The 144,179-nt window shown below is 47.7% G+C and overlaps 1 protein-coding gene across 1 annotated transcript; it reads left to right on the forward strand.

Moving 5' to 3' along the window:
• The first annotated feature begins 16,466 nt into the window (after positions 1-16,466).
• Positions 16,467-92,190, forward strand: ARF1 (ADP ribosylation factor 1). Its single transcript, XM_030197307.1, has 5 exons — positions 16,467-16,617; positions 43,470-43,655; positions 77,241-77,351; positions 89,832-89,956; positions 90,568-92,190. The coding sequence occupies exons 2-5, from the start codon at positions 43,508-43,510 to the stop codon at positions 90,727-90,729; spliced, it is 546 nt and encodes a 181-aa protein (XP_030053167.1). The 5' UTR covers positions 16,467-16,617; positions 43,470-43,507; the 3' UTR covers positions 90,730-92,190.
• Positions 92,191-144,179: the final 51,989 nt, after the last annotated feature.

A 144,179-nucleotide genomic window follows, 5' to 3' on the forward strand; every position in this document is an offset into this window, starting at 1 on the left:
GTGTCTAGTTTCCCTGCTTGCTTTTGCTAAGGGCCAGGTTAGTGTTAGTGCAGTGTGCACTGGTGACTGTGTGTTTAGCTTTCCTGCTTTTCCCTCTTGGTTTTGGAAGCATTGCTATGTGTAGGGCTTTGGAAGCTCTGTTGCTGATAGAAGTACTTCAGGGTTTGGTGTTGTTAGGAACACTGCAGAGTTTGCTGTTAGAAGTACTTCTGGTGTTTGTGCTATTGGGAGCATTGCAGTCTTTGCTGTTGGTGTTTGGTGCTTTAGAAGCACTTTTGGCTTATGTGTTAGCTTCACTGCTTTTTCCTTGTGGCTCCCCTGTCTTCCCTTTTAGTGCTAGGAGCTCTTCTGGTTGCTTGCCAGAGTAGTGCTTAGGAAGCACCTTGTTAGTTGTATCTAGCTTGCTAGAGCAGTGCTTAGGTAGCTTGTTAGTTTTGTGTTTAGCTTATTAGTGTAGAGCTCTGCTTGTAGCTTGGTGCTTAGTAGCATCTGTGTTAGCTTTGTGTTTAGTTCCCTGCTCTGTTAGTTTAGGGCTTAGGAAGTCCCTTTCTTGAGCAGGGCTTAGGAGCTCCTGTTTAGTATAGGGCTTAGGAAGTCCTTTTGTCAGTTTACTGTTAGGAACACTCCTGCTGGTTTAGGGCTTGGGAGCAAGTAGATCAGTTTAGGGTTAGGAGCACTTCTGTTTCCAGTCCTGGTCCCTATGTCATCCGGTATCCAGTAAGTCCTGTCGGCTACTCGAACCCAGGAGCTCAACTCCTGGGGGGCTTAGTAGCTAAGCGCAGGTGAAGCTGTGCGGACCAGTCCAGTGTGCTCCAGTCCAGTGTGTTCCGGTCCGGTGTGTGTTCCAGTCTGGTGTGCTCCAGTCCAGTGTGTTCTGGTCCGGTGTGTGTTCCAGTCCTGTGTCCTCCAGTCCGGGGGATTCCAGTCCATGTGTTCCGGTTCGCTGGGCAGTGCCTGCAGTCCCTGCCGGTGTGCTTACCCAGTGTTGGTTGGTGGGTTTTGCCTGCTGCTGTCGCTCCTCGGCAGCAGCCCAAGGGCTCACATTTGCTCCAGAGCCCAGCCCCGCGGGCTCTGAACCTGAGAACCTGACAGAGATATATATATAGATATATAGATATAGATAGATATAGATATATATGTTCTTATTCGACATGCACTTAAATGGAATGCACGTCGAATAAGAACATATATATCTATATCTATCTATATCTATCTATATATAGATATAGATAGATAGATATAGATATATAGATATACACACACGTATATACAGTGCAATCCGCTTAAGTGCAAGGGTCTGGGACCAAAGAAATGCATGCAGTTAACTGGAGCATGCACTTAACCGTTGTGACCCAAAGAAGCTTGACATCTGATAAACATATGTAGAGTACCGTTTATTATACGTATAGTTACAGTCTCCGTTAACTGACGTTAGGCTTACTTGAAGTAATCAGTTATAGTGCTCTGTACACTATTGTGTCTGTGAGTTCCATAGACTACATCTCCCAGACAGTGAAAACTGTCATAGCACTGGCATCCAGTGGCTTCCAGATAGGCACGCACGGTGTTGAGACTCTCCAGCGCTCTTGCAAAAGTGGCAGGAGGCTGTTGAATTTCATCAGCATGTGCCTCGCTGCTCATTTCATCATCTTTCATCATCATCAGCCATTGCCTGCGTGTAGGCGCATATCATGACATCAGTGCTGTCGTCAGCTGTTTGTAGATCGTAATCAACAGCTATGTAGTGATGAAACTCCTCTTCAGTAACACAGGCTGGGATGTCAATAGCCTGTTCATCTGACGCGTTTGCAACAGCTGCATCAGTTTCGTCCCACTCCACATTCTTAAAAAAGCTTGCCCACTTGTAGCAGTTCACAATGGTTGCCTGTGTAACATGATTCCAGGCTTCTTTGTCTACTAGATTGTAAGCTCTTTGAGCAGGGACTGTCTTTCTTCTATGTTTGTGCAGCGCTGCGTACGCTTTGTAGCGCTATAGAAATGCTAAATAGTAGTAGTATTAGTAGTACTTTCTGCATATGTAGGGAATCCAACAGTGATAGATTACGAGCCAGTTCAACAGCACATCTCTAGCTTAGCCACTTCCACGTCTATAGAGGACAAATCATCAGTAGGTCTGTCCAGCACCATCTCGGACCACCAAAAGCAAGCTCTAGCTACCAGGGAACCACAAATGGCAGCTTGCACCACTAAGGCAGAGACATCAAAACTACTTTTGAGTAAAGCCTCTAGCCGACGATCCTGCAAGTCCTTAAGTGCCGCACCTCCATCCACTGGCACTGTATTGTGCTTCGTGACCACCGAGACCACCGCATCTACCACCGGGGGCTTTAAAAGGGCCTTGTCAGCTTCTGGAACCGGATAAAGACGGATCATCAACTTTGCAGGTCTGAAGGCTGAGTCTGGGGCATCCAAACTGAGCCTGAATGACGTCCCTAAGGTAAAATTATGTATAATCATACCTGATAATTTTCTTTCCATTAATCATAGCTGATCAATCCATAGACTGGTGGGTTGTGTCCATCTACCAGCAGGTGGAGATAGAGAGCAAACTTTTGCCTCCCTATATGTGGTCATGTGCTGCCGGAAACTCCTCAGTATGTCGATATCAAAGCTCCATCCGCAGGACTCAGCACTTAGAGAATTACACCCACGAAGGGACACTCTGCCCAGCTCACCACCGCCGAAACGGGGGAGGGGAATTAACCCAGCTCATCCCCACACAAGTGGGGGAGGGGAATCCGTCCAGCTCATCCCCGCGGAGCGGGGGAGGGACACCACACCCGCCGATGCGGGGGGATCTGGCTTATCCTGCAACCGCAACCGCGGGAGGAGCTGACTGACCCTAACACCGCCGAAGCGGGAGGGGTACAAAGCTGCCCTACAGCCGCACGAAGCGGGAGGGAGTGCCGGCAGAATTTATGTCTCAATCCAGCCCCGTAAAACGGGGGGGAGAGGAATGCAGCAGCTCACTGTAACACAAACTCGTCTCAACTCTTGAAGAATCCAAGTGAAAAAACTTGAACACGAAGTCTTTCTGAAGTAACTGAAGACTAAACTTGAACCTGAAATGCAACCAGAATAAAAACAGTACAGATATCTGGAAGGGGCTATGGATTGATCAGCTATGATTAATGGAAAGAAAATTATCAGGTATGATTATACATAATTTTACCTTCCATATCATCAAGCTGATCAATCCATAGACTGGTGGGATGTACCGAAGCAGTACTCACCCAGGGCGGGACATTGAAATCCCTGACCTCAACACTGAAGCTCCAAACCGGGCCTCCGCCCGTGCAGCCACCGCCAAACGGTAAGCTTGGAGAATGTATGAGCCGAAGCCCAAGTTGCCGCCTTGCATATCTCTTCCAAGGAGACGGATCCGGCCTCTGCCATCGAGGCCGCCTGAGCTCTCGTGGAGTGAGCCTTCAGCTGGATAGGCGGCACCTTCCTTGCGGCCACATAAGCCGCTGCAATGGCTTCCTTGACCCATCTTGCCACTGTAGGCTTAGCAGCCTGCAGACCCTTACAAGGACCTGCAAACAGGACAAACAGATGATCCGATTTCCGGAAATCATTGGTCACTTCCAAGTATCTGATGATGACTCGCCTCACATCCAGATATTTAAGAGCAGAGTACTCCTCTGGGTAGGCCTCCCTACGAAAGGAAGGGAGACAGAGCTGCTGAATCACATGGAAGCGAGAAACAATCTTGGGCAGAAAGGAAGGCACTGTGCAAATAGTCACTCCTGCCTCAGTGAACTGCAGAAAAGGCTCTCGACATGAGAGCGCCTGGAGCTCGGAAACTCTTCTGGCTGAAGTGATAGCCACCAAAAAGACTGCTTTCCACGTCAGGTCTTTCAGAGATGCCCTTGACAAGGGTTCAAAAGGCGGCTTCTGCAATGCTCTTAGCACCAGGTTGAGATTCCACGCAGGCACCACTGAGTGCAGAGGAGGGCGCAGGTGATTAACTCCCTTGAGAAAGCGCACCACATCTGGCTGCGAAGCCAGGGAAGCACCCTTCAGGCGGCCCCTGAAGCAAGCCAGAGCCGCTACCTGGACTTTAAGGGAACTGAGCGACAGGCCTTTCTCCAGACCTTCTTGCAGGAACGCCAACACTGAAGAAATTGGAGCAGTGAAGGGAGAAAGTGAGCCTGCTTCACACCACGCTGCAAAGATACGCCAAACCCTGGCGTAAGCAGTAGAAGTAGAGCGCTTCCTCGCTCTTAGCATAGTGGCGATGACCTTGTCTGAGAAGCCCTTCTTCCTCAGACGCTGCCGCTCAATAGCCAGGCCTTAAGCCCAAAGGGGGAGGGATCCTCCATCACCACGGGACCCTGATGTAACAGGCCCTACTCCACTGACAGCCGCAGAGGATCGTTCGACTGAGAGCCTGATCAAGTCCGCATACCAGGGACGTCTGGGCCAATCCGGACCCACCAGGATTACCCTGCCGGGGCTTTGCCACCCGGTCTAGCACCCTGCCCAACCTGGGCCAGGGCGGGAACACATAGAGGAGCTCTTGTGTCGGCCACTGCTGGAGAAGAGCATCTACTCCCAGGGATCGAGGGTCCCGTCCTCTGCTGAAAAAGCGCGGCACTTGGCAATTGGCCGATGACGCCATCAGATCTAGGCTCGGCTGGCCCCAGCGCTTCGTGATGTCCAAGAACGCCTGAGCAGATAGTTGCCACTCTCCGGGCTCCAAGGTATGGCGACTGAGAAAGACCGCTTTGACATACATGGCTCCGGCAATGTGGGCCGCTGAAAGCTGCTCCAGGTTCGCTTCCGCCCACTGTCAAAGATTCATAGCCTCCTTGGCTAGAGGGGCGCTCTTGGTACCTCCCTGGCGGTTGACATAGGCCACAGCCGTGGCATTGTCTGACAGGACCCGTACAGGCTTCAACACCAGTACCGGGATGAACTCCAAAAGCGCCAACCGAATGGCTCTGAGTTCCAGGAGGTTGATAGACCACTTTGCCTCTGCAGGAGACCAGAGCCCCTGCGCTGTCCTTCCCAAGCAGTGGGCTCCCCAGCCCGACAAAGAGGCGTCCGTCGTGACGACAATCCACTCTGGGGTCACCAGAGGCATTCCCGCAGACAACTTGTCTGTCTGCATCCACCAGCTCAGCGCCTTGCGCACTGCTGGGTCCAAGGGAAGGCGCACGGCATAATCCTCCGACATCGGAGTCCAGCGCCGCAGCAAAGATTGCTGAAGTGGTCTCATATGAGCCCTGGCCCAGGGCACTACTTCCATCGTGGCCGACATGGAGCCCAACAGCTGCACATAGTCCCAAGCCCGAGGAGGAGAGGCTACTAGGAATTGGTCCACTTGAGCCTGAAGTTTGACAATCCGATTGTCTGGCAGGAACACTCTGCCCACTTGGGTGTCGAATCGAACTCCCAGGTACTCCAGGGACTGAGTCGGGCGCAGCTGGCTCTTCTCCCAGTTGAAGATCCATCCCAGGGAGCTCAAAAGAGCAACTACCCGGTCCACAGCTTTGCCGCACTCTGCATAAGAGGGGGCTCGGATCAACCAGTCGTCCAGATAAGGATGGACTTGTACCCCTTCCTTTCGTAGGAAGGCCGCAATGACCACCATTACTTTGGAAAAGGTCCGCGGAGCAGTAGCCAACCCGAATGGGAGGGCTCTGAACTGGAAGTGTCGTCCCAGGACTGCAAAACGCAGAAAGCGTTGATGAGGAGGCCAGATGGGAATATGCAGATACGCTTCCTTGATGTCCAAGGAGGCCAAGAACTCTCCTGCCTTCACTGCCGCTATAACAGAGCGGAGAGTCTCCATGCGAAAGTGCCCCACTTTCAAGGCCCGATTGACCCCTTTGAGGTCGAGGATAGGCCGGACAGAACCTCCTTTCTTTGGTACCACAAAGTAAATGGAGTAACGTCCCTTGCCAAGCTGACTTTCTGGCACCGGAACGACCGCGCCCAGGCGGATCAGATTGTCCAAGGTCTGCTGCACTGCCACAGCTTGACCGGAGACTTGCAGGGAGAGAGTACGAACCCGTCTCTTAAGGGTTGGCAGAACTCTAGCTTGTAGCCGTCTCTGATGACTTCCAGCACCCACGCGTCTGAAGTTATTGTGGTCCACTCGCCCCGAAACGAGGACAGCCGTCCTCCAATCTGCACTGGGGCGTGGACCAAGGCCCCGTCATTGGGTACGAGACCCTGGGGGAGGACCGGAGGGAGCCCCTCCGGGACGGCGGTCTCTGCGAAAGGAATGCTGCTTGGGGGAGAAATTCCTCTTGAAGGAAGAGGGGGCAGAGGAACCCGACTTGCCCGGGCGGTACCGACGGGCTTCCTGCAACCGTCCTCTGGAGGTACCGGGACGAGTACTAGCCCGAGCCCTGACCTCTGGTAATTTCTTGCCCTTGGACGTGCCGAGATCGGTCACGATTTTGTCCAGCTCGACCCCAAAGAGCCGCTTGCCTTTAAAAGGCAATCTAGCCAGGCGGGATTTAGAGGCGTGGTCAGCAGACCAATGTTTCAGCCAAAGCCACCGCCACGCAGAGACTGTCTGAGCCATGCCTTTAGCTGAGGCTCTCAAGACATCATACAGCAAGTCTGCCAAATAGGCTAAGCCCGATTCCAGGGCCGGCCAATCAGCCCTCAAGGAATGATCCGAGGGGGAAGCCCGCTGCACCATAGTCAGGCACGCCCTGGCCACATAGGAGCCGCAAACAGAGGCCTGCAAACTTAAGGCAGCTGCCTCAAAGGACGACCTTAAGGCCGCCTCCAATCTTCTGTCTTGGGCGTCCTTTAGGGCCGTGCCACCTTCCACCAGCAAAGCCGTTTTCTTAGTCACCGCAGTGATTAAAGAATCCACGGTAGGCCACAGATAGGCCTCACGTTCACTCACAGCCAAAGGATAGAGGCGGGACATAGCCCTAGCCACTTTAAGGCTCGCTTCCGGGACATCCCATTGAGCCGAAATTAAGGTGTGCATGGCATCATGCACGTGGAAGGTTCTAGGCGGGCGCTTCGTCCCCAGCATAATGGCAGAGCCAACAGGGGCTGAGGGAGAGACGTCCTCCGGAGAGGAAATCTTCAAAGTGTCCATGGCCTGTAACAACAGGTTGGGCAAATCCTCTGGGCTAAAAAGCCGCGCTGCAGAGGGGTCATCCGCTCCATCCGAGCGGGGATCTATCTCCTCCAAGGAATCCGCAAGGACCGTTGGGAGACCTCAGACACGCTGCCCTCATCTACATCGGAGGAGACAAAGTCCTCCAAGGCCTGGGAATCAACCCGAGGGCGTTACCTCTGGGAACCTCAACCTCTTTACCAGACGAGGGAGCAGGGGCAGCGTTTTGCATGAGGAAAGCCTGATGCAGCAGCAAAACAAACTCGGGGGAGAAACCCCCCAGACTGTGCACTTCCGCAGCCTGGGCAACAGCCCTAGACGCACCCTCAACCGGCGCTCACACGAGCGGGGGAGAGACATGCTGCGCATCCAAAATGGCGTCCGGCGCGACACTCCGCGAAGGAGCCGCGCGGGAAAAAAACGGCGCTTAACTTTAGCCGCTTTTGTGCCGTCGCCCAAATTAAGGGCGTTCATGGCATTAATGTCTCCAACCTCAAGGGCGGCCCACGAAGAAGCCGTCCGAGCCGCGTGGCCGGCCAAGATGGCGGAGGCGAGGAGCGGGGGATGGGCGTTTATGGCAGGAAAAACCGCCACGCCGGAGGAAGGACCGGGACATTCATCGGTCACTAAGCTGTCACCCATCAAGGGCGAATCAGGCTGTAAAACCCCCGCATCCCCTTTAGAAGCGATCCGGGGAGCGACCCTTTGCGCCCTCGCCCTCCGACGCCATATGCCACGAGGAGAAGAATCGGGGAACCCCCTGCCCGCTATAAAAAGGTAAAATTACCTGCTTGCCGCTCCGAGCTGTAACGAACTGGTGTCCCAGTGAGTAGCTGCAATGAACGTTTAAATAAACGTCGAAATAAACGCCTTTAAGGACGTTTAAAATTTTTTTTTTTTTTTTTTTAACGGAGCCAGCGGGAGGGGGGAGAAAAGGAGGGACCTGGCACCACCAGGTTTGCACTTGCTCAAAAGAGCCCTCAACCCCAGGCCTCAACAAAACCTAAGGATTAGGCTTGGAGGCCTAGCCAGAGCTGCTGCTGTGTGTGACCACCACCTGCTGAGATAGAGAACATACTGAGGAGTTTCCGGCAGCACATGACCACATATAGGGAGGCAAAAGTTTGCTCTCTATCTCCACCTGCTGGTAGATGGACACAACCCACCAGTCTATGGATTGATCAGCTTGATGATATGGAATATCCTGATGCATGGGAAAGTTCTTTCCTGGCTTGTGGACTCCCTTTAACAGGAGGGCCACCTTGCAAGGCTGCAAAGTGGAGAACACCAGGGAAACTAACTCCTGAAGATCATCCTTGAGAAAAATTCTAAGAATAGAAGGGTCCTCACCAGGGACTAGAGAGCCAATCTAAAAAGTCTTCCAGGGAATCCCCCTGGGGCAAATCCTGGTCTGTCAAACAGAGCATGCTGTGCTCTGGGTCAGATTCCCAATCTTCATCCTGATCCCAGGATCTTCTAGGCCATTTTGCTGCCACAATCTGACCCAGTCCCAGGACCCCTGAAGAACAGGAAGGAGGAGCCGACTGCTGTAACAGAAAAGCTTTATACATCTGCATCACAAACTCAGGGGGAAAATCTTCCCCAGAGCTGGTAGGCAGAAGAGAAATGCCGGCAGACTGAGAATGAACAAGAGGAGGAGACCGGGAAACCTGCTGTTTAGCTGAAGGAGCCAAAATGGTGGCAGTTCCCACCAAAACTTCGGAGAGACCAGCCGAATCAGCGCCCCCCCCCCCCCCCCCCCCGAAAGAGACAAAACCGCCACCGAAGGACCCGGGTCCGATATGTTCTCTAGGGCAGTGCAGAACTTCCAATGGCCACTTCTGCCAACGCCATGGCGCTGACAAACTGCGCAGCGCTTGAGCTTCTCAGCCATGCCAGCCGAACAGCTTCGGCACACTCTGACTCCTGCTGCTCAGGGAAGAGAAGTGCTGTACTGCCCGCTCACTGAACAGTTCTGCCCCACCGAGATTTTTTTTTTCTTTTTTAAACACAACTAAATGTGGCTGCTTCTCCCAAGCTCAAAATCTCTTACCCCAAAGAGACTGAGCCGCTGAAAGACCCACACAGTGAGCCTACCAAGAGCAGGGAGGACTGGGGGCAGGGACCCGGTCGCCCGGGTGTAACACCCCCGAGGTAACCGCCCCCATGGACCCCTACCTCAACTAGGTTCCCAACAATAGGTGCACAGAAAGAAAGGAACTTTAAAACGTGTTCCTTTTTTTTTTATATAAACACAAAGAGAAAAAGGAGAAAAAAGAGAAATAAGAGAGAATGACAGGGTTCACCACCTTCCACCTGCTGGAGACTGAGAATACTGGATTCTTCTATCTAGCAAGTGCTCTTGTTGGCTATCTCTGATGAGTCAGAAGTCTCAGTCTCCACCTGCTGGAAGGCGTGCACAACCCATCAGTCAATCACTGGGTCGGTCCAGAGGAATGCTAAGGAAGTGGTTTTTATGTCAAAATAAAAATAAATATTTTGTTTCATGCAGATCTCTTATATTTAAACATAACTAAATGGGCTGTAAGCCCCTAATGCAGTCCATTGGTTTTCTTATATTTTGTTTTTGTGATGACTTATACTGTACCAAAACTGAAAACTCTTCTCTCTATCTGGTTGATAATAAATCAGTGCTACAATTTTGGAGTGGGCTTAAGCTCAAAGTGAGGGGGCCAATGCCGCCTCGCGTTATGTCCCTGGGGGAACAGATGCTCTCTCTCTTACCCAGTGCTTTTTTTGTAGGAAAAAAGGTACTGGTACTCATTATGGGTGGGGTCACCATCTATGGTGCCGCACCTATGGTAGCCACACCCACATTAGCCTCGGACTTGACTGGAGGAGGTATAGAGTAGATCCAGCTTTTGTCTATTTTCTCCATCCATTTGCAGTTTTTCCTCCTCTTTCCCTTTCCCTCATCTCTGTCAGTATGAATCTCCTTCCTCTTTCTTCCCTCCCCTCCATCCATAGTAACATAGTAAATGACGACAGATAAAGACCTGAACAGTCCATTCAGCCTGCCCAACAAGATAAACTCATTTTACATGGTATTTTATTTTTTTTATTTTAGTTATATTTGTACCCCGCGCTTTCCCACTCATGGCAGGCTCAATGCGGCTTACATGGGCAATGGAGGGTTAAGTGACTTGCCCAGAGTCACAAGGAGCTGCCTGTGCCTGAAATGGGAATCGAACTCAGTTCCTCAGGACCAAAGTCCACCACCCTAACCACTAGGCCACTCCTCCACTCGTAATACTTTATATGTATACCCGAGTTTGATTTGTCCCTGCCTTTCTCAGGGCACAGACCGTAAAAGTCTGCCCAGCACTGTTCCTGTACTAAAAGTTCTGAAGCTAAGTATATAAGTACTGCCATACTGGGAAAGACCAAAGGTCCATCAAGCCCAGCATCCTGTTTCCAACAGTGGCCAATCCAGGTCACAAATACCTGGCAAGATCCCAAAAAAGTACAAAACATTTTATACTGCTTATCCCAGAAATAGTGGATTTTCCCAAACTCCATTTAATAATGGTCTATGGACTTTTCCTTTAGGAAGCCGTCCAAACCTTTTTTAAACTCCGCTGAGCTAACCACCTTTACCACATTCTCTGGCAACGAATTCCAGAGTTTAATTACACCATTGAGTGAAGAAAATTTTTTTCTGGGGGCTTAACGTCAAAGCCCCTTAAAATTTACTCTCTAGCCCCTCCATAACATCTCTTTTCTCTCTCTTCCCTCTTATGTATCCATGTCCAGCATTTTTCCTCTCCCCCTCCTTCCATGTCCAGCATTTCTCCTCTCTCCTCCCCTCCATCCATGTTCATCTCACTTCCTCTCTCTTCCTTCCACTCCATCAATGTCCAGCATTTCAACTCTTTCCCCTCTCCTCCATCCGTGTCCAGAATTTCTCCTCTCTCCCCTAAATCCATGTGAATCTCCTCCTCTGTCTTCCCTCTCCTCCATTCATGTCCACCATTTCTCCTCTCTCCCTTACCCTCCATCCGTGTGCATCTCCTTCCTCTGTATTTCCTTCCCGCCAACATTTCTCCTCTCTTCCTTGCCCTCCACTCTATCTATGTCCAGCATTTCTCCTCTCTACCCTCCCCTCCATCCAGGTGCATCTCCTTCCTGTCTTCCCTCTCCTCCATCAATGTCCAGCATTTCTCCTGCCCTCCCCTCCATCCATCCATGTCCAGCAACTCTCCTCTCTTCCCTGCCCTCCCCTCCCATCCATGTCCAGCGATTCTCCTTTGCCCCTATCCTCCCCTCCCATTCCATCCATGTCCAGCAACTCTCCTCTCTCCCCTGCCCTCCCCTAACCATCCATGTCCAGCGATTTCTCCTCTTACCCCTGCCCTCTCCTCTCCTCCCCTCCCTTCCATGTCTAGCGATTCTCATTTGCCCCCTATCCTCCCCTCCCCTCCCCTCCCCTCCCATCCATGTCCAGTGACTCACCCCAGCCTCCACTTGCCCCCCTTTTCAGCTCCCGAGTTCCAGTTCCATACCTAGCTCCACCTGCCCGCCCTCAGCTCCCCGACTTTCAGTTCCTGCCGCCCTGTGTTTAAATCTTTTATTTTACCTCATTGCAGCAGCGGCAGTGAAAGCAGCAGGCTCACTTCCAGTTTTCTCTTCCCTCTCAGTGTCCTGCCCTCATGGAAACAAGAAATTACATCAGAGGAAAGCGGGACACTGAGAGGGAAGGGAAGACTGGAAGTGAGCCTGCTGCTTTCACTGCCACCGCTGCGACTTGAGGTAAAAGATTTAAATGCAGGGCGGCAGGAACGGAAAGGAGGGCTGTCGGGGTGCAGTTGAGCTGGCCCTGGGAAAAAAGGTGCCGGTACACCATACCAGGGCATACCGGCACAAAAAAAGCACTGCTCTTACCCATCCCTGCTGTTACTGGTGTAAATAAAATATTTTCTGGAATGGCCTTGGGACTGAGGTATGCCAGGGGGCAGCGCTATGAGGTAGAGTGGACAGAGCCAATGAACAATGGGGCGGGGCTGGGGGGGCGTGTACTAAAAATCTCCCTCTCAAAAATCGGGACTCCAGCCTTGGCAGCTCTGGGAGTGTGTGAGCTGGAGTCGGGGTCCGGGGACCCATTGCTTGTGCCTTGGTATGTCTTTAATGGACTGGCTTGCCCAGGGACGGACTGATCATTGGGACAACAGGGCACTGCCCGAGGGCCCACCGCAGTAGGGGAGGCCCGCTCACCCCTAGCTTCCATCTAATTTAATCAGTTTTGATAGGTGGTTAGGGGTAGGGTTACCATATGTCCGGATTTACCCGGACATGTCCTCTTTTTGAGAGCATGTCTGGGCAACCGGGCGGGTTTTGCCAATCTGCCCGTTTGTCTGGATTTCTGGACAAACGGGCAGGCTGGTGGGCGGATGGCCTGCCTGCCAGCTTGCCCGTTTGTCCAGAAATCCGGACAAACGGGCAGATTGCTAGCCTCCCCTTCCCTTACTTACTAGTGCCCTGGTGGTCTAGTGACCTCTTCCGCCTTCGGGACAGGAAAGAGCCCCCTCTTTCCTGCCCCGGAGCGCTGCCCTGCATGCATCCTTCCTGTTGGTGATCCTCGGCGCCGATTCAAAATGGCCACCGAGAGTTGAAGTGGCCTCGCAAGACTTCAACTCTCGACGGCCATTTTGAATCGGCGCCAAGGATCACCAACAGGAAGGATGCATGCAGGGCAGCACTCTGGGCAGGAAAGAGGGGGCTCTTTCCTGCCCCGAAGAGGTCACTAGACCACCAGGGCAGTAGTAAGGTAAGGGAAGGGGGTGACGGGGGGCCGGTCATTTTTTAACACCCCCAAATCCAGTACTAGGTATACCAAGAATATAAAACACTCAGGACCTATAGAGCAATTGTACCATACCATAAGCAGTAATTTGTATGAGTCACACAAGGAAAAGAAAAGCATCTTAAACACTACAGTGAACACTAGAACATCAATTCACCTATTGTAAAACGAAAACAGACAGATTAGTACAGATCGTCGATCTTGCATAGTCAATGCCAACCGAAAGCCATGTCTTTTTCACAAACACAAATACACCCTAATCCACTATAGGATAAGTAATCATAAACTTTCTATTTAGACAAAAATTAAACTGAACCCCCGATGCTAGACTCTGCATACAATGCAACACCACAGAAACAGAAAATGTCCCCTAGTACTGTGCAAAATATAAAGACAACAGATGTAAATTTGAAAAAACTAACAAATACCAATCACCACTTTACAAATTAACAAATAGAAATAAAACAAATACAGAAAATAAAATAATACCATTTTATAGGACTAATACATTTAGCTTCCAGAGGCCAAAATCTCCTTCCTCAGGTCAATACAGTATAGTGCTGTTACAGTATCCTATCCTGACCTAAGGAAGGGGGTTTTGTTCTCTGAAAGTTAAGTCAAAATGTATTAAAATTAGTCCAATAACATAGTAACATAGTCCAATAAAAAGATTACCTTATTTACATGTTCTAAAAAGATTACCTTATTTACATGTTCTATTTATAAACATTTATTAACACAGCTACAATACTATATCCTAAAGCAAAAAAATAAAAATATATATTTTATTTACAGTTTGTTGTCTCTGGTTTCTGCTTTCCTCATCTTCTTTTCACTGTCTTCCTTCCATCCAGCATCTGTCTTCGCTCTCTCTCTGCCATCCAGTGTCTGCCCTCTCTAATGTCCCTTCCATCCACTGTCTGCCCTCTCTCTCCCTTCCATCCACATCTGCCCTCTATTTCTGCCCCTTTCGTCCACCATCTGCCCCAGTCTGCCAGCTCTCTCTTCCTTCCATCCACATCTGCCCTCTATCTCTGCCCCTTCCATCCACCATTGCCCCAGTCTGCCCTCTTTCTCTCTCCCCCTTCCACCCACCATCTGCCTAGACAAAAATTAAACTGAACCCCCGATGCTAGACTCTGCATACAATGCAACACCACAGAAACAGAAAATGTCCCCTAGTACTGTGCAAAATATAAAGACAACAGATGTAAATTTGAAAAAACTAACAAATACCAATCACCACTTTACAAATTAACAAATAGAAATAAAACAAATACAGAAAATAAAATAATACCATTTTATAGGACTAATACATTTAGCTTCCAGAGGCCAAAATCTCCTTCCTCAGGTCAATACAGTATAGTGCTGTTACAGTATCCTATCCTGACCTAAGGAAGGGGGTTTTGTTCTCTGAAAGTTAAGTCAAAATGTATTAAAATTAGTCCAATAACATAGTAACATAGTCCAATAAAAAGATTACCTTATTTACATGTTCTAAAAAGATTACCTTATTTACATGTTCTATTTATAAACATTTATTAACACAGTTACAATACTATATCCTAAAGCAAAAAAATAAAAATATATATTTTATTTACAGTTTGTTGTCTCTGGTTTCTGCTTTCCTCATCTTCTTTTCACTGTCTTCCTTCCATCCAGCATCTGTCTTCGCTCTCTCTCTGCCATCCAGTGTCTGCCTTCTCTAATGTCCCTTCCATCCACTGTCTGCCCTCTCTCTCCCTTCCATCCACATCTGCCCTCTATTTCTGCCCTTTCCATCCACCATCTGCCCCAGTCTGCCAGCTCTCTCTTCCTTCCATCCACATCTGCCCTCTATCTCTGCCCCTTCCATCCACCATTGCCCCAGTCTGCCCTCTTTCTCTCTCCCCCTTCCACCCACCATCTGCCCTTTCTCTCTGCCCCTTCAATCCGTCTGCTCTCCCTCTCCCATCCATCCAAAGTCTGCCCTCCCTCACGCTCCCCCCTTCCATCCAGGGTCTGTCCCCTCTCTCTCTGCCCCATCTTTTCAGCCCCCAGTTCCAGTACTAGCCCCTTTATCCCAACTACCCTCCTTTTCAGCCCCCAGTTCCAGCCCCCTTCGTCCACCACATGCCTTGCATCCCCCCTTTTCAGCCCCAGACCCATTCTCCCACCTGCCCCAGGCACGGACCCATTTTCCCTCCTGCCCCCTTGTCAGACCCCAGTTCCAGCTTCAGACCCCTTCTCCCCTCCCCAATCCCCTTCTCCCCTCTGAGCACCCCTCTGAGCTCCCCCACCCCTCCCCAATCCCCTTCTCCCCTCTGGGCCCCCCCCCCCCCCGACGAGAGCGGGCCTTCCCTCGCTGTGTCCCGCCCTCGAGGAAATAGGAAGTTACCTCAGAAGAGGGCGAGACACAGCGAGGGAAGGCCCGACGCCAGCGAGGCAGTTTTCCCTTTCACAGCACACGCAGGGCAGACGCGAGGCGCTGCCTGCATCGCTGCATGGATTTTTTTAAAATGTTTAAACGGTTTTATTGAAACTTCAGCATATCACAACTGTTCAATACGTTCACTGAGTTATTCTTCAAACATATCATGCTGTATATGAACAACTCAATACAAGTTAGCATCCTTGGAATTTTACAGCTTTTCTCCCCTAACCCCACAATAGCCCCCCCTCCCCAGACTTATCCGTCTACAGGCTAACAACATACTTCAAGTCATCATCCAATTATGTTGACAATTCTCCCCAATCTTCTCAGTTTAGCTTTATACAGAATTTAATACCTCTCCACTACCAAATCCTGATGCATGGATTTTAAAAAAAAAAAAAGGCAGGGTAGTGGCAGAAGATGAGAGCTGTCGGCTCTCAACGGAGCACCCCCCCATCCGCTGGCACCCGGGGCGGACTGCCCCCACTGCCCCGCCCTTGCTACTCCACTGGGCGATGGGGTATGTGACAGGGGGTGGGGAAAATGTGACAGGGGCGGAGTGATAGTGTGACAGGGGGCGGAGTGAGGGTGTGAAAGGGGCGGGGCGGGGCGGGTGTGTGGTGGGGACGGGGCATGTGTTCTCCTTTTTGGGGGACAAAATATGGTAACCCTAGTTAGGGGCCTATGACCTTTACAGCTTGAGGGCCCAAATCACTGTCAGCAGACACCTGGATTTGCCCAAAGGTCACAAGGTGCAACAGAGATTGGAACCAAGCCTTCCTGGTTCTCAGCCAGCTGCTGTTACTATTAGGCTACTTCTCTTCTCTTGAAAAAGAAAACAAATAATGTAATAACTAAATAACGCAATTGTGATTCGCTATATTAAAACCCCCACTCTGTAGTATTGTGCACTATAGGGTCTGTTCTATCAATAAAGTTTGCGTTGCAGCAAAAGAAAAAAAAACACGCAACGGCCAGCGCATGACCCGCCAGCGTACTCAGGAGCTGATTGGTTTGTCACGCACTTCTCCTTCACTTTTTTTTTTTTTTGTGAAAAATAGTATAGTATGAGGGTTTGGCTGTGGGCCGTGACGCAATCGCCGATTTCCCAGGTGTCACCGCGGTTGGTACTGACGTGGCCGACCGCCGGGTGCCGCCATCTTGTGGAAGCCCAAACCAACGCCTCGGAGGAGAAGCTGTGGGTAACAAGCCGGAGTGTGATAGAGGCAGCGAGTGAAGAAGAAATTACGGCAGGGCAGAAAGCAGGTAGGAATGAGGGGGATCCCAAGGTAGAGGCGTGGAGAAGAAACGCGAGACGTTTCTTGCGGGACATGACGGCCGCTTGGTAACGGGCCTGGGCCTACAGTTCATATTGTGAGGGGGGTGTCCGGCCGCTTCTGGGTGTTTTTCTTTTCCGCGTCTATGGTTGTTAATGGGATGGGGACGTTTTCTTTACGGTACATAGAGAGGCTGTCGCTTAGGCAGCTAAGCGCGGTCTACTAGGCGCTTAAAGAAAACCCGTGTCCACCCTCTGAGATGTACTCCATAACCTCCCCAGCAGGAAGTGGCGGCGCCATTTGCTTCGTAGGACTTAAAGTTTCTTCCGCTACTCTACACCCGCGGGTCTCTGTCGCTGACTTTTTTTTCCGGTAGGCCTTCGCATAGATTTTGCGTGTTGGCGCAGCCTACAAATCCGCGTAGTATTGACACTCATCTTCAGGAGTTTTGAGAATGTTTTACACTTTTCCAGCCTCAAATGAAGTAACCGTGAACCATAGCCAAGGGCTTTAGAGACAGCTGGTATTGGGGTGGCCCCCCCGAGATTTTGAGAAAAGAGGGTAATAAGTTGGCTCGGTGTACATCGCTGTATTTGTAGCCTTTCATTTTAATGTTCAAAAGTATGTACGAAAGATGTGACACGTTGAAGGGAATTAATTTGGGGTGAAGTGCCAGGTCGTGGGGGATTTAAGGTGTAGCTTTGTGCTGATGTGAAATCACAGGTTGTGGTTTTTAAAATTGGTAGAATTGACTAGGGTACTGACATTTCAGTTAAAGTGTGTTTTGGAGGGGTTTTACTAAGTAGGTAATTGTACGTAGTGAGAAGAAGAAAGTAAAGCACTGATGGACTTTTTCAGATTTTGAAAAGATATTGTGCCTTCACTTTCTCAAAATAAAAATTAACCAGCAGTTTGTCATCCTGTGAACATTTTTGAGTGACCTATGCTTTATGAAGGTCTTGTTAGAAAGATACAGCTCCTTTAAATAAGCAGGCTTTTAGGAGTAAGATAATCTGAGTTTGTATGAAAAGTGATCATTATCTGTGGCCAGCACTTGTACTATATACCCTTTGGTAGGTGCACAGGGGAAACAAGGCAGACTGGATGGCTTAACTGATCTTTTTCAGCTACAGGGTAATAATATTAGTCCACTTGACTACACAAGAAAAAAAAAACAAATATCAGAATTCTGTATTAGACTGAAAAAATACATTTGACAGGCTTTCATGAGGTAAGACTCCTTCCCTCGGATCTGCTTATAATGACCAAAATATACGATCATAAAAACATATTCAAATTACAGTTATTACGTTGCTATACTTTGCACTAGTGAAATGTCTATTCTCTACTTTACCACTAGTTAATGAGCATACAAAATCCTTAATAGTTAATACCTAACAGGGCAAATCCCTAGCTGGGTAGAACTTCCGTTGGGGCCTGGGTTCTTTCTGCTGCTGTCTAAACAGGATATTTTCTTTTCTGCTCCATGTGCTTCCATGAATCGGAGTCATTCAATGCAAAAACTCATGTGCAAGTCACATGAGACAGTGTCTCAACACTAGTGTTGGTTTATTTACAACTAGTAAAAAAGGCACGTTTCAGACGCAAATGAAACAGGCACTAGCAAGGTTTTCCTCAGAGTGTGTAGTTAGAGAGAGTGAATGTGCGAGTGTGTGAGAATGAGTGTGTTTGCCAGGGGCCCTCCCCTCTGAGTTTCAGGGTCTTCCCCTTCTATGATGCCAAAAACCAGTACAGTATGGTGCGAGCCTTGGGGTTGAATGGGCTGGAGGCGTTGTCCCGGTGGGGCGTTGGCGGCGGGAGGGAGGAGGTTTATGCAAATTTTTTTTTTTTAGTTGGTTGGCCAAGCATGGGGTTATCGGCAGGTAATAGGAGCCTAGCATGAGGCCAGGCTCCGCTGGGTACGGGCGGTTCGTGACACTCAGGCAGCGCGTGTTAGTTTGTGGAGGGTGGCCCGGTTCTACGGAGACGCTTGTGTGTATGTGCGCGGGGTCGCCTTCTGCCGCCATCCCCACACATTTGAGAAATCTCCGCTGCCGTTCCTGAAGGGCTGTTTTTGAAGTGGAATTGTGTGTATAGATAGGCCCCCTCCCAACGAAGTTTTAAAGTCATCTTCACTCCTTCACTTACCTGTTCAGGTCGGGAGGGCGGCTAATTCTGGAGGCATGGGAGTGCAGCTGTTGAGTGGGGGGGGGGGGGGTAGCGTTGTTGGTGAGCTGGGAGGGTGTGTCAGTGTTCTGCTCTCGACGTCATCACGTTGTGACGCGAGGGCGGGGCAGAGAGACATGGTGAGTCGGTTGGCTTCACCATAACGAACCCTTCACTGAAGCCACTGAGTCAGCTTCAGAACGTTGAGGGTGCGTTTTATTATAGTAGATTACTTGATATACCACCAATGTATAACATAGTAGCTTCTATGCAGTGTACCATCTAATTAAAAGAATAGGAAGAGAGAAATGAAGAGGGGAATTATGAAGTTTTATAAAGTTTACTGAAAGCTGAATGGTTCAGAGGAGACGCAGCCTACATGGTGAAGGAGGGAGGGGAAGGAAGCTGTGTGGTTGGTGGCATGGAAGAATGACTGGAGAAGAAAATGGCAGGGTGAGGAGGGTTGAGACCCTCTAGAAATGAAGGGGCATTATGAAAGGGGGTCATTATGAGTTGTAGCCAGAGTGCTTTTACATATCATTTCATGAAGGGAGTAACACAGTAAATGATGATGATAGATAAGGAAGAAGTGAGAGATGACTCAATGATTTCAGTGGATTGATTTATGCAAACACAATCTATATCAAACAAGCACCAAGCAAGGACATGACATGAGACCATCTGTCTGTGGGTAATGTCGCCTGCTTAAGGGGTCACAAGCACTGTCCCCATGGCCCGCATGGATGTGCTAGCATCTACGAGCGGCCCTCGGACTGGTGAGTGAAGACTTCTATTTCAGGTGAAAAATCAGTTCCGTTCATTGTAGTTTTAATTCTTTTCTTTATCTCACTTTTGTTTTTCGTATTATGGTAGATAAAGACCTGCATGGTTCATCCAGTCTGCCAAAAAAGGCAGCCACAACTACAGCCACCACACCATGCAGGTTACATTCCTTCATAATTGAACACGGGCATCACAACCAAGGCAGTCAGCAATTATTATGCTTATTATATGCCATAGTTCCACACCATGCCAATAGTCCAACTGTTGGCCTCAGCATAGTCACACTCATTGTCAGTGGTTTTAATCATGTTGCTAATAACATTTTATTCTCTGATTCCATATTTAATGTCTTCCTTTCTTCCATAGAGATAAGCACCTTCACTCATAACAAATGCGTGAGGGTGAGCTGACAGGGAGAATCCTGGGAACAGAGGGGAGCGTGAGTGTGCTGTGTATAGGGTGAAGGGGAAAGGAGACATACGAGCTGAGAACAGGCTGGAGATGATTGAAAGAGACTGAGGCTGTTGGCTGTGTGCTTTTGCCAACTCAGCAGTGGTGCATTATTAAAGGCTGGATTTGGTGAGGTTTCTTCTCCTTAGGCACTGACTGGGAACAGAGGTATAGTAAATCATGGCCTAAAGGAGTTGAAGGAAGTCTGTTGCGATATTTACTGCATGGGGCTAGGGTGAAAGGTCTCTAAGGGAAAATGGGAAGGCCTGCACCGAGGTAGCTGTTGCCCAAACATCTGCCTTTTTAGGGTCTGCATAGCCTTCTAGAAAGACTTGGTTATGTAAACACCTGAATTTTTATAAGGACTTGGTTACTGTACTTGAATCTGCTAGATAGACTTAGCTACTGTATATTGCTTCATTTCAAGATTGGGCATAGGTTTTCATCGCAAATAAGCAGGTATCAGGGTTGAAAACATACGTCCTTTTTCGTGCTTTTCAGTTGGTTAGAAAAATACTTATGCTGTAATTGGCAGGTCAGCTGTCCAGAGTGGGCTGATCAATATCAAATTTGTGGAGACAGCCGGAGAATTTACTCTTGTTGAAAATTACTGAACTAATTCTCTGGACTAAATAGTGTGAATCCTTTTTTCAGTTCTAGTTTACACCCCGCTGTTTCCCCCTTTCCTTCCTCTTAGGGGAGCAGCAATGTGTGTTGCCTATCTTGTTCCTCTCAACTACATGACCTGAACTGTATTCTCCCCAGTCTGCACTGGTCAGGCACCACTCTGTCACCTAGGCATACTGATTATATGTTGTATAACACTATAGGATGTATGCTGTGCTTATATATAACTGGTTTTTCTCATCGCTTATTGGGATTGTAGGTGTATTGCTAACCCCTTTATTAGATGTTCTTAGGAATTAGACCATGGTGATAATTCTTTATTTATTCTGCTCAATATAAGTATTGCCATACTGGGACAGACCAAAGGTCAATCAAGCCCACCATCCTGTTTCCAACAATGGCCAATCCAGGTTACAAGTACCTGGCAAGATCCAAAACAGTACACTACATTTTATGCTGCTTATTCTATTCCCCAAGTCCATTTTAATAATGGCTTATGGACTTCTCTTTTAGGAAGCTATCCAAACCTTTTTTAAATCCCACTAAGCTAACTGCTTTTACTACATTCTCTGGCAAAGAATTCCAGAGTTTAATTACACGTTGAGTGAAGAAATATTTTCTCCGATTTGTTTTAAATTTACTACTTTGTAGCTTCATTGTGTGCCCCCTAGTTCTAGTATTTTTTAGAAAGAGTAAACAAGCCACCCATTTATGATCAATGGCCTGCGACCATTTTTCCTTGCAGGGGCCATACTACAGTGGTTTCAGTAATTTTTAGATGACCAGAGACAGGATGTACGGTAATGGAAAAGTAGCCTAGCGGATAGTGCAGCAGCCTGAAAACTGGGTAAATCCGCCCCTTTCTTTCTGAGCACTCTACCAAAACCCTCATTCACACCCTTGTCACCTCTCGTTTGGACTACTGCAATCTGCTTCTTGCTGGCCTCCCACTTAGTCACCTCTCCCCTCTCCAGTCGGTTCAAAACTCTGCTGCCCGTCTCGTCTTCCGCCAGGGTTGCTTTACTCATACTACCCCTCTCCTCAAGTCGCTTGACTGGCTCCCTATCCGTTTCAAACTTCTACTAACCTATAAATGTATTCACTCTGCTGCTCCCCAGTGTCTCTCCACACTTATCCTTCCCTACACCCCTTCCCGTGCACTCCGTTCCCTGGATAAATCCTTCTTATCTGTTCCCTTCTCCGCTACTGCCAACTCCAGACTTCGCTCCTTCTGTCTTGCTGCACCCTATGCCTGGAATAGACTTCCTGAGCCCCTATGTCTTGCCCTATCCTTGACCATCTTTAAATGTAGATTGAAAGCCCACCTCTTTAACATTGCTTTTGACTCATAACCACTTGTATCCACTTGCCTCCACCTACCCTCCTCTCCTCTTTCCTCTACACACTAATTGATTTATTTGCTTTATTTTTTTTGTCTACTAGATTGTAAGCTCTTTGAGCAGGGACTGACTGTCTTCTATGTTTGTGCAGCGCTGCGTACGCTTTATAGCGCTATAGAAATGCTAAATAATAGTAGTAGTATTCCCACTGCAGCTCCTTGTGACTTTAGACAAGTCACTTAACTCTCCGTTACCCCAGGTATAAAATAAGTGTATGTGTATAATACATAAGCTGCTTTGATTGTAACCATAGAAAGGCGGTATATCTTATCCTATCCCTTTAGGTCAGGAACAAGTTGTCTGGAAACTGGGGTGCCGCAAGGTTCATTGTTATCTATATCTGGTACTGTTATGGACTCATTTGGTGTTCATTATCATATATGTGCAGATGGTATTCAGTTAATCTTTCCTTTGATGACTTTGACTCTGTTGGTTTGCAAGAGATTTTTGAATGGCATGACTCACCAACAGATTGTTGGTGAGTCATGATTCAGATTTGAGCAGTCCATCACAAATTTCACTATCTAGTAACTTCTGTGGATTTCTGAGCAAGTGTGAAGTTTGGGGATGACATTGGATTCAGAATTAAAGTTTAAATCACAAAATCTGATTAGGAATTCAAATTAGAATGTTGAGTAAGTTGAAACCTCTTGTTACCCACTGAAATCTTTAGGTCAGTGTTGTGGACTACAGTACTTAGTAGTATTGTTTATTGTAGTTCTGTCTGCCTGGGTCTTCCTGCATTCAGTCTGCAGATTGTTCAAGAATGTGCTGCCTTGCTTTGTCAGGGGTCTCGAGATACGAGGTAAAGGGAATTTCCTTGTCATCAACAGCAGATGAATCCATTAACTGATGGGTTGTATCCGCCTACCAGCAGTTAGAGATAGAGAACACTGAAAGCACATGGTGTTCCTGGACGCCCAGCCCCCTCTGCCTTCAGTATATCTCTATCTCCCAGCAGGTGTGGACGTCACTTTCTCAGCTCCTGGATTTCTGCCTGGGGTGGCTCCTGTACCCAGTGGGGGGGGGGGGGGGGGGGGGGGGGGGGGGGGGGTGTTGTGGCTGGTGGTGCCCACTTTAAAGGCATACTTGGTTTTCCCTGTCCCTGCCGTACCCCATTCCCCCTCCTCCCGGAGTTCCTCTGTGGCTGGCTGCCTGCCTCTAACATTCCTCACAGTAAAAAAAAAAAAAAAAAAACAGGCTTTCTCCAGAGCTCCTGGTTCGGTGCAGCTTGACCGAAGCTCGTTGGACTCAGTCTCCTCAGGTGAGAGTGGTGCCCAGCTCCTCCGGGGAGGTTCCCGCTGACAACGCTCTGTGCGGGGTAAGTTCTGATGCGAAGGTGCCATTTTGTTTTCTGTTTGGCTGTTGAAGGGGTTAAGCGCTGCTCCCACTGTGGGAAATGCAGATCAGCAGCGGGGTTTGCAGCATTCTGCCTTGATGCTAATGCTGGCACGAGCATGGCAGGCAGTGATTCTTCCCGCCCGATGGAGTTGGCAGTGGGCGCCATCTTGGAGGTGCCACATGACTCGACCCTTGCAGTTGCAGAGGGGTCTGAGTGCAGGGGGAACGCCTCGTTTTGAGGTTTCTAGAGGAGCTATTGCCTCCGCTTCCCCAAATGTGGGGGCGGAAGCACAGGGTGAGTTTTTCTCCCCTGAATTTATGCTGCTGATGCATAAGGCTTTTGTTAAAAAGAGCCACTGCCTGAGGCTCCTGCAATTCCTTTCCGACTGGGTTGCCTCCAGTTCTTGATAGCCCAACGTCTGCTGGAGACTTTATTTCTTCCCCCAAGCTTTTGGCTTACGCTAAGCGTAGACGAGTGAATACCCCGAGGGGGACTCTTCACCCTGTTCTCCCCCGTGGTCTAGTTTCGGGGAGTCTTAGGGGTCTGGCAGGCCCTCACGGATTGATGATCCAGACAAGTATGGCTGCTTGCCACAGGAGTTGGATGACCCTAAAGCGGTTCAGATTTTCCACCGTGACGAGCTGCCAGCTCTCATTTCTGATGCATTACAGGCCCTTTGTATTGAAGATCCTGACGAGGGCGCTGCCTCTTCTATTTATCCTCGGATGGCTAGTACTAAGAAGCCTTCTCGGGCTTTTCCCGTGCATGCTTCCATCCAAGAGCTTATTTCAGCTCAATGGTCTGACCCTGATGGTCCCTTGAAGGTGGCCAGGGCTATGTGTCACCTTTACCCTCTGAGTGAAAGTCAGTTGGCCCTCTTTGGGATGCCTAAAGTGGATGCGTTAGTCTTGGCTGTGACTAAAAAGACTACTCTCCCGGTGGAGGGAGGGGTCGCTTTGAAAGATACACAGGACCGGCGGTTGGAATCCGTGCTGAAGGGGTCCTTTGAAATCTCGGGCCTGTTCTTATTTGCGACTATTTGCAGTTCCTATGCAGCCCGGGCCTGCCTTTCCTAGTTGCAGCAAGCGGTTGAGCAGCCCACCGATGGAGTATGCCCTGTCTTTTTTGACTGATGCCCTTTATGATCTGGTCAAAGCTTCAGCTCAGCAGATTTCGGTGGCAGTTGCTGCCCGCTGCCTTCTTTGGCTCCGGCATTGGGCGGCTGACATGGCCTCTAAATAAAGGCTGGTGAGGTTACCCTTTCGGGGCCTTCTTTTATTTGGGGAGGATTAGGAGAAGATTAAGGATCTAGTGGACTCTTAAGTCCCAACGGTTGCCTGAGGATAGGCCGAGGCCTTCTTCCAAAAGTCCTTCTTTTCCCTCCTCTTCCAGGCCACGTTTTTGCGAAGCTCGCAGGTATCGCCCAGGGCACTCTGCGGGGTTTGGTCAACGTACCCTTTTCTAGCAGAGGAACTCCTTTCGTTCGGACAACGTGCTGCGGTGTCCAGGCAACGTCCAGGAGTTCATGGGCGACGTCCACAATGATGGGGCGCCGGTTCCCGCAGTAGGGGGTCGTCTCTCCCTCTTTCTCGCGGAGTGGACTGAGATTACTTCGGATGAGTGGGTTCTGAACCTGATCAGAGAAGGTTACCCTCTAGAATTTGTTGCCCTGGTGGGAGACGCGTTTTTTGGAGTCCCGATGCGGAACTGCCATCTAGCGGGTGGCGGTAAACGAGACCGTGCAGGTGTTGCTGAAGCTCGGACCGGTGATTCCGGTTCCTCCCGCCAAATGCGGCTGCGGTCGCTACTCCATCTATTTTGTGGTGCCTCAAAAAGGCTGGTCGTTCAGACCTATCCTCGACTTATGCAGAGTCAACGAGGCCTTAGGAGTGCGACACTTCCATATGGAAACCCTGCACTCCGTCAGTGCAGCGGTACAGCCAGGAGAGTTTCTAACGTCTCTGGACCTCAAGGAAGTGTATTTGCATACTCCCATCTGGCTGCCGCATCAGCGGTTTCTCCTGTTTGCGGTATTGAGCCAACATTTCCAGTTTCGTGCCTTGCCTTTCGGCCTAGCAACTGCCCCTTGGACTTTTTCCAAGGTGATGGTAGTGGTGGCTGCCTTTCTCAGGCGAGAGGGTATCAGAGTTCACCCTTATCTCGACGACTGGCTCATCAGAGCGGATTCAGCAGATGGAAGCCGACTTGCCACAGCCAGAGTTGTTACAGTTTTTCAGACTCTGGGCTGGGTAGTCAATATGCCCAAAGTCACCTGACCCCCCTCTCAGTCTCTCGAGTATTTGGGGGTCCGGTTAGACATGGCTTTGGGGTTCGTTTTTCTTCCCGACACAGGCGTCTCAAGCTTCATAATCGGGTCCACCTGCTCCTACGGATGCCTCGCCCTCGAGCTTGGGACTTTGTTCAGCTCCTGGGATCGATGACGGCCACCATAGAGGTGGTTCCCTGGGCGAGAGCTCACAAGAGGCCGCTGCAGCTTGGTCTGCTTCAGCAATGGTCTCCGATTTCCCAGGAATACCAACGCAGACTAAGGTGGCTTCCTGCTGCCCAGCGCAGTATGGATTGGTGGCTTTCCGACAGCATGCTGCGGCAGGGGATGCCACTGGCTCTTCCTTTTTGGAGTCTGGTGATAACGGATGCCAGCCTTTTGGGCTGGGGAGCTCATTGCCGGGGATGCTTTGCTCAGGGTCTGTGGTCCACCGCGGAAGCGGGATGGTCCATCAATCGCTTGGAACTGAACGCGATATTCCAGGCTCTTCTGGCCTTCCACAGGACGCTGAAGGGTCTTCCTGTCCGAGTTCTGTCAGACAACACAACAGCAGTGGCCCACATCAATCGTCAGGGCGGCATTCTGTGCATTGCCCTGGCTGCGGAGGCGACTGAGCCGAGCGCCACCTAGAGCTGCTGTCCACGGCTCATGTAGCCAGTCAGAGCAACGTACTAGCCGATTTCCTCAGCAGACATCAAATCAACCCGGCAGAATGGGAACTGGCAGAAGTTTTTCTTCAGATTTGTTCCAAATGGGGGACTTCAGGCTTGGACCTCATGGCATCAAGCGTAACCACCAAAGTCCCTCGCTTTTTCAGCAGAAGGAGAGATCCTCGCTCGGTGGGGTTGGATGCCCTGGCTCAACCTTCGCGCCTCCTGTACGTGTTCCCTCCTTGGCTCTTGATAGGGCAAGTACTACTTCGGATTCGCCTGCACGAGGATTGGTGATTCTCATCGCCCCGGATTGGCCAAGGCGTCCGTGGTATGCGGATCTCCGGCAGATGCTGGTGGATGCCCCTCTTCCTTTGCCTCAGGTTCCGAACTTGTTAGTTCAGGGTCCGGTGGCTGTGGAAGATCATTTCCGCTTTGGTCTTGCGGCCTGGCTCTTGAGAGGGCGCAATTGAGGGACAAGGGCTATTCTAATAAAGTCATTGCAAAGCTCTTGCAGGCTCGCATGCGGTCTACCTCTGTGACTTATGCTCGGATCTGGCGCACTTTTGAGGCGTGCTGTACTCCAAAGGCTATCTCGCCAACTCTGGCGACAGTCTCGCTTTTGCTGGACTTGTTGCAGGACGGGGTTCAAAAGGGCTTGGCCTACAATTCCCTTCGAGGTCAAGTGGCAGCGTTGGCCTACTTCCGGGGGAAGTCTCCAGCTTGTCCCTTGCTGCTCTTCCGGATATTGTCTGATTTCTCAGAGGGGTGCTTCATCTCCGTCCTCCTTTGTGGTTGCTCTGTCCGGCTTGGAACCTGGGGCTCGTGTTGAAGGCGCTCCAGCGATCTCCGTTTGAGCCTCTTAAATGGGCTTCTGAGAAGGATGTGTCTCTCGACAGTTTTTTTTTAGTGGCAATGACGTCGGCAAGAAGAGTGTCTGAGTTTCAGGCTCATTCCTGTCGGGATCCTTTTCTACAGTTCTCGGAGTCCGAGGTGACTTCGTACGGTTCCTTTCTTTCTGCCTAAGGTGGTTTCAGCTTTTCACCTGAACCAGCCCATTTTTCTTCCTTTTGTAAAGAGGAGTTTCCGGACTCCTTTGGGCAATTGTACATTTTAGATGTCCACAGGGCTCTGTGGCAGTATCTGCAGATGTCAAATGAGTTTAGGAATTCTGATCATTTATTTGTTCTGTTGGCAGGTCCCCGAAGGGGGTTTCCGGCGTCTAAGGCCACTATAGCCCGCTGGCTTAAGGAACTCATTTTTTTCTGCTTACCTGCTTTCAGGGCGGTCGCCGGCTGAAGCATTTAAAGTGCACTCTACGAGGGCGATGTCCTCTTTGTGGGCTGAAATGGGTGTCTCTTCTCTTCAAGAGATCTGTTGTGCGGCTACCTGGCCTCGGCTCTCTTTTGTGTGGCATTACAGGCTGAATGTGGCAGCATGGCAGGATGCGCATTTTGGAGCGCAAGTACTTGCTCGCGGAGTTGCCTGTTCCCACCCTACTTAGGGAGTGCTTTGGTACATCCAGTCAGTTAATGGATTCATCTGCTGTTGATGACAAGGGAAAATTAGGTTCTTACCTTGATAGTTTTCTTTCATTTAGTCACAGCAGATGAATCCATGATCCCTCCCTGACTTTAGTTTTTGTACAGATGTTGCATACAGACATTGTGCCTCATCAGGAGTACTTGAAGACAAGCTATCAGAGTTACTACATGCTGTTTTTATTGCAGGAGTTGATAACGTCCCTCCTTTGTTTGGTTAAATCTCCGGTTCAGGGGCGTTTGTTCTCTGTGAGGAAAGTTTATTTTGCTTTTCTTATTCACTCTGATTTGGAAATTTCATATACTGAAAGCAGAGGGGGCTGGGCGTCCAGGAACACCATGTACTTTCAGTGTTCCCTATCTCCACCTGCTGGTATGCGGATACAACCCATCAGTTAATGGATTCATCTGCTGTGACTAAAGGAAAGAAAATTATCAAGGTAAGAACCTAATTTTCCCATACTCATGAGGTTATGCCGTTTTCGTGTTGCCTTGAGAATTAAATTTATGATTTTAGTATTACGTGGCAAATTCGTTATTTTGATTTTTTTTTTTTTTTATTGTACTCTGCTTTGAAGAAAGGTATTAAGTTTTAAACTTATTTTGTGACTTACATCAAATTAACATTTCCATTATGTTGCTTCCCACTATTCTAGAATGTGTGGGTAGTCGTGTCCATTGACCAGCAGGTGGAGATGGAGAATGCAGACCTGAGCTCCATTATATAGACCCCCGCCACTACCCCAGTTCTTCAATATTTTTTGTCTCCAGCAGGTGGATGACTCCTCTGTCTTTGATTCTGAGGCCTAAGATCCTGGATCAGCTGGTCTCCATGACTGTGACTACAGAGGTGGTGCTGTGGGCGAGGGTGCATATGCGACTGCTTTAGAAGTCCCTGCTCAACCTGTGGTCTCCAGTTTCCCAGGACTACAGCTTCCAGCTTCCTTGGACAGTAGCTGCCAGACTGAGTATGCACTGGTGGTTGCTTCTCCAGTCCCTAAGTCGGGGGGGGGGGGGGGGGGCTCATTACAGTGGCCACCTGGCGCAAGGCTTTTAGTATTCAGTGGAGTTCCAAGGCGGTTCACCGGGCACTGGTAGCCTTTGCTCTGCTGTTGGGGAAGTCTCCGGTTCGGATTTTCTCCGACAGTGTGATGGCGGTGGCCTACATCAACAAGCGGGGGGGAACTCGCAGTAGTCAGCTGGCAGTGGAAGCCGACTTGCTAATGGCCTGAGTAGAGAAGCATCTGCTCTGTCTCTAGGTGGCTCACATTTGACTTTCTCAGTCAGCCCACTGTGTGGATCCCTGCAAGTGGAAATTGTCTGCCGAGGTGTTTCAGCTCATGGTGAGTCACTGGGGCATTCCATCCATGGATCTCATGGCAACCAAAGCAAATGCTATGGTCCCATGATTTTTCAGCTGTTGCAGGGAGCAGGACACTCTAGGCCTAGATGCACTTCTGCAGGCTTGGCTGAGCATGGGGTTGCTGTGCGTCTTTTTCCCCAGTGGTTGATGATCAGCTGGGCGTTTAAGAGAGCAGTGCTCCATCAGGGCTGGGTGTTTCTGGTGGCCCCAGACTGGCCACGGTGCCTGTGGTATGCAGATCTGGTGTAGTTGTTGGATGGGGAGCCGTTGCTATTCCCTCAGGCTCTGGGTCTTTGACAAGGTCCAGAGTTCATGGATGCTCCCTCCCCTTGTTGGTCTATGGCCTGACCCTTGAGCAGGCTTGGCTGAGGAAGAATGGCTATTCAGAAGTGTTCATTGCATTCTTGCTTCAAGCTCAGAAGTGTTGTTCTTCCTTGGCATATGTCCACATGTGATGCATCGTCGAGGGCTGGTGTGCTGAAGAGGGTGTGGATCCTTTTTCTTCCATTGGTAATATCCTGGCATTTTTACAGTTTGTGCGCAAGTCTAGCGTTAAGCTACTACTACTACTTATCATTTCTATAGCGCTACAAGGCATACGCAGCGCTGTACACCATACACAAAAAAGACAGTCCCTGCTCAAAGAGCTTACAATCTAGATTGCTCTTTGAAGGTTCAGGTGTTGGCCTTGGCATGTTTCCAAGGCTGCTTGCAGAACTTGTCTTTGGCAGCGCACCCCCGATGTGGTGCGGTGTCTTTTTTTGGGCGCCCTTTCCAGAATGGGATCTCAATCTAGTCCGGGCACTGCATCAGTCTCCTTTAGAGCCTCTTCAGAGGTCAACCTTGAGTGTTTTTGGTTGCTATTACTTCTGCCTTTCGCATTTCAGAGCTTCGGATGCTTTCTTGTCGGGATCTTTTTCTTCGGTTTTTGGAGGCAGGAGTTTCACTTCAGACTCTGCCGCCTTTTCTGCCTAAAGAGATGTCAGCTTTCCATGTTAGTCGGTGGACCTCCCTGTTTGACGAGAAGATGTGGGGGCGCAGTTCGACTCTCCAGCTTCTGGATGTTAACGAATGACTTTCGTCGTTCGGAAAGGCTTTTTGTCCTCTTTGGCAAGCAGAAAATGGGTCTCATGGTGTCCAAGGCGTCTGTTGCTCATTGGTTGAAGAAGGCCATAGCCTCGGCCTATGTTCTGGAAGGAAAGTCTCCCTCTCAGGTCTTGAAAGCGCACTCTACCAGACATATGCCGACTTTGGTGGAAGCCTCATTGTGGATATATCTATGGCTGCGATGTGGGTGTTGTTGCATACCTTTAGTAACCACTGTCAAGTTGATGTTGCCGCATGTTCGGCGGCTGTGTTTGTGGCGTTGGTTCTGCTTGCAGCAAGGCCAGGTTCCCACCCTTGTAGAGAGAGCTTTTGAACTTCCCACGTATCCTGGAATAGTGGGAAGAAGCAGAAATAAGGTCTTACCTGATCATTTTCTTCCCATTAGTTCTTCACGCTATTCCAGGAGCCCACCCGGAGTTCAATGCTCTAGTTGGCACTTGTGTGCGCTTCTTCTATTTTGTGTCCTTCCAGGGACCAGTCTTTCGGTTTGTTTAGTGAGATTTGGTGCTTATGTTGCTGAACATGCTCCTGGTTTGTGTTTTTCTTTCTCCTGCTTGATTTATACTGAAGAACTGGACTAGTGGAAGGGGTGTATATTGGGGAGGTTTAATTGAGAACAGGCATGATATCAAAAAGTTGAAGCCAGTTAGGTTATTCTCTGTTTCCTCTCCCCCGCTCAGCTGTCTTTCCAAATACACTCAAAACAAGTGAGCTGCTGCATCCACATCCTTTATCGTTGGTACTATTTTTATTTAATGTCACTTATATTTTCAGTGGAGGAGTGGCCTAGTGGTTAGGGTGGTGGACTTCGGTCCTGAGGAACTGAGTTCGATTACCACTTCAGGCATAGGCAGCTCCTTGTGACTCTGGGCAAGTCACTTAACCCTCCATTGCCCCATGTAAGCCGCATTGAGCCTGCCATGAGTGGGAAAGCGCGGGGTACAAATGTAACAAAAAAAAAACATGCCGGTTTGTGCAGTGTGTCATTTGGAGAGGCTGGTTATAGGGACACTAGCATGTGTTATATTAGTGCAGAGATTATTTTTGTGGTAAAGGGCCACTAAAATGGACAACATATTATGAGAATCAGGTGCTGACCATTCAGAGTTTCTATTTGTTTATGACATCTATATCCCACATTAAACATGAATTAGGTTGAAGCCTGGGAGCATTTAAAATCTTTTTTTTTTTTTTTTTTTTTAATGTGCCTAAATCAAAAGAGAAAGATGGTTTGTGTGAACTAGCTCCTTTTGGTTTGTGAAATGCAGTGGCACATTGTTTATTACTACTATTTAAGAGATATTAAATAATGAGGGCAGAGCTACCTTCATGCAGTCCAGTCAGTCTAAATGTGCCAACATTTTTCAGTTCCATGATATATAATTTCTTCGTCTATTTGCTTGTAAAAATCACTTTTTGTGTGTGTGTGTGTGTGGGGGGGGGGGGGGGGGGGGGGGGGGGTTGTAATCTTTGTCTCCTGACTGTCTATTTCTATATAGATGGGTCCAGGGAATGATGATGGCTAAGGGAAGACAGCAGTAGAACAGTTGAAGCTGAATAACATTTGTTTTCCAAATGGTGATATGGCTTGATGGAATGTCCTTGTTGTAAGACCAGAGTAAATCATTTCTTAGTTTCTTGTTTAAAATTAACCAAATAGGAACAAATTTGGTGGAGGGGAATTGAGTCAGCTTGAGTTCAGCAAACAAAATTTAGTGTTAAAACTATTAGCTAGTTGATACAGCAGAAGTTAACCAAGTCGACTTCAGGCTTCCTAGTATGTCTTGATAGCAGCATTTTCTCAGTTAATACCCAAATGCTAACACAGTTATAATGTTAATAAGTTTGGGATGTTTCTGAATTCTATTATTCTGTCTCACTGTATTTCCAGTTTTGGTGCAGTATATCATTTTGGCACAATATCAGGCTTATTTTCGAAAGAGAAGGACGCCCATCTTTCGACACAAATCGGAAGATGGGCGTCCTTTTCACAGGGTCGCCCAAATCGGCATAATCGAAAGCCGATTTTGGGCGTCCCCCCACTGCTTTCCGTTGTGGGGATGACCAAAGTTCACGGGGGCGTGTTGGAGGCATAGCAAAGGCGGGACTCGGGTGTCCCTGACGAGCATTTGGACGACTTTACCTGGTCCTGTTTTTCTTACGACCAAGCCACAAAAAGGTGCCCAAACTGACCAGGTGACCACCGGAGAGAATCGGGGATGACCTCCCCTTACTCCCCCAGTGGTCACTAACCCTCTCCCACCCTCAAAAAACATCTTTAAAAATCTTTTGTGCCAGCCTCAAATGTCGTGCTCAAGTCCATCACAGCAGTATGCAGGTCCCTGAAGCAGTTTTAGTGGGTGCAATGCACTTCAGGCAGGCGGACCCAGGCCCATCCCCCCCTACCTGTTACACTTGTGGTGGTAAATGTGAGCCCTCCAAAACCCACCAGAAACCCACTGTACCCATATCTAGGTGCCCCCCTTTCACCCATAAGGGCTATGATAGTGGTGTACAGTGGTGGGTAGTGGGTTTTGGGGGGGCTCAGCACACAAGGTAAGGGAGCTATGTTCCTGGGAGCAATTTGTGAAGTCCACTGCAGTGCCCCCTGAGTTGCCCGGTTGGTGTCCTGGCATGTGAGGGGGACTAGTGCACTACGAATGCTTACTCCTCCCATGACCAGAGGGCTTGCCTTTGGTCATTTCTGAGATGGGCGTCCTTAGTTTCCATTATCTCCGAAAATCAGAAATGACCAAATCTAGGGACGACTATCTCTAAGAAGGACCTAAATGTCAAGATTTGGGCGTCCCCAACCGTATTATCGAAACGAAAGATGGATGTCCATCTTGTTTCGATAATACGGGTTTCCCCGCCCCTCAACCTGGACGTTTTGTGAGGACGTCCTCAGCAAAACTGGGCGTCCCCTTCGATTATGTCCCTCCACATCATCAAAAGGACAAAATATAAGAAAACCAGTGGACTACATTAGGGGTTTATAGCCCATTTAATTATGTTTAAACAAATGAGAGATCTGCATGAAAAAAATATATTTATTTTTATTATTTTGTTATGAAAACCACTTGTCCTTCAAGCATGCTCAAAACAGAGCAATCCATTTGTATAAAGGAGACGAAGTAAAGATGTGATTCCATGTGCCTCAATGAAAGAAGAGTTTAATGTTACTTCATCTTTATAAAACCAGGCTTCTCAAGGCAGATTACAACAGCAGTTAAGATGAACCCATCAGTACACAAGATATCCTCACTGAAATTTGGCCATGTATTACTGTATTGTATACAACAGTGTGGAAAAATGAGCACAAAATACAGCTTCCTTGTCATCAAGCAGATGAATCCATTACGAATGGGTTGTGTCCATCAACCAGCAGGGGGAGATAGCACTGAAAAACCATAGTGCCTCATGGCCAGCTAGCGCCATCTGCCTCTTCAGTATTTTCTATCTCCCCAGCAGGGTAGACGCAGCTCCACTTTGAAGGCACATAGGTTCGCCCTTCCCTGCCTTACCCGACCCCCGATGTGGATGTAGACACATAGGTTTGCCCTGTCCCTGTCTTTTCCCACACTCTCCTTTGTGGATGCAGGCACATTGGTTAGGCCTTTCCCTGCCTTTCCCACTCTACTGAACCTCCGGAGTTCGAAATTTGCCTTTATTGCTGTTGCCTCTAACTTTCCTCACAGCATTAAAAAAAAAAAAAAAAGTTGTGTCGCGCTTTGGCGCTGTGATTCCAGAAAAGAGGTTTTCTTCTGATTGTGCAGTGTGACTGGAGCTCTGTGGACTCGGTCTGGTGAGGTAAGAGCGTTTTGAAGCTGCTCCAGGGAGGGCTCGTGATCAGGATTTTCCGCCGTTTTCGGCGATGGCTGCAGAGGTTGTTAAGCGCTGTTCCTGTTGTGGCAAGCGCAGATCTGCAGCAGGGCCCTGTAAATCGTGCTCTTCAGACGTCAGGGCCGGCCCGAGCATGGCGAGCGATGTTTCTTCCCGCTCAGGCGGTGCCATTTTGGACACGCCACATGGCGCGGCCCCCGCAGAAGCGGAGGTGTTTGAATCTGGAGGAGAGCCTCGTGTGGAGGCTAACAGGGGAGCTTCTATCCCCGGACTGGAACCGGGAGGCCAGGGTGAGCCCTTCTCCCCTGAGTTTGTGTTGCTGCTGCATCAAGCATTCATGTTAAAAAGAGCTCTCCCGCAGGGGTCTCATTCTGCCCTACTATCTGTTCCCCCTCCAGTGGAGCCAAGCCTCGGATTGCTGTCAGGCGCGTTTTCCCCTGACAGCTGGCCGCAAGACAAGCGCAGAAGGGTTAATTCCCCTTCAAAGAGTGGCGCACCCCCCTTCTCTTCCCCCCCCCCCAACCCCCCCACAGGGAAGAGCTGCCTGGCCCCCGGTGGATCCTGGCCTTTTGGAGTTGGCTTTGCCTGTTTCTTATCCTCCTGATAAATGCAGAAGGGCTAATTCCCTTTCTGAGTGTGCCCCCCCCCCCCCAACCGTGGTCGGGATGTGAGGATTCTGAAGGGTCTGGCAGGCCCTCGTGGTCTGAAGAGCCAGAGGAAGGTGCAGGATTGCCACCGGATCCAGATGGTCCTTCTGCGGTGAGGATTTTCCACCGCGACGAGCTGCCAGCGCTTATTTCTGATGCCTTGCAGGTTCTCTCTATTGAATATCCTGGAAGTGACGAAGCCTCCTCTAGTAATCTGAGCATGGCAAGTACTAAGAAGCCTGCTTGAGCCTTTCCTTTGCAAGACTCCATCCAAGAGCTTGTTTCGGCTCAATGGGCTGACCCCAAGGGGCCTTTGAAAGTCGCCAGGGCAATGGGGCAATTATACCCTCTAAGTGAGGAGCATTTGACGCGCCTAGCTGTGCTTAAAGTGGATGCCCTAGTCACGGCTGTGACAAAGAGGACTACCCTCCCAGTTGAAGGAGGAGTCGCCCTGAAGGACATGCAGGACCGACGCCTGGAATCAGCTTTGAAACGGTCCTTTGAAATTTCAGGCCTATCCTTTCGGGCATCTGCATGCAGCTGCTATGCTGCCCGAGCCTGCCTCGCTTGGTTGCAACAGGCAGTGGAACAGCCCGGGGATGGAGAGGAGCCCCTTACTGAGGTGGCACCGCGGATGGAGTTGGCCTTGTCTTTCTTGGCTGACGCCCTTTATGATCTGGTCAGAGCTTCGGCTAAACAGGTGGCGGCTCGCCGCCTTTTATGGCTACGACATTGGGCGGCTGACATGGCATCTAAGCAAAGGTTGGTGAAGTTGCCCTTCAAAGGCCTTCTCCTATTTGATAAGGAGTTGGAGAAAATTGTTAAAGGCCTGGGGGATGCTAAACCCCAGCGCTTGCCCGAGGATAGGCCGAGGCCTCCCTCCAAGGGTCAGGCGGTTCCCTCCTCTTACAGACCTCGCTTCCGTGAAGCTAGAAGGTACCGGCCGGAGCGTTCTGCTGGGTTCACTTCTCGTGCCCACTTTCAGCAGAGGAACTCCTTTCGTTCAGACAGGCGTTCCGCAGCGACCGGCTCAAGGCCTGGAGTTCAAGGGCGACCCTCTCAATGATGGTGCGCCAGCCCTCTCCTCGATTCCTGCAATAGGGGGACGGCTTTCCCTCTTTCTCGAGGAGTGGGTCAAGATTTCCTCAAATCAGTGGGTTTTGGACCTGATCAGAGATGGCTACAGAATAGAATTCAATGCCCCGGTGAGCGACGTGTTTGTGGAGTCCTGATACGGTTCTGCCGTCAAACGGAGGTAGAGGAGTCTTTGCAAGGCTTGATTCACCTAGGGGCGGTGTCCCCGGTGCCTCCCGCCGAGCATGGCTCCAGCCGTTTCCGTTTACATTGTGGTGCCGCGAAAAGGAGGGTCTTTTCGGCCCATCCTCAACTTAAAAGAAGTCAACAAGTCTCTAAGCGTGCGGCATTTTCACATGGAAATCCTGCACTCCGTCATTGCGGCGGTACAGCCAGGAGAGTTTCTCACGTTTCTGGACCTGAAAGAAGCTTACTTGCACATTCCTATTTGGCCCCTGCACCAAAGGTTTCTTCGGTTTGCGGTGATGGGAAAACATTTCCAGTTTCGGGTCTTGCCTTTTGGCCTCGCCACAGCTCCCCAAACCTTTTCCAAGGTAATGGTGGTAGTAGCTGCTTTTCTCAGGTGAGAGGGTATTCGGGTTCACCCGTACCTAGACGACTGGCTCATGAGAGCGGACTCGACAGAGGAGAGTCATCAGGTAACAGCCAGAGTGGTCTCAGTACTTCAATCTCTGGGCTGGGTCGTCAATATGGCCAAAAGTCACCTGACCCCATCTCAATCTCTAGAATATTTGGGGGTCCGGTTCGACAACAGCCTCGGGGTTTGTTTTCTTCCCGAGCAAAAGGCGGTGCAAGCTTCAGAACCAGGTACGTCTGCTCCTGAGGATGCCTCGCCCCTGCGCTTGGGACATTGTCCAGCTGTTAGGTCGATGACGGCCACCTTGGAAGTGGTACCCCTGGGCGAGAGCGCACCTAAGACCTCTGCAGTGCTCCCTGCTTCAACGATGGTCTCCAATGTCTTAGGATTATCAGTGCAGACTCATGTGGCTCCCTGCGGCCCGGCTCAGTATGGAGTGGTGGCTCTCAGACAGCATGCTGCAGCAAGGAATGCTGCTAGCGCTCCCTGATTGGTGCCTGGTGGTGACAGATGCCAGCCTGAAGGGCTGGGGTGCACATTGCCAGGGAAGGCATGGCCAGGGTCTCTGGACGCCCGAGGAGTCGGAGTGGTCCTTCAATCGCTTGGAGTTGAAAGCGATTTTCCAGGCTCTTCTGGCTTTTTACTCGACCCTGGAAGGCTTGGCTGTCGGAGTTCTGTCTGAGAACACGACAGCAGTGGCTTACATAAAATTGACAAGGCGGCACTCAGTGCAGAGCACTGGCCGCGCATATTTGCCACTGGGCCGAGCTACGTCTGCAGTTTCTGTCAGCAGCTCACATTGCAGGTCAGAGCAACGTGCAAGCCGATTAAGCAGGCATCAAATCGACCCAGCGGAGTGGGAACTGGCAGACGAAGTGTTTCTTCAGATCTGTGCCAAGTTGAAAGCGATTTTCCAGGCTCTTCTGGCTTTTTACTCGACCCTGGAAGGCTTGGCTGTCAGAGTTCTGTCTGAGAACACGACAGCAGTGGCCTACATAAATTGACAAGGCGGCACTCAGTAGCAGAGCACTGGCCGCGCATATTGCCACTGGTCCGAGCTACGTCTGCAGTTTCTGTCAGCAGCTCACATTGCAGGTCAGAGCAACGTGCAAGCCGATTAAGCAGGCATCAAATCGACCCAGCGGAGTGGGAACTGGCAGACGAAGTGTTTCTTCAGATCTGTGCCAAGTGGGGGACGCCCGTAGCGGATCTTATGGCGTCAAGCGCAAATGCCAAAGTCCCGTGCTTTTACAGCAGACGGAGAGATCCTCACTCGGCGGGGTTGGATGCCTTGGCTCAACCCTGGCCTCAGGGCCTCCTGTATGTGTTCCCTCCGTGACCCTTGATAGGGCAAGTACTCCTGCGGATTCGGCTACATCTAGGAGAGGTGGTTCTCATTGCCCCCGGAGGCCGTGGTATGCGGACCTCTGGCGGATGCTGGTAGAGGCTCCCCTTCCTTTGCCTCTGGTACTGAATCTGTTGTCACAGGGACCGGTGACCATGGAGGACGCCTGCCGCTTTGGTCTTACGGCATGGCTATTGAGAGGGCGCAATTGAGAGACAATGGTTATTCCAGTAAAGTCATTTCCACTCTCTTACAGGTCCGCAAGTGTTCCTCTTCAATGGCTTATGCCAGGATATTGCTTCAATTTGAGGCTTGGTGTGCTGCTAAAGCGATTACACCTATGCGGGCTTCTGTCTCGCCGATACTTGACTTCTTGCAGGATGGTTTACAAAAAGGCCTTGCCTATAATTCCCTGTGACTTCAAGTGGCAGCCTTAGCATGTTTTCGAGGGAAGGTTGCTGGCCTCTCCCTGGCTGCTTATCTGGATGTGGCACGGCTTCGGCTCCATCCTCCCGTGCGGGCTCCGTGTCCGGCCTGGAACCTGGTGTTAGTTTTAAAGGCCCTTCAGTGTTCGCCCTTCAAGCCACTAAGGCGAGCTTCAGAGAAGGATGTGACCCTAAAGACAGTCTTTTGGTGGCCATTACTTTAGCGAGACTGGTGTCTGAGCACCAGGCGCTGTCCTATCGAGACCCTTTTCTGCAATTTTCAGAGTCCGGAGTTGTGGTACGTATGGTGCTTTTCTTCTTGCCTAAGGTGGTTTCAGCATTTCACCTAAACCAGCCTATATTATGCCTTCCTTTTCCAGAGAGAAGTTTCCGGAATCCTTTGGGGAATTGCACCTCCTAGATGTACAAAGGGCTCTGTTGCAGTATCTGCGCATGTCAAATGCTTTTAGGACCTCTGATCATCTTTTTGTCCTGTTATCAGGTCTGCGCAGAGGGTCTCCAGCGTCTAAAGCCACTATAGCCCATTGGCTCAAGGAAGCTATTTTTTTAGCCTAGTTGCTGTCCGGCCGGCCTCCGCTTGAAGCCTTCAAGGCACATGCCACAAGAGCGATTTCCTCTTCTTGGGCTGAAACTGGAGCACACTCTCCAAGAGATATGCAGTGCAGCAACATGGGCTTCTAAGCTCTCTTTTGCCCGACATTACAGGCTAGATGTGGCTGCCAGGAGAGACGCGCATTTTGGAGCCAAGTGCTGGTGCGTGGTGTGGCTTGTTCCCACCCTATCTAGGGATTGCTTTGATACGTCCCATTCGTAATGGATTCATCTGCTTGATGACGAGGAAGGGAAAATTAGGTTCTTACCTTGGTAATTTTCTTTCCTTTAGTCATAGCAGATGAATCCATGAGCCCTCCCTCAGTGATTCATTGTGTGATGTTGTTTTATGTTCAGTTTTTCCTGCAGACATGTTCCCTCATTGGGAGAAGTTGGAAAACAGTCTTCAGGATTTCTGTTCTGTTATAGGAGGTTGAGTTCGTCCCTCCTTTGTGTTATTGCTCCTATTCTGGGGCGTTCATCCGCTGTGAAGAAAGTTCATGTTATGGTACTTTGCGGTGTAACACTGCTTTGGAAGTTTCAAATACTGAAGAGGCAGATGGAGCTAGCTGGTCATGAGGCACTATGGATTTTTGCTCTCTGTCTCCCCCTTCTGGTTGATGGACACAACCCATTCGTAATGGATTCATCTGCTATGACTAAAGGAAAGAAAATTACCAAGTTAAGAATCTAATTTTCCCTGTTATTAGTGCTGTTTCTACCAATTTTTTTAGCTGTTTTTGTGATACTCTGTTTTTATTTCATGATATTTATATCTGCATATGGGAAGCGTTCAATTTTAAAAAGCTGTTGAAGTTAAAAAAAAAAATCATTGTCCTCTACATTTTAAAGCACCGCCTATCCAACTGGAACAGTTTTTGACTTTTTACAGTTGGACCACACAGAGGCAGTCTATTATTTCTAATTTTTTGCTGCTATTTTGGGTGAACCACTCTGTTGGCAGTCTCCGCCTATTGCCAGCAATCTCTGCTTACTGGCGTCAACCCTATAATGGGCTAGAAAGCCTCGTACCCTCTGTTCTCAGTCTAACCTCCTTAGTTTATAAAGTGGACCTCAGTTTTGTATCTCCACCTGCTGGATGATGGGACATGACTACCCACATGTCCTGGAAGTGTGAAGAACTAATGGAAATTCAGATAAGACCTAACTTCTCCTTACCCCCCCCCCCCCCCCCCCCCCCACCCACACACACCTCTTTCTACAAAGCTGCGCTAGCCCATTCACTTTGGGCTTTGGCTTCATTACCACACTGGCAGCCACTAGCGTGACTTTGTAAAAGAAGAGGTTAATTATATATATAGATTTTTTTTTTTGTTCTTAAATATTAAAAAAGGAAAGTTGAGTTTTCTTTTACTAAAATCTCAAGACAATTGTAGAGTGAAAGGAAATCTAGGTATTAAATATGTTATCAACCTACTGTGGATCTAAGGTTCAGTCCAAACATTTAAGCTTAGATGCACAATTCTGTAAAAATGTAAAATGACTTGATTACAGCCATAACATGTAAAATTAACACACTGCACTTGAAATCTGTCTTGATCATCCCCTTATTTTTAAATCCTTTTTCCTGTTTTCCCTTATGACTGATTTTTTTTTTATTCATATATGAATAGCGATTGATTCATAAGGACTAACATAATTGATTCCACAAGAAGAGGATGAAGGGGGGCAGACTCGGTATTTTTTCACGGAGAGGGTGGTGGATATGTGAAATGCCCTCCCGCGGGAGGTGGTGGAGATGAAAACGGTAATGGGATTCAAACGTGCATGGGATCAACACAAATGAATCCTGTTTAGAAGGAATGGTTCCGTGAAATCTTAGCGCAGATTGGGTGGCGACGCCGGTAATTGGAAACAAAATGGGAGCTGGGCAGACTTCTACAGTCTACGCCCTGATCGTGACTGAATAGATAAGGATGGGCTGGAGTGTAAATTTTAAGGGGCTTCAATGTTAGCTTCAGAACAGTACAAGAACAGTACTGGGTAGACTTCTACAGTCTGTGCCCTGAGAAAGGCAAGGACAAATCAAACTCGGGTATACATAAAAAGTATCACATACCATGTAAAATGAGTTTATCTTGTTAGGCAGACTGGATGGACCGTACAAGTCTTTATCTGCCGTCATTTACTATGTTACTATCTTGTTGGGCAGACTGGATGGACCGTACAAGTCTTTATCTGCCGTCATTTACTATGTTACTATCTTGTTGGGCAGACTGGATGGACCATGCAGGTCTTTTTCTGCCATCATCTACTATGTTACTATGTTATAGTTTCCTCTTGCTTTGAGTTCCCATTGTAGTCAAAATCAGCATCTATTGGGTCTGTATGGTATGAACCTTTTTCAGCTACCCCAACCATTTCAGGAGTGATCCTCGGCCAAGAGACAGAAACCAAGGCTCCCTCTGCACCTTAGTACGGTATATTGGCACCCTGAGTCTGACTACTTGTTACCTCCATCATGTGGTGGCTGGTATGCTGTCTTCATAGAATTCAGAGAGCATCCAAGGAGCAAAAGCCTAGTTTGTGAAGCAAGTATAGCATGCAGTGTTGCCATGGAGCTTATTAGGCTGTTTCTTTGAAGACATCTTAATGTTGGTATGGTTTTGTGTAGTGTGCTTAAAGTAAAGCCCCTTTGATTAGGGAATTCTCCTAGAAATACACAACACATACAGACATAATGTCCTAATCAGTACTTCCTCCTTAGCATCTAAGCTACATCATCCTGACTAGTGGGTTCTTGTCCCTACCTAGCAGTAGATGGAGGTAGAAAACAAATTTTTCCCAGTGACATCACTGGTATAAGGATCTGTAGCTCTGGAAAAACTCCAGTGTTTTCTCTACCTCCACAGATGGTAAGTTGTTCAGGATGGTGCTCGGTCCCTTGCCTTGCTGTCAGCTGTGCAAGCAAGGCCACATCATTTGGTTGAGTGTAACGGTCATACTCCCAGGTTCACAGACCAAACTTGGTTAAGTTCAGAGCATGTCTTCACAGCCCCAAGTGGAGAAGTAGCCTAATAGTGCAGTGGGCTAAGAACCCGGGAAACTGGGTTAAATTCCCACTGCAGCCCTTTGTGACTCTGAGCAAGTCACTTAACCCTTTAACCCTCAATTGTCCCAGGTACAAAAACTTCCCACTAGGGATAGTGAAAGTGCCTGCATATAATAATGTAAACTGCTTTGATAGTACCACAGAAAGGTGGTATGTCACACCCCATTACTTATCCTTACCCGAGTCATTGTCCATAAACGATAGCTTAGTGAGGCTTCTGGCTTGGACCAAGAGGTTCCTTGTTGTAGGATGTGTGGGTTCTTATTCTCCTCTGCTTTCCTGTATCCTTGCTCTCTGAGCCTTCAGAGAGGGTGGATCCCATTCTGGAGGTGCTTTTCGGAACCCTCCCTCCCCAGTGCACTCTTCCTGACAGAGTAGAAGGCCCCAGATGCAGTCCTCCCTAGGGGGTCCAGAGCTTGGCTGTATCCTTTTACTCTGGAGGAGGTGAGTAAGTACTGGGAGTACCCCTAAGAGGGATGCCATGGTCATGGTGATTACCAAGAAGACTGCTGTACTGATGTGAGGAGGCTTGGTTCTCAAACATGAATGAGAAAAAGATGGAGCAGCAGCTGATAACTGGGGTTTTCCTCGGGCACAGCTGGAGTGCAGGCCACTATTTGTTGCAAATAGGAAGCAAGAGTCATGTTGTGCTGGTTGCAGCAACTGCCAGAATCCCAAGAGTCTAGGTGTCAAGGGCGGCCTTTCTGCTGATCTCATGCTTTTGTTCCGTGACTTTCTGCAGTAGTGGGCTAGAGATGACTCTGGTTGGGAGCGCTTCTGTTCGGACAAATGTCAATCTCTGGGACCTATCACATTCTGTTCTTAAGCAAAAAATGATTTTTTTTTTTTTTGTGGCCAGACTTGCGTAGAAAAGCATTCCTGGAGCTGAATTTTCAAGTCTGGGCTCTGAGGGGGTGGGTCCCTCATTTTTCCTGAAATTTCTCTGGTCACACATGATGGAAATTGTTATAACTCAGGACCCTATTTGTTTAGAAACTTTTTCTTTTTTTTTTTTTCTTACTGAGAGATTCTCTATTGATGGTTCTTGTCTCCAGAATGAGTGGGTGGGGGGAAAAAATCATGTGTTGGACCACCATGCCTTAGAAGTTTTTTTATTGTTTGTTCTCTCGTGCTGTAAACTAGTCGCAAGACTGTTAGATATGTAGTATTTCTTCCTGTTTTATTTTTCCTACGTTTGTGAGAATATCTGTATGTAAATTCAAACTCTATAAATTAAAAAAAAAAAAAAAAAAGCTTGGGTCTATTGTTTTTATAAATGTTTAAAGGAAATTTGTTCATATCAGATTTGAATGATAGAATTAACATAAAATCTGTCTTTATAGTTTTTTGTTCTTCTAGTGAGCAGTTCATAATTATCTGCAGTGGTTTTGCAGAATTCTAGTCAAATCAATAGTGTCTTGCCATGTACTTAATAGAAAATTAATTTAGAGGATGAAGATTTATTTTGTTTTCTCTTATTTTTCTCTCTCTCTTTTTTTAAAATATAGATTTCATTGATCAGTTTTGAATACGTCACATTTTCAGCATGGGGGGAATGTTTTCCAACCTCTTCAAAGGCCTTTTTGGCAAAAAGGAAATGCGTATCCTTATGGTTGGCCTTGATGCTGCAGGAAAGACTACTATTTTGTACAAACTTAAACTGGGTGAAATAGTAACTACTATTCCAACTATAGGTAAGGCAGTGAAATTGAGCTGACTAAATGTTAAACACTGTCATTTTAGTTATCCACCTACTGACCCTCCCTCCCCACTCTCCCCCCCCCCCCCCCCCCCCCCCCCAGATATTCAGCTGGCAGCAGTCAGCATTTATTTATTTCTTTTTTAAACACTGATTGTCGCCAGCTAAATTAATTCAGTGTCCGGGCAACAGCACTGAATGTCGGGGCCGCATAAGTTATGTGGCCCGGCTGAATATTGGGCCGCTCCGGCCCTCGTTTTTATTTACTTATTTTGTAAAGAAATAAAGTACCCGATCCCCTTCCCTTCCCAATGGTCCCCTCTTTCTTTCCTTCCTTCCACTCCCTCCCCCAATCAGTGAAGGTAAGTGTCGTTCTCTCCTCATCCCCCCCCCCCTCCCAGCAACAGGTCACAGCAGCCATTTTTCCAAGGTTCCACAAGGGGCAGGGAAGCTCACCTTCACAGTTGGGTGGAGGGTCTTGGGGGGGGGGGGGGGGAGGAACAAAAGATAGAACAGGAGGGGGCTCGGGGCTTTTTTTTGTTTTTTAAACAACAAAAAAATAATTATGCAGGCATGGTCCTGATATTCAGTGCCGGCACCCACATAGCTAAGCAGCCTTATTTAGGATGGTGCTGTCCTAAATGAATTTGATTAGCTATGCGGATGCTGACACCTACATAAACTGGGTCTCCTCCCTAGTGCCGTCCCCAGCACCGCCTGTGACCTGCCTACTTTTTATTTGGGGTGTTCAGGGGCACTGTCTGGTTAAATGGGCACTGAATATCCCCGGTTAAGCACTGGGGTGTTATTTGGGCGGGAGAGTCTCTTCCTGCTTAAATCGCTTTGAATATCTGCCTCTGGGTTCTTTGCAGTTTTGTAATGTCTTTTACTGGACTAGTAGAATTACCATTCAGAGTCTAATCTTAATTGCGTCTCCAAATTTCTGCCCTTACTGCTGTACCACATTGTTATATGCAAAGTTATGTAAATGTGCCCCACTTACCACAGATTATACAGTGAACTGTGTATTGACTTAAACTGTGACTAAGTTCCACAGCAAAAGTTAAAATATCTCAGCTATGTAGTGGGTTTCTTCAATATGACAAATGGCATTTACCAGGGTCTATATCTTTGTTATATCCTTATTTTATTTAAAATAGAAGCAATTTCTTTTTTATAATTGGTTTTATAAATTAATAATTAAAATGAACAGAAATCTGAGTGTGTGAGCTAGTAACTACTGTTTCTTTTTCATCCCACAGGTCAGTCTAGAAGCTTGTGGGTTGTGTCCATTGACCAGCAGATGGAGACAGAGAACCAAAATAGTTCCTCATGATTCACCCCTTTTAAGGGTACCCTGCAGCCTTGGAACCTGTCTCTAGTAGATGGTGGATGGACTTTGGGGCTCCTGGACTGCTCTGGTTGACTTCTGCCTCGGTTTCCAAACTCTGTCAGTTGAGCTTGGGAGTTTTCCTCCTTGGAGATCTATTCTCCATTTGCTCTATTACCTGCTTGTTCTGTTCTATACACTGGAGCTTGGGTGACACCTGGTGGTGCCAGGTCCCTCCCCACCCCTTTCTTCTCTCAGCAGCTTCCCTAGGGGTTGTTTACCTCTAGTTTTGTTACACATGCCCTGGGTGTTTACCCTTGTGTTGGCTGTGTAGAAGTGAGAGGCTTCAGCAGGTTCTGACTTTTTCATCATTCTGGTAAGCTGTGTTCAGGAAGGCACATTAGGACTTTTTCTTTTCCTTTCATTCATTTGTCACCTCACTTCTGTGGAACTCTGGAGTCTGGGGGGACTTAAAGTGGTTAATTTCCTCAGGCAGGCGTGAAATCTCACTGACAGCAGCCATTGTTTTATTTCCTTTGGCATTAGTGTCTTTTCTGTATGAGGATGGCTGATGCAATTTGCATTAAAAAAAAAATGTAAAGGCAGAGGTGCTGATTCAAACTGTTCCTTTTAAACATGGATTTATTTAGCTTCTGAGGCACAGAGAAGCGAACAAGGTGTTGCTGATTCAACACAGCTTTTAAATCATGGCTCAAGCTTCTGAGGAAAACAGACTGCAAGTTGCTGGTTTTCAATCCCTGCTTTTCTGCATGGCTCTGTTTATCTGAGGCTCACAATAGGCAAGAAGGAGCCAAATCAAACACTTCCTTTTGGCAGAGCTCTGTACAGCAGGCACTGAGGTGCCAGTTCAGCGCTGCTTCTGAAATCATAGTTATGATCAACTTACATATAAAGCAACTATAAAAGTGCACATTCAGCTCTTTTAGTGGCATTAGAGCTCTGCTCAGCTTTTGAGATATTTCTGGGTTGGCTACCTTTGTAATGCAGCTAAGAAGACTGTTCAGTGGTTCTTTTCCCGCTCTTATTTGACTGCACTTTCTTTTCAATCTCTGTTTGTGGAGCTAATTCTGCCTAATATCTTATCCTTCCTGCAGTTTCAGCAAAGGTCCATCAAGCCCAGCATCCTGTTTCTAACAGTGGCCAATCCAGGTCATGAATACCTGGCAAGATCCCAAAAAGTACAAAACATTTTATGCTGCTTATCCCAGAAATAAGCAGTGGATTTTCCCCATGTCCATTTTAATAATGGTCTAGTCCTAGTATTTTTGGAAAGAGTAAACAGACGCTTCATGTCTACTCGTTCCACTCCATTCATTATTTTATAGACCTCTATATCTCCCCTCAGCCGTCTTTTCTCCAAGCTGGAGTCCTAGCTGCTTTAGCCTTTCCTTATAGGGAAGTCTTCCGATCCCCTTTATCATTTTTGTCGCCCTTCTCTGCACCTTTACTAATTCCACTATATCTTTTTTGAGATGCGACCAGAATTGAACACAATATTTGAGGTGCGGTCACACCATGGAGCGATACAAAAGCATTATAATGTCCTCACTTTTGTTTTCCATTCCTTTCCTAATAATACCTAACAGTCTATTTGCTTTCTTAGCTGCTGCAGCACACTGAGCAGAAGGATTGAACACATCGACACCTAGAAACATGACTGCAGATAAAGGCCATATGACCCATCCAGTCTGCCCATCCTCTGTAACCCCTAATTCTTCCTGTTCCTAAGTGATCCCACATGCTTATCCCATGCCTTTTTAAATTCTGGAACAGTCCTCGACTCCACCACTTCCACCGGGAAACCATTCCATGCCTCCACCACCCTTTCTGTGAAATACTTCCTTGGGTTACGCCTAAGCCTATTCTTTCTTAACTTCATCATATGCCCCCTCATTCCAGAGCTCTCCTTCATTTGAAAAAGGTTCTCTTCCTGTACATAAATGCCCTTGAGATATTTAAACGTTTCTATCTTGTCTTCTCTCTCCTTCCTCTCTTCCAGCATATACATGTTGAGGTACCTAAGCCTGTCACTGTTATTTTTGCATTCAAGACCGCTTACTAATTTTGTAGCCGCCCTCTGGACCGACTCCATCCTGTTTATATCTTTCCGTAGGTGCGGTCTCCAGAATTGCATGCAGTACTCCAAATGATGCCTCACCAGAAACTTATACAACGGCACTATCACTTCCTTTTTCCGGCTAGTCATGCCTCTCTTTATGCACCCAAGTATCCTGGTTTTGGCCGTCGATTTTTCTACCTGTTTGAAAGCTTTAAGGTCATCGGACACAATCACCCCCAAGTCCCGCTCTTCGCACACTGAAGCACTACACCCCCTATACTGTACCGTTCCCTCCGATTTTTGCGACCCAGGTGCATGACCCTGCATTTTTTGGAATTAAACCTTAGTTGCCAAATATCGGTCCATTCCTCTACCTGGCTCCCTTTCTTGGTCTGTGACTCCTAACTTGGAACCTTGCATATCGTAGCAATAATTCGGGTTCCTCTTTCCCACCTGCATCATTTTGCACTTGCTCACATTAAATGTCATCTGCCATTTAGACGCCCAGTCACCCAGTCTCGTAAGGTCCTCTGGTAATTTTTCACAATCCTCTCTCAGTTTAACGACTTTGAATAACTTTGTGTCATCAGCAAATTGAATTACCTCACTAGTTACTCCCATCTTTAGGTCATTTATAAATATGTTAAAAAGCAGCGGTCCCAGCACAGACCCCTGGGGAACCCCATTAACTACTTTTCTCCGTTGATAATACTATTTAACCCTACTCTCTGTTTTCTATCTTTTAACCAGTTTTTAATCCACAATATGACAGTACCTCCTATCCCATGACTCTCCAATTTCCTCTGGAGTCTTTCATGAGGTACTTTATCAAACACCTTCTGAAAATCCAGATACACAATATCAACCGGTTCACCTTTATCAAAATGTCTGTTCACTCCTTCAAACAAATGTAGTAGATTGGTGAGACAAGATTTCCCTTCCCTAAATCCTTGTTGGCTTTGTCTCATTAATCCATGCTTAGGTATATGCTCTGTAATTTTGTTCTTTATAATAGTCTCTACCATTTTGCCTGGCACCGACGTCACTCACCGGTCTATAATTTCCCAGATCTCCTCTGGAACTTTTTTTAAAAATCAGTATTACATTGGCCACCCTCCAGTCTTCTGGTACCATGCTTGATTTTAAAGGTAAATTACATATTACCTACGGCTCGTCAGCTTTGAATATCATTTCTGGCACTCTCCAGATATCTCTCCCAAATCTTCCTCGGTGAAGACTGAAGCAAAGAATTCATTTAATCTCTCCGCTATAGCTTTGTCTTCCCTGATTGCCCCTTTTACGCCTCGGTCATCTAGTGGTCCAACTGATTCTTTTGCCGGCTTCCTGCTTTTAATATACCTTAAAAAAAAATTTTACTATGTGCTTTTGCCGCCAACGCAATCTTTTTTTTTTTTTTTTTTTTTTTAAAGTCCTTCTTTGCCTTTCCTTATCAGCGCTTTGCATTTGACTTGACATTCCTTTTTATGTTTCTTATTATTTTCTGTTGGCTCCTTCTTCCATTTTCTGAAGGATTTTCTTTTATCTCTAATAGCTTCCTTCACCTCACTTTTTAACCATGCCGGCTGTCATTTATTTTTTATTTGTTACATTGGGACCCCACATTTTCCCACCTATTTGCAGGCTCAATGTGGCTTACATAGAATTGTAAAGACGTTCGCCAATCGGTTGATAACAAATACAGGGTTGTATTGTGGTCAAATAAGGTAGGTGTGTGTCAGGCACCATGAAGGTCGTAGGGAATGAAGATTCTATATTGTCCATTACGATCATTGGTTGTGCTGTGTTGCTGGATGTGGGGATTTATGTTGGATTGGTGGGGTAAGCCTTTTTGAAGAGGTTGATTTTTAGTGATTTTCTGAAGTGTAGGTGGTCATGGATTGTTTTTACAGCTATCAGGAGTCCATTCCATAATTGTGCGCTTACGTAGGAGAAGCTGGCTGCGTAAGTTGTTTTATATTTAAGTCCTTTGCAATTTGGATAACGTAAGTTTAGGTATGATCGTGATGATTCGATTCTGTTTCTGGTTGGTAGATCTATGAGGTCTGTTGTGTATCCTGGGACTACGCCGTAGATAATTTTGTGGACAGAGGTGCATATTTTGAAGATATGTTCTTTGATTGGGAGCCAGTGCAGCTTTTCTCGAAGGGGTTTAGCACTTTCGAAGCGTGATTTACCAAATACCAGCCTGGCAGCTGTGTTTTGGGTGGTCTGGAGTTTTTTTGCGAGTTCTTTGCATCCCGCATAGATTGCGTTGCAGTAATCTGCATGGCTTAGGGCCATTGATTGTATTAGGTTTCAAATGATTTCCCTTGGGAAGAAAGGTTTTAGTCATTTGTTTCCACACTGAGTAGAACATTTTCTTCATTACGGAGTTTACTTGGCTCTCAAGGGTAAGGTTGCGGTCAATTGTGACACTGAGTATTTTTAGGCTGTCTGAGGTAGGGAGGGTGTGTTCTAGGGTGTTTATGGTTGTGGGTTTGTACTTGTTATGTTGAGATGAGAGGATGAGGCAGTGTGTTTTTTCAGTGTTCAGTTTCAGTTGGAATGAATTTGCCCAGGAGTTCATGATGTTCAGGCCGTCATTGATTTCATTGGTTATTTCTGTCCAGTCACGACTGAAGGGAATGTAGATTGTGACATCGTCTGCATAGATGAACAGGTTGCGGCCTCGGTTGGATAGGGACTTCGCCAGTGGGATCATCATCATGTTGAAGAGTATTGGTGATAGTGGTGATCCTTGAGGTACTCCACAAGTAGCTTTCCACGGTGATGATATGTTTGAGTTTGATGTTACTCGGTAAGTTCTGGTGGTTAGAAAACCCTTTATCCAGTTAAGTACATTTCCATCAATCCCGAAATGGCCAAGGAGTCTTAGTAGTATATTGTGGTTTACCATGTTGAATGCACTCCACATGTCAAATTGGAGGAGAAGTATGCTTTTACCAGTAGCTATTTCCTGCTTGAATTTGGCCAGGAGTGTGACTAGGACAGTTTCGGTACTATGGTGGGGGCGGAACCCTTACTGTGAGCCGTGTAGTATTGAGAACTTGTCCATATATTCCGTAAGCTGTTTGGTCACTAAGCTCTCCATCAGTTTAACTACTAATGGTATAGATGCAACTGGGCGGTAATTGGTTAGGTTGTTTGTGTTTTTCTTGGCGTCTTTTGGTATTGGGGTGAGTAGGATGTTGCCATATTCCTCAGGGAAGAGACCATGTTGTAGCATGAAGTTTAGGTGGAATGTGAGGTCTGTTATGAAGTGGTCAGGGGTGGATTTGAGTAGATGACTGGGACATATGTCCAGTTTGCAGTGGCTGTTGGCAAACCTATGAGTCGTTTTTGTGACTGATTCAGTGGTGAGGAAAGTAAATGTTGTCCAGAGACGGTCAGCTGGGCATCCACCAGGGATTTGGACCAGGTCATTGAAGAAGTTTTTGATGTCTGTGTTCTGCTGAGGAGGTTTGTGTTTTGAGTTTTTTTTAATTTGTCATTGAACCATGGTATCGAATTTAGTCATCTTTGGTCTTCCATCCTCCTTTTTTAATATGTGAAATATATTTGGCCTGGGCTTCCAAATGTAACAGAGCCGACCATGACCAACAATGGCCTGCGTTTCGAGAGGCTGCGTCGGGGTCAACTGGTCAAAAAATTTTTTCAATTCTGTTCACAAACCGACACAACTCTGGAGACAGAATTGAAATGTTTTTGACTGGTTGACCCTGACGCAACATCTTGAAACGCTGTCCATCATTGGTAGTGGTTGGCTCTGTTACAACTAGAAAGAAGAGACCTGCAGCTGTTGTTGTTTTTTTTTTTTAAAGCTGGCATCTAATAACTGTCATAGAATGTTTTTGATATCAAAATAATTAAGGCTTTTGCCGATGATGAAGTTCAGCATATAACATATAGCTGGGAGCTTCTCAAGGCATTTTCCTCCTTATAATTTGATTTTTCTTACTTACTTTCTTACATTATTGATTATATGAGAATCCAACTTTCCTATATTTTTTTGTTTGCCACTCGTATGCTACAGTGGTTTGCTTCTCATCAGGTTTTGGATATCTTTCCTTTGTGACATTTTCTTTACCTTAAAAAAAATGGTTTTCTGTTCCTAGTGGCTTCTTGCACTTAACTTCTTATGTCTGCCTTTCCTAGGGCTGTTTGAGTAGCCCATCTAGTTGGGGATTTTTATTCCTACTACATTCATTGTAGTTTGTCTATCACTCTTATTTTGAACTCTACTACCTATGGTCATATGTGGATACTAGTTTCTGCTCCAAGCAACTGGCCCTCTATTTTTCCCTTGTTTCATGTTTTGCTCTTTTTATAATAAGTGCATCACAGGGATGGGCCATTCTGTGTTCTTTGACCTTTCAATGTTTATATAACATTTTTTCACGGAGAGAGTGGTGGATGCTTGGAATGCCCTCCAGCGGGAGGTGGTGGAGATGAAAACGGTAACGGAATTCAAACATGCGTGGGATAAACATAAAGGAATCCTGCTGAGATTGGGAGGCGGGGCTAGTGCTGGGCAGACTTATACGGTCTGTGCCCTGACAATTGCAGATACAACTCAAGGTAAGGTATACAGAAATAGTACCACGCGTGAAATTATCTTGTTGGGCAGACTGGATGGACCATGTAGGTCTTTTTCTGCCGTCATCTACTATGTTACTATGAGGCATATTTTCAAAGCACTTAGCCTTCCAAAGTTCCATAGAAACCTATGGAACTTTGGAAGGCTAAGTGCTTTGAAAATATGCCTATGTTATTGTGAAATATTGAAGGTTCTAAGCCTGCAGGATTCCATCCACTAGTTGATGAACATAACTCATGAGCTTCTGGACTGATCTGTTGGAACTAAAGGAAAGAAAATTATCAGGTAAGAAAGATAATTTTTCCTTTCAGGAAACTGAGACAAAGTTACATTTCAGCAGATAATTGAGCCTGCAAATAGGTGGGAAAATGTGGGATACAAGTGCAATAAATAATAATAAGTAATTAAACATTGATTGGAGTACCGGTTGCCAGGTGTGTAAGCATAATGAGACACTTAAACCATACATCTTAAAATCAGTGATGGCAAAGAACACTTTGTGATGTGTTAAATGTTAAACTTTAAATCTTTAATTTTGAATCATTCACCTATATAACTAAGATGTTAGAAAGTGGTTATGGGAGTAGCAACTGGCCTAATGCAGGTGTCTGAGGTATGATAGGTTCATAATGAACATACTCATTGCAGTCAAGATTGCATAGGAAGGAGGTAGCATGAACTTTACATTTGTCACTTCATCCATAGCCAAGCCTATGATTCTGCATCTTTTTATTTATATCCAGTTTTCACATACAAATATGTAAGTCAAATCTGGGCCATGGTAGTAATTTTCTGTGCAACTCCCCTTCTGCAAGTGAGAGTTCTCTATAAAAAAAATAACTTAAATTTTTTGGGAAACTAGTAAGTTAACCTAAATGTACACTTTTCTGATTGCATTGCATTACAATAATTACTCCCCAAACAAGTTCCCATAGCAATTTAACAAAAGAGCATGACCAAAAAGAAATTTATAAACATGATCAGACTGATTAGAAAGTCAAAAAACAAACTTGAAACAACCCTAAATCTTAAACATGACAACAAAATTAAATTAATATCTGTAACAAGAATCTCTAAATAATTTGTGTCGGTCACTAATGTTACAAGCTGTTCTACTAGTAATCCAAAATAAGACACGATGAGGCCAATATTCAAAGATCTGCAAGGGTAACTTTGACTTAACTGGGCAAATCTTTAAATCCCCCCCCCCCCCCCCCCCCCCCCCCCAAGCACCCTCAGCATTAAAATTTTGTCTGGCTAGGTCATTGGCATAGCGGAAATTTGTTACAGCCAAAGAGCATAGCTCAATCTAAACTTAATCTGAGCAGCCATGGTCATACTGGAGGGTTGTCCTAAGGTAACCCCAGTACCTGGTTAATTTTGCTGCCTATATATATTCTTAGTTTCCTGTCATTTTAAAACGTCTGTACTGCTTTTCTCAGCAGTGATCTTTGTGCTCCCCTTCTAAAGAATTCTTTGGCATATTAATACTTGTATGTCACACACTTAAAACCTTTTAATGTACACACTTCCTTTGAAATACAGAGCACTAAGATTTACTCTACCGGAGTTGGCGAACGCCTACACGGTACCATGTAAGCCACATTGAGACTGCAAATAGGTGGGAAAATGTGGGATACAAATGAAACAAAATATACAGTAGTAATGTATCTACAGTTAATATTAGCGAGCACAACACAGATCCACTATATAACGTGGTAACATACATTGCACATCAGGTACAATGCATTTACTCATCACTTCATTTCTTTATACCTATCACAATAATAGTGTCATGCAGGCATGTGACAAGCTTCTCAGATATCAGGATGATGCTCGGTCTGGATAAGCGCTGAGGCAACTGAACAAAACTAAAATATCTGTCTGAGAATTGTAATGGAAGCTTGAAAAGAAGGTATTTCTTCTGGTAGACCAACGGGTTGTTCCTTGTCATCAAGCAGATGAAGCCATTACGTATGGGTTGTACCCATCAACCAGCAGGGGGAGATAGAGAGCACTCAAATTTTCACAGTGCCTCATGGCCAGCTAGCTCCACTGCCTCTTCAGTATTCTCTATCTCCCCAAGCAGGGTGGCTGCAGCTTCTTCGAGCTCCATCAGAAATCTGCCTGGGGGTGGCTCCTGGCTTGCCAGTTGTTAGCCGGGGTGTTAGAGGCTATAGCAGCTTCACTTTTAAGGCACATAGGTCAGCCCTTTCCCTGCCTTACCCATGCCCCCGTGGATGTGGACATATTAGCTTGCTTTTCCCTGTCCTTTCCCACTCAGTGGGTGCAGGCACATTGGTTCGCCTTTCCCTGCCTTTCCCACTTATCTGAGCCTCCGGAGTGTTTTTATTTACTTCTTTTGCCTCTGTTTTCCTCATAGCGTTAAAAAATAAATAAATAATTAGTCACGTCGCGCTTTAGCGCAGCGATCTTGGAAAAGAGGTTTTTTTCTTGAGATTCTTCTGCCAGACCGGAGCTGTGATACTCGGTCTAGTGAGGTAAGAGTGTTTTCTGACTCCTCCGGGGTGGGCCCACGATCGGGACGTTTTTGCGCGAACCACCATTTTTTAATTTTACCACCGTTTTCGGCGATGGCTGCGGAGACTGTAAAGCGCTGTTCTAAATGTGGCAAGCGCAAATCAGCAGCAGGGCTCTGTAATTCGTGCTGTACAGACGGTAGAGCCGGCCCGAGCATGGCGAGCAGCGATCTTTCTCGCTCTGAGCTGGCAGCGGACGCCATTTTGGATTTTCCACATGGCGCGACCTCCGTTGTGACGGAGAGCCCTGAATCCGGGGGGGGGGGGGGGTCCTCTGAGTGAGGCTAATAATAGAGCTGATAGCCCTGGGCAGGATCCGGGCGGTCGGAGCGGTTTTCTCCCCTGATTTTGTTTTAATGCTGCATAGGGCGTACATGCTTAAAAGAGCTCTTCCACAGGGATCTTCGGACCCTCTGCCTGCCCCCCCCCCCCCCCCCCCCCGGTGGATCCTGGCCTTTTGGAGTTGGCTTTGCCTGTTTCTTATCCTCCTGATAAACGCAGAAGGGCTAATTCCCTTTCTGAGTGTGGCGCCCCCCGTGGTCGGGCTATGAGGATTCTGAGGGGTCTGGCAGAACTTCTTGGGCTGAGGAGCCAGATTTGGGTGCAGAATTGCCACAGGAGCTTGATGATCCGTCTGCGGTGAGGATTTTCCACCGCGAGGAGCTGCCAGCGCTTATTTCAGATGCCTTACAAGCCCTCTTGATTGAAGATCATGGGAGTGGCACAGCCTCCTCTGTTAATCCAAGGATGGCTAGTACCAGAAAGCCTGCTCGAGCCTTTCCTTTGCATGACTTCATCCAAGAGCTTATTTCGGCTCAATAGGCTGACCCCGAGGGACCTTTGAAGGTTGCCAGGGCTATGGAACAATTATACCCTCTGAGTGAGGAACATTTGGCTCGCTTTGCAATGCCTAATTTGGATGCCCTGTTCACGGCTGTGACAAAGAGAACTACCCTCCCTGTTGAAGGAGGTGTTGCACTGAAGGATATTCAAGACCGCAGGCTTGATTCAGCTCTGAAGCGGTCCTTTGATTTGGCAGGTCTCACTGTTCGGGCGTCTGCATGCAGTTGTTATGCTGCTAGAGCCTGCCTGGCTTGGTTACAGCAGGCAGTGGAACAGCCTGGTGATGGAGCGGAGACCTTATCTGAAGTGGCTCCGCAGATGGAGTCGGCCTTGTCCTTTTTGGCTGACGCCCTTTATGATATGGTCAGAGCTTCGGCTAAACAAATGGCTGTAGCAGTGGCGGCTTGCCGCACTCTTTGGCTACGACATTGGGCGGCGGACATAGCCTCTAAGCAAAGGTTGGTGAAGTTGCCCTTTCAAGGCCTTCTCCTGTTTGGTGAGGAGCTGGAAAACATTGTTAAAGGCCTGGGGGATTCCAAACCTCAGCGCTTGCCCGAAGATAGGCCGAAGCCTTCCTCTAAGGGTCAGGCGGTCCGCTTCTCTTACAGACCTCGCTTCTGTGAAGCTAGAAGGTACCGCCCTGGGCGTGCTGCTGGGTTCACTTCGCATGCCCGCTTTCAGCAGAGGAACTCCTTTCGCTCGGACAAACGTTCCACAGCTGCCGGTTCTAGACCTGGAGTTCAGGGGCGACCCTCTCAATGATGGTGCGCCGGCCCCCTCCTCATTTCCTGTCATCAGAGGAAGACTTTCCCTCTTTTTCGAGGAGTGGGTCTTGGACCTGATCAGAGACGGTTACCGAATAGAATTTGATGCCCCGGTGAGAGACGTGTTTGTGGAGTCCCGATGCGGTTCTGCCGCCAAACGGGCAGCGGTAGAGAAGACTTTGCACAGTCTGTGCCAGATAGGGGCTGTGACCCTGGTGCCTCCTGCCGAACAAGGTCTAGGCCGCTACTCCATTTACTTTGTGGTGCCACGAAAAGGCGGGTCTTTTCGCCCGATCTTGGACTTAAAAGAGCTAAACAAGTCCTTAAGAGTGCGGCATTTTCACATGGAAACCCTGCGCTCCGTCATTGCGGCGGTACAGCCAGGAGAGTTTCTCACGTTTCTGGACCTGAAAGAAGCTTACTTGCACATACTAATTTGGCCCCCGCACCAGAAGTTTCTGCGGTTTGCGGTGTTAGGAAAACATTTCCAGTTTCGGGCCTTGCCTTTTGGCCTCTCCATAGCTCCCCGAACCTTCTCCAAGGTAATGGTGGTAGTAGCTGCCTTTCCCAGGCTAGAGGGTATCCAGGTTCACCCGTACCTAGACGACTGGCTCATCAGAGCAGACTCAGAAAAAGAGAGTCATCTAGCTAAAGCCAGAGTGGTTTCAGTCCTTCAATCTCTGGGCTGGGTCGTCAATATGGCCAAACGTTACCTGACCCCCTTGCAATCTCTAGAATATTTGGGGTCCAGGTTCAACACAGCCTCGGGCTATGTGTTTCTTCCCAAGCAAAGGCGGTGCAAGCTTCAGAATCAGGTCCGTCTGCTCCTGAGGATGCTCCGCCTGCGAGCTTGGGACATTGTCCAGCTGTTGGGATCAATGACAGCCACCTTGGAAGTGGTGCCATGGGCGAGAGCGCACCTGAGACCTCTACGGTATTCTCTACTTCAACGATGGTCTCCAGTATCTCAGGATTATCAGTGCAGACTTTCTTGGCTCCCTGCAGCCTGCCTCAGTATGGAGTGGTGGCTCTCGGACAGCATGTTGCGGCGGGGAATGCCGCTGGCGCTCCCCAGTTGGTGCCTAGTGGTGACAGATGCCACCCTGAAGGGCTGGGGCGCACATTGCCAGGGGAAGCATGCCCAGGGTCTGTGGACGCCCGACGAGTCGGAGTGGTCTATCAACCGTCTGGAGTTGAAAGCGGTGTTTCTGGCTCTTCTGGCCTTTCAAGTGACCCTGGAAGGATTGGCTGTCCGAGTGATGTCGGACAACATGACAGCAGTGGCCTACATAAATAGACAAGGCGGCACTCAGTGCAGAGCACTGGCCGCGCAGGCCGAACAGATTTGCCACTGGGCCGAGCTGCATCTTCAGTTTCTGTCGGCAGCTCACATTGCAGGTCAGAGCAACGTGCAAGCTGATTATCTAAGCAGGCATCAGATCGATCCAGCGGAGTGGGAACTAGCAGACGATGTATTCCTGCAGATATGTGCCAAATGGGGCAAGCCAGTGATGGATCTTTTGGCGACCATTTCCAGTGCCAAAGTCCCGTGCTTCTTCAGCAGACGGAGGGATCCTCGCTCTGCCGGGTTGGATGCCTTGGCTCAACCCTGGCCCCTGGGCTTGCTGTATGTCTTCCCTCCGTGGCCCACGATAGGACGAGTGCTCCTGCGGATTCGGCTGCATCCAGGAGAAATGGTGCTCATCACCCCGGATTGGCCCAGGAGGCCTTGGTATGCGGACCTCCGACAGATGCTGTTGGAGGCTCCCTTTCCGTTACCTCTGGTTCCGCACCTGTTGTCACAGGGTCCGGTGGCCATGGAGGACGCCTGCCGCTTTGGTCTTATGGCATGGCGATTGAGAGGGCGCAATTGAGAGAGAAAGGCTACTCAAGGTAATTTCCACTCTCCTGCAGGCCCGTAAGCACTCCACTTCCGTGGCTTATGCCAGGATTTGGCGCCAGTTTGAAGTCTGGTGTGTTTCAAGAGCGCTTTCTCCGTTGCGGGCTCCTGTGTCGCCGATTCTGGACTTTTTGCAGGATGGTGTACACAAAGGCTTGGCCTATAATTCCCTGCGGGTGCAAGTGGCAGCATTGGCCTCCCTGCGTGGCAAGGTTGAAGGCGTGTCCTTAGCTGCTCATCCAGATGTGGCACGGTTTCTTAGAGGGGTGCTTCGGCTCCGTCCTCCCGTGCGGGCACCTTGTCCAGCTTGGAACCTGGGGTTAGTATTGAAGGCCCTTCAGGGGGCTCCCTTTGAACCGCTTCGGCATGCTTCAGAGAAAGATTTTGACACTGAAGGCCGTCGTTTTGGTGGCCATTACCTTGGCAAGACGGGTGTCAGAGCTTCAGGCGCTGTCCTGTAGAGACCCTTTTCTGCAATTCTCAGAGTCAGGGGTCACAGTTCGGACCGTGCCTTCCTTCATGCCTAAGGTGGTTTCAGCTCCAGGCGCTGTCCTGTAGAGACCCTTTTCTGCAATTCTCAGAGTCAGGGGTCACGGTTCGGACCGTGCCTTCCTTCATGCCTAAGGTGGTTTCAGCGTTTCACCTAAACCAGCCTGTTTTTCTTTCCTCCTTTGTTGAGGAGGAGTTTCCAGATTCATTTGGGCAGTTACACCTTTTGGATGTGCGCAGGACTCTGTTGCAGTATCTGCGAATTACAAATTCTTTCAGGACCTCTGATCATCTTTTTGTGCTGTTTGCAGGTCCTTGCAGAGGGTCTTCAGCGTCTAAAGCCACTATTGCTCGTTGGCTCAAAGAAGCTAACTTTTCAGCATATCTGCTGTCTGGCCGGGCTCCGCCTGAAGCCTTTAAGGCACATTCCACAAGAGCGATTTCTTCTTCCTGGGCGGAAACTGGAGCACTATCTCTTCATGAGATTTGCAGTGCTGCAGCATGGGCTTCTAAGCTCTTTCGCCCAACATTACAGGCTGGATGTGGCTGCCAGGAGGGATGTGTGTTTTGGAGCACAGGTGCTAGCGCGTGGTGTGGCTTGTTCCCACCCTATTTAGGGATTGCTTTGATACATCCCATACGTAATGGCTTCTTCCATATCATCAAGCTGATCAATCCATAGACTGGTGGGTTGTGTCCATCTACCAGCAGGTGGAGATAGAGAGCAAACTTTTGCCTCCCTATATGTGGTCATGTGCTGCCGGAAACTCCTCAGTATGTTCTCTATCTCAGCAGGTGGTGGTCACACACAGCAGCAGCTCTGGCTAGGCCTCCAAGCCTAATTTTTAGGTTCTGTTGAGTGCCTGGGGTTGAGGGCTCTTTTGAGCAAGTGCAAACCTGGTGGTGCCAGGTCCCTCCTTTTCTCCCCCCTCCCGCTGGCTCCGTTAAAAAAAAAAAAAAAAAAATTTTGAACGTCCTTAAAGGCGTTTATTTCGACGTTTATTTAAGCGTCTATTGCAGCTACTCACTGGGACACCAGGTCGTTACAACTCAGAGCGGACGGCAGGTAATTTTTACCTTTTTATAGCGGGCAGGGGGTTCCCCGATTCTTCTCCTCGTGGCATATGGCGTCGGAGGGCGAGGGCGCAAAGGGTCGCTCCCCGGGTCGCTTGAGCGCTTCTAGAGGGGATGCGGGGGTCTTAAAGCCTGATTTGCCCTTGTTGGGTGACAGTTTTGTGACCGATGAATGTCCCGGTCCTTCCTCCGGCGTGGCGGTTTTTCCCGCCATAAACGCCCATCCTCCGCTCCTCGCCTCCGCCATCTTGGCCGGCCACGCGGCTCGGACGGCTTCTTCTTGGGCCGCCCTTGAGGTTGGAGACATTAATGCCATGAACGCCCTTAATTTGGGCGACGGCACAGAAGCGGCTAAAGTTAAGAGCCGTTCTTCCCGCGCGGCTCCTTCGCGGAGTTTCGCGCCGGACGCCATTTTGGATGCGCAGCATGTCTCTCCCCCGCTATTGCGAGCGCCGGTTGAGGGTGCGTCTAGGGCTGTTGCCCAGGCTGCGGAAGTGCACAGTCTGGGGGGTTTCTCCCCCGAGTTTGTTTTGCTGCTGCATCAGGCCTTCCTCATGCACAACGCTGCCCCTGCTCCCTCGTCTGGTAAAGAGGTTGAGGTTCCCAGAGGTAAACGCCCTCGGGTTGATTCCCAGGCCTTGGAGGAATTTGTCTCCTCCGATGTAGATGAGGGCAGCGTGTCTGAGGTCTCCCAACGGTCCTTTGCGGATTCCTTGGAGGAGACGGATCCCCGCTCGGATGGAGCGGATGACCCCTCTGCAGCGCAGCTTTTTAGCCCAGAGGATTTGCCCAACCTGTTGTTACAGGCCATGGACACTTTGAAGATTTCCTCTCCGGAGGACGTCTCTCCCTCAGCCCCTGTTGGCTTTGCCATTATGCTGGGGACGAAGCGCCCGCCTAGAACCTTCCACGTGCATGATGCCATGCACACCTTAATTTTGGCTCAATGGGATGTCCCAGAAGCGAGCCTTAAAGTGGCTAGGGCTATGTCCCGCCTCTATCCTTTGGCTGTGAGTGAACGTGAGGCCTATCTGTGGCCTACCGTGGATTCTTTAATCACTGCGGTGACTAAGAAAACGGCGTTGCCGGTGGAAGGTGGCACGGCCCTAAAGGACGCCCAAGACAGAAGATTGGAGGCGGCCTTAAGGTCGTCCTTTGAGGCGGCTGCTTTAAGTTTGCAGGCCTCAGTTTGCGGCTCCTATGTGGCCAGGGCGTGCCTGACTATGGTGCAGCGGGCTTCCCCCTCGGATCATTCCTTGAGGGCTGGTTGGCCGGCCCTGGAATCGGGCTTAGCCTATTTGGCAGACTTGCTGTATGATGTCTTGAGGGCCTCAGCGAAAGGCATGGCTCAGACAATCTCTGCGCGGTGGTGGCTTTGGCTGAAACATTGGTCTGCTGACCACGCCTCTAAATCCCGCCTGGCTAGGTTGCCTTTTAAAGGCAAGCTGCTCTTTGGGGTCGAGCTGGACAAAATCGTGACCGATCTCGGCACGTCTAAGGGCAAGAAATTACCAGAGGTCAGGGCTCGGGCTAGTACTCGTCCCGGTACCTCCAGAGGACGGTTGCAGGAAGCCCGTCGGTACCGCCCGGGCAAGTCGGGTTCCTCTGCCCCCTCTTCCTTCAAGAGGAATTTCTCCCCCAAGCAGCATTCCTTTCGCAGAGACCGCCGTCCCGGAGGTGCTCCCTCCGGTCCTCCCCCAGGGTCTCGTACCCAATGACGGGGTCTTGGTCCACGCCCCAGTGCAGATTGGAGGACGGCTGTCCTCGTTTCTGGGCGAGTAGACCACAATAACTTCAGACGCGTGGGTGCTGGAAGTCATCAGAGACGGCTACAAACTAGAGTTCTGCCGACCCTTAAAAGACGGGTTTGTACTCTCTCCCTGCAAGTCTCCGGTCAAAGCTGTGGCAGTGCAGCAGACCTTGGACAATCGGATCCGCCTGGGCGCGGTCGTTCCGGTGCCAGAAAGTCAGCTTGGCAAGGGACGTTACTCCATTTACTTTGTGGTACCAAAGAAAGGAGGTTCTGTCCGGCCTATCCTCGACCTCAAAGGGGTCAATCGGGCCTTGAAAGTGCGGCACTTTCGCATGGAGACTCTCCGCTCTGTTATAGCGGCAGTGAAGGCAGGAGAGTTCCTGGCATCCTTGGACATCAAGGAAGCGTACCTGCATATTCCCATCTGGCCTCCTCATCAACGCTTTCTGCGTTTTGCAGTCCTGGGACGACACTTCCAGTTCAGAGCCCTCCCTTTCGGGTTGGCTACTGCTCCGCGGACCTTTTCCAAAGTAATGGTGGTCATCGCGGCCTTCCTACGAAAGGAAGGGGTACAAGTCCATCCTTATCTGGACGACTGGTTGATCCGAGCCCCCTCTTATGCAGAGTGCGGCAAAGCTGTGGACCGGGTAGCTGCTCTTTTGAGCTCCCTGGGATGGATCATCAACTGGGAGAAGAGCCAGCTGCGCCCGACTCAGTCCCTGGAGTACCTGGGAGTTCGATTCGACACCCAAGTGGGCAGAGTGTTCCTGCCAGACAATCGGATTGTCAAACTTCAGGCTCAGGTGGACCAGTTCCTAGTAGCCTCTCCCCTTCGGGCTTGGGACTATGTGCAGCTGTTGGGCTCTATGACGGCCACGATGGAAGTTGTGCCCTGGGCCAGGGCTCATATGAGACCACTTCAACACTCTTTGCTGCAGCGCTGGACTCCGATGTCGGAGGATTATGCTGTGCGCCTTCCCTTGGACCCAGCAGTGCGCAAGGCGCTGAGCTGGTGGATGCAGACAGACAAGTTGTCTGCGGGAATGCCTCTGGTGACCCCAGAGTGGATTGTCGTCACGACGGACGCCTCGTTGTCGGGCTGGGGAGCCCACTGCTTGGGAAGGACAGCGCAGGGGCTCTGGTCTCCTGCAGAGGCAAAGTGGTCTATCAACCTCCTGGAACTCAGAGCCATTCGGTTGGCGCTTTTGGAGTTCATCCCGGTACTGGTGTTGAAGCCTGTACGGGTCCTGTCGGACAATGCCACGGCTGTGGCCTATGTCAACCGCCAGGGAGGTACCAAGAGCGCCCCTCTAGCCAAGGAGGCTATGAATCTTTGCCAGTGGGCGGAAGCGAACCTGGAGCAGCTTTCAGCGGCCCACATTGCCGGAGTCATGAATGTCAAGGCGGACTTTCTCAGTCGCCATACCTTGGAGCCCGGAGAGTGGCAGCTATCTGCTCAGGCGTTCTTGGACATCACGAAGCGCTGGGGCCAGCCGAGCCTAGATCTGATGGCGTCATCGGCCAATTGCCAAGTGCCGCGCTTTTTCAGCAGAGGACGGGACCCTCGATCCCTGGGAGTAGATGCTCTTCTCCAACAGTGGCCGACACAAGAGCTTTTCTATGTGTTCCCGCCCTGGCCCATGTTGGGCAGGGTGCTAGACCGGGTGGCAAAGCATCCCGGCAGAGTAATCCTGGTGGGTCCGGATTGGCCCAGGCGTCCCTGGTATGCGGACTTGATCAGGCTCTCAGTCGACGATCCTCTGCGGCTGCCAGTGGAGCAGGGCCTGTTACATCAGGGTCCCATGGTGATGGGGGATCCCTCCCCCTTTGGTCTTACGGCCTGGCTATTGAGCGGCAGCGTCTGAGGAAGAAGGGCTTCTCAGACAAGGTCATCGCCACTATGCTGAGAGCGAGGAAGCGCTCTACTTCTACTGCTTACGCCAGGGTTTGGCGTATCTTTGCAGCGTGGTGTGAAGCAGGCTCACTTTCTCCCTTCACTGCTCCAATTTCTTCAGTGTTGGCGTTCCTGCAAGAAGGTCTGGAGAAAGGCCTGTCGCTCAGTTCCCTTAAAGTCCAGGTAGCGGCTCTGGCTTGCTTCAGGGGCCGCCTGAAGGGTGCTTCCCTGGCTTCGCAGCCAGATGTGGTGCGCTTTCTCAAGGGAGTTAATCACCTGCGCCCTCCTCTGCACTCAGTGGTGCCTGCGTGGAATCTCAACCTGGTACTAAGAGCATTGCAGAAGCCGCCTTTTGAACCCTTGTCGAGGGCATCTCTGAAAGACCTGACGTTGAAAGCAGTCTTTTTGGTGGCTATCACTTCAGCCAGAAGAGTTTCCGAGCTCCAGGCGCTCTCATGTCGAGAGCCTTTTCTGCAGTTCACTGAGGCAGGAGTGACTATTCGCACAGTGCCTTCCTTCCTGCCCAAGATTGTTTCTCGCTTCCATGTGAATCAGCAGCTCTGTCTCCCTTCCTTTCGTAGGGAGGACTACCCAGAGGAGTACTCTGCTCTTAAATATCTGGATGTGAGACGAGTCATCATCAGATACTTGGAAGTGACCAATGATTTCCGGAAATCGGATCATCTGTTTGTCCTGTTTGCAGGTCCTCGTAAGGGTCTGCAGGCTGCTAAGCCTACAGTGGCAAGATGGGTCAAGGAAGCCATTGCAGCGGCTTATGTGGCCGCGGGGAAGGTGCCGCCTATCCAGCTGAAGGCTCACTCCACGAGAGCTCAGGCGGCCTCGATGGCAGAGGCCGGATCCGTCTCCTTGGAAGAGATATGCAAGGCGGCAACTTGGGCTTCGGCTCATACATTCTCCAAGCATTACCGTTTGACTGTGGCTGCACGGGCGGAGGCCCGGTTTGGAGCTTCAGTGTTGAGGTCAGGGATTTCAATGTCCCGCCCTGGGTGAGTACTGCTTCGGTACATCCCACCAGTCTATGGATTGATCAGCTTGATGATATGGAAGGTAAAATTATGTATAATCATACCTGATAATTTTCTTTCCATTAATCATAGCTGATCAATCCATAGCCCCTCCCAGATATCTGTACTGTTTTTATTCTGGTTGCATTTCAGGTTCAAGTTTAGTCTTCAGTTACTTCAGAAAGACTTCGTGTTCAAGTTTTTTTCACTTGGATTCTTCAAGAGTTAAGACGAGTTTGTGTTAGTGAGCTGCTGCATTCCTCTCCCCTCCGTTTTACGGGGCTGGATTGAGACTTAAAATTCTGCCGGCACTCCCTCCCGCTTCGTGCGGCTGTAGGGCAGCTTTGTACCCCTCCCGCTTCGGCGGTGTTAGGGTCAGTCAGCTCCTCCCGCGGTTGCGGTTGCAGGATAAGCCAGATCCCCCCCGCATCGGCGGGTGTGGTGTCCCTCCCCCGCTCCGCGGGGATGAGCTGGACGGATTCCCCTCCCCCACTTGTGTGGGGATGAGCTGGGTTAATTCCCCTCCCCCGTTTCGGCGGTGGTGAGCTGGGCAGAGTGTCCCTTCGTGGGTGTAATTCTCTAAGTGCTGAGTCCTGCGGATGGAGCTTTGATATCGACATACTGAGGAGTTTCCGGCAGCACATGACCACATATAGGGAGGCAAAAGTTTGCTCTCTATCTCCACCTGCTGGTAGATGGACACAACCCACCAGTCTATGGATTGATCAGCTATGATTAATGGAAAGAAAATTATCAGGTATGATTATACATAATTTTACCATCTGCTTGATGACAAGGAAGGGAAAATTAGGTTCTTACAATGATAATTTTCTTTCCTTTAGTCATAGCAGATGAAGCCATGAGCCCTCCCTGTATGATATTCTGTATTGCAGTGATTCTGATTTTAGGTGCTGTTCTTGTTTCCTGAAGTTATATTCCTTCCTTGGGGAGTCGGAAAACAGTCTTCAGGATTCTTGTTACAGTGATAGGAGGATGAGTTCATTCCCTCCAGTTCGTGTTTTGGGAGGATGCAAGTATTCCCTCCGTTTATACAAAGTGGAGGACTAGTTTATTCCCTCCAGGAGGATGAGTTCATTCCCTCCTTTTTTGAGTTTATGCCCTTGTTAAGGGGCCATCGTTCGCTGTGAGGAAAGTTCATGTTATTCCCATTGTGGTTTGCCATACTGCTTTGGAAGCTTCAAATACTGAAGAGGCAGTGGAGCTAGCTGGCCTTGAGGCACTGTGAAAAGTTGAGTGCTCTCTATCTCCCCCTGCTGGTTGATGGACACAACCCATACGTAATGGCTTCATCTGCTATGACTAAAGGAAAGAAAATTATCATGGTAAAAACCTAATTTTCCCTTTTTCCAACTACCAGCAGATGGATATAGAGAAATAACTCTTCAGTGACATCACTGTTAAGAAGGGCTGATGCATCCTGTAACCCTTCAGTATTTTTCTACCTCAGGCGATGGTGTATGTTGGTGTGCTTCAACAGGTTTCCTTCAATATAGGCCTGACTCGGAGCAGTCCACAGCCTGCATCTTCTGAATCCCTTGGTCAGTGTTGCTCCTGGGATTGGGATTCTGGCCATGGTCCTTAACCGGTTGAGCTAGAGGAGTTTGTTCCTCCGAAGTCCCCAGCTTCAGCTTGCAGATTCACTCAGTGAAGTCTGTTGTTACCAGTCTCCACGGGGCCCTTACCAACACCAGGGGGGAGAGTTGGGTGGGGTGCATGGACCTCATGCAGGTAGGGGGGGAAGAGAAATAAATTGGCTATTCAGCTTAATCCCTCCTGCTTGTGTTGGGGGGGGGGGGGGGGATAAACTTACGTAAGTATTGCCATACTGGGACAGAACAAAGGTACAAGCCCAGCATCCTATTTCCAACAGTAGCCAATCCAGGTCACATGTATCTTACAAGATCCCAAAGAAGTACGATACATTTTATGCTGCTTATCCTAAAAATAAGCAGCGGATTTTCCCCGAGTCCATTTTAATAATGGTCTATCGACTTTTCCTTTAGGAAGCCATCCAAACCTTTTTTAAACTCTGCTATGCTAACTGCTTTTACTACATTCTCTGGCAATGAATTTGAGTTTAATTACATGTTGCGTGAAGGAATGTTTTCTCTGATTTTAAATTTACTACTTTGTAGCTTCATTGCGTGCCCCCTAGTCCTAGTATTTTTGGAAAGTGTAAACAAGTGATTCATTATGTAGCTATAATTTGGGTTCCTCTTTCCCACATGCATCATTTTGCACTTGCTCACATTAAACATCATCAACCATTTAGATGCCCAATCTCCCAGTCTCATAAGGCCATCTTGTATAACTTTGTGTCAGCAAATGTAATTACCTCACTAGTAAGCTCCGTCTCTAAATCATTTATAAAAGTTAAAAAGCAGCAGTCCCAGCACAGATCCCTGGGGAACCCTACTATCTATCCTTCTCCATTGAGAATACTTACTATTTAACCCTACTCTCTATTTCTATCTTTTAACCAGTTTTTAATCCACAATAGGACACTACCTCCTATCCCATGATTCTCCAATTTCCTCTGGAGTCTTTCATGAGGTACTTTGTCAAATGCCTTCTGAAAATCCAGATACACAATATCAACCGGCTCACCTTTATCCACATGTTTGTTCACCCCTTCAAAGAAATGTAGTAGATTGGTGAGGCAAGATTTCCCTTCACTAAATCCATGTTGACTTTGTCTCATCAATCCATGCTTTTGAATATGCTCTGTAATTTTGTTCTTTATAATAGGCTCTACCATTTTGCCCGGCACCAACATAACAATCGCCGGTCTATAATTTCCCGTATCTCCCCTGGAATCTTTTTTTTTTTTTAAATCAGTGTTACATTGTCCACTCTCCAATCTTTCATTACCATGCTTGATTTTAAAGATAAATTACATATTACTAATAGTTCTGCAAGTTTATTTTTCAATTCTATCAGAACTCTGGAATTGAATACCATCCAGTCAAGGAGATTTGCTACTCTTCAGTTTGTCAGATTGTGCCATTACATCCTCCAGGTTTATAGAGATTTCATTCCGGTTCTCTGACTCATAAGTACATAAGCATCGCCATGCTGGGACAGACCGAGGGTCCATCGAACCCAGCACCCTGTCACAGACAGCAGCCAAAAGAACAAGCAGTTTGTCCCACCCATCCTAGAAATACTGCATTATTCCTTCGTCCATTCAATAACATTCTATGGCTTTTTTTCTCCAGGAAGCCGTCCAACCCTTTTTGAAGTCGGCTAAGTTAACCGCCTTAACCACCTTTTAAGGCAGCGAGTTCCAGAGTCTAACTACGCGTTAAGTGAAGAAAAATTTCCTCTGATTCGTTTTAAATTTACCACACTGCAGCTTCATCAAATGCCCCCTTGTCCTAGTATTTTTGGAAAGCATAAACAGACGCTCCACATCGACCTGTTCCATTGACTCCCAATGACTCGTCAGCTTTGAATACCATTTCTGTCACCAGTATCTCTTCCAAATCTTCCTCGGTGTAGACGAAGCAAAGAATTAATCTCTCTACTGTGGCTTTGTCTTCCCTAATTGTCCCTCTTACCCCTTGGTCATCTAGCAGTCCAACTGATTCTTGTGCCAGCTTCTTGCTTATAATATACCTAAAAAAAATTTTACTATGTGTTTTTTGCCTCCAACACAATCTTTTTTTCAAAGCTCCTTTTTGCCTTCCTTATCAGCGCTGTGCATTTGACTTATTCCATTTCTTATTATTTTCAGTCAGTTCCTTCCATTTTCTGAAGGATTTTCTTTTAGCTCTAATAGCTTCCTTCACCTCACTTTTAACCATGCTGGCTCTTGTTTGATCTTCCTTCCTCTTCGTCATCTACTATGTTACTATGTTAATACAAGAAATATATTTGGACTGGGCTTCCAGGATGGTGTATTTGAACAGCATCCTCGCCTGATGTAAATTTTTGACCTTTGCAGCTGCTGCTCTTAGTGGGTTTTTTTTTTTTTTTTTTTTTTTTTTGGGGGGGGGGGGGGGGGGGTTTACACCGTTATTCTCGTTTTATCATAGTCTCCTTTTTGAAAGATAAATGTTAACATATTGGATTTCCTGTGTGTATTTCTAAACTGATATCAAATCTGATCATATTATGATCACTGTTAGCAAGCTGCCCCAGCACCATTACCTCCTACGCCAGATCATGCACTCCATTAAGGACTAGGTCTAGAATTTTGCCTTCTCTTGTTGGCTCCTGTACCAGCTGCTTTATAAAACAGTTTTTAATTTCATCAAGGAATTTTACCTCCCTAGCATGCCCTGATATTACATTTACCCAGTCAATATTGGGGTAATTGAAATCAGTCTCACTAATATGTAGTAAAGGAATTAGTAGAATGTATATCAATTAATCTCACAACCAAATTCTACTCAGAAAAAAACCCTGTATTGAAGGTAAGTCCATTTATTCATGAAAATATGTGGAGAAAAAAAAAGACTTCAGCAACCATGGAGATATCTCTTTAAAGGCAAACCTTTCAAATATTTAGAGAACTCCTCTTCAATCACTAGTCTTCACAAAAAAAGCTCCACTCTTCTTATTCATGAAATACTTGTACATACACCTTTCACAATACACTAAGGTAGAGGCTTATTTCAACATCATATATCCGGTGAAATAAACATTCATTTATAACTTAACTTGGATAGTAATGATGCCACACTGGTCCGCATTAGATTCCACAGTTTCCGATGTCCATACAACACCTTCAATACAGGGTTTTTTTCTGAGTAGAATTTGGTTGTGAGATTAATTGGTAATTGAAATCACCCATTATTGTGTTGCCCAGTTTTAGCCTCCCTAATTTCTGCTAACATTTCTACATCCATCTGTTCATCCTGGCCAGGTGGATGGTAGTACACTCCTATCACTATCTTTTTTTTCCCCTTTACTCAAGGAATTTCAATCCATAAGGATTCCAAAATGTGTTTTATTTCCTGCAGAATTTTCAGTCTATTTGATTCAAGGCCCTCTTAAACATACAACGCTATCCCTCCACCAATTTGATCCACCTTATCACTACGATATAATTTGTACCCTGATATGACTGTGTGCCACTGGCTATCCTTCTTCCACCAGATCTCAGAGATGCCTATTATATCTAATTTTTCATTTAGTGCAATATATTCTACCATCTTATTTCTTAGGCTTCTGGCATTTACATATAGGCATTTCAAACTGTTTGTTCCTATTTACATCTTGCTCAGTAGTTGTCAGTGTTAATTTGCAATCTTTTGTCTGATTTGTTATTTAAGGACACATGATCTACTATGGTCTCTTTAGCAACCTCGTTATCGGGATACCCTATGTTCCCTGTTTTGGTGATATCTTTGAAAGATACCTTGTTCCGAACCATGTGTTTTTAGACAACTGTTGTCCTCTTCCCCCCCCCCCCCCCCCCCCTTCCCCCCCCCCCCTTCCCCCCCCCCCCCCAGTTTCTAGTTTAAAAGCTGCTCTTTTTTGAAATGCTGGTGCCAGCAGCCTAGTCCCACCTTGGTTAAGGTGGAGCTCATCCTTCCGGAATAGGCTCCCCCGTCCCCAGAATGTTGCCCAGGTTGTTACAAATCTAAAACCCTCCTCCCTGCACCATCGCTTCATCCACGCATTGAGACTCTGGAGCTCTGCCCATCTTATGGACCCTCCACGTGGAACGGGTATAACTTCAGAAAATGCTACCCTAGATGTTCTGGATTTGATCTTTCTACCCAAGAGCCTAAATTTGGCTTCCAGAACCTCTCCCACATTTTTCTATATCATTGGTACCCACATGTACCAAGACAGCCGGCTCCTCCCCAGCACTATCTAAAATCCTATCTAGGTGACGCGAGAGATCCGCCACCTTCGCATCAGGTAAGCAAGTGACCAGGCGATCTTCACGTCCACCAGCCACCCGGCTATCTACAATGTTTAATCAAATCACCAACTACAACAGCCATCCTAACCGTTCCCTACTGGGCAGTAGTGCCTGAAGACACATCCTCGGTTCAAGAGGATATTGCATCCCGTGGTGTGCTGGTCCTGTCTGCAGGATTACTTCAGTTGCACCAGGGTGATGCTCTCCTTTTAGAAGACCTCCCTTCTCCAAGGCAGCACAGGAGCTGCCAAATTAGAGGTGGGACTTCTCTACAATGTTCCTGTAGGCCTTCTCTTTGTACCTCTCTCCTGTACCTCTCTCTCTTCCTCAGCTCCTCCAAGTTTGCTACTGTAGTCTCGAGAACAGACTAGGAGCTCTTTGCAATGGAGTAGAGGCGGAAAGCAGCCCAGCAGGGTGTAACACTTTTTGGGACACCCTTCAGTGGATTAGGGTTTAATGGAAGGATATTTCTGCAAGAGCCGGTGGCTGAGCACTGCTGCTGGTTCCTAGCACCCAATCTCTGATTGGGCAGATGCAATTTCAGCCCCTTTGCTATCCAGTGAACTCCGGGGGGGGGGGGGGGATTTTGGGCCTGACCACACTGGTTGCCCTGTCTTTAGAAATGGTTGCCATTTTGCTTGTCTCCTGCCTATCCAATTCCAGTGTCGGTTGGGGGGGGGGGGGGGTAGTGACGACTGACACTGGGGACCCAATGGCTTCCTGCCATTGCTGATTTTTGTGACAGGCCTTGGCAGGGGGGCTCCCATCAGGTTACGGTCTGTGCAGGGTCCCCAGGTTAAGACCACAAGTGGCTGAAGCAGCACAGCAGAGATTTGGAGCCTGGTCAGGCCCTAATCCTACCAGTAATCCCCACTGAAGGACACACAAGGCCTGGATGAAGAAGGGTTTGATTGCTCCCTGAGGGATGTTGCCTTCCCTTATCTAGGGGCACAAAGAGCTTAGTTAGCCTATCTGACCACGCCCCCGCAGATCTTCGCTACATCCCAGGTGGAGCCCTTGGATGGGAACTCTCTACATCCCACTTCAAAGGGTCCTCTCACAAGTGGTCCTGACAGATAGTAAGCACTGGAGGGTATCATCTGGTGCATGAAGATCTTAGGCAAGCTTTTACCTGTTCCACTCCCAGTAGTGGATGTGCTGGTCACAGGTAAGTGACCAAGAGGACAGTAATTCCATTTGAGGGGAGCTTGATGTGATGTGGGCAAGGCAGTCCTCAGAGTTTAGGGGAGAGCATAGCTTTCCCAGGCATTACCTGTGAGAAGGTACTGCTTGTTCAGTCTTCTCTCACAGGCACCTCCTAGAGCAGCTATGCTCTGCCTTATGCTCAGAGAACCTCCCTGCCAGCAGCAGAGTGCCTGGCCACTGGCTTAGATCCCGGTGAGGGGGGGGGGGGGGACTTTTAGACACTTCCCATTTGGGTGGCCAGAAGTCCTATACCAATGTATATAGGCACCCAAAGGGCAGTGGCTATACCTTTGCGCTTCACATTACAGGAAACTGGTGCAGCTTCTCAAGCAGACCTTTGCCTCCATTGTAATCATGGTTCAGGTCTCCGTTTGTGGGGGCTACATGACTCTTGCATTGAATAAAGAAGTTGCTGGATTTTTTGGAGGTGATGTGTGTAAATTGGAGTGTAAGTGCTGTTGGTCCTCGTCTGCATCTGGTCTTGATCTATAGCATCGGTGGTAGAGGACTAAAGATGTCTCTAGCTGTGACTGATGCAACCCCCAAAGCACGTTAAGCAAGCAACGGACCACTTACTGTTTGGTGAAGTTAGTGAGGAGCAGGCCTCAACATCTTCCAGAGGACCATCTTTCTGTTGCATCTCATTCCTCTGGGAGTAGGGTTCATTCAAAGGTCTATCTTGGTAGGCAGATCTTGGGCATTGAAGGCTTGGAAGAGGTTGCCCTTTCAGGGATGGGTGGCCTGGAGGGGTGAGGGATACTTGAAGCCTCATCTTCCTCAGTGGGTGCAGGTGGGTGGCAGGCTATGCCTGTTCTACCACAAGTGAGTTCTCTCACCTCTGACAAAGTGGATCCTAGAGGTGGTGCATCAGGAGTAGGCCCTGGAACTTGCCAACCCATTTCCAATGCCTTATGACAGCCCCCTGCGGTTCCTCCCTTAAAAGAGACAGTAGAGGTCACCTGTAGTGTCTTCTGTAGCTTGGAGGGGGGGCATGAAGTCAATTACCTGCCAGGAACAGGGGTTAGGGATGCTATTCAACTAGTTTTGTGTCCCTAAAAAAGAGCAGCTCATATCCAACTATTTTTGGATCTGAAAGGAGTCAATGCCTCCAAATTCTCCCACTTTCTGTATGGAGAACTTGTGTTTGCTGATATCCTTGGTCAAACTGGGTGAGTTTTACTCCTCCAAGTCCAACAAGGTAGCTGCACAAGAATCTCACAAGTGCTTCTTGTGATCTTGCATTCAGGGCTGACACTTCCAGTTCAAGGCCTTGCCCTTTGTCCTGGCTATAGTAGAGGCAAGAACCGTCCACTTAGTGCTGCTGCAGGTTCTTCCCTTGTTGCAGCGGAAGGCAGTCCAGGTGATGTAAGCCACTGTCATGATGTTTGACATTAAAAAGCAGGGGGAATTCTGTGCAGTGGTGGCACTGGAAGCCAATAGGCTTTGCAGTTGGACAGAGATCCATCTCTTCACGCCTCTGTCAGTACACATTGCAGGGATGGAGAATGATCAGGTGGTTTTTCTCAGTTGGAGCACTTGATTGGGAGGTCTTTTATGAGTATTGGCAGGTTCTCCTTTCCTGTGGGACAGAGGAATCCTGCAGTAGGGTCTCAATCCCTTCTGGCTTATAGTATGTGGCGCCGTCTGAAAAACAGAAGCTACTCGGCCTCTGTCATTTGCTGACAGCTTGGAGCCAGCTTGCATACTGCATGTTGGTGCAAGTACGCTGAGTGCAAGGCTTCCTTGTGTTAAGTGGAAATACTTGTTGTTCTGGAGTATTTTATGGAAGGAGCTGGAAAAGGGCTTGGTCCTAAGCTCTTTCAAGGTCCAACTAGCGGCTCTTTTATGCTTCTGAGGTAGACTCCATGGAGTTTTCCTAGTGGCGCAGATGGATATCTTTTTTTTTTTTTTTTTTTTTTTTTTACATGGTGTGAAGCACATTAGGCCAGCCCTCCTACAGTGGGATCTTATCCTGGTCCTCATTACTTTGGCCACCTCACCTTTCGAGCTGTTGAAAGCTTCACTGAAGGATCTGACCTTAGTCTTTTTGCCAGGCAAGGTGCTTGAGCTGCAGGCTCTGGGTAGCTGGGATCCCTACTTATCATTTTCGGACAAATGCCATTTCTTTGCACAGTTCAAATGTGTTTTGTGTTTTCATGTGAATCAGTTGGTCTCTTACAACCTTTACAGACCAAAGGGACTTGGGATTCTTTGTGGAGGCTCCATAGACTGGATGTCTTCAGGATTTTGCTGCATTTGGAGTGTACCAACACCTTAAGTGTCTGATTTGGCTTTTTTTTTTTTTTTGCTACATTTGTACCCCACGCTTTTCCCACTAATGGCAGGCTCAATGCGGCTTAAATGGGGCAATGGAGGGTTAAGTGACTTGCCCAGAGTCACAAGGAGCTGCCTGTGCCTGAATTGGGAATCAAACTCAGTTCCCCAGGACCAAAGTCCACCACCCTAACCACTAGGCCGCCACTCCACACAAGGGCCTGGCATCCTCTAAATGCTCTATAATGTGGGTGTTTGAGGCTGCAATTGAGGCAGCTTACATTATTTGTTAGAAAGTTAACCCAGCTTGTCTTCAGGCGCATTCCACTAGGACTCAGGCAACTTGTGCGGAAGTTCATGCAGTTATTTCGAAGGACATTTGTAAAACAGTGATGTAGTCCTTACTGCATTCCTTCTTGTAAAGCACTACAAGATTTTGGCAGAGCAGTAATTCCAAGGGCCTAGTGTCTCCCCCACCCCACTCATTTAATTGAGTCCTGCTAGACCTGGTAGACTATAGCACCAGGGATCAGTTTGAAATTTGCCTGCCATTTTCTGGTTTGTTTTTTTACTATATAGTTTGCTTTATGGATTGTTTGAATTATGCTGCAGTGCTTCTCTGTGGGATACAAAGCAAGTCTAGTAAGTTCTCTGTTCTATTCTTAGAAGAATTATACTTAAGGATTCCAGGCTGCACCAGCCCTTGTACCAATGTCAGTGGAAAGGTTGTTGCTCTACCTGCATCTGCTGGTAGGTGGGCACAACCCGTTGTTCTGGAGCTGGTTTAGCAGGACCCAAAGAAAGGAAACTAATATGTATGAATTACTTGTACCGTGTTAATGTCTAGGAGTAGAGGAAGGAGCCACAATCCAGCACAAATCACCAAGAGAAAGGATCTGCAGAAAGTAATATAGAAGATAATTGATATTGAAAAATGCATTGACATCACAGAATAAGATACAAGCTGGCAATTTCCATATTTTGGTATAGCTTGGAATTGTATATTTAGAAAATCTTGAAAAACAAAGTACAAACAAAAAAAAAAAAACCTCTGCCACAAGGTCCATTTTTAAGAATCAGAATGTACATAGACTGTACATCCTCAAGCCAGATGAGGAATGGACCCAAAAAATTATAAATACAGAGCTATCATAAGCCTCCAAGCCTATTTAATAGCTTCAACGGGTCCAAATATGCAAAAAGTATTGAAGTAGGAAAGTAAACATCCAGAATTCATCTCCTCCATTAAACTTGCATAAGCATTCTGAAAAGTACAAAAGAGTGAGTGAGTGAGAATCCAACAGTACAGTGATTAGTGCATTGGACTTTGATCCTGGTAAACTGGGTTTGAGTCCCACTGCAGCTCCTTGAAACTCTGGACAAGTCACTTAACCCTCCATTAACCCAGGTACAAATAAGATACCTGTGTATACTATGTAAACGGCTTTGAATGTTGTTGCAAAAAGCACAGAAAGGTGGATTATCATTTACCGTTCCCTTCCCACTTTCCCTTACATGAAGGGAAGGAAGCAGTCAAAATTGGTGGGGGGGGGGACAAGTAGGAAATGCACAAATACAGTAGGAAGTGCAAGTGTTACTCCAAGAGCCATAAGTCAGATCAAACCAGACACATGAATGGTTATGGAGAGGTGAGCTGAAATCAGAGGATGAGATGATAGTTGCAACCCAGGACAGTGCATTATAGATGAGATGGCTCACAGCAAGCATAGACAAAAAAAAATGGGTAAACTGACGTGTAGCTCCTGTAAGGAAGACTGCAGGAAAGCATTGACAAATGATAAGGTTATTATGATCACGTGAGGTAAGCCAGTTCCAACTGACAAAAATCTTGTTGCAAGAAAACTGAAGGGGGGGGTGGGGGGAAACACACAAACAGCATCAATGATGAGGGTAGCGGTTTCAAGTGATTATATTCTGCATTGATTAGAGAAAAAAAGATGTAGCAGGCAATACAGTGAGACAAAAACAATGGTAGAAAGACAATGTCCCTATGCATTGTATCTTATGAGCTCCAGAAGTAAACTCCTTTAGACACAGTGCAAGTACAGCAAGTGTTTAGCAGTAAACAAGAGATTGAGGTTATATATACCCCATACCCTTGTTTGGAGTCAAGCTTAGTGTCATGCAGAACAATTCATTTGGAGATGCTGCCCTCACATGAATGGCACACTAAAGGTCAGCCTTACTTAGCTCTCTTCTCCCATCTTCCCTTATATCTGCCGTGTTCAGTGTATCATTTTCCATTGCAACAGTTTACTGCCTTCAAACATGCAGCAATTACGCCACTCCTCAGATCTTTTACAGGGGCGTACTTGCACTGCTATCATCCTGTCTGTCTTGTTTCCACTTTTCTTTCATCGTAAGCTGTTCTTGATCCGTCACGATCTGACTTCCACCCACTGCATTCTACAGAAACAGCCCCTCCAGTAGCTACATCTAAGGGCATTTTAATCATTATTTTGGCCTTTTCATCTTCTCTCCCATCATACTTCTACTGCATGCAGTCATGGATCTTCCTCTACTACTTTCACTATCGATTGGTGTACTTGGCTCTGTATTGAGACCCTTCTCTCACTATACTTAATGGCTCTGGTCTCCTCCCATGGCTTGCAATACCATTTTTTATGCTGATGGCTTCCAGATCTACCTTTCTACATCATATTTTAACATCTCAGCCTGCTTGTCTGACATTGTTACTTGATGCATGTGGTGGTGTATCTAGAGTTTCAGAAAGCTTTTGACAAAGTCCCTCATGATACTCCTAAGAAAATTAAAAAAAACTATGGGATAGAAGGTAATGTGCTGTTGTGTATTGGGAGCTGGTTAAAAGATAGAAAACTGTAGGATTAAATGGCCAGCTCTCTAAATCAAGGTGAATAGTGGAATACCACAATGAATTGTACTTAGACCGATGTGTTTTTTTTTTTTTTCCATATTTATAAATGATGTGGAGATGGGAACGATGAGTAGGGTGATCAGATTTGCAGATGACAAAACTATTCAAAGTGTTGAATAACACGCTGATTGTGAGAAATTACAGGAGGAACTTAAGAGGGTGGAAGACTGGGCATCCAAATGGCAGATGAAATTTAATATGGACAAGTGCAAAGTGTTGTTGCACATTGGAAGAGTAACCCAAATTATAGCTACATGATAGATTCCACATTAGATGTCATCACTGAGGAAAAGGATTTCGGTGTCATCGCGGGCCATACATTTAAATCTTCTGCTCAGTGTCCATGGCCAAAAAAGCAAATAATGTTAGGAATTATTAGACAAGGAATAGAGAATGAAAAGTATTTATAATGCTTCTATCAGTCAATGGTGTGACCTCACCTTGAGTATTGTGTGCAATTCTGGTCAATGCATCTCAAAAAAAGATGCAGTGGAACTGGAAGGAGTACAGAAAAGGATAACCAAAGTGATTTAAAAAGGATTGAATGACTCGTGAGGAAAGGCGTTAGGGCTCTTCAGCTTGGAGAATAAGAGAAAGGGGGAGATGTTGTGGAGGTCTAAAATCCTGAGTGGAGTATGTAACTGCAAATCAATGTTTACTCTTTCCATCACAGCTATTCATATTGGGAAGAAGATGATAATTATTGTGAGTGGTAAATGTTCTTCAGGTGGGGGGTGGGGGGTTGCAGCATTGCCAAGATATATATGGGGCCTGTGTGCTGCATTTGTTTTAAACACAGATTGCTCTTATATCCCGGATTGGACAATTTTAACCAAAATGTATTTAAACTCCTGAATTTGAATCTAGTCCTAAACGGAGATATAAAGGCATTGACTAATTTATATGTTTTTTAAAAAAACTATATAAAATGATGAATAGTTCTGGTTCATATTTTTTTCCTGTCACTGTTTCAGGTTTTAATGTAGAAACAGTAGAGTACAAGAACATCAGTTTCACAGTGTGGGATGTAGGCGGTCAGGATAAGATCAGACCGCTCTGGCGCCATTATTTCCAGAACACACAAGGTATGCCTGGTGGTTTTAAGCTCAAATGTAGTCGTGTGTACTGTGTTCTCTACTATTACTACTTATTTCTGTAGCACTACTATGCTGTACACTAAATACGCACGAGACAGTCCCTGCTTGACAGAGCTGCAATCTAATCAAATAGGACAAATAAGGGATTAGGGAAGTATGGTGGTAGTGACTTAAAATGGACATGGGGACTGAAAACATGAGTAGAAGTTAGGCTTTTTGTTGTATAAACCACCGTTTTCAGTGTGTGGAGGGTTGGGTTTGAGATGTATTGAGTTTTAGTATGCTGTGATTATAATTCAGTAGTTGGTTCTTTTTCAATTCAAAACAGAGAACAAGCTAAATTATTTATCCCTTTCTTGGTCATGTTAAATTTAATTAAAAAATAAGACTAAATACTAGTGTTTTCAGTACAAGGTTTTTGAGCACTAAACCTGTTGTGAATTTATATAGAAGGAGAATCCTTTTTGCTTGTGGTTAACATCCCAAACTTCCTTAGCTTCAGCAGCAGATGAATTCAGGAACTGGTGGGTTGTATCCATCTACCAGCAGGTGGAGGTAGAGAACACTAAAAGAAGGCAGTGACCCAGAGAACCCAGGTCCTTCCCTCTTTAGTTTAACTCTATCTCCAGCAGGTGTTAGACGGATTTTCTGTGGAAGGATTAGGCTCCTGGTTTGTCCAGTTGAGCTTGGGGTGTGTAGCTGCTGCAGCCCACTTTAAAGGCATACCCTCTGGTAGTCCCTGCCTTACCCTCTCACGTTCCCTGGCTGCTGCATGTTTCTCTGTTTGAGCTGTGGGCTGGAAGTTCCTCACAGCAAAAAAAAAAAATGCACAGCACGATTCCATACCCGAGCTCCCTGGACCAGGTAGTGGGCCTTAATTGGCGAGTTCGCGCTTCCTGAGAGGTCGGCGGTCAGCTGAGAGCAGGGGCGGTGAGTCCCGATTTTATTCTTCTCAGCGCTAATGCTACTCATGCTGTGATGACAGCAGAAGCAGTTAAGCGCTGCTCACTCTGTGGCAAGCGCCGGAATTCAGCAGGGCTTTGTTCTGTGGCTTGGGGTCTGTGAATGCAACGGCGGAGGCTGAATTTTCCCGCTCTCCCACGTTGACGGGCACCATCTTGGAATCACCGGATTCCACTGCTAGCGCAGTCCAGACGACGGAGTTTCCAGAGAAAACAGTGATTCCGGTGTCCAAGGGGGTATGTTTACCGAGGGACCCTCGGGGGGGCGATTTCTGCCACTTCATCTAGTGTGGGGGAGCAAGGGGCTTATGTTTTCACCTGACTTTATCTCTTTGATGCACCAAGCCTTTTTAACGAGACAAGTGTCCCCTTTGGTTAGTTTGCCAACTGTGCATGTTGCCGGGTCTGCAGCTCTAAGCTGTCATCCTGAGGAGGAGGCCCTTTCTTCCATGGGGGGTGAGTCCCCGCTTCAAAAGAGGAGGCGGTTGCCCTCCATGTCAGCGTCAGAATCCATTCGGGTCTAGTCTCCTTCCCGCTCCCTGGCTGGGGGTGCGGAGAGCTCCTCCAGACACAGGGTTGGAGGATCTCGAGGAAGTAGAGCTGGGGCAAGATGATCAGGACAATAAATCTGTGGTTTGAATTTTTCGCAGAGAGGAGCTTCCTTCTCTTATCACAGAGGCCTTACAGGCTCTGAATATAGAAGACCTGGAGAAGGGGGGTGGCCACTTCTGTGAATGTTAAGATGGCCAGTACTAAGAGGCCTTCCAGGGCTTTTCCTGTCCATGAGGCTATTCAGGTCCTCATTACAGCGCAGTGGACAGAGCCCGATGCGCAGGCCATGGCTCGCCTTTATCCAGTGGGGGAGCCTCATGCAACGTTGTTTGCCTTTCCTTGGGTAGATGCGTTAGTGACGGCTGTCACTAAGAAGACTACGCTTCCTGTGGAAGGAGGGGTGGCCCTGAAGGACATACATGACCGTCGTTTAGAGGCTACCCTGAAGCACTTTTTCGAGGTCTCAGCACTCTCCTTGCAGGCCTCTATCTGTAACTCGTATGCAGCCAGGGCAACTTTGGCATGGTTGCATCGGGCAGTGTAGGCTCCTTTGGATGCCGCAGACGCTTTGGCAGAGGTGACGCCTCGCATGGAGTCTAGTTTGGCTTTCTTGGTTGATGCTCTCTACGATTTGGTGAGGACCTCCGCCAAGCAGATGTCTCTGGCGGTCTTTGCTAGATGCTTGCTGTTGCGCCATTGGGCTGCAGATATGGCTTCTAAGCAGTGGTTGACGAGGCTACCATTTAAGAGGAAGTTGTTGTTTGGTGAAGACTTGGAGCAGCTGGTTAAAGATTTCAGAGAGTCCAAGTCTCAGAGACTTCCCGAATATCGGGTGGGTACTTCTTTCAGGAATGCCTCAACAGCGGCGAAGCTTCAGTTTCAGGACTCGCGTAGGTACCGGCCTGGCCATACCTCGAGTTCTTTTCAGCGCTCCAGATTTCAGCAGCGTTCTTCCTTTCGTGCTGACAAAAGGTCTTCCGTTGCTCTCCAGACGCAAGGAGGCCCGGGTCGCACTTCATAATGATGGTGTGCAGGTTCGGGGCCAGCAATAGGAGGCCGTTTGGCTCTTTTCTTCGAGGAGTGGACCAAAATCACCATGGATCAGTGGGTCCTCGACGTGGTCAGAGTAGAGTACAAGTTGGAATTTGCAGCTTCAGTTGACAACGCATTTGTGGAATCCCATTGTGGCACGGCGGCCAGGCAAGCTGCGGTGTGAGAAACGTTGTCAACTCTAAAGCACTTGGAGGCCGTAGTGCCTGTCCCAGAGGCTGAGCGGGGCAGCGGCCACTACTGTTTATTTTTTGGTTTCCTTAGAAACGAGGTTCGTTCAGACTGGTTCTGGACTTGCGCAAGGTCAACAAGAGCTTGTCAGTGAGGCACTTCTGTATGGAGACTCTGAGGTCGATCATCTTGGCGGTGCAACCGGGGGAGTTTCTGACTTCTCTGGATCTCAAAGAAGCGTATTTGCATATTCCAATTTGGCAGCCTCATCAACGGTTTCTCCGCTTTGCAGTTCTGGGACAACATTGGCAGTTTCAGGCGCTCCCGTTTGGTCTGGTCACGGTGGTGGCATTTCTCCGCAAACGGGATCAGAGTTCATCCTTATTTGGACGATTGGCTAATCAGGGCAGAGTCTGAGTCCAGCAGCCGACGGGACATAGAACGGGTAATTTCTCTTCTGCAGTCTCTCGGTTGTGTCGTCAACTTCGCCAAGAGTCGACTTGACCCCTCGCAGTCTCTCAACTATTTAGGAGTGTCTTTCGACATGGGGAGGGGCTGCATTTTTCTGCCCGAAGACAGACGCAGCAAATTGCAACTTCACATTCGACATTTACTTGGGCTACCGTGCCCTCGGGTATGGGATTATGCTCGGGTTGATGGTAGCCACCTTAGAAGTAGTTCCTTGGGCGAGGTTTCACATGAGGCCCTTGCAACATTCTCTGCTCAGCCGGTGGTCACCGATATCTCAGGCTTATCAGAGGCGTCTTAACTGGACGAGGCAGGCCAGAAGCAGCATGATGTGGTGGTTATCTCAAGTCAATCTTCGGAGGGGACACCTGTTGGCTACCCCGCAATGGATTCTGGTGACCACCGATGCCAGTCTTTCAGGCTGGGGAGCGCATTGCCTTCAACATTCGGCTCAAGGCCTTTGGACGACTCTGGAGGCCTCTTAGTCCATCAACCGCTTGGAACTGAGAGCGGTTCGCCGAGCCTTTCTGGCGTTTCAGTCATTCCTGGAGGGTCGCGCAGTTCGGGTACTGTCCGACAACACGACGGCAGTGGCTTCTCAACCGGCAGGGCGGCACTCGTTCCCGGCTGTTGGATGCGGAAATGGCGGACATTCTGGCCTGGGCGGAGCGACATCTCCTGTGCGTATCAGCAGCGCATATAGCAGGAGTCAGCAACGTACAAACCGATTTTCTCAGTCAACACTCTTTTGATCCGGCAGATTGGGAATTGGCAACGAAGGTGTTTCAGCAGATTTGTCTTTGCTGGGGCACTCCTTGGATCGACCTCATGGCGTCCAGCAAGAATGCCAAAGTGACTCAATTCTTCTGCAGACGACAAGAGCCCAGATCTCTAGGATTGGATACCCTAGCGCAGCAGTGGCCGATGTGTCCCCTTCTCTACGTGTTTCCTCCTTGGCCCTTGATAGGGCGAGTGCTTCATCGGGTTCAGAGGCATCCAGGGAAAGTAATTTTGATTGCGCCAGATTGGCCACGACGTCCGTGGTATGCGGATCTGATTCAGTTGTTGCTGGAGGCTCCCTTTCGACTTCCGCTCCTGCCAAATCTACTGCATCAAGGTCCGGTGTTTATGGAAGATCCTTGCCACTTTGGTCTTACGGCCTGGCTCTTGAAAGGGCATGATTGAGAAGGAAAGGTTATTCTGAGGAGGTTATTGCTACGTTGCTGCAGGCGCGGAAACGGTCAATGACTTTGGCGTATGCAAGAGTTTGGAGGACTTTTGAAGCGTGGTGTGCAGAGCATGCTTGGTCTGCGGTTAAGGTGTCCGTGGCTCAGATGTTGACATTCTTAAAGGACGGTTTGAAGAAAGGCCTTTCTTTCAATTCCCTGCGGGTGCAAGTCGCAACTCTAGCATGTTTTAGGGGACGTGTAGCTGGGACGCCCTTGTCAGCTCATCCGGACGTTGCCCGGTTTTTGCGAGGAGCTTTGCAACTTCGTTCTCCCTTATGCAATCCGTGTCCTTCCTGGAGTTTGCATCTCGTGTTGAAAGCCTTACAGGGGGCACCGTTTGAGCCAATTCAGCTTGCTTCTCCGAAGGATATTACTCTGAAGGCTGTGTTTTTGGTCGCTTTAGCGTCTGCCCGACGAGTGTCGGAGCTTCAGGCCTTGTTGGGACCTTTTTTTTTTTTTTTTTTTTTGCCGTTTTCGGAGTCTGGGGTCACCATTAAGACTGTTTCGTCGTTTTTGCCTAAGGTGGTTTCGGCATTTCATCTCAACCAACCTCTGTTTCTGCCGGCTTTTCGGAAGCAGGACTATTCGGAGTCCTTTCGGCTTCTTCGTGCTTTGGATGTTCGGCGAATTCTTTTGCAGTATTTGCAGATGTCTAATGAATTTCGGTTGTTGGATCACCTTTTTGTTCTCTACACAGGACTGCGTAAAGGCCTGCCTGCATCTAAGGCCACTATTGCTCGCAGGATTAAGGAGGCTATTGTTTCTGCTTATATCTTGGTGGGGAGATCCCCTCCGGAAGGCTTGAAGGCACATTCTACTCGAGCGCAGGCCACTTCCTGGGCGGAGACTTCTCTGTTTTCGATCCGGGAGATTTGTCGAGCTGCTACTTGGGCTTCTCACATGTCGTTTGCCAAACATTATAGGCTCGATATTGCAGCCCGAGACAATTCCTTTTTTGGGGCAGCTGTCCTCTCACGAGGGGCTGAGGTTTCCCACCCTATTTAGGGATTGCTTGGGTATATCCCACCAGTTCCTGGATTCATCTGCTGCTGAAGCTAAGGAAGGAAAATTTAGGACTTGCCTGATAATTTTCTTTCCTTTAAGCGCAGCAGATGAATCCAGGGTTCTCCGAGGACAAGCAGGCTGCTTGTTCTCACTGATGGGTGACGTCCACGGCAGCCCCTCCAATCGGAAACTTCACTAGCAAAGTCCTTTGCTAGCCCTCGCGCGCCCGCGCGCACCGCGCATGCGCGGCCGTCTTCCCGCCCGAAACCGGCTCGAGCCGGCCAGTCTTCTTTTGTCCGCACTCGGTACGGTCGTGTTTTTCGCCGTGTCGAGCCCCGGAAAGTCGACCTCGCGCGTCCAATTTGTTTTGAACGTGTTTTTTTCCTTCGGGAAAGCTTTGTCCTAGTCGGGAAGTGCTCCGGAAACCCCTCGCCGGGTTTCGTGTAAATCCTCCCCGTACTTCCAGCTTTTTTGCCCCGGTAAGTTTTCTTTCGTCGTCGGGGTAGGCCTCTTTTCGGCCTCGGTCGAGATTTTTTCTCCCTCTAAATTTTGGTGCTCCAAATTTCGCCATTTCGGCTTTTGATTTCGCCGGCGTGATTTTTCCGCCCATGACATCGAAGCCTTCCAGCGGCTTCAAGAAGTGCACCCAGTGCGCCCGGGTTATCTCGCTCACTGATCGACACTCGTCGTGTCTTCAGTGTCTGGGGGCCGAGCACCGCCCTCAGAACTGTAGTCTGTGTTCCCTGCTTCAAAGGCGGACTCAGGTAGCGAGACTAGCCCAGTGGAACGTGTTGTTCTCGGGCTCTTCGTCGGCATCGGCACCGGGATCTTCGAGTGCATCGACGTCGTCAGCGTCCAGACCATCTTCCTCGGCCGCCCCTGCATCGAGTGCATCGAGGCATCGGGCCTCTGCATCGGCGCCGAGACATCGGATAGCTGCATCGACGTCGGTGGTACCAGGACCTCGTCTGCTGATGTCGTCGGACGGTGGTGCATCGGGTGGAGTGCAGGTGAGGGCTGTCCATTCCCCTGCTGGTGGCGGTGAGCCCTCGGGTGGGTCTCCTCCTACCCTGAGGGCTCCTGCGGTACAGCCCCCCCGAGATCGACCTTCTTCAGTCTCGGCCCCGAGGAAGCGACGGATGGATTCGACGTCCTCCTCGTCGGTGCCGGGGAGCTCCGGTGACATGCTTCGGAAGAAATCGAAGAAGCATCGACACCGGTCTCCTCCCCGTGTCGGCACCGAGAGCTCTGGGTCGCCGAGGGATTCGGCACCCAGCAGGCATCGGCACCGAGAGGACCGCTCACCCTCTGTTCAGGAGGTGTCGATGCGCTCCGCTCTGGACAGCCCGGAACAGCCTCCACGCCCGGAACAGGTTCTGACGTCGACGCCTGCATCGACCTCTCAGCCTTTCTCTGCAGCCACTCTAAACGAGAGCCTCCGGGCCGTCCTCCCAGAGATTCTGGGAGAGCTGTTGCGCCCTACCCCTCCGGTACCGGCGGTGCTTGCGCCTCCGGTACCGTCGAGCGTGGCGCCGGCTGGCCCATCGCCCAGGTTGAGGTCCCCGACGTCGGTACCGCGTGCGGTGCCGACCGCGGCCACCTCCCAGGAAGGCTCCCCGACTACGTCGGCGGAGGGAGCTTCGCCGATGCGGGCCAGGGAGTCTACCTCTCGACGCCCCCATCGTGGACGTGGCTCCACAGAGTCGAGCAGGGCGAGGTTGCAGACACAGGTCCGTGAACTTGTGTCTGACACCGAGGGTGAGGCCTCGTGGGAGGAAGAGGAAGATCCCAGATATTTCTCTGACGAGGAGTCTGAGGGTCTTCCGTCTGATCCCACTCCCTCTCCTGAGAGACAGCTTTCTCCTCCCGAGAGTCTGTCTTTTGCCTCCTTTGTCCGGGAGATGTCTACGGCCATCCCCTTCCCGGTGGTTGTGGAGGACGAGCCCAGGGCTGAAATGTTTGAGCTCCTGGACTATCCTTCTCCACCTAAGGAAGCGTCCACTGTTCCCTTGCACCATGTCCTAAAGAAGACATTGCTTGCGAACTGGACAAAACCATTAACTAACCCCCACATCCCCAAGAAGCTCGAGTCCCAATACCGGATCCATGGGGACCCAGAGCTGATGCGCACGCAGTTGCCTCATGATTCTGGAGTTGTGGATCTGGCCCTAAAGAAGGCTAAGAGTTCTAGGGAACATGCTTCGGCGCCCCCGGGCAAAGACGCTAGAACCTTAGACTCCTTTGGGAGGAAGGCCTACCATTCCTCTATGCTCGTGTCCAAGATCCAGTCTTACCAGCTCTACACGAGCATCCACATGCGGAACAATGTGCGGCAGTTGGCGGGCTTGGTTGATGCTCTTCCCCCCGAGCAAGCCAAGCCTTTTCAGGAGGTGGTCAGGCAGCTGAAGGCGTGCAGAAAATTCCTGGCCAGAGGAGTTTATGACACTTTTGATGTTGCGTCCAGGGCCGCTGCTCAAGGTGTGGTGATGCGCAGGCTCTCATGGCTGCGTGCCGCCGACATGGAGAATAGACTCCAGCAGCGGATTGCGGACTCGCCTTGCCGTGCGGACAACATTTTTGGCGAAAAAGTCGAACAGGTGGTAGAGTCTCTCCACCAGCGGGACACCGCATTCGACAAGTTCGCCCGCCGGCAGCCTTCAGCTTCTACCTCTACAGGTAGACGATTTTTCGGGGGAAGGAAGACTGTTCCCTATACTTCTGGCAAGCGTAGGTACAATCCTCCTTCCCGACAGCCTGTGGCCCAGGCTAAGCCCCAGCGCGCTCGCTCTCGTCAGCAGCGTGCGCCTCAGCAAGGCCCCGCGGCTCCCCAGCAAAAGCAAGGGGCGAGCTTTTGACTGGCTCCAGCAGAGCATAGCCGACATCCAAGTGTCCGTGCCGGGCGACCTGCCAGTCGGGGGGAGGTTGAAAGCTTTTCACCAAAGGTGGCCTCTCATAACCTCCGATCAGTGGGTTCTGCAAATAGTCCGGCAGGGATACACCCTCAATTTGGCCTCAAAACCTCCAAATTGTCCACCGGGAGCTCAGTCTTACAGCTTCCAGCACAAGAAGGTACTTGCAGAGGAACTCTCCGCCCTTCTCAGCGCCAATGCGGTCGAGCCCGTGCCATCCGGGCAAGAAGGGCTGGGATTCTATTCCAGGTACTTCCTTGTGGAAAAGAAAACAGGGGGGATGCGTCCCATCCTAGACCTAAGGGCCCTGAACAAATATCTCGTAAAAGAAAAGTTCAGGATGCTTTCCCTGGGCACCCTTCTCCCCATGATTCAGCAAAACGATTGGCTATGCTCTCTGGACTTGAAGGATGCCTACACACACATCCCGATACTGCCAGCTCACAGACAGTATCTGCGATTTCAGCTGGGCACACGCCACTTCCAGTACTGTGTGCTACCCTTTGGGCTCGCCTCTGCGCCCAGGGTGTTCACAAAGTGCCTAGCTGTGGTAGCAGCGGCGCTTCGCAGGCTGGGGGTGCACGTGTTCCCATATCTCGACGATTGGCTGGTGAAGAACACATCCGAGGCAGGAGCCCTGCAGTCCATGCAGATGACTATTCGCCTCCTGGAGCTACTGGGGTTTGTGATAAATTACCCAAAGTCCCATCTTCTCCCAGTGCAGAAACTCGAATTCATCGGAGCCCTGCTGGATTCTCGGACGGCTCGCGCCTATCTCCCAGAGGCGAGGGCCAACAACTTGTTGTCCCTCGTCTCGCGGGTGCGAGCGTCCCAGCAGATCACAGCTCGGCAGATGTTGAGATTGCTGGGCCACATGGCCTCCACAGTTCATGTGACTCCCATGGCCCGCCTTCACATGAGATCTGCTCAATGGACCCTAGCCTCCCAGTGGTATCAGGCCGCTGGGGGTCTAGAGGACGTGATCCACCTGTCCACGAGTTTTCTCGAATCCCTGTATTGGTGGACGATTTGCTCCAATTTGACTCTGGGACGTCCCTTCCAAATTCCTCAGCCACAAAAAGTGCTGACCACGGATGCGTCTCTCCTGGGATGGGGAGCTCATGTCGATGGGCTTCACACCCAAGGAAGGTGGTCCCTCCAAGAAAGCGATCTACAGATCAATCTTCTGGAGTTGCGAGCGATCTGGAACGCTCTGAAGGCTTTCAGAGATCGGCTGTCCCACCAAATTATCCAAATTCAGACAGACAATCAGGTTGCCATGTACTATGTAAACAAGCAGGGGGGCACCGGATCTCGCCCCCTGTGTCAGGAAGCCGTCAGCATGTGGCTCTGGGCTCGCCGTCAAGGCATGGTGCTCCAAGCCACATATCTGGCAGGCGTAAACAACAGTCTGGCCGACAGGTTGAGCAGGATTATGCAACCTCACGAGTGGTCGCTCAATTCCCGTGTGGTGCGACAGATCTTCCAGGCGTGGGGCACCCCCCTGGTGGATCTCTTCGCATCCCAAGTGAACCACAAGATCCCTCAGTTCTGTTCCAGGCTTCAGGCCCACGGCAGACTGGCGTCGGATGCCTTCCTCCTGGATTGGGGGGAAGGTCTGCTGTATGCTTATCCTCCCATACCTCTGGTGGGGAAGACTTTGTTGAAACTCAAGCAAGACCGAGGCACCATGATTCTGATTGCTCCCTTTTGGCCGCGTCAGATCTGGTTCCCTCTTCTTCTGGAGTTATCCTCCGAAGAACCGTGGAGATTGGAGTGTTTTCCGACCCTCATCACGCAGGACGAAGGGGCTCTTCTGCATCCCAACCTCCAGTCCCTGGCTCTCACGGCCTGGATGTTGAGGGCGTAGACTTTGCCTCTTTGGGTCTGCCAGAGGGTGTCTCCCGCATCTTGCTTGCTTCCAGGAAAGACTCCACTAAGAGAAGTTACTTCTTTCATTGGAGGAGGTTTGCCGTCTGGTGTGACAGCAAGGCCCTAGAACCTCGCTCTTGCCCTACACAGACCCTGCTTGAATACCTTCTGCACTTGTCTGAGTCTGGTCTGAAGACCAACTCCGTAAGGGTTCACCTTAGTGCAATCAGTGCATACCATTACCAAGTGGAAGGTAAGCCGATCTCAGGACAGCCTTTAGTTGTTCGCTTCATGAGAGGTTTGCTTTTGTCAAAGCCCCCTGTCAAGCCTCCTACAGTGTCATGGGATCTCAATGTCGTTCTCACCCAGCTGATGAAACCTCCTTTCGAGCCACTGAATTCCTGCCATCCGAAGTACTTGACCTGGAAGGTCTTTTTCTTGGTGGCAGTTACTTCGGCTCGTAGAGTCAGTGAGCTTCAGGCCCTGGTAGCCCAGGCCCCTTACACCAAATTTCATCACAACAGAGTAGTCCTCCGCACTCACCCTAAGTTTCTGCCAAAGGTCGTGTCGGAGTTCCATCTGAACCAGTCAATTGTCTTGCCAACATTCTTTCCCCGTCCTCATTCCTGCCCTGCTGAACGTCAGCTGCACACATTGGACTGCAAGAGAGCATTGGCCTTCTATCTGGAGCGGACACAGCCCCACAGACAGTCCGCCCAATTGTTTGTTTCTTTTGATCCCAACAAGAGGGGAGTGGCTGTAGGGAAACGCACCATATCCAATTGGCTAGCAGATTGCATTTCCTTCACTTACGCCCAGGCGGGGCTGGCTCTTGAGGGTCATGTCACGGCTCATAATGTTAGAGCCATGGCTGCGTCGGTAGCCCACTTGAAGTCAGCCTCCATTGAAGAAATTTGCAAAGCTGCGACGTGGTCATCTGTCCACACATTCACATCTCATTACTGCCTGCAGCAGGATACCCGACGCGACAGTCGGTTCGGGCAGTCAGTTCTTCAGAACCTGTTTGGGCTTTAGGATCCAACTCCACCCCCCGAGGGCCCTGTTTGTTCTGTTCCAGGCTACACTCTCAGTTAGTTGGTAAATTTTTTAGGTCAATCTCAGTTATGTCCTCGCCGTTGCGAGGCCCAATTGACCAATGTTGTTGTTTTGAGTGAGCCTGGGGGCTAGGGATACCCCATCAGTGAGAACAAGCAGCCTGCTTGTCCTCGGAGAAAGCGAATGCTACATACCTGTAGAAGGTATTCTCCGAGGACAGCAGGCTGATTGTTCTCACAAACCCGCCCGCCTCCCCTTTGGAGTTGTGTCTTCCCTTGAAGTGTATTGTCTTGCTACATACTGGACTGGCCGGCTCGAGCCGGTTTCGGGCGGGAAGACGGCCGCGCATGCGCGGTGCGCGCGGGCGCGCGAGGGCTAGCAAAGGACTTTGCTAGTGAAGTTTCCGATTGGAGGGGCTGCCGTGGACGTCACCCATCAGTGAGAACAATCAGCCTGCTGTCCTCGGAGAATACCTTCTACAGGTATGTAGCATTCGCTTTCCTCCCTCGTTTTGTGCTGTGTATTGTTTAACAAGTTTCGGCAGTGCAGAGTTACAAATTATCAGTTAAAGTTCTGTGGTTCGATGGTTGTTTTGCTGTGGGTAACTTCTCAGGCTATGTGCTCTCTTTGCTTTGGAATAAGTCTTAAACTAAAGAGGGAAGGACCTTGGTTCTCTGGGTCACTGCCTTCTTTTAGTGTTCTCTATCTCCACCTGCTGGTAGATGGATACAACCCACCAGTTCCTGGATTCATCTGCTGCGCTTAAAGGAAAGAAAATTATCAGGTAAGTCCTAATTTTTCCATACTGACACAAGTTGAGCCATACTGAAATAATTACACCAGGCACTTTTGTGAAAATGCACACAAAAGGGTGGGATCGAGGTAGGTGTGGACTGCCTAGTTGGAAGAAATCATACATATGTTTGCTCAGTTCAGATCCAGTTTTAACTCTCTGCCTGCATTGTTCTTTTAAAACTTGTTTTTCAATGTATTGGGCAGCACTGAAATAGCGATTAATGAAATTAGAAGACTGAGTGCTACTAAAAGTTCATATATCTGGCACTTTTTACACTGCCCTGTTACATATTCATGAATATGCTTTTAGTTAAATATCTAAAAACTTTGATACCTAAAGAGATTTTAGATGCTTAACCACCTCTTTCCCCTTTGTAATTGAGGTCTCTGTCTTTGTAGGTTTGATTTTTGTGGTTGATAGTAATGATAGAGAGAGAGTGAATGAAGCCAGAGAAGAATTGATGAGGATGTTGGCAGAAGATGAACTTAGAGATGCTGTCTTGTTAGTGTTTGCTAATAAACAGGTGAGTGCAAGCAAACAATTTTGAAACTTCTAAACATAAAAAGTTTTCTTTATAGAAATGCATGTTTGGAAGATGAGGGGGTTGCACCATAACGGTCTTAATTTTTCATCCTGTTTAGCAAGTTCTTCATTCCTTTGTATGTTGTGGACCATTGGTGGTTATTGCCCTGTCCTTTTTTTCATGCTGGTTGTGAATGTAGTAATTTTTCTGTTAGGATAATAAATTTGGTCTTTTTATAAAATTATCATTAGTGACTGTTTTATCACGCTACAACGTGTGTATATAACACTTTACAGAAACATTTGAGAGTATGTGCTCTTTGGGGCTAAAATTTTCATCGAAACAGGACACACACAAAACAAATAAGGGTGTCAGTTAAAAAAAGTGGTGAAATTTTGATAGGGAAGGCCTAAAGTAGGGACTATAATTTATGAATGAATGATCACACAGCCTCGGTTTTTCCCAGTATGTTGGAGAACAATCTGTTTTGCTGGCTCCCAAAAGACACTAGTGTTTCAAAAGCATGAGAAGCAAGGTTTAGAGCTTTGTATTTGCATACATACATGCATCAACCTTACTGAAACCTTCCTTTGTTTCCTTTCTTCTACCAGGACCTTCCGAATGCCATGAATGCAGCAGAAATTACAGACAAGCTGGGACTGCATTCTCTTCGTCACAGGAACTGGTACATCCAGGCAACCTGTGCCACTAGTGGAGATGGTCTCTATGAAGGACTAGACTGGTTGTCCAATCAACTCAAAAATCAGAAATGAAACTAGAAAACTTCTTACTTCTCCCCATCCCTTCCTTTTGTTTCATTTTCCTTCTTGCCCCTCGCTTTACTCTGTGGCAAACTGTGCTACTTTGTGATATTGAGTGCCAGAATTGTTTTTCATTTCTTTTGTCACAGTACCTATCGCACCATGCTGTAAATGTGGCAAGCGCCTGAAAACAGTTAGGTGTCTTATTTAATGTAAATAGTTTTTGGTTTTCAGTGAGGCAGTTTCTGGTACTCCTATGCAATATTAATCATCTTTTTTATTATAAAGAATCAGAATTCACCATTTAGTACTGGGAAAGGGATTTAATCAGATTAATACAGGGGTTGACAGCAATTCATGTGCAATAGAGCCAAATACTATCCCATTGGCTTGTGAGATCAGTGCTGAGATCCGTTTTGACTGTTGGTTTTTAACACTGAAAAGTGTTTTTGTTTTTCTAATAGTGAGGGAGCAGCACATGAGGGAGGAGTACAGTTACTATTGATTTTGCAGTGACAACTTGAATACTAGTGATTTTACTAAACTGTATTTTCTCTTGAATAGAAATGTGGTATAAAGAAAAGAGATCTTAACCAAAATACCAGTTTTTGCATGGTTATTGATCCATGTAATTCTATTCCACTAGATCTTTCGGTATTTCATGATATCTGTACTCGGTTGTGATTACCTGGAGTTAGCCTTGGGGAAACTTAGTTTAAAAACTGATAATTCAGAACAAGCTGCAGAAAAGGACAAGATGAATTTATATTTCTGCAAGTTATAAAAAAAAAATGCAGACACATCCTTTGCAGTTTATTTGGGGAAGAAACTCCAGGGAAGCTTGCATTGGACATATTTCTGAAACACCTGTTTTTGCCTTGGTCTCTGCATTTTAATACATGAGAAGAAAAATGAGTTTCTTAATCAATTTTTCCCTTAGGTCTAAAGATGGTTTTGAACATTCATTTCTGAGAACCACACCAGAGCAAACCTGTACACAACAAGCACAGCCTGTATTAATCCTGTGCTTTATAGAGACAGTACTGTACCTCCAGACAAAGAAACACACCTATCATCTTTTATGTATAGAGTCTAGAAATAAGCATGTTGGAGAGTCATTCCATTCTAGAATTCATAACTTCTGTTTGTCCTGTTAGGAATAATCCCCCATATATGTATTATATATATATGGAATATCCCTTTTTTGCATCCCTCATGCTGCAAGTGTCAGATTTGCCATCTGAAAAGACTTCCCCCCCTTTTTTTTTTAGTATTTGTTTTTGATCAACACACTGAAGAAGCTGGAGCTGTTGAAATGTTTTGATCTTGAGGATTTATCAGAACTGGTTTGTTTAGTGATGTGGAAATCTCTGTTGCTTTCAGTACACAAATAGTAATCAACTGTTTTGTATACTTGTTTTCAGTCTTCATTTTGGACAACAAAGCACTGTAATTAAAGCTATTAGAATAAAATCTCATGTTTCAAGCTTTTTTTTTCCTTACGTATAACTTCTAGTTCATCAGGACATACAACAATATTTGTAGAATAAAATACTCTTCAACTTCAATATACTGCTGTTCATCACCAGCAAGCAAGAAAATTGGCATTGAGAAATCTTCACGCCCATCGTTCACACTTTCTGCTGAGGATACTATAGACGGTGAATGAAAGTTCTGTTGAGCTGCTCAAAAGGTGTCTGATGAGAATAAATGCAGCAGCATGGCCTAAGCTTGATGTATATATGTTAAGTTACTATTTAAAAAGGAAAAGAGCATAGAGCCCTATAGCAGTGCTCCATAACACACTCCTTAGCAGTCAGGTTTTCAGAATCATCACAATGAATATGCATGGTTTGCATACAGCGGGACTCTAATTTCATACTTATTTATTGTGTCGATCCTGAAACCCTGACTGGCTAGGTGTGCCTCAAGGAGAGGGTTGATAAGCACTACCCTAGAACATAAATAGCATTCACATTCTGTGTTGCATTTATTTTATTTGAAAAGTGGTATGCATATTTGGGTAAAACTTTGTAAGTAAATTTTTTTTTTTTTAAAGAAAAATCTGCTTCCTTTGTACCCTTTTACCTTGACTTTATGTGCCTCGATTTCAGGTCTGTGATAAAAGCTGCTGTTTCCTTGAAGGGTAATTAATTTGGACTTTGTGCTTTTTCTTTGTAAGAAGAACATGTTCCAGCTGTTGTTTCCTCACCTCTTCCCCTCCCCCTGAGTTCAAGATTAGTAGTGTTATTGGAGATACAAGTATATCCAGCAAACAGTAAGAGTAAATGACAACAGATAAGGACCAATTAGTCCATCCATTTTTCCTGATTCTGTTTCTCATTGATTCCATATAAATTCCCATACTTAAACCTTTTTCCCCCTCCATATGTCTCTTATACCTAGTCTTGTAAATTCTGTAATGATGCTGCCTTCATATCTTCCATTTGGTTAAATCTCATACTTAATCTAGAACCTTTGCCCCTTTGTAATGATCCAGACAGCCACCAAAACTACTGGAACTGGATGAATAACCATTAGTTATTTGTTCATTGTTAGCAGTCAGGGTTATAGCTCTCCATGTGTTCTACCCCCGTTTTCTTGGAAGACCAGTGCAGTCATATGACACTATCCATTTAGAGGAAGACTTTTTTTTTTAATTATTATTACTGTGACGGGAGCCATCCTCTTGAGTAGCAGCATTTGGATGAGGCCTCTGTTACTGCTTGGGGTGGGTTTAAGAAAATGTAAGGCATACATACCATGTTTTCAATCCATCTCCAACCCAGTATTTATTAAAAAGCCTTACACTCCTACTGTGCAAGATTTCCTGTCTGTGAGAGCAGGTAACCCCTTCAGTTATAGGTATGTGGGAGGGGGTGAGCCTACACTAAATGGCTTGAAAGAAACTTGCCACTGATAACAGTTTATATCAACATTCAGAAATCTGCAACAGCAAAAATGAACCTTTACTAAAAATCCATAATAAATGCCTACTCTGCTTAGCCAATACAATTGGATTCAATCCAGAGTGGGAGCAGTATTTCTCACCCAAATGTGTACGCAAAATTGTGGATCAATTTGTGCCTCTTTGGATTATCTTCTCGGTTCTATTTCATTGTCAGTGGAGAGAGTACCATAATCCAACACTGTTCCAACACACAGTGCTAACTAGGCAGATCCCTCACTCAAATGTTTGAGGCTCGCTTTCCACTTTCAGCTTCTCTCAAGAAGCAACTAGATTAGTGGGCTATTCCACATAATCTGGGGGAATTTTCTCTGGAACCCTCAGACTGGACAGGTAGATGCTAGTCTGCAAGTTTGAGAGGCTGTTGCATTTTGCATAGGGAAGTCACTTCAGAAGTTTTGTGGTCTATTGATCATTTTGAAGGAGGGGCAATTTCAGTTGACTTTACTGCACTTTCTAACTAGAGTCTTGTCCATCAATGTCACAGCAGTAGCATATGAGAACAAGGAGTGCACTGGTGTCCATGGAGATCTTCAAGCCTTATGCTTGGGCAGAAGATTATCTCTTGGGCAATTTTGGCTGTGCATATTACAGGGATGGATAGTATTCAGGCAGACTTTCCCAGCAGGCAGCAGTTGGATCCAGAATGGTAGCTCTGTCCCAACAGCTTTTCTTCTGGTAGTTGAATGATAGGGATCTCCCTTTGTCAACTTGATAGCAACAAAATGTAATGCAAAGTGCTTTTGAGTTGCAGAAAGAATTTAGGGCATTCAGAATGAATGTTGGCCTCTTTGTCTTTTCCTTGGCTATTTGTAGCTCAAGTAGTGCACAGGATATCAAAACATCTACTCTTGATGATTCTGATGGCTTTGGTTTGACCTTGTCGTTCTTGGTATCACTTGTTCATCTTTTAATGGCTCATCCAGTACTCTTAGAGGACCAGACTGCCTTTGTGAGGGTCCTATGATTGTCGAAGGTCCAGGTCTTTTTTGTTACAGCTTGGCTTTTGAAAGACTTTGCCTGAATAATTTTCAGCCTTTGTCATGTCTACTATGCTGAAGGCCCGCAGATCACCTGCTTAGTTTGTGTAAGGGTTTGCAGAGTCCACTGTGACATTCAATGCATAATATATCCCCTTGGAGAGTGGATATCCCTTTGATTTTTCTCTTTTGCACAAGGGGACTAGAGCAAGGTTTCTCAATTTGCTTAAGGTACAGGTACTCTGAGGACAAGCAGGCATGATATTCTCAGATGTGGGTGATGTCATCCACGGAGCCCAGTGTGGACACTGCCTAGTGCACTGTTGTTTAAAAGCTTTGAGGTTAAATGGTCATTTCTCTCAATGGAGGAGAGTGAACAGTCGAAATCAGTTACCTGATGCTAGGGTCTGCCTTGGGGGTCAACGCTCAAGAAAAAGGTCTGGGTGTTGTAGATAATATGTTGAAATCTCTGTGCGTTTCGGCGAAAAAAGCAAACAAGATGCGATTAATAGGAAAAAGATGGTGAATAAGACCAACAATACTATATAATGCCTTTGTATCGCTCCGTGGTGCATCCGCACCTTGAGTATTGCATTCAGTTCTGGTTGCTGTATCTTAAATTCTGGTTGCTGTATCTTAAAAAAAGATATAGTGGAGGAGTGGCCTAGTGGTTAGGGTGGTGGACTTTGGTCCTGAGGAACTGAGTTCGATTCCCACTTCAGGCACAGGCAGCTCCTTGTAACTCTGGGCAAGTCACTTAACCCTCCATTGCCCCATGTAAGCCGCATTGAGCCTGCCATGAGTGGGGAAAGCGCAGGGTACAAATGTAACCAAAAAAAAAATTAGAAAAGGTTCATAGAAGAACGACTATAAAATGATAAAGGGGATGGAACTCCTCTTGTATGAGAGAGGCTAAAGAGGTTAGTGCTCTTCAGCTTGGAAAAGAGACTGCTGAGGGTAGATATGGTTGAGCCTACAAAATCCTGTGTGATATAGAATGAGTAGAAGTAAATCGTTTTGTTTTTACTCATTCGAAAAGTACAAAGGCTAGGGGACGTGAGGAAGTTACATAAGAAATGTCAAGTCAAATGCAAAGCTCTGATAAGGAAGGGAAAGAGGGAGTTTGAAAAAAAGATTGTGTTGGAGACAAAAACATAGTAAATATTATTTTAGGTATATTAAAAGCAAGAAGCCGTCAAAAGAATCGGTTGGATCACTAAATGACTTGAGGGGTAAAAGGAGCGATCAGGGAAGACAAAACCATAGCAGAGAAATTAAATGAATTCTTTGCTTCAGTCTTCACCGAGGAAGATTTGGGAGAGATACCGGTGCCAGAAACGGTATTCAAAGCTGATGAAATGAAGAAACTGAATGAAATCTCTATAAACCTAGAGGTTGTAATGGGGCAATTTGACAAATGGAAGAGTAACAAATCTCCTGGACCGGATGGTATTCGTCCCAGAGTACTGATAGAATTGAAAAATGAACTGGGAAAGAGGGCTCTGGATGGGCGGAGCAAGATGGCGGCAGTACCAGCAGTTCGCGTCAGCAACTAGTCCAACGCTGCTGGAACGTTATGATTTTTCTTAGTGATTTCTTCTTGGAAAACTTACCTCAAACCTTTTGGAAATGCCACATACTAAGAGAAAAGGGACCGTTAGGGTGCGTGCCCAGCCGTCCCTAACTTCAACGCCCGACCAGCAGACGGAATGGTTTCTCACGCGACAGTCCACTACGCAAGCTTCGGGAGGTCCCGCTGATCTATCAGCGTTGGGAGACGCCGATAGCCAGGGAATTGACACGTCGTTGTCTCCCCCGATACTCTTCCCGCCTTTGCAGCCAGCAGTACTCGATTTTGAGGGTGGAATGCTGACCCCGGAAGTCGGGGAAACAGACCTACCACTGGGCCGGCAAATCGCAGTTTCTGCTGGAGCTCCCCGGACACCGGAGTTGAAGGGCATTGTAGCCCAGCAAGAGAGGCCTATGATATCTAAGGCCCCAACTGCGAAGGTGACACTGGAGGCGATATGGGAAGCGCTCCAGCGTTTGGACAACACTGTGAAAACTTCATCAGGCAAGATTGATACACTTTCAGAAAATGTTCAGAACTTAAATGTTGCATTTACTACTATGTGTACTGAGACAAATGAAAAAATAAATCTTCTAAATGATGATTCTAGGAAAATGAAAGAAATAACTACAAAATAGATTCAGGATAATCTTCAGATTCATAATAGACTTGAATATTTTGAAAATTACAATCGAAGATTAAACCTTCGATTGTTAAATTTTCCTCGTACTCCAATATACTCTCCTTTGGATATATTTAAAAGGTATTTGACGGAAAATTTAAAATTTACCTCTGATAATATTCCGCCTTTGAATAAAGTCTATTATCTACCTGTAAAAAAAGTAAGTGAAGATTTACCGCTTGTTCAACAACCTCAAAGAGATATGAATGTTTCAGAACTTTTAGAAACTTCTTTATCTTCAACAACGGATAGACAAACACTTCTGGCCTCATTTGTATTTCAGCAAGATCTGGATTTGGTCAGAAAATTGGCTCTGAGAAACCTACAAGTTCCTTTTTATGGAGAGAAAATCTGGGTATTCCCAGATGTTACTAAATCCACACAGACCAGAAGAAAGGACATTTTAGCATTAAGATCAGCTACTTTGGCGCTGGGAGCCACATTTAACTTAAACTATCCATGCAAATGCAACATAAAATATTTGGATGTTAAATATGTTTTCCTTAATCCTGTTCACTTGAAACAATTTATAGATCAGAAGAAATTGTCATGATGTAGATTGTATTCTAAAAGTGCTGCTTCTAGGACGAGGATTTATTAATAATACAGTGGATAATCTGCTAAGTCTCTTTAATGTTTTCTTATTTTTCTCTCTCCTGAGTATATATCGGCTCCTGCCCCTTCTAAACGGTGGACTAAATAAGATATATTATTTTTGCTTCATGTTTATGCTTATGAAGTAACTTTTTTTTCCTTTTTTCTTATATCTGAATTTCCTATTCAAGTATGAAAATGGCTTGTAAATTTATTTAAAACGATAAAGAAAGAAATAAAAAAAAAAAAATGAACTGGCGGAACTATTAGTAATATGTAATTTATCTTTAAAATCAAGTGTGGTACTGGAAGATTGGAGGGTAGCCCATATAATGCTGTTATTTAAGAACGGTTCTAGATGGGATCCGGGAAATTATAGACAAGTGAACCTGATGTCGGTGCGGGGCAGAATGGTAGAGACTATTATAAAGACAAAATTACAGAGCATATTCAAAAGCATGGATTAATGAGACAAAGCCAACATGGATTTAGTGAAGGGAAATCTTGCCTTACCAATCTGTCACATTTCTTTGAAGGGGTGAACAAATATGTGGATAAAGGCGAGCCGGTTGATATTGTGTATCTGGATTTTCAAAAGGCGGTATGTCATGAAAGACTCCTGAAGAAATTGGAGAGTCAAGAGATAGGCGGTAGTGTTCTATTGTGGATTAAAAACTGGTTAAAGGATAGAAAACAGAGTAGGGTAAAATGGTCAGTATTCTAAATGGAGAAAGGTAGATAGGGTTGTCCAGGGGTCTGTGCTGGGACTGCTGCTTTTTAATATATTTATAAATGACCTAGAGATGGGAGTAACTAGTGAGGTACCGTATTTTTCGGACTATAAGACGCACTTTTTTTCCCCCAAAATTTGGGAGGAAAATGGGGGGTGCGTCTTACAGTCCGAAGGTACCGAGTTTTGGATCGCCGTCCCCTACTTATGCGATGCCATGTTCCCTGGTTGTCTAGTGACGTCGGGGCAGGAAAGAGCCCCCTCTTTCCTGCCGATCGCGCTGCTCTCCGTGCTCCTGACTGCTTCCTGACGGTCTCGGCGATATTCAAAATCATTTTGAATATCGCCGAGACCATCGGGAAGCAGTCAGGAGCACGGAGAGCAGCGCGATGGGCAGGAAAGAGGGGGCTCTTTCCTGCCCCGACGTCACTAGACCACCAGGGAACATGGCATCGCGTAAGTAGAGGACGGCGATCCAAAACTTGGACAAGACGCACCGGAGCACCTAGGTTTTAGAGGAGGGAAAAAGGAAAATTTTTTTTTTCCTATTTCCCTCCTCTAAAACCTAGGTGCGTCTTATGGTCCGAAAAATACGGTAATTAAATTTGCTGGCCACACAGTTATTCATAGCTGTTAAATCGCAAGAGGATTGTGAAAAATTACAAGAGGACCTTACGAGACTGGGCGTCTAAAAGGCAGATGACATTTAATGTGAACAAGTGCAAAGATGCATGTGGGAAAGAGGAGCCTGAACTATAGCTATGTAATTCAAGGTTCCACGTTAGGAGTCACCGACCAAGACATGTAGCTCTGCATCATTGTTGATGATATGTTGAAATCCTCTGCTCAGTGTGTTGCGGCGGCTAAGAAAGCAAATAGAATGTTAGGTATTATTAGGAAAGGAGTCGGAAAACAAGTGAGGATGTTATAATGCCTTTGTATCGGTCCATGGTGCAACCGCACCTCGAATATTCAATTCTGGTCGCCGCATCTCACTGAGCATCTAAAAAAAAAGATATAGTGAAATTAGAAAAGGTGCAGAGAAGGGTGACGAAAATGATAAAGGGGATGGGATGACTTCCCTATGAGGAAAGGCTGAAGTGTCTAGGGCTCTTCAGCTTAGAGAAAGACGGCTGAGAGGGTGATATGATAGAGGGCTATAAAATGAGTGGGACGGGTAGATTTACTATGTGAATTGTTTGTTTATCCAAAAATACCAGGACTAGGGGGCATGCGATGAAGGTGCAAAGTAGTAAATTTAATACAAATTGGAGAAAATTTTTCTTCACTCAACGTGTAATTAAACTCTGGAATTTGTTGCCAGATAATGTGGTAAAGGCAAAGGGGTTAAAAAAAAAAAAAAAAGGTTTGGATGGCTTCCTAAAGGAAAAGTCCATAGACCCTTATTAAATTGACTTGTGGAAATCCACTGCTTATTTCTGGGGTAAGCAGCATAAAATGTATTGAACTTTTCAGGATCTTGCCAGGTATTTGTGACCTGGATTGGCCACTGTTGGAAACAGGATGTTGGGCTTGATGGGCCTTTGGTCTGTCCCAGGGTGGCAATATTTATGTACTTATACTTCTTCAGCATCAAAGACTCATCTGCCTTGGCACACTCCGATACAGAGCTGACACTCTCTTCCACATTCTTAAGAACAGTACGTTGAATAGTCTGACTCAGACCTTGAGTCCTATGGAATACCGTTTGATCTTTTGCTGCTGTCTGGGAAACATAAGTCTCCTCCATAAAGTACATCCTTTCCTGGCTTTGTCTGTAAGATGACCCAAGCCATACCTTTCAAATTGAAGACACAAGAACTACCTTGTTTAGAACGCTTTGGTTCTAGATTGACTTGCCTCCTAGACAGGGACACGCTTACACTTCATACAATTATGAGGAATACTCTGATCAATAATTGTGAAAATCCACTAACAGTGCAAGTTGCCCGAAAGACTATTGATATAATGTACAGACTACAGAAACACAGTTACCCCATCGTTCCTTAGTAGTGGAGTCTGCTTTGAAGCATGCTTGTAGGGCAATATAAATACTATTAAAGCTCTGTCCAGGCCACAGATTTGTACCACCTTTTCTGGAACAGTTGCGGGAGGATTTTGATGCTACAATTACTATACATCTAAACATCGATGTACTCCAAACCCACCCAAAGTTCCTCGCTGAAGTACCAGAATTCTACCGATTAGTCCATTGTATTTCCTGTCGTCTTCCCTTAGGCATGCTCTCATCCTGAAGAAGCAGCACAGCATACCTTAATCTAGAGCACACTTGCCATCTATCTGGAGTGTACAAAACCTCAGGAAATCCTCCCAACTTCTTGTATCCCTTGACCCAAACAGTTTGGTGATGGAAATCCGTAATCTATCTTGACCTGGCTGGCTGACTGACTGTATCTCCTACACATATGCTCAGGGTTGGTGAGTTCAGTAGCCTATTTTCACTCTGCTTCCATTGAGAAAATTAGCAAGATGGCAGTGTGGTCTTCTATCTACACCTTCACTGCTCACTACTATGTGGAGCAGCATTCTAGGCAGAATAGCCGATTTGGAAAAACAGTTCTGCAAAATCTTTTTGCTACTTAAAAGACTCTGCTGTCCAGCCCTTTCTTTCCCTTCAGGTTCACTTTCTACTTAGTTGCCAGGTTCATTATAATATTGTGAGCCTAGCAGCTATTGAGTCCCACATGTGAGACTCGTGCCTGCTTGTCCATGGAGAAAGCAAAGTAAGTTAGTTGTAGCAGGTGTTCTCCAATGATAGGTATATATTCTCACATCCCTCCAGTTTCCTCTTGGAGTTTCAGAGTTGGTTTAATTGGTAACTGAGGTTACCTGTGTCCTGCTCTTAATATCTTCCCTGATAAACTATTGACTTCTTTATTCTATTTCACCCCCACTTTATTCTAGCCTATTAACAAAAAACCTGTCCTTTCACTTGCAGAGAGTCTGACCTCTGTAAGTTCCTTATCTGTCTCCATCCTGTTGCCTATATTGCACTGTGATTTTATATCTTTATGCTGGTATTGTCTTAAAGGGATTTTAGCACATCTGTGCTAGTGATTTCATCTTTTATGCTGGAATTGCCTTAAAGGTGTTTTCATTGCAACTGTGTTTTAAACCTGTGACTTATCCAATCAGTCTTATTGCATAGAATCTGGTGTCTGCCTTAAAGGTGCATTCTTTAGAATTGTGTGTTGAATCTACATTGCCAGAGACTTAATCAATTTGGTTACATAGTAACATAGTAGATGATGACAGAGAAAGACCTGTAAGGTCCATCCAGTCTGCCCAACAAGAAAATCATATGTGCTACTTTGTGTATACCTGACCTTGATTTGTATCTGCCATTCTCCGAGGAAGATCAGGTGGCAAAGTTGATTCAGCGAACAGCTATTCTAGAGGATGATGGATCAGCTACAGGAGGAGTATCTTGGATCGAATTGGAAAATATCAATAAACGTTTATTACAAGCCGAGTTACATGGAGATATTATGGCGCAGTATATTAAACGTCATTTCCATATCATCATGCCGATCAAGCCATAGACTGGTGGGTTGTGTCCATCTACCAGCAGGTGGAGATAGAGAGCAATCCTTTTGCCTCCCTATATGTGGTCATGTGCTGCCGGAAACTCCTCAGTATGTTCTCTATCTCAGCAGGTGGTGGTCACACAGCAGCAGCTCTGGCTAGGTCTCCAAGCCTAATTCTTAGATTTTGTTGAGTACCTGGGGTTGAGGGCTGTTCTTGAGCAAGTGCAAACCTGGTGGTGCCAGTTCCCTCCTTTTCTCCCCCCTCCCGCTGGCTCCGTTAAAAAAAAAAAAAAAAATTTGAACGTCCTTTAAGCGCGTTTATTTCAACGTTTATATCAGCGTTTATTGCAGCTGCTCACTGGGACACCAGTTCGTTGCAGCTCGGAGCGAGAAGCAGGTAATTTTGCCTTTTTATAGTGAGCAAGGGGGTTCCCCATTCGGTCTCCACGTGGCTTATGGCATCAGAGGGCGAGGGCGCGAAGATTCACTCCCTGGACCGCGTGTGTGCGTCTAGCGGGGATGCGGGGGTTTCAAAGCCTGACTCGCCTTTGTTTGGGCGTCAGTTTGGAGTCCGGTCAGTGTCCCGGTTCTTTTTCCGGTGCGACGGTTTTTTCCAGCCATAAGCGCCCATCCCCCGCTACTCCCCCCCCCCCCCCCCCCCCCCCATTTTGGCCAGCCACTCTGCTCGGACGGCTTCTTCTTGGGCCGCCCTCGAGGTGGGAGACGTTAATGCTATGGTCGCCCTTGATTCGGGCGACGGCAAAAAAGCCGTTCTTTCCGCGCAGCTTCTCGGAGTTTCGTGCCGGATGCCATTTTGGATGCGCAGCATGTTTCTCCCCCACTCTGGCGAGCGCCGGTTGAGGGTGCGTCTAGGGCCGTGGCCCAGGCGGCAGAAGTGCACAGTCTAGGGGGTTCTCCCTTGAGTTCATTTTGCTGCTGAATCAGGCTTTTCTTATGCTAAATGCTGCCCCAGCTCCCCCCTCTGATCAAGGGGTTGAGGCCTCCGGAAGCAAACGCCCTCGGGTGGACTTCCAGGCCCTAGAGGACTCTGTCTCCTCTGATGTAGATGAGGGCAGCGTATCTGAGTTCTCCCAACGGGCCTTTGGGGATTCCTTGGAGAAGACTGATTCCCGCTCGGGTGGAGCGGATGACCCCTCTGCAGCACGGATCTTTCGCTCAGAGGATTTGCCCAACCTGTTAGTGCAGGCCATGAGCATTTTGAAGATTTCCTCTCCGGAGGACGTCTCTCCCTCAGCCTCTGTTGGCTCTGCCATTATGCTGGGGACGAAGCGCCCGCCTAGAACCTTCCATGTGCATGAAGCCATGCACACCTTGATTTCGGCTCATTGGGATTTCCCAGAAGCGAGCCTTAAAGTGGCTAGGGCTGTGTCCCGCCTCTATCCTCTGCAGGAAGGTGAACGGGAGGCCTTTCTTGGGCCTACCGTGGATTCTTTAATCACTGCGGTGACTAAGAAAACGGTGTTGCCGGTGGAAGGTGGCACGGCCCTAAAGGACGCCCAAGACAGGAGATTGGAGGCAGCTTTAAGGTCGTCCTTCGAGGCGACTGCTTTAAGTTTGCAGGCCTCAATTTGCGGCTTCTATGTGGCCAGGGCGTGCCTGACGCTGGTGCAGCGGGCTCCCCCCTCCGATCCTTCCTTGAGGGCTGATTGGCCAGCCCTGGAATCAGGTTTGGCCTACTTGGCAGACTTGCTGTATGATGTCTTGAGAGCCTCGGCTAAAGGTATGGCTCAGACAGTCTCTGCACGGTGGTGGCTTTGGCTAAAGCATTGGTCTGTTGACCACGCCTCTAAGTCTCGCCTGGCTAAGTTGCCTTTTAAAGGCAAGCTGCTCTTTGGGGTCGAGCTGGACAAGATTGTGACCGTTCTCGGCACGTCTAAGGGCAAGAGGTTACCGGAGGTCAGGGCTCGGGCCAGTGGTGCCCGCCCCGGTTCCTGCAAAGGACGGTTTCAGGAAGCCCGTCGGTATCGCCCGGGCAAGTTGGGCTTCTCTGCCCCCTTTTCCTTCATAAGGAACTTCTCCCCCAAGCAGCATTCCTTTCGCAGAGACCGCCGTCCCGGAGGTGCCTCCTCCGGTCCTCCCCCAGGGTCTCATACCCAATGACGGGGCGCTGGTCCATGGCCCAGAGCAGATTGGAGGACGCCTATCCTCGTTTCTGGGCGAGTGGACCAGGGTAACTTCAGACGCTTGGGTCCTGGAAGTCATCAGAGACGGCTTCAAGCTAGAGTTCTGCCGACCCTTAAGAGATGGGTTTGTGCACTCTCCCTGCAAGTCTCCGGTCAAAGCTGTGGCAGTGCAGCAGACTTTGGACAATCTGATCCGCCTGGGTGCGGTCGTTCCGGTGCCAGAAGATCAGCTTGGCAAGGGACGTTACTCCATTTACTTTGTGGTACCAAAGAAAGGAGGTTCTGTCCGGCCTATCCTCGACCTCAAAGGGGTCAATCGGGCCTTGTAAGTTCGGCACTTCCGGATGGAGACTCTCCGCTCTGTTATAGCGGCAGTGCAGGCAGGGGAGTTCCTGGCATCCTTGGACATCAAGGAAGCTTACTTGCATATTCCCATCTGGCCTCCTCATCAACGCTTTCTGCATTTTGCAGTTCTGAGCCGACACTTCCAGTTCAGAGCCCTCCCGTTCGGGTTGGCTACTGCTCCGCGGACCTTCTCCAAAGTAATGGTGGTCATCGCGGCCTTCCTACGCAAGGAAGGAGTGCAAGTCCATCCTTATCTTAGATGACTGGTTGATCCGAGCCCCCTCTTATGCAGTGTGCGGCAGAGCTTCAGACCGGGTGATTGCTCTTTTGAGCTCCCTGGGGTGGATCATCAACTGGGAGAAAAGCCAGCTGCGCCCGACTCAGTCCCTGGAGTATCTGGGAGTTCGATTCGACTCCCAAGTGGGCAGAGTGTTCCTGCCAGAAAATCGGATTGTCAAGCTTCAGGCTCAGGTGGACAAGTTCCTAGCAGCCTCTCCTCTTCGGGCTTGGGACTATGTGCAGCTGTTTGGCTCTATGACGGCCACGATGGAAGTAGTGCCCTGGGCCAGGGCCCATAGGAGACCTATACAGCTCTCTCTGCTGCAGCGATGGACTCCAGCTTCGGAGGATTATGCTGTGCGCCTTCCCTTGGATCCGGCGGTGCGCAAGGCGCTGAGCTGGTGGCTGAGGCCAGACAAGCTGTCCGCAGGAATGCCTCTTATGACCCCGGAGTGGGTTGTCGTCACGGCGGACGCCTCTTTGACAGGCTGGGGAGCCCATTATTTGGGAAGGACAGCGCAGGGGCTCTGGTCCTCTGCAGAGGCAAAGTGGTCTATCAACCTCCTGGAACTCGGAGCCATTCGGTTGGCGCTTTTGGAGTTTCTCCCGGTCCTGGCGCTGAAGCCAGTACGGGTCCGGTCAGACAGTGCCACGGCTGTGGCCTATGTCAATCGCCAGGGAGGTACCATGAGCGCCCCTCTAGCCAAGGAGGCCATGAAGCTATGCCTGTGGGCGGAAGCAAACCTGGAACAGCTGTCGGCGGCCCACATTGCGGGAGTCATGAATACTGCTCAGGCCTTCTTGGACATCACGAAGCGCTGGGGCCAGCCGAGCCTAGATCTGATGGCATCATCAGCCAATTGCCAAGTGCCGTGCTTTTTCAGGAGAAGACGGGACCCTCGATCTCTGGGAGTAGATGCTCTTCTCCAACAGTGGCCGACACAGGAGCTTCTCTATGTGTTCCCGCCTTGGCCCATGTTGGGCAGGGTGCTAGGCCGGGTGGCAAAGCATCCGGGCCAGATAATCCTGGGGAGTCCGGATTGGCCCAGACGTCCCTGGTATGCGGACTTGATCAGGCTCTCAGTGGATGGCCCTCTGCAGCTGCCAGCGGAGCAGGGCCTGTTGCATCAGGGTACCGTGGTAATGGAGGATCCCTCCCCCTTTGGTCTTTCAGCCTGGCTGTTGAGCGGCAGCGTCTGAGGAAGAAGGGCTTCTCAGACAAGGTCATCGCCACTATGCTGAGAGCGAGGAAGCGCTCTACTTCTACTGCTTACGCCAGGGTTTGGCGTACCTTTGCATCGTGGTGTGAGGCAGGCTCACTTTCTCCCTTCACTGCTCCAATTTCTTCAGTATTGGCGTTCCTGCAAGAAGGTCTGGAAAAAGGCCTGTCGCTCAGTTCCCTTAAGGTCCAGGTAGCGGCTCTTGCTTGCTTCAGGGGTCACCTGAAGGGTGCTTCCCTGGCCTCGCGGCCAGATGTGGTGCGCTTTCTCAAGGGAGTTAATCACCTGCGCCCTCCTCTGCACTCAGTGGTACCTGCGTGGAATCTCAATCTGGTGCTAAGAGCCTTGCAGAAGCCGCCTTGTGAACCCTTGTTGAGGGTATCTCTGAAAGACCTGATCTTGAAAGCAGTCTTTTTGGTGGCTACCACTTCAGCCAGAAGAGTTTCCGAGCTCCAGGCGCTATCATGTCGAGAGCCCTTTCTGCAGTTCACTGAGGCAGGAGTGTCTATTCGCACAGTGCCTTCCTTCCTGCCCAAGATTGTTTCTCGCTTCCATGTGAATCAGCAGCTCTGTCTACCCTCCTTTCGTAGGGAGGACTACCCAGAGGAGTACTCTGCTCTCAAATATCTAGATGTGAGACGAGTCATCATCAGATACTTGGAAGTGACCAATGATTTCCGGAAGTCGGATCATCTGTTTGTGCTGTTCGCAGGTCCTCGTAAGGGTCTGCAGGCTGCCAAGCCTAAAGTGGCACAATGGGTCAAGGAAACCATTGCAGCGGCTTATGTGGCTGCAGGGAAGGTGCTGCCTATCCAGCTGAAGGCTCACTCCACTAGAGCACAGGCGGCCTCGATGGCAGAGGCCGGGTCCGTCTCCTTGGAAGAGATTTGTAGGGCGGCAACTTGGGCATCGGCTCATACCTTCCCAGACATTACCGCTTGACTGTGGCTGCTCGGGCGGAGGCCCGGTTTGGAGCTTCAGTGTTGCGGTCAGGGATTTCTATGTCCCGCCCTGGGTGAGTACTGCTTCGGTACATCCCACCAGTCTATGGATTGATCGGCATGATGATATGGAAGGTAAAATTATGTATCATATCTGATAATTTTCTTTCCATTAATCATAGCCGATCAATTCATAGCCCCTCCCAGATATCTGTACTGTTTATATTCTGGTTGCATTTCAGGTTCAAGTTTAGTCTTCAGTTCCTGTTCAGGAGGACTTCGTGTTCACGTTTTTTCAATGGGATTCTTCAGGAGTTGAGACGATTTTGTGTTACAGTGAGCTGCTGCATTCCTCTCCCCTCCATTTTACGGGGCTGAATTGAGACCTAAATTCTGCTGGCGCTCCCTCCCGCTTCATGCGGCTGTAGGGCAGCTTTGTACCCCTCCCGCTTCGGCGGTGTTAGGGTCAGTCAGCTCCTCCCGCGGTTGCGGTTGCAGGATAAGCCAGATCCCCCGCATCAGCGGGTGTGGTGTCCCTCCCCCGCTCTGCGGGGATGAGCTGGACGGATTCTCCTTCCTCCACTTGTGTGGGGATGAGCTGGGTTGATTCCCCTCCCCCGTTTCGGCGGTGGTGAGCTGGGCAGAGTGTCCCTTTGTGGGTGTAATTCTAAGTGCTGAGTCCTGCGGATGGAGCTTTGATATCGACATACTGAGGAGTTTCCGGCAGCACATGACCACATATAGGGAGGCAAAAGGATTGCTCTGTATCTCCACCTGCTGGTAGATGGACACAACCCACCAGTCTATGGATTGATCGGCTATGATTAATGGAAAGAAAATTATCAGGTATGATACATAATTTTACCATGATCCCAAGAGGATTGAGACTCCAAAAAGCACCTTCATTATTCACTTATGATGAGGAATTTATTAAGAAATGGAATGCAATTCTTAACAGATGCAGTAGAGATCTTATGCTTTTGATTGTGGAAACTACCTCAATAGTGGAAAAGGAGCTTAAAATTAAAGTTGGAGAAGTCTCGGAGCAATTGCAACAGAACTCTCCTCCAGATGAATACTCTAAATTACAGCAAGAGTTATCTACTAAATTGAAGGCAGCCCGTGAAGCTATCCGACAATTTAAGATTAAAACATTTAAACGAGATGAAAAGGATTATGCGAACAATCAGGTGTATTACTGGATGCAGGAAGATAGACTACCTAAAACTACACCAGAGACTGTATTTAGTGGGAATATTAGTGATAGTGATTCAAGTGGGGAAGAAACGAGATGGGTTGGCCCTGGAGGAGCTACATCAATAAGGTTGCAATCTTTTTTAGACAACAGACTACCTTATCATCGAGGGAGTAGAGCCCCACAAGTCAAATTTCAACCCCAGGAACATTACAGCGAGTCAGCAACAACAGGCAGGTTTTATCAAACCAGAGCCCGTTCGAATCAGAATCTGTAGTTATAAATGTATCCAGATACACTTTAACTTATGCTCAAGATGAAATATTGAATCTAGGGTTAAGTTTTGTTCCAACGTCTTATTATGATCTTTTTGCTACCCGGGTTGCCTTATATAAGTTTTTCTGTAAACTCCATCTTAAAAGGTTTTTCTTGATCCATCCGGCGAGTCCAGACATCTCGATAGTTCATCCTAAATCTAACTGGATACCTCTGGAAAATATGGATCTTTCTATAATTGCATTTCAGACATGCATATTGTATGAATTAGATCAACTGGAAGATCAACATAAAAAGGAATTCATTAGCCTTAACTTGTCCAAAAATCAACAGGAGGCATTAATATCTCTCCAAAACCAGTCTGAAGTTTTGATCTTACATGCTGACAAAGGAGGAGCAGTTACATTATGGGATAAACAAAAATACTTAAGTGAGGGCTGGAGGCAGCTTCATGATGAGACTACATACAGAAAATTAGCTTATGATCTGACATTTGAGCTGCAAAATGAGATCAAAATTATGATAGATGATGCGGTGGAACGATCTATTATAACATTCTCCGAAGACAAGCAGGCTGCTTGCTCTCACTGATGGGTGACGTACACAGCAGCCCCAGGTCCAGAAAATCTTCTTAGCAACAAAGGTTGCTAAAAGCCTTTGAGCGCATGGGTGTGTGGCTGTCTTCCTGCCTGACGCGTGAGAGTCCCGCTTCAGTCTTCTTTTTTCCGCGGTCAAGAGCGGCTGTTTACAGCGGTTATGTTGCCCCAGAAAAAAAGAGACTTCAACTTTGCGGCTTTTTTTTCTTCGTTTTTGTTCTCGCGTTTGAGCTGTTCTGGTTTCTCTTTAAAAAAAAAAAAAAAAAAGTAGTTTCCTTATTTTCTTTAGTTTAGCCCTCAAGTAAGTTTCCTTTCATCTACGTGTGCGGCCATTTTGACCGCCCGTACGGGTTTTTCCCCTTTTTTTTTTTGTGCCCTTCTTTTGGCACCATCGCGAGTTTTGATTTCGCCGCCGCTATTTTTTCGTCGACATCGAGGATCGCCAGCTGCTTCAAGAAGTGCACTCGGTGCAACCGGGCAATCTCAGGCACCGACCCTCACGCGTGGTGTATCCAGTGCCTTGGGCCTGACCATCGCCCAGACGCATGTAAGTTGTGTCTTAGCCTTAAAAAGTGGACACAAGTGTCAAGACAAGCTCAACGGGAACGCCTGTTTGGAGCTTTGCCCGGTACTTCGACGTTGACAGCGGTACCGAGGTCGGCGGCAGTGTCAGTGTCGGCACCAGAGAGTGCATTGACCTCAGGAGCGCAGGTAATGGCTGTCCAGAGACGGCTGTCCAGAGACCATCACACGCTGGCAACAGTGAATCATCAAGTGGGTCTCCACCTGCCTCGAGGGCTCCCGTGGTACAGGCCCATCAGGACCGACCCCTTTCCAACCCGACCCCGAGGAGGCGTGTGGATTCCACGTCCTCGTCGGTACCGAGTGGTACCGGTGACGTTCCTTGAGCAAAGGCAAAGAAGCACCGTCATCTGTCCCCTTCTCGTCACGGTACCGAGAGCTCCGGGGCGTCGAGGGAATCGGCACCCATGAAGCGTCGACGCCGGGAGAACTGCTCACCCTCGCCAGCCCTGTACTGCCTCCTCTGCAGATTCTGACCTCGACTCCTGCACTGATTCCACAGCCTTTCTCGACAGACACTCTTGATGAGTGCCTCCGAGCCATTCTTCCAGGGATCCTGGAAGGGCTGCTGCGACCGTCTGTTCCGGTACCGGGGGTGCTTGCGCCGACGGTACCGTCGATAGATGCAGCAGCTGGCTCCCCGCCTGTGGTGAGGCCTTTGACGTCGGTGCCGATTGCGGCCTCGGCTGCCACCCACGTTGACTCTCCATCGACATCAATGGAGGGAGCTTCATTGCCACCGGCACGGGAGTTAACTTCTCGGCATCGTCATCGTGGGAGGCAGAGGAAGACCCAAGATATTTCTCTTCTGAGGAGTCTTGTGGCCTTCCCTCTGACCCTACTCCTTCGCCAGAGAGAAAGCTTTCTCCCCCGGAGAGTTTGTCTTTCTCGTCCTTTGTGCGGGAAATATCTATGGTGGTAACTGAGGTTGAGCCCAGGGCCAAGATGTTCGAGGTCTTAGACTATCCTTCGCCACCTAAGGAGTCATCCACTGTTCCTCTACATAATGTCCTCAAACAGACATTGTTAAGGAACTGGATGAAGCCATTATCTAACCCCACCATTCCTAAGACGGTTGAGTCACAGTATCGGATTCATGGGGACCCAGAGTTGATGAGGGCCCAGTTGCCTCATGATTCGGGGGTTGTGGATTCCGCTCTCAAGCGAGCCAAAAGTACAAGAGATTTCGCCTCGGCGCCCCCGGGACGGGAAGCTCGAACTTTGGACTGTTTTGGAAGGAAGGCCTACCAGTCCTCTATGCTCATCTCCAAAATTCAGTCTTACCAGCTCTACACGAGCATTCATTTGCGGAACAATGTGAAGCAACTGGCGGACTTGGTCGATCAGCTCCCTTCGGAGCAGGCCAAGCCTTTTCAGGAGGTGTTCAGGCAGCTGAAGGCGTGTCGTAAATTCCTGTCCACGGGTACTTACGATTCTTTTGATGTGGCGTCCAGAGCCGCTGCTCAGGGTATAGTGTTGCGCAGACTCCCATGGCTGCATGCCTCTGACCTAGACAGTCGGGTCCAGCAGCGGCTTGCGGATGTTCCTTGCCGGGGGGTTAATATTTTCGGCGAGAAAGTCAAACAGGTGGTAGAGCAGCTCCACCAGCGGGAAACCGCATTCGACAAACTCTCCCAACGGGCGCCTTCAGTATCTACCTCATCAGGTAGACGTTTTTATGGGGGAAGTAGGAATGCTCCCTATGCTTACAATAAGCGTAAGTACAATCCACCTTCCCGCCAACCTGCTCAGGCTCAACCCCAGCGCGCTCGTTCACGTCAACAGCGTGCGCCTCGACAGGTCCCTGCAGCTCCCCAGCAAAAGCAAGGGACGGGCTTCTGACTGACTCCAGGCGAGCATAGCCGCAATAAAAGTGTCCGTGCCGGACGATCTACCAGTCGGGGGGAGGTTAAAAGTTTTTCACCAAAGGTGGCCTCTTGTAACCTCCAATCGGTGGGTTCTTCAAATAGTCCGGCGTGGATACTCCTCCCTCAATTTGATCTCCAAACCTCCAAATTGCCCACCGGGAGCTCAGTCCTTCAGCTTACAACACAGGCAGGTACTTGCAGAGGAACTCTCCGCTCTTCTCAGCACCAATGCAGTCGAGCCTGTGCCACCGGAGCAAGAAGGTCTGGGATTCTATTCCAGGTACTTCCATGTGCAAAAGAAAACGGGGGATGCGTCCCATCCTAGACCTAAGGGCCCTGAACAAATATCTGATTCGAGAAAAGTTCAAGATGCTTTCCCTGGGCACCCTCCTTCCCATGATTCAGAAAAACGACTGGCTATGCTCCCTGGACTTGAAGGATGCTTATACACACATCCTGATACTGCCAGCTCACAGGCAGTATCTTCCATTCCGTCTGGGAACACAGCATTTTCAGTATTGTGTGCTACCCTTTGGGCTCGCCTCTGCACCCTGGGTGTTCACCAAATGCCTGGCAGTTGTTGCAGCGTCGCTATGCAGGCTGGGAGTGCTTGTGTTCCCTTACCTTGACAATTGGCTGGTGAAGAACACCTCGGAGGCAGGAGTTCTACAGTCCATGCACATAACTGTCAAACTCCTGCAGCTACTCGGGTTTGTTATAAATTACCCAAAGTCCCATCTCCTTCCAGTTCGACAACCTTCTCTCCCTGGTTTCCTTGGCCAGAGCGTCTCAGCAGATCACAGCTCGGCAGATGTTGAGACTTCTGGGCCATATGGCCTCCACAGTTCATGTGACTACCATGGCCCGTCTTCACATGAGATCAGCTCAGTGGACCCTGGCTTCCCAGTGGTATCAAGCTGCTGGAGATCTGGAGGATGCAGTCCAGTTGCCCACCGCTTTTCACAATTCCCTGTTATGGTGGACGATTCGCTCCAATTTGACCTTGGGACGTCCCTTCCAAATTCCTCAGCCTCAAAAAGTGCTGACTACGGATGCATCTCTCCTAGGGTGGGGAACTCATGTAGATGGGCTCCACACTCGGGAGCTTGGTCCCTTCAGGAATCAGGTCTTCAGATCAATCTCCTGGAGTTGCGAGCGATCTGGAACGCTCTAAAGGCTTTCAGAGATCGGCTGTCCAATCAAATTATCCAAATTCAGACAGACAACCAGGTTGCCATGTACTATGTCAACATGCAAAGGGGGCACCAGATCTCGCCCCCTGTGTCGGGAAGCCATCCAGATGTGGCTTTGGGCCCGCCGTCGCGGCATGTTTCTCCAGGCCACGTATCTGGCATGCGTAAACAGTCTGGCCGACAGATTGAGCAGGATAATGCAACCTCACGCCTGGTCCTCAACAGGGCAGTTGTCCGCAAGATCTTCAGAGCGTGGGGCACCCCCTCGGTGGATCTTTTTGCCACTCAGACCAGTCACAAGGTCCCTCAGTTCTGTTGCAGACTTCAGGCCCCGGTAAGCATTCAACGCATGTCAACTGTCGATTACTGCTGGCTAAGCACCACATGGTAGTAAATAGAAAATATTTTCTACCGCTGTTTTGGGCATGCAACAAAAATGGAATTACCGCCCGGGGCATGCGGAAGCCGGGCGGTAGTGCCAATTTGGCGTACGTTGGACCCACATAGGCACCTACGCACCTTAGTAAAAGGGCCCCTCAGACTTTAAGCCCTCTAAGGACAGGAAAATAGCTACTGTACCTGAATGTAACTCACCTTGAGCTATTACTGAGAAAGGTGTGATCAAAATCCAGTGCCAAGCGTATTATAGAGTAATACAAAAACCTACAACAGTTACTCAGGGCCTATAGAGCAATTCTACCATACCACAATAGCACTAACATAAAGGAGTCATACAACTAGGGCCTACCTAGGAAAAGCCAGCATGATACACATTGCAGTGGGCACTAAAACATCAATCATTGTAGTGGGCACTAAAACATCAATACACCTATCGGAAAACTAAGCAAGCTGGATTACTACAATCACACAATCAGTGCTAACAATACTTAGCTTCTTTCACACATGCAGGAGGACACAGATAGAACCTCATAAAGTCTATTTATTTATTCATGACATTTATATCCCATATTAGCCCGAAATAGACTCAAGTTCAACGTGGCTTACAAAACAAACAAAAAAGTGAATAAAACATAATAATGTACAGAATATAACACAAATTACAATAACTTCAAGAAGCAAATTACATATGCAGTAAGTAACCAGGGATTTAGACTCTCAAACAGGGCTCTGTTTTTTGTTTTGTTTTGTTTATAGCTTCCTTTATGTGTTTTTCACATTTATAGCCATTTTTACATTTTGACCCCATGTAGGGTTCAGTTGCCATTTTAGCAATCTTCTCTCATTAAGATTTTCCAAAATGGAGGGTTTTTTTAATTGTTTTTAGAATGTAAGAAATATGTTTAATGCTGTTTTGGTATTTTTGGTTTCATTTTTATCTTTTGTGCTCCGGCCCTTTATAATTGTGACTTTTTAACCTTTTTATCTAGCGTTTTTAATTGTCATACTGCCTTGTATGTATATACACTTTTATATCACGTAGTTTCACTAGAGCATTATATTTTTATGTTCTTTTCCTGTATGCAGCCACATGCAAACTGATTTATTGTAGCTTTTTCCTATTTGTTTTTGCATGAATAATCCCCTGGATTCTATACAGCATGACTTAAGTTGCATTTGCAAATCCATTTTTATTCTGGATTTGTGCATTCAACTTAATTAGTTAAGAAGCCAATCAGCGCCAATAATTGCCAATTAACTAGCAATTGACACTATTTGCCATTAATTAGAATTTACGTGTACAACTGTCTAAGCATATTCTGTAATGTGATGTTTGTAAATTCTAAGTCGTGTAGTTGAAGAGGGGGCATGGCAATGGGTGAGTTGTGGGCATTTCTAAAATCTATGCACATTGTTAGTCATGCGGACAGGCGTTGTGTATTCTATAACCCACGTGAAAGTTTAGAAATATTCTATAAAGTACACCTAAATTTAGGTGTACTTTATAGAATACGTCTAAGCATATTATTTTGGCGCCAATTTTTTAGGCGTGATATATAGAATCTAGCCCAATTTGTGCTGTGTGAGACTGATACTGTTTAATCCTGCTAATTTTATTTTTATATATTCCCAATGCTTATTGCAGGCATGACTTCTCTCCTATGTGCTAGTGAGACCTGTACCAAGTCCTAACAAGTTAAATTCTTTCCCCCATGCCGGTTTCATCTTTAGATTTCTAGTGAGATTGATACTATATAATCCTGACAAACCTGCTTCTTGTTACGTAAGTAACCCTTTCGGTTTTGTTCTTGAGCTCTGCACCACATGACCTCAAAAGTTTTCATTTGTCTATGCTATTTGTCTTATTTTTGTATAAGAATTTAAATTTACAATCAATAAAATAACTTGCCAGAAATATAGAAGAAAATAATACACAAGAATTATTTCAATCAGGTAATTCTATACTCTTCCTTAGGCCACAAAATAGGGAGAGTGAAACAAGACAAGGAGATCAATTAAACAGTAAACAGAAAAAAACGTGGTATTAACCTGATTATCCCCAGTTATTATTTATCTGAATCATTATTCCACATTGATCATCTGGTTGGAAACATACTTATTGTCCAATATTAGTAGAAATAATGCACCTAATTTTATTTTTTTCTCTTTTTAAAACCAGAAATTAACAATGCAAACACTTTATTCCATTTCCCACTGATTAAGGTAATCCCAGTTTCACAGGCTTCACTCCTTTTGAATTAATATTACTAAGTAATAATTTATATTACTAAGAGGAATCATTACAAAGGAAAATAACAAAACTTTCAGGAAACATTTTTGAGGAAATCTTTAGAAGTCATACCCAGAACTCTGGGAAAACAACAATCTCAATATTAATCATCTATAATAATATTCATTTTGTTCAAATTTCTGGTCTATTATCATTTTCAAAGCCTTAACCGTTTCCTACTCCTGTAGAACTTCATTTGCTGTATCAATTTTTCTTTCTCAAAGGGTTTGATTTGGTTATCAATGTAGCTCACTAAAGATTATATCTGAAGCAAAGTTATTTACTACCACTGTTAGGTCCTGGAACGCCTTCCAGATGATATTCCAGTGTAACCTCCACGGGAGCCAAAAACACCAAGCTGATAGCTCTTACGGGTTTAGGAGTGGCACCGCCGACTCGGGTTCAGCTGTAAACTACTTCCATTTCAGCATGCACTCCTAACTCACTCCTTTGAACATGGTGGTTAAATGATTCGGGAGCGATGAAGTTGTTTCCAGGTCCAAGAGCGTCGACGCTCCTTCACTGGTGCTAATCAAAGGATTCACCAACCCAGTCATCTGTGGGCAGCTTGTTGCGCAGCGGTCCCACACTTGCTGCACAGGGGACAAAACTCTGGCCATCGGCGGCTGCCCCCGATTGTCCCCTTCCTCTCAGTTAAGGTAATTGCATTTGCAGAAAGGAAATTTCAAGTAAACAAAGACAGAACTTCAGAAGACAGCTGGGCCGTTGAGCGTACGAGCTTCAGGTCACCATCTTTCCGCTCTCCTTAGTTTGGGACACTCTTTGGTTTCTCCTCAGAGGCCTGTCTGATATGGGTAACCCTTCAGCATAGCCCTCTGAGTCATTGAAACACAGAAGCCCCTCCACCACTGCAAGCTGATGTCTCTTGGAGGGGCTTATTTTTTTCACAATATATGAACACCATTACCATGTAGACATCCTTATATATTTTAAGAGCACTATTGGCATTTATTCTATATTACACATTCTGCTGTGTTTGTAATTTAAATATCATAAAGAGATTTTTAAATGACAAAATTTTGCAAGTTTTCTTTTTAGACACTTACTGGTGTCAAGGAGCTCAGTGCAAGCAACTTTTATGCTTTAGGGACCTGTGGCAAAACAGGGTTTTTTTTTAAGCCTGTGAATTGTAATAGTATTTTCCTGCAGTACATTTCTCTTGTTTGGCCAGCAGGTGGTGTTCTGTGTTTTAAAGCTGTTGTAGAGAGAGCTGTTTTCTTTTCAGTTTAGCCCTGTGATTATAAACTCATTAGTTTATTAGTTCTGTTGTCTTGGACTGACTAATCCTAGTGGTTTGTGTTTTGGGTCTGTAAGTGCTTTCTAGGAACCCCTGGGAGTGTGGCCCCAGTGAAATCACCAGACAATAACTTGAGAGTGGGAGGCTCGCCCAGAAGCAAGAGAAACCCAGTGCGATGGGATGGAGGGTTGGCTAGTATAGAGAATGGGCACAGGTGCAGGCGGGCCTGAGCAGTGCTGGGGATAGACCCTCTAGGTGGCCGCAGGGTTAGCCTCAGGTGGGTGTTAAGCATTCTGTGACAAGGCCCTTTTACTAAGCGTGGTAGATCTACCAGACGGTAAAAAAGCACTATCACGGGACACGCTGAAGCGTCCCACGGTACTTTTCCGCTTAGTGTGCACTAGAAAATATTTTTTTTATTTTCCAGCATTGGAGACATGTCTGGGGGCAGAGAATAGGCATGCCTGCACTAATCAGGTAGCACATGCACTTTACTGCACGCTACCCACATAGGCGGTCGTTGGCCCAAATGTTTGTGGAGGCTAAAGGGGGCGGCGTTAGGGGTGGTGCCAGGGGTGGGGCTTACATCCATAATTGTCTGACAACACACAGGAAAAAAAAATAAGTAAAAGTAAAATAGTCACAATACCTTATATTAAATTTAGATAGTAGATATGTATAATATGTCAAAGAAAAAAGTGGTTGCTCAAAGCATATATTAGCCAATGTATACTATTCAAAAATGTTATCAATTATTAAACACTGCTATTTCCGTCCATGGAAAATCCCAAAATGAAATGGTCACATTAGTGAAGTAACATCCGGCGACTAGACTTCACATCATAGATGTCAATGATCTGCTCAGGGTTAATATCTCCAACAAGATCACATTCAATGTTCAGTAAACATAAAGCTGTTAGTCTTTCTTGACCCATTGTGGATCTCAGCCAGTTTCATACACATCTCATATGAAGGCAAAATACTGAACTGGAACGTTACCTCAAGAAGTCAGACTCAGCATGCAGCAGTACTAGAAAAATTAAAACTTAAATGCAAAATATCACAGATGCACATTTCCAAAAGCTGGCATATTCTGAATAAAATACTTTTTTCTACCTTTGTTGTCTGAGCATTTAGTTTTTCTATTCGCTTTGGTCCCAGTGTCTTCTGTTTTATGCAGTGTCTTCTTTCTATTTGATATTTTTTTCTCTCACCATGTCCACCATCCTCCTGTGTCCTTATGCGTCCTGTCTACCATCTGTAGCCCTATCCTTCAGTGTTCCGATACAGCTCTTAAATTCAGCAGTTTTCCCTCCATCCATATCCAGCATTTCTCCTCACTCCCTTCCCCTCCATCCGTGTGCATCTCCTTCCTTTGTCTTTCCTTCCCTCCATCCCTGTCTGACATTTCTCCTCTCTTCCCTGCCTTCCACTCCATCCATGTCCAGATTTCTCCTCTCTTCCATCCATGTGCATCTCCTTCCTGTCTTCCCTCCATCCATCCATGTCCAGCACCTTCCCTCTTTCTCTCGTACCCTTCCATCCAGTGTCATCCCTCTTTCTCTATCCTTCCACCCATTACCCTCTCCCAATCCTTCCGTCTATTGTCTCCATCTCCCCTTCCTTCTAGACAAGTTCTCTCTCTCTCTCGACCCTTTTCCATTCAGCATGTCCTCTCTCTCCCCATCCTTCCAGTGTCTTTCCTATTTCCCTCTCTACCCTTCCAGCGTCTTCCCGCTTTCTGCCCCCTCCCAGCATTTTCCCTCTTTCTCCCTCCTTTCATTCAGCATTTCTCCATCTGACAGCTAGGGTCTCCCCCAGTTTCTCCTCAGCAGCTTCTCTCTCTTTCCTGCCCATGTCCCCTCTTTCTCTCCCCATTTTTCCACTCATATCTCTCTCTCTCTCTCTCTCTCTGTACCCCTCTTCCATCCAGCATCTTCTCTCTGGCTCTCCCCTGCTCTTTTCCATGGCCCCTCTTTATGTCCCCATCTCTCTCTGACTCTCTCCTGCTCTTTTCCATGTCCCGCTCTCCTCTGCTCTTTTCCATGGCCCCTCTTTCTCTCCCCATCTCTCTCTGACTCTCTCCTGCTCTTTTCCATGGCCCCTCTTTCTCTCCCCATCTCTCTCTGACTCTCCCCTGCTCTTTTCCACTCTCTCTCTCTCCCCCAGTGCCCTCACTTCCCTACTGTTTCCAGCCATGTTCTCCTTCCGGGTCTCTCTACAGCAGCGCAGGCACAAGAACAAAAAGAAGCGCAGGGCCGCAGCAGCCTTCAGGCATGCGCTGTCGGCTCTGCCGGTCCTCTGCCCCCGGAACAGGAAATTGACGGCAGCGGGGGCAGAGCCAACAGCGCATGCCTGAAGGCTGCTGCGGCCCCGCGCTTCTTTTTGTTCTTATGCTGGCTGTGGAGAGAAGCGGCGGCAGAGGTTCAGTACGGTGCTTGTTCATGCCGCTGCTCAACAGAAGCGGCGGCAGAATTCAGCGGGACTTGAGTTGGGTCTACATTTGGAGGAGGAGGCAGGTGGGGAAGGTCACAGCTGGGCTAGGGAGGCTTAGCCTCCCCAAGCCTCTTATACGGGGCTCCTATGGCTACCCAGTTAGTGCAGGATCACTTGCTGCCTCCTAAATAGATGTAGGTAAGGGCTCCCGGCAGTAATGTCTGTGTGCTAATGGGGAAATTAGCATATGGCTATTAAAAAAATAGCCAAAAAAAGAGGCCATTTTAGAGTTATGTAAGAAACCCACATGCTATTTGCAGATCCAGGCACTCTTTAGCACGGCTTAGTAAAAGGATCCCCTAAATGGCCTATTTTATGGTAACACTACCCTCTCTTCCTGATTTATTTATTTGTTCTGTATGGTTTTTTTTTTTAATAATGAGGGGGTCTTTTACTAAGGTGCTCTAGTGTTTTTAGCGTGCACTGAAAATAGGCCCAAGCTAAACGTTAGAAACGAGCATAGGAATACATTGGCGTCTCTAGTGTTTAGTGCATGTCTATATTTAGCAAGCGCTAAAACGCTAGTGTGCCTTAGTTAAAAAAAAAAAAAAAAACCTGAGTGCATTGCTGTATATGTACATTAGTCCACTCTTAATATGAATCTTAATTATGTTCATTCTTTGATTGTTATGATTATAATTTTAATTATATGCACCTGTTTTGTTTTTTTAAAGAATATACATAGCCATAATATGCAACGAAAATGCACCTTACAAAGATAATTACAGGACAAAACAAATCAAGTATCACATCTCATAATCATAGGTGCTGTAGCCCACATTACACAAGCCCAAATGACATGTGGAGGCTCATTTTCAAAGCACATACACTTACAAAGTTACATATGTTACTAAGGCTCATTTTCGAAAGAGATGGATGTCCATCTTTTGACATAAATCATCACTTGGACGTCCAAATCGGTATAATCGAAACCCGATTTTGGACTTCTATCGGAAGTCCGTCGCAAGAACATCCAAATCTCAAGGGCGCGTATCGGAGGCATGGTGGAGGCAGGATTTGGACTTTCCTAAGACTTGGACATCTTCGAGCCATAATGGAAAAAAAGCAAAGACGTCCATGACTAAAACTTGGACGTTTTCATCCGGACCTGTTTTTATTACGAATAAGGCACAAAAAGGTGCCTAAAATGACTAGATGACCACTGGAGGGAATCGAGGATGACCTCCCCTTACTCCCTCAGTGCTCACTAGCCCCCTCCCACCCTCAAAAAAACATAATTAAAAATATTACTTGCCAGCCTCAGATATCATACTCAGGTCCATGACAGCGCATGCAGGTCCCTGGAGTAGTTTTGTAGTAGGTGCAGTGCACTTAAGACAGGTGGGCCCAGACCCCCCCCCCCCCCCCCACCTGTTACATTTGTGGAAGAAACAGCACACCCTTCAAAACCCACCAGAAACCCTCTGTACCCACATATAAGTGCCCCCTTCACCCCTATGGGCTATGGTAGTGGTGTACAGTTAGGGGTATTGTGGGGGGGGGCTATGTAGCTGGGATCATTTTATGAAGTCCACTGCAGTGCCCCCTAGGGTGCCCGATTGCTGTCCTGGCATGTCAGGGGGACCAGTGTACTACAAATGCTGGCTGCTCCCACGTCCAAATGGCTTGAATTTGGACGTTTTGGACTTGGACATCTTTGGTTTTGAAAATTGCCGAAAATCAAAGACGTCCAAATCCAAGGACAGCAATGGTATTTTTGAAACCAAAAATGGACATCCATCTTTTTTCGAAAATAACCTCCCCACCTCCGAATTTGGACATTTTACAAAGAGGTCCAAATTCCAACTTAGACATTTCTTTCGAAAATGCCCCTCCACGTAACTTTGTAAATATGTGAGGTGAAAATGAGCATCTTAATCTACAAAAAAAGAAATGTAATTTGAAGAAAACAAAATAGAATTCAATCACACCCTACGATAAGATCATTCCAAAACTATAATAGGAGTATTCAATTAAGGAGAACATATATATGTCTCCCCACCCCCTCTTTAAAGTTAACCAAGAAATTTTTAGTATTATCCAGAAACGTTTCTAATTCTATAGGGAGCAAAGACATCATTCTTCCCTTGCCAGCCAGCCAGCCAATCAAACATTTGCATTGGAACCACTGAGTAGACCTATCCACATCAGGAAAGATCTGAATTCTTTGACCACAAAATAAAAAAATCTTTATTTTTAAAGAAAGCTTTCAGAACCATAAGCATATGCTTCTCTGTGGAGAACATGACAAAGGGGGCAGCCCTAGTTTTAGGGGTCCTTTTACTATGGTGCACTGGAAAATGGTCGGTGCTAGTTTAGGCACGTGTTTTGGATGCGCGCAGATCCATTTTACAGCACACTTGTAAAAAATGCCTTTTTTTGGCCGAAAATGGACATGTGACAAAATAAAAATTGGTGTGCATCCATTTTGGGGAACATGTATACCCTGGAGGAAAGGAGAAACGGGTGATATGATACAGACGTTCAAATATTTGAAAGGCATTAATTCACAAACGAACCTTTTCCGTAGATGGGAAGGCGGTAGAACTAGAGGACATGAAATGAGATTGAAGGGTGGCAGACTCAAGAAAAATGTCAGGAAGTATTTTTTCACAGCGAGAGTGGTGGATACTTGGAGAATTCCTTTATTAAATAAAACGGAAAAAACCAATATTCAAGACATTACATCATGCCGTTGTAAAACCAGCCCCACTACACTTTTATACAAAAAATACAAACTCGATAAAACCCGTCCCCCCCAAATCCCCCCCACACCATACATTCAAATCAACTTCAAGCGGACATGCTTCCACCAAACCCCAAAATTATGTACCCCCCCCTCCACCTTTTCCCAGCGTGCCAATTCCTGGACGGCTCGGACAACGTCCCAGGAAACCTGCTCAGCCGACCTGCACTCCTGGCGCATAGACACCCCGCATCGGGCCACCCACAGGCAGTACCTGATAATAACTGATATGAGGAAGGCGGTACCTGGCTCCAGCCGCCCCGTCCCCTACTACTACTACTACTATTTAGCATTTCTATAGCGCTACAAGGCATACGCAGCGCTGTACAAACATAGAAGAAAGACAGTCCCTGCTCAAAGAGCTTACAATCTAATAGACAAAAAATAAATAAAGTAAGCAAATCAAATCAATTAATGTGAACGGGAAGGAAGAGAGGAGGGTAGGTGGAGGCGAGTGGTTACAAGTGGTTACGAGTCAAAAGCAATGTTAAAGAGGTGGGTTTTCAGTCTAGATTTAAAGGTGGCCAAGGATGGGGCAAGACGTAGGGGCTCAGGAAGTTTATTCCAGGCGTAGGGTGCAGCGAGATAGAAGGCGCGAAGTCTGGAGTTGGCAGTAGTGGAGAAGGGAACCGATAAGAAGGATTTATCCATGGAGCGGAGTGCACGGGAAGGGGTGTAGGGAAGGACGAGTGTGGAGAGATACTGGGGAGCAGCAGAGTGAATACATTTATAGGTTAGTAGAAGAAGTTTGAACAGGATGCGAAAACGGATAGGGAGCCAGTGAAGGGTCTTGAGGAGAGGGGTAGTATGAGTAAAGCGACCCTGGCGGAAGATGAGACGGGCAGCAGAGTTTTGAACCGACTGGAGAGGGGAGAGGTGACTAAGTGGGAGGCCAGCAAGAAGCAGATTGCAGTAGTCTAAACGAGAGGTGACAATGACACCCAGTCTGCATAGGTGTAGGACGTGAAGCTGGGGATGGCCAACAAGGCAGCCACTCTTCCACAAACTGCTCTGGAGAATGGACACTCCATAAGGAAGTGGTCCATCGTCTCCAGCTGACCAGCACACTCCCCCCTCGGGCAGTTTCGGTCCTGCATGCTTCGGTGCATATTTGCCCTAACATATAATTTACCGTGAAGGGACAGCCAGGCAATGTCCCTGTACTTGTTCGGGAGTCGTCTAGATGAAATAAAGCCCAGGCCCTGCCTCAGCACGGGCCCTGGAGCATCCCTAAGAGTCAGGGGAGATGAGAAATGCTGGGAGCGAACCCGCTCCACCCAGCTCTCCCTCTGCCCCGCCCTTATTTCCTCCCATGTAATGTCCCACAACCGGACCAGCTTTACTAAGGATTTGTAGTAGCCTACCCCCTCCGGGAAACCCTTCCGCAACCTCCCCACCTCCCCACCAAGGGCCCCAAAATCCCTCCCACCACTGCACAACACTTTGTGCCCACCCTGGGGCCTCCGGCCCTCCCCCCCGCCCAAGGTTAAACTGGATGAACAGGGAGGAGAATAGCAAGACAGGGTTTACCATCCCCACCCCCCCTTCCTCCCGTGACCGGTAAGTAATATTGCGTTTTACCGGGTTCATCCTGTTGCCCCACAAAAGTTGAAAAAACACGCTGTACAATGAAGTGAAACAGCAGTCCGGCAAAAGGCAGATGTAACTCAAGAAGAGAAACATGGGGACTATCTGGGTCTTCAACAACCGGACCCTGTCTGCCATGGACATCCGCCACCCCTTCCAACGATCCACCTTTTCCCTTGCCTCCGATATCTTTTGCTCCCAACTCTCCCGCCCGTAATCCCCCCCCCCCCCAAAATACACTCCCAACACCCGCATTCTTTCAATCCCTGCAGGAAACCCGCCCCCTAGGTTAAATCGCCGTTCCTCTGGACCCACCCACAAGCTAGTACACTTACCCAGGTTTACCCGTGACCCCGATGCCTTGGAATATTCTTCAAGGGTCTCCCGCAGCATCCTCCCCTCCCTCTGGTCTGCCACCCAAACGGTGACATCGTCTGCATAAGCGATGACTCTCAATACGTTCCCTTTGCCAACCTCTACCCCTCTGAGCCCTCCCTCCCCCCCCCCTCCCAGCCTCCGCACCAGGGGATCTATAGCAAAAGCGTACAGCAGGGGGCTCAATGGGCACCCCTGCCGTACCCCTGCCGTGACCCCCACCTCCGCCCCCCTCCATCCATTCACCAGGGGAAAAAATCGCGCCCCAGCATACAACAGTTGCAGTTGTGCGATCCACTCCCCCGGGAAGCCATAGTGATCCAGGACCTTCCACAAGAACTCCCACTGCACTCAGTCGAAAGCCTTGTCCTGGTCCAAGGCCACGACCAACCTACCATCTCCCACCCGGCTATGTTCCAAGCCCTCCCTCACCCAGGCTACTGCCTCCAGCACCCCCCTTCCTGGGACCCCACACCTCTGCGGGACTGCTAGCACTTCACCGGAGACCTTCCTCATGCGAGCATGAAGCATGTGGGCGAAGATCTTCCGGTCGCTGTTCAATAGTGCTATTGGTCGCCAGTTCGCCACGTCTTGAGGATCTTTGCCTTTGCTAAGGAGGACCAATGCTGATCCTCCCATAGACTCCGGCAAGGATCCTCCTGTTCGCGCCTCCTCCCAGAGTTCCAGCAAGAGCGGCGCCAGCTGGTCCCTGAACCGTTGGTAAAACTCCGCCGGAAGTCCATCCGGCCCCGGCGCTGTTCTGCGCCGCAAGGCCCCAATGGCCTCCTCCACCTCACCCAGCGTCCACGGCTGCGTTAAGACCTGAAGATGGGGCCCCCAGTTACCCACCCCCGGGGTCCCCTCAATGTATCTTCCCATGACCTCTGTCCCCAACTGTAGGTCCGAGAAAACCCGCCCAAAATGCGTCCCCACCACCCGCAAAATACCTTCCCTGGATTCTTGGAGCACCCCCCCCTCATCCCTAAACCCCACCACCACCCTCCTCTCCCTTCGTTCCTTGCAGCAGTCATACGGGTCCGGACCAAGCAGCTTCCCGAAGTCCCGCTCGTAGACGAGGGAAGAGTAGCGGTTGTACTGTACTCTTTCAACCTCCTGCTGCAGTACCTCAATATCCTCCCTCCTCCCCCCCCCCCCCGGAAATTAGATTATCCCGCCGCTTTCTCAGGGCGATCCCCAACCGGGTGGCCTCCCTTCCCTCCCGCCTTGCCTGACGGAGAAAAAACCCTCTGGTGCGGTGTTTCAGTACTTCCCACCAGTCCCTGAGGGAAGGGAAGACACCCTGAATGGACACCTGGTCTGCTAGGAATTCCAGGTACTCCTGGTGCAACACCCCCTCCTTCAACCATTTGAGATTCAATCTCCACAACCCTTTCCCTAGCTTGCACGCCCCCCCTCCCCCCAACTCTATCATCACCATCCTGTGGTCAGAGAAATCTACTTCCACCACCCTAGGTGCCTGCCTACATGCCCCTTCCCGAACTATAAACCGGTCAATTCTGCTCCTACAGGTGCCCCGTGAAAAGGTGAAACCCTGATTCCCACCACCAAGTGCAATATGTACATCCACCAGCCCTGCTCCTTTCATAATCCCCGCTAGTCGAACCCCATCATAACGTACTTGTGGTGCCCGCCCCCCACTATCCTCTTTTCGTAAGATAGTGTTGAAGTCTCCTCCCCACACCAACTGCCTTGAAGTGTATAGGTAAGGCTTAATTTTGTTGAACAATGCAGACCTTCCCTGTTTGCTTTGCGGTCCATACACATTAATCACCCGCAAGGCCACCCCCCGCAATATTACGTCCAACACCAAACACCTACCAAATACCCAGCTCCACCACCCTCTGAATCTCTACTTTATTGGTTTTAAAGAGGATGCCTATCCCCCCATACCTCTCCCCGGCCAGACCCCAGATAGAGGGTCCCCATCTCCAGGCCCTCTTTGCCCGCCGGATGTCCTCCAGCGTCTGCAACCGGGTCTCCTGGAGGAGGAAACAGTCCGCCTCCACAGCAGAGAGGCCATCAAATGCCAAGCTTCTTGCCCTCTGGGAGGCGACACTAGCCACATTAAGTGTGGCGAACACCAATAGCAGTCCCGCCATCAGTCCTCGCTACCACACCCCCCGCCTTCCTGGCTGCCTTCCCTTCTCTCCACACCATCATCCGTGGTCCCTTCCCCTCCACCCTCTTCTTCCTCCTCCGCCCAATCCCGGACCCCTAGCTTAAACATCCCTTCCCCCACCCTTGCTTTCTTCCTCCCTATCTTCTTTTTGTCTTCACCCACCTCCCTCCCTCCCTGGGATCATCACCCGACCTGCCCCCCTCCTCTCCTCCCTCTTCCACCCCTACTACCTCCTCTTCTTCCACCCTTCCCATCAATCCCGCCTCCGACCCTTCCTCCCTCCCCTCACGGGCCTGCATTACTACATCCTTTCTTACCTTCCTTTCCTCTCCCGCCCTCCCTGCATCAGCCGTCACCTCCCCCGATCCACCCACCTCCCCCCCTACCCTTCCCCCCTCTTTGTCCCTCAAAACCCTCCCCCCCCCCCCGTTTCTCTTTCCTCTTACCCGCTGTTCCCCTCACTCCTTCTCCCCTACCTCCCAACCCGTCCTGCCGGCTACCCCCATCCTCTACCTCCTCACCAGCCAGTTCCTCAACCCCTCCCTCCTCTTCCAAACCCCTGAATCTATTCCCTACTTCTATCCCCATTCCCACCCCCCTTCCCCCCTTTCCTCTCCGCTGTTTCTTGGACACCCGCGTCCAGCCCTCATCCTCCCCTTCCTGCCGCTTCCGACCCTCCCCAAGCCCCCCCCCCCCTCTACCTGTCCCTGTCCTTCCCTGGACCCTTTCCCCCCCGCCCCGGGAACCTGATCATGGTCTGCTTCCCCTCCCCCTGACCTGAACCATCCCTATCTATCTCCTCCTCACCCCCATTATGGGAGGCCCAAGGGCAGGCTCGAAATGCATGCCCCAGACCCCCACACAAGTTGCACCGAATAGACATACAGGACTCCGTGGGATGCTCCTTAGACCCGCACTTTCCACACTGCACAACCGGGCATGACATACTAAAATGTCTAAACGACCCGCACTTGTGACACTGCCGTGGCTGCCCCTTATAAAAGCAGAGAATCCGATCCCTGCCGATGAACGCCGAGGAGGGAATGTGCTGGGTGACATGCCCTGCCTGCCTCAGCCTAACCTGCGCACCCCAACCTCCAGCCCACACCCTACTGGGGTCCGGGAGTTTGGACAAGGGGGTACGCAATTCTGCGTACCGTTGTAGCCAGAAAGCCAGGTCCGCCCCTGATAGAGACTCATTTCGAACCAGAAGGGTTACCTGCACCAGGTCGGGTCTGCTGATCGGTACGGCCCGGTAGTTCTTCCAGTCCCCTCTCCCCCGTACCCCTTCGTATCTCTCCCAGAAGACCTCCATGCCTCGCTGGGTTAGAAAGCTGATATCGTATTCTGGTATATTCACCGGATGAATACAGGCATAGAGGTCCTCTGGGAGGAATCCTAGACCAAGGACCAATCTCAGGACCGCATCCCTGCTTGGCATCCCCCCTCCCCCACCCATCTCAATTGTACCACATTCCTCCTTTTGGGAACCTGGCCTCCCCCCCACCCCCCTCCCCATCCTTCCCCGCTGCCCCCTACCCCCCTAGTTCCCCTGCGCCCACCTCCTCCACCCACCACCGCCGCAAAGGACGGACCCCCCCCCCCCCCCCACCGTCCCCCCCTTCTCCAGCGCGGGGACCCCCCCGCTCCTGATGCACCATATCCTCCTTCTCTTGCCTTCCCCGTTTCTCAGCCTCCCTCCCTTCCCTCCCTATCCCTCCCCCCAACATGCCTTGTACCCCTTCAACCAGCAAACCTTGGTCCCCTGCACCCCTCACCCCCCGAGCACTCGTATCCCCTGCAGTCACAGTGTCCATCAGTTCAATGCCTCCTGCAACAGAAACCCTGCCTGTCTCCCCATCGATTTGGTCCGTAGGAACTTTGAGAGCAGGTTCCCCTATATAACTGGTCCCCTCCCAGTGCCCCTGCCCCCGCCCCCCTCCCCCTCCCGTCGAATCAACCCCTCCCCCCAGAGCCAACCACCCCGCTGCCTGGCCGGAATCAGAATCCCTAGTACCACCAGTTAAGTTTACTTCTGGTGCGCATGGCAAGGCAAGCACCCCTCCCTCCCGCCCAAAACCTGCTCTCTGGACCGGGTCCCTCTTTCCTCCAACGTTCTGCTCTGTCGGATCCTCCAGCCCCGCTGTTTCGCCAAGCGGATGAGGCTTCCCACACTCCAGAAGTGCCTGCCCTCTCACACATGGGGAATCTTCTGGCACTGCAGCTATTTCCTCTGTCAGCCTTTGTAGCTGTTCTGCAGTCTTTCCTGCTCCCACAGCCCGATTGGCTGGAGCCTCTGCTGCCAGGCCGGTTTGTTGCAAACACTCCTGATCCTCCTGTGCCTTCTTCATCGAGAACCCCTCCTTTTCACCTGCTGTTTGTCCAGCTGCAGCACTCTCTGTCACCAGGTTTTCCTCTGCTAAAACCTCACCATTCTCAGTCTTTGGCAGTGCTGCAGCCTGCCTGGCTGTGACCTCCAGCCCCTCAGTGCTGTGTGGGTGGGGCCTCCCCAGCTGCAATGGAGTCAGTGTTTGTTTGCTGCTCTCAACTCCTGCTGCAGGCAATGGGCACAAAACCTGTGGCTGCAACTGCCTCTGCTGACCTCTTGCTTCTTGCTCAAGTAAGTTTTTAATTTCTGCTTCCACCATCACTGGTGTAGAAAAGAGTCTCTCTCCTGAACTTCCAGCCCCTGTTTCTACAAGATGAAAAGTCTGGGTTTTAAAACTTTTTTCCTGTTCAGTTTTTCCAACCTCAGGTTCCCTTAACGAGCATGCCTCTCCAGTCCTGCTTGCTCCAGAAGCTGCCAGAGACTGACTAGCAAGGTACTGCATATACTGTAATGTCTTTTGGGTACTGGGCCCAGGAAGCTCCTCTGGCCCCTGGGTGTTCTGGGGTCCAAGGTCTGAGCTCCTACTCTCCTTCTCTGTTTGCTGTTGTGACTGTTTGAAGGTTGTCAGGGCCTTTCCCCCCAAGGCCATTCTTTCTCTGTTGATGTAAACTTCTCTCAGAGGGTTCCCAGGGCCCTTTTTCAATGCCCCCAGCAAATGTTCTTTCTTTTGAAGAAGCTTGAGTAAACGGGTTACCTCCTTTGTATAAGTCTTGCGGTGCTCCACTGGGGCTAGTTTGCACAGGGCTTTTGCCATTTTAACCCGTTTCCCCAACTCTACCACCTCTTTTTCTGTGCTTTTTATTTTTCTCACCATTTGAATCAGGCCACTGGTCGGGTCCTCTGGATCCTGACTATAGTCTGTGAAATCTTCCTCCTCTGAGGAGTCACTGTCCTCCTCCTCTGACACCGGTATAGCCTCCCGGCAGATCTTCATTACCTCTGCTCTCTCCTCTCTCTCCTCCGATCTGCTGTTCTCTGGGGCCTCCCCCAGCTCTCTCCCCACCTCACCTGCTAGATGGCGTGCCACTGTGAGGGGGGTACCGGTCTGGGTTCCTCCCGTGGAAGCCTGCACTCTTCGATCCACAGGGCTCCTTTCCCTCCTCTCTGGAGCCCTGCCAGAGAGGGAACTACTTCTCCTGGCCTTCTGGTCCCTGGCCCCAGGAGACCCCCTGGCCTGGGGCTTTCCTGAGGACCGCTCCCCAGGGACCTTCCTCATTTCTGGGGAAGGAGCTAGGCCTCACTCCCTTCCCCCTGGAAGCCTGCAGAGCCTCTGGCAGCACTTCCTCCTCCTTCCAAGTCTCAACAGCAACTAACTTGGAATGCCCTCCCGCGGGAGGTGGTGGAGATGAAAATGATAACGGAATTCAAACATGCATGGGATAAACATAAAGGAATCCTGTTCAGAAGGAATGGATCCTCAGAAACTTAGCCGAGATTCAGTGGCAGAGCCGGTGGTAGAAGGCGGGGCTGGTGGTTGGGAAGTGGGGCTAGTGCTGGGCAGACTTCTACGGTCTGTGCCCTGAAAATGGCAGATACAAATCAAGGTAAGGTATATACAAAAAGTAGCACATATGATTTTATCTTGTTCGGGAGACTGGATGGACTGTGCAGGTCTTTTTCTGCCGTCATCTACTATGTTACTATCCAGCTCATTTTCGAAAGAGAAGGGCGCCCATCTTCCGACACAAATCGGGAGATGGGCGGCCTTCTCTCAGGGCTGGCCAAATCGGCATAATCGAAAGCTGATTTTGGCCGCCCTCAACTGCTTTCCGTCGTGAGGACGGCCAAAGTTCAAGGGGGCGTGTCGGCAGTGTACCGAAGGCGGGACGGGGGCGTGGTTAAGAGATGGCCGTCCTCGGTCGATAATGGAAAAAAGAAGGGCGTCCCTGACAAGCATTTGGCTGACTTGGCCCCTTTTTTTCACAACCAAGCCTCAAAAAGGTGCCTGAACTGACCAGATGACCACCGGAGGGAATCGGGGATCACCTCCCCTTACTCCTCCAGTGGTCACCAACCCCCTCCCACCCAAAAAAAAAATTAAAACACATTTTGTGCCAGCCTCTGTGCTAGCCTCAAATGTCATACCCAGCTCCATGACAGTAGTATGCAGGTCCCTGGAGCAGTTTTTAGTGGGTGCAGTGTGCTTCAGGCAGGCAGACCCATCCCATCCCCCCCTACCTGTTACACTTGTGGTGGTAAATGGGAGCCCTCCAAAGCCCACCTGAAACCCACTGTACCCACATGTAGGTGCCCCCCTTCATCCCTAAGGGCTATGGTAGTGGTGTAGTGGGTTTTGGGGGGCTCAGCACACAAGGGAGCTATGCAGCTGGGAGCAATTTGTGATGTCCACTGCAGTGCCCCCTAGGGTGTCCTGGCATGTCAGGGGGACCAGTGCACTACGAATGCTGGCTCCTCCCATGACCAAATGCCTTGGATTTGGTCATTTTTGAGATTGCCGTCCTCAGTTCCCATTATAGACGAAAACCGAGGTCGGCCATCTCTAAGGTCGGCCTAAATATTGGGATTTGGGCAGTCCCGGACCGTATTATCGAAACGAAAGATGGGCGCCCATTTTGTTTGATAATACGATCAGCTCTGCCCCTTCCTGGGGCCGTCCCTGGAGATGGGCACCCTTAGAGATGGGCGCCCCCATTCGATTATGCCCCTCCACGAGACCTTACTGCCACCCATTCACTTAGTGGTAAGGTCTCACGTGTTAACCAGGTGGTAATCGTCAATGCACGTACACTGCAGATTACCTCCCGGTTAGCGCTGCATGTTCGAAAATAAAAAATATTTTCAGATGTGCGTAGCAGACGTGCATAAAAAATGGAATTACCACCTGGGCCACACGGTAGCTGGTCGGTAGTTCCAAATTAACGCATGTTGTATGCGCGTAAGTGCCTATGCTGCTTAGTAAAAGGGCCCCTTAATATCATCAATAGAACTTTCAAGGAAATTAGTCAAATCTAAACTAGTTCTACCGGAGGAGTAAAAGCTGCCCTCAATAGCATTTTCCACACCCAAGTGTTGAGAAATATAATAACACTGAGCAATTACTATTTCTTCAGATAATGAAATTCTTAGCACCTCTGCACAACAGGTTTTCTAGCCTCTCCGTTGCATACCGCAATGTGAGACTGTCTTTAATCAATGAACTCCAGAAGCCTGAAGAGTGGAAATCTGAGCTTCTGTCCTTTGGAGTCTGTTATCCATTGAGGCAAACCTAATATCCACGTGCTCTAGGTTTTGAACAGTTCCTTGCGTAAAGGCGCACAGCTGTTGAATCTGAAGTCTAATCATGGATTTAGTCCTGGTAATTACAGCTCAAGTATTTTGTAAAGAGGATGCATACCCTCAATACCAACAAGAGAAAAAGGCTTAGGCATAGGAACCCTTGGAGACAAAGATGAAACTATCAGGTACAATCAACACAACACCTCTAGCAACTGGATTACTGAGGGTGCAAAGAGGAGCTAGGCATTAAGGGTGTGTTTTCTCGGGAAAGCTTCTAGAAACTCCTTCAGGAGAGAAGGGTAAAGTCACTTGGCTGATAACAGAAGTAACATGTTTATCCATAGGGCCTCGGAGAGAAGCACTCACACTTACTGTTGCCTTGAACTGAGTCTTCCATTTCTTCCCCATGATATTAATAAAGAACTTGCTCCTCTGTGCTTCCAAGGGGCCACGACCTATGGCTGCTTGCCTGTAGCCACATACCACCTTGGTTTTAAGGTGTTCCGTTGTGCCTATGGTTGATGTCACTCTTATGCGCACAAATCCTCCAAGTTTGCCACAAAGTTCAGGGGCTTCCAGGAAGGTATCCTCAATCTCCCTCATGCCAGCAGCTTCTCCAGATGACTATTGGGCTCCAATGAGATCACAGGGGCTGCTCGATTTTAAGGTGTTGACGTCACTTTTATGCACACCAAGTCCTCCAAGTGCGCCAGAAAGTTTGGGTACTTCCAAGAAAGCATCCTCACTTTCTCACATGCTAGCAGCTCCTCCAGATGACAATCGGGCTCCCATATGTACCTGTTCTGATTTGTTTATTATTTTTAGGTATAATACATGTCCCTATGATAAGGACCTAATGTACCCCTGATGCAGGCAGTCCACTGCTGAAACACGTCGCGCTTTTACTAACACGTCTGTATGGCAGAACAATACAAACGCACACTGTTATCAACGGTTGCTTTTTTTAAAAACTTCATTGAATCATTCAGCCACTGGTTGGTTAGTTTGGCTGCTTCTTCTCGGATTGCTGGATTGCTACTGTGGCTTTTCTGTGCCTCTCTTTCTCCCACATAAAAGCTATCACAGCCTTGAAAGCCTCATACTTTTCCTAGGATTAACTAAAGAACATTCTAACCCTCCTGATGGTAGATATAATTGATATTTTCATAGCTCATCTGTCTAGACAGCCCATACACTTATGCAGCTTTATGGTCCAATGTGAACACATGAAGGTTATGTAACATTTTCTGGCAGCTTCATAGTAACAGAGTACAAGAGATGCCACTTGGTGTAGGTTAAACTTGGTTTTGCCCAACTGCATGTCTAGAAAAGTGGAATAGAGGCAGTGGTTTCTTGGCTGCAATCAGAATAGGCTGAAGTTAAATATCACCAAATCAGAGATGCTTTGGGTAGGCACGGTGCAAATTGAGAAGCACTTTGACACTCATTCACTATGAACTTGAATAACAATTAAGGTACCAGTTTGGAATCTGGGGATTTGGTTAGCTATTGATGTGCAAATCTACGGGGGGGGGGGGGGGGGGGGGGGAGTTCTACCAGTTGAGAATGATTACATGGTTTAGGGCATTTCTGTCTCCAAATACATTATGCACCCAGGGCTTAATTTGGGGGGGGGGGGGGGGGGGGGGGGAATGGTCTAGAACAGAGGTCCACCATTTTTCCTTAGACTCCAGGACAGCAGGGGTGTTCTTATTCAGCCCCCCCCCCCCCCCCTTTCCGGCAGCCTGCAGGGAAGAGGAGGGGAATGGGAGGGACCTTACAGCAGAGCAGAGAATAGTCCCCCTAATCTAGCCCCTCTTCTGTTGTTGCTGCCCCATCTCCTGGCTCCACAGTTCCACTGATTTTTATATTGACAAATGAAGCCCTGTCATACAGCACTGCCAGCTTTGGTCCTGACTAGATTTGATTATGATAACACAGTCTATGTGGAATTGCAGAACAAATCATTACAGAGAATCCAGCTGTTGCAAAGTATAGTATATAGTCTGATAGCAGGGTTAAGGGCAAGGGATCACTCTACCCCATTGTTGCAAGAGGCAAGGCCAGATCAATGATATCACAGCCCCTAGGTGAACCTTCAGCTATGCATCCTCTCCATAGTCCAGCAGGGGAGATATGATTGAGGTCTACATAATTCTGAGTGGTGGTGGTGTATAACGAGTAGAAGTGAATCAATTTTTTTACTCTTTCATAAAGTACAGACTAGGGGACACTCGATGAAATTATATGGAAATACTTTTAAAACAAATAGGAGGAAGTATTTTTTCATTCAATAAATAGTTAAGCTCTGAAACGCTTTCCCAGAAGATATAGTAACTGCAGTTAGTGTATCTGTGTTTACAAAAGGTTTGGACAAATTCCTGGAGGAAAAGTCTATAGTCTGCTATTGAGTCAGACATGGAGAAGGCACTGCTTGCCCTGAGATTGGTAGCATGGAATGTTGCTGCTATATGGGTTTCTGCTATGTGCTTATGACCTTGGTTGGCCACTGTTGGAAACAGGATACTGGGTTAGATGGTCCGTTGGTCTAGCTATTCTTATGCTCTTATCTTCCCTTCTCTACCTCCTATGTGTCCAGTATCTACCCTTCCATTTCCTACCCTGAAGGTGTTCAGCATCTCCCCTTTCCTTCCTTACCCTACTGTCTAGGAGTCTCTCCTTTCCTATCCCTTTGCCGATGTCCAGAATTGACCCCCTACTCTTCTTCTTGCCACTGCTGCTGCTACCACCCTGCCTCCAACCTCCATTGGAGATTAAAGCTGCATCAAAAAGGAACACAGCACAGTGTGGGACCTTTCAACATTAACTTCCCGTCAGAGGAGGTGGGACAGGGGCAGGTCTTGAGGGCATGTGGGTGCTCAATGGCCACTACTGCACTGACAGCAGCTTTCAAGTCAATCTTACACTCAACTATATGACTTTTCACCTTTCAGAACATAAGAACAACAATACTGGGTCAGATCAATGGTCCATCTAGCCCAGTATCCTGCTTCTAACAGTGGCCAATCCAGGTCACAAGCACAAATCCAAATAGTAGCAGAAAACAGAGGGTAGGATTAAATGGCCATTTCTCTCAGTGGAGGAGGGTGAACAGTGGAGTGCCACAGGGATCTGTACTGGGACCAGTGCTATTTAACAAATTTATAAATGATATAGAAATCGGAATGCCGAGTGAGGTGATTAAATGATACAAAACTATTCAAGGTTGTTAAAACACATGCGGACTGTGAATTATTGCAGGAAGACCTTAGGAAGTTGGAAGACTGGGCATACATGTAGCAGATGAAATTTAATATGGACAAATGCAAGGTGATGCACATTGGAAAGAATAATCCAAATCATAGTTACCTGATGCTAGGGTTCACCTTGGGAGTCAGCGCTCAAGAAAAAGATCTAGGTGGTGTTGTAGATAATACGCTGAAATTTTCTAGTCAGCGTGCGGCGGCGGCGGCAGCCAATAAAGCAAACAGGATGCTAGAAATTATTAGGAAAGGGATGCTGAATAAGACCAAAAATACTATAATGCCTTTGTACTGCTCCATGGTGCATCTGCACCTTGAGCATTGCATTCAGTTCTGGTTGCTGTATCTCAAAAAAGATATAGCGGAATTAGAAAAGGTTCAAAGAAGAGCGACCAAAATCATAAAGGGAATGGAACTTCTCTCATATGAGGAAACGCTAAAAAGGTTAGGGCTCTTCAGCTTGGAAAAGAGATGTCAGGAAGTATTTTTTCACAGCGAGAGTGGTGGATACTTGGAATGCCCTCCCGCGGGAGGTGGTGGAGATGAAAACGATAACGGAATTCAAACATGCGTGGGATAAACATAAAGGAATCCTGTTCAGAAGGAATGGATCCTCAGAAGCTTAGCCGAGATTCAGTGGCAGAGCCGGTGGTAGGAGGCGGGGCTGGTGGTTGGGAGGTGGGGCTAGTGCTGGGCAGACTTCTACGGTCTGTGCCCTGAAAATGGCAGATACAAATCAAGGTAAGGTATATACAAAAAGTAGCACATATGATTTTATCTTGTTCGGCAGACTGGATGGACTGTGCAGGTCTTTTTCTGCCGTCATCTACTATGAGAGGGGAGATATGATTGAGGTCTACAAAATCCTAAGTGGTGTAGAACGAGAAGAAGTAAATCAATTTTTTACTCGTTCCAAAAGTACAAGGAAGTACTTTTAAAACAAATAGGAGGAAATATTTTTTCACTCAATGAATAGTTAAGCTCTGGAACTATTTGCCAGAGGATGTGGTAACAGCGGTTAGTGTATCTGGGTTTAAAAAATGTTTGGACAAATTCTTGGAGGAAAAGTCCATAGTCTGCTATTGAGGCAGACATGGCAACTAATTGCTTGCCCTGGGATTTGTAGTTGGAGTGTTGCCACAATTTGGGTTTGTGCCAGGTACTTGTGACCTGGCTTGGCCACTTTTTGGAAAACAGGATACTGGGCTAAAGAGACCATTGATCTGACCCAGTAGGGCTACTCTTATGTTCTTATGTAAGCTTTCTAAAAATCTAGATACACTGCATCAACTTGCTCACCTTTACATTTTAGCTCAGAAACTTATGTGCCAACCCCCCCCCCCCCCCCCCCCAAAACACACAGAGACACATCTTGCATTCAAAATAAGTTATGCATTTGCCAACAGGTGCTGGACACATAGCTTGCTTCTGTGTGTATATTCAGCTCATATACAGATAAAACTGTGCCATTTAACTTGCTAAATAGCCCAATTTTATTTTTGTAAGAAGTGACCACCACTGGGGAGGAGTGAAGGCAGAGTTGGCACTTACACATTGAGGAGCAATATTCAGTCATTAAAAGGATAAGATATGTGCATTTAAAATTAAGCCTGTTGAATAGTAGGCTTACCTTTAAATAAATAGATGCTGATACAGTCACTGGTCAGATGTATGTGGGGTGCTAGTTATACAAATAAAGGTAACTGCTAGTCAGGATTGGTGCAAGAGTAGTGGGCACCCTAGTCAAACCCTCAGCCTTACAACCCTCTCAATTAACTATTGGATTCCTAGCCTATTGTCCCCCACCCCTCCAAAATCTAATATAATAATTTGCTCCGCCAACATTCCAATGTGTCTCACTGGGATCGTAACCACCTGCTGACATCACTCCTCCAACATTCTCCTCCAACGTTCCAATGTGTGTCACTGGGATTGTAACCACCTGCTGACGTCACTCCTCCAACGTTTCCATGGGGCCCTGGAACTGGGAGGGAGGGACGGAGGGACAGAGGGAGGGGGACCCTGGAAATGGGAGGGGGAGGGAGGGAGGGAGGTGGAGGGGGCAGGGGAGAGATGCTGCACATGGATGGATGGAGGGGGCAGAGCACAGAGGACGTTGCCTGCATATGGATGAATGCAGGGTAAAGAGCATAATGCAGGGGAGGGAGGGGACCATGAAACTCGGAGGGAGGCAGGGAGGGGACGACCCTGGAACTCGGAGGGAGGGAGGGGTCAACAACCCTGGAACTGGGAGGGAGGGGGGACCCTGGAACTTAGAGGGCAGGAAGGAGGGGGGACCCTGGAACTGGGAGGGAAGGGGGGCCTTGGCACACACTCTAATGCTCACACACACACACTCTTTCTCTCACAGACACACTCGCACCCAGTCTCACTCTCTCTCTGTCACACACACACACTTGCACATTCACTCTCTCTCTCTCTCACACACACTCTCTCAAACATACACACTCCGAGGAAAACCTTGCTAGCGCCCGTTTTATTTGTGTCAGAAACGGGCCTTTTTTTTTTTACTAGATTTTGATAAACTCTAGTCTACAGTCATGATCCCCCTACAACAATTCTATACAGCCTCACAATTGGATATACTTTTAAATATTAAACTTTTTGTGTCACTGTTAGCATTGTTGTTTTGCTGTATGTGTGGCTGTTTTGCGCTGCTCCTTAGAAGATGCCACCCTAGGCTGCTGCCTAGTGTTGCCTAACGGTTGTGCCAATTCTGATGCTAGAGTTGGTGCATACCTTTATATGCTGACTCACCCAGCTGGATATCATACCTACACAGTTTTCTGCTTTACCTTTCATTCAGTTTTTCAAGTGTTCATGATTGTTCAAATTACCAGTAACCAAATATTGTCCTTTACATAAATGACTCACAAATTTATGGGGTTTGAATCATAAGGAAAACACAAGGCCCTGAAAATCTGCAGTATCATAAAGGGAACTGTCTCCATTAGAACAGCATGCGATTCAATTAAAATATATCAGATATCCAACCGAGCATTAGAAAAGTGGACTCAGCTGTAACGTCACATGGCACGGTGAGGCCACACATGCACTGCAGGATTTACTGTAAACCCAGCTTGCCTCTTTAAAGTTACAGCCGCACAGCTTTTTGGTTAAATTCTAGTATTTCCTGTCTCTTCATTTTGATGTTTAGTTTAAAAAAAAAACTGGGGCTTTTACTGATAGACAGACAGGCAGGGAGGTCTGCTGAACTTCTTCAAAACAATTTGCTGAAGGCCAATTTTTGGAACTTCAGCTCAGCCAAGGACAGGGGAAATGTATTTCTTTATCTGTCTATCAGTGATTGGCCTGAGCCTCAGGGTGTGAGTCATGTTTTTGTCAGTAGCATTTCAAGAACTTGCCTTTTGTTCAGATAAACTGGTGGGTAATTCCAGTCACACTTAGTAGTCATCAGTGCATTTGGTGGTCTTTTGATAATTGTTTCATGTAAGAACCGACCAGGTGTGCTTCAGAATTGCACAGCCATCTTAGTCCCCTGGAGGCCATTTTTAATATACATGGTAGACACAAATCAGACCATGGCTTTAATGTATACGAGATGTAGCATGCTGATGTCCAGAACTGTTTCTATGTGCTGTCATGTGAGAAATGAGATCAAGTGCTTGATCTGAATTTGACCCGAACATGCAAGGAAGGGAGGGTACATGAGACCCTAAGATGTGCATACCATTGGTTCTAAACACTTTTCACAGACAAGTCAGGAATAATTATTGATACTCACAAGGTTGGTTGGTGTTTAACAAAATGTCAGCACTAAGCCGCAAAACTGAAAACCTCTCAGTTTGCAAACATTGCAACTCAAGGAAAGCTAGCAGCTGGCTTTGATGGTGGTAGTGGTGGTGATGTCAACACATGTTACCATCTGAAAGTTGTGGGTGGTCTATGTCCCGGTCTTACCTGTTTTTTTCAGAAAGCAGCGGCCCAAATCAGTAAATCACCTCATCCACCACAGTTTCATATTAATTGACACCATCTCAACAGAGAGAAAAAAAGCCTGGCAGGCACAGAGACTGGATTATCTTCTCACCTCTAGAAGAGGTCCATTGAGAACAGGACTCAGGCACTTCAGAAGGGCAGTCTAGGCAAGCCTGTGCTGCCCATTCCCATGCTGTGTCTGTTCTGAGGAGAAACAGAAGACAAATCTGATACCTTTTACAAGAGCCATATTCAACAGGAAAACATCTGTAAAAATTTTATAGGTAACTGGTAAGATGAATTTTATTCAGTCTTGCACTAAAGTGATTTAAAAAAATGCACTCTGTATTAAGCAGAATTATGATACATATTTTAATTAAGGGAGTAATTATAAAAACTGTTTATGTGCATAAAACAGAGGTTTACGTGCACAAATGTTTTCTATTAAAATGATCCAGACTATATGTGGGTTGAAGTATAGGCATATAGCCTGTATGCACATACATTTACCTGAGAACTACATATGAACATAAGATTAGCCACACTGGGTCAGATCAATGGTCTATTTAGCCCAGTATCCTGCTTTCCAAACAGTGGCCAAGCCAGGTCACAAGTATCTGGAAAAAGAAAAGGGCACGTTTCCGTGGAACACAGCCAGCTGCAAACTATGCCAAAACATTTCACAAGACCCCACAGTCATTCACAAAGGAAAAATATTCAACATAAAGGACTATTTTACATGCTCATCTTCCAATGTGGTATATATCATTCAGTGTAAAAAATGTAACGAAGGATGCTATATTGGAGAAACAGGCCAGATGCTTAAGACAAGATTCAATCTGCACAGACATCACATGAAAATAGCCGGTGCCAGTCAGGCCCCCACCCCTGTGGGCCAACACTTCACAAGACCAGAACACGGCACCAGTGATTTCACAGTAAGAATACTGAAAGGTAATTTTAAAACAATACAGGAACGTAAGACCTTTGAAATAAGAATGATTGAATATTTTGACACCCAACAAACAGGACTTAATAAGGATCTGGGTTTTCTAACTCATTATGAAACATAAAGCTGTATTTCTCTGTTTATTACCCTCCTGTCACCTACCAACACCCATTCTGTTAGAATATCAATGTAATGCTTTGATGTCCCCATGCATACCCCCACCCTCCCACTCTGTCAGACTGTCAAAGTAATGCTTTGATGTTTCTCTCATATATACTATCTGCTACCACATTTGCTTATTTCTGATCTGAGGAAGAAGGGCAACCTTCGAAAGCTAATCAAGAAATGTATTAAGTTATGTCCAATAAAAAAGGTATCATCTTATTTTCTTTTCCATGTTTTATTTTGTTTGATTTATGTTGAAGTATCTGGCAGAAACCCAAATAGTAGCAACATTCCATGCTACCAATCCTAGGGCAAACAGTGGCATCCCCATGTCTGTCTCAATAGCAGACTATGGACCTTTCCTCCAGGAATTTGTCCAAACCTTTTTTAAACCCAAATACACTAACCGTTGTTACCACATCCTCCGGCAAAGAGTTCCAGAACTCAACTATTCCTTGAGTGAAAAAATATTTCCTCCTATTTGTTTTAAAACTATTTCCATGTAACTTCCTCAAGTGTTCCCCAGTCTTTGTACTTTTGGAACGAGTAAAAAGTCGATCTACTTATTCTACACCACTCAGGATTTTGTAGACCTCAATCATATCTCAGTATACAATCCATTATAGAGAAGATATATTAATAGTAGCACAGTAAATGACAGTAGATAAAGACCTAAACAGAACATTAAAAATAAGACATAACATTAAAAGTGAATATGTTGTATAAAAGTGACACATAAGCATAAAAACTGAACAATTTGTCATAAATGAATAAGAAATCAATTCAAAATAAGAACCTTGTATGACAAAAACATTTTATAAAACCATGACTTCTATAAATTAAATATTGAAAATTGAATATTAAAACGCATGGAATGAAGTATACATCATACATAAATATATCTGAGAGAACATTAAATATGATCTATGTGTTTGTATTAAAACCAAAGACATAAAAATTATTATGCAATACATAAAACATGCATATGAAAAAATCATACAGAAAAATGTAAACCATAAAGATAAATTAATTAATAGCTATATGAGTAAAAACAAAAAAAAATTATATCATTTTTTTGCACAAATCTCTAAAAAAGGTTTAATTACATATATTACTAAGTACCACATCCATTGAATAATAAATCCATACAAACTGAGAAAAAGTTATACATGGCACCATTTATAATAAAAATTAATAATAGAAATGAATATTAAAGTTTAAAAAGTACCTCAAAACATGTAGTGTAAAACATACACTGTTGTAAATGTTCTGCGACACAAGCTCCTTAGGTCTATGTAAAGACCTGCATGGTCCATCCAGTCTGCCCAATGAGACAGCAAGAGCCACACCGAGTAGGTTATAGTCATTCATTTTTGGCACTTGTTGGCAATTGCCATCATGCCAATAACATATCATCAGTTACATATGATGCAGTCTTGGAATAATATATGTTTAAACCAAAAGGTATTGCTCTCAATATTTAGCTTTCTAATTTCAATATTATGTTTTACCCTCCCCCTTGAGATGCACAGCACCCTCACTCATAGCATGTGATATTAAAGTGATATGCAGTGCACACACTTGATCTTCATCTGTCTTTTGCTGTTTGTGGAACAAACTGTAGAAGTCTGTCCAGCACTGGCCTTAGTTCCCAACTACACTTGCCCAACATAACACCACTACAGCCATGTTTTGATTCCATCCTCTTTCTAACTAAGTAGGCATCCCCTGTTTTTATTCCATGTATTTTTGAATTCCTTCACTTTTTTAGTCTCCACCGCCTCTACCAGGCATCCATTACCCTCTCTGTGAAAAAATATTTCCTGATGTTACCCCTAGGTTTAACACCCTGCAACCTCAATTCATGTCCTCTAGTTCTACCATTTCCCGGTCTGTATCATATCCCCCACTTTCTATCCTTTCCTCTAAGGTGTATGTGCTCAGATCTTCTAGGCTCTTCTCATATGTATTATTTTTGTTGCCTCCATCTTAACCACTTCAAGTCTTTTTATGTGCTTGGAGAGATGTTGAACCTAATAACTTTACCAGTCAATCCCGAACTTACTTAAACCTGCACTATCCAGACTGCAATGGGCTTAGATACAAATCTACTTATGCTTCCAGCTTTTCTTACATCAGTACACAACTATGGAACGCCCTGCCTAAAACTTTGAAATTTATTCACAACCATCTTATCTTCAGGAAGTCATTGAAAACCATCTTATTTATAAAAGCCTATCTTTTGGATCCAAATTAACGTCCTACTATATGCGACTGTATTACCCTTTTATCACCACCTCTCCTTATTTCACTGTTGCTTTATACTTCTGTTACTTTATGCTCCTATTTTATATTGTACTAGGAAAAAAGGCCCGTTTCTGACACCAATGAAACGGGCTCTAGCAAGGTTTTCCTCGGAGTTTGTGTGTTTTACAGAGTGTGTGTGAGAGTGAGTGTGTGATAGAGAGAGAGTGAATGTGTGAGTGTGTGTGACAGAGAGAGTGAGACTGTGTGCGAGTGTGTGTGAGAATGAGAGTGTGTGCCGGGGCCCCTCCCTCCCTGCCTCCCAGTTTCAGTGTCCGCCCACCCCCCCTTCCAAGCTCCAGAGTCTGCCCCGCCTCCAAGTTCCAGAATCCGTCCTCCCTCTCACCCACCCACCCATCCAGTTCCTGGGTCGTTGCCACCCCTCTCCCCCTCCCTCCCAGTTTCATGGTCTGCCTGGCCCCCTTCCAAATTCCAGGGTCCGGCCTCCCTCCCACCCACCCACCCATCCAGTTCCTGGGTTGTTGCCCCCCTCTCTTCCTCTCTCCCAGTTCCAGGGTAGTTGCCCCCCCGGTTCCCCCCCCCCCCTCCGTCCACCCTGCGATGGTTAATTGAAAAATTAGGGAGCTGTGATTGTGTGTGTGTGAGAGAATGAGAGTGTGTGCCAGGGCCCCCCCCCCCCAGTTCCAGGGTCCACCTGGCCCCCTCCAAGTTCCAGTGTCGTGGCCCCGCCCCCACCCACCCAGTTCCAGGGTCATTGCCCCCCTCTCTCCCTGCCTCTCAGTTCCAGGGTAGTTGCCCCCTCCCCCCTTTCTATGCACCCTTTGATTTTTAATTTGTATATTTGTGAGCTGTGTAGTTTTAGAGAACGCACCTGCAACGTTGTGAAGCTGACTCCGTGGCTTCATTGAAGTGAAGGGTTAGTAAGTTTCGTTACCTTCCGAAATCTGTAACCATCTCTCTCGGCCTCGCCCTCGCGCCTCTGATAGGTCCGCTGCCCTCGACGTCATGGCGTGATGACGTTGCGAACATCAAAACGTGTTGACGTCGAGGGCGGCGGACCTATCAGAGTTGCGGGGGCGGGGCCGAGAGAGATGGTTACAGATTTACGGAGCTAACGAACCTTATAAACCCTTCACTTGAGTGAAGCGAAGGAGTCAGCTTTAGAGCGTTGGAGGTGCTTTTTATTATAGTACAGATTTGTGTAAGCCACATTGAACCTGCAACTATGTGGGAAAATGTGGGGTATAAATGTGTTAAATAAATAAATAAATACAGCCTTCATGACTAAACATAATACTCAAAGTGAGGCCTCACCAATGACTTAAACAGGGGCATCAACACCTCCTTTCTTATGGTTATGCATCTCTTTATGCAAACTAGCATTTTTCTGGCTACAACCACTGTCATATCATATTGATTCACCACTAGATCCTTAGACACTATCACCCCAAGAATCCTTTTTAGACCCATGCACATCAATCTCTCAAATACATAATCCATTCAAAATGCCTTCACAAAAGACTTGTGGGGAATAATTTTATAACAGGTCACTAAGGGTTAAGGCCACTTTATAGTCGCTTATTTCCAGACTAGTTTATAAAGACACATAGGTGCCTACAGAATTTATTTTAGAAGCATCTCTACCAGGAGCGTAGATGCCATTCAGTAAGTTCGGCAAAATGCCTAGGACTGTCCAATGTTAGGGGCCACCTGCAGTTGAACCACCCCTCCTGGAATTCCAGCAACCCTCTCTTCCTCTCCCCCCCCCCCCCCCTTTGCAGGTTTGTCATCTCTCTAGTTCCCCCCTCCCCTATGGTCCTACAAATGAACGGCAAGTTGCCAACAGAAGCAACAATGAAAACAGACTACCTCAGGCCAGCACACTAGGTTCTTTCCTATGTGGTGCCCCGCCTCTTTGATGCAACTTCCTGTGGGTGAGATGCCATGGAGGAAAGGCCATGGTGGGGCTGGCCAGAGGCAGCCTATTTTCATCATTGCCTCTGCCGGCAATCTGCCATGTGATGGAAGGACAGGCTGGGGGGGGGGGGGGGTACTTCAGAGAGATGCCAGACCTGCATATGAGTTGAGAGGGATAATAGAGAGAAAATAAGAACATAAGCGTTGCCATACTGGAACAGACCGAAGGTCTAGCAAGCCCAGTATCCTGTTCTCAACAGTGGCCAATCCAGGTCACAAGTACCTGGCAAGATCCAGAGATTAAAACAGATTTTA

The sequence above is a fragment of the Microcaecilia unicolor genome, chromosome 1 (assembly GCF_901765095.1).
Source record: "Microcaecilia unicolor chromosome 1, aMicUni1.1, whole genome shotgun sequence".
In the NCBI taxonomy this organism is placed as follows: domain Eukaryota; kingdom Metazoa; phylum Chordata; class Amphibia; order Gymnophiona; family Siphonopidae; genus Microcaecilia; species Microcaecilia unicolor.

Coding starts and splice junctions, on each gene's coding strand:
- ARF1 (XM_030197307.1), top strand. CDS start 43,508: ATGGGGGGAATGTTTTCCAACCTCTTCAAAGGCCTTTTTGGCAAAAAG. Junction 77,352..89,831: donor TTATTTCCAGAACACACAAG/GTATGCCTGGTG, acceptor CTGTCTTTGTAG/GTTTGATTTTTGTGGTTGAT. Junction 89,957..90,567: donor TAGTGTTTGCTAATAAACAG/GTGAGTGCAAGC, acceptor TTCTTCTACCAG/GACCTTCCGAATGCCATGAA.